Source organism: Ornithodoros turicata, chromosome 5 (genome assembly GCF_037126465.1).
Source record: "Ornithodoros turicata isolate Travis chromosome 5, ASM3712646v1, whole genome shotgun sequence".
In the NCBI taxonomy this organism is placed as follows: Eukaryota; Metazoa; Arthropoda; class Arachnida; order Ixodida; family Argasidae; genus Ornithodoros; species Ornithodoros turicata.
In genome coordinates this window covers 44,864,854-44,996,606 of record NC_088205.1, presented here as the reverse complement: position 1 = coordinate 44,996,606, position 131,753 = coordinate 44,864,854, and the positions used below count along the sequence as shown (strand labels likewise).

The 131,753-nt window shown below is 46.0% G+C and overlaps 2 protein-coding genes and 1 long non-coding RNA gene across 3 annotated transcripts; all 3 read right to left on the bottom strand.

The window, feature by feature from the left end:
• Positions 1-13,306: 13,306 nt before the first annotated feature.
• On the bottom strand, positions 13,307-62,398 carry LOC135395710 (uncharacterized). Its single transcript, XM_064626803.1, has 8 exons — positions 62,315-62,398; positions 26,802-26,836; positions 26,648-26,735; positions 24,703-24,731; positions 23,501-23,558; positions 15,647-15,690; positions 15,029-15,122; positions 13,307-13,553 (listed from the first exon to the last, which is right to left on the bottom strand). The coding sequence occupies exons 1-8, from the start codon at positions 62,349-62,351 to the stop codon at positions 13,438-13,440; spliced, it is 501 nt and encodes a 166-aa protein (XP_064482873.1). The 5' UTR covers positions 62,352-62,398; the 3' UTR covers positions 13,307-13,437.
• Positions 62,399-67,594: 5,196 nt separating this feature from the next.
• Positions 67,595-68,767, bottom strand: LOC135395797 (uncharacterized). The gene has a single exon (XM_064626889.1). The coding sequence runs from the start codon at positions 68,765-68,767 to the stop codon at positions 67,595-67,597; it is 1,173 nt and encodes a 390-aa protein (XP_064482959.1).
• Positions 68,768-114,676: 45,909 nt separating this feature from the next.
• On the bottom strand, positions 114,677-117,467 carry LOC135395662 (uncharacterized). Its single transcript, XR_010423221.1, has 4 exons — positions 117,201-117,467; positions 116,975-117,070; positions 116,733-116,851; positions 114,677-115,749 (listed from the first exon to the last, which is right to left on the bottom strand). It is a non-coding gene; the product is annotated as an uncharacterized LOC135395662 (long non-coding RNA).
• Between the last annotated feature and the right edge of the window lie 14,286 nt (positions 117,468-131,753).

Genomic DNA, 131,753 nt, shown 5'->3' with positions numbered 1-131,753 from the left:
CACGTGTTTCCCCGTGTTTGCGGCTCGTCAGCTCTGGGTAGCTGCCCATCGTTCGGGATTGGCAAACCAGGGGTCGCTCAGCGAGGGATATACACCTGGGAGCGTGACTGAGCACTCATCAACGCCACAATGGAAGCCAGTGCATTATAAGGAGGGAAAAAAGCCATTAAAGAAACAAATAAATGACACTAGACGTGTTTAAAATTCAAAATTACAGAGTAAGATGGCTTCCATGGTTGCACGCTGAGAAACGGATACTCATGAAACGGTGCCGCAGCACCAGAGGACACGTGTTTCGCCATGTTTGCGAGTCGTCAGCTCTGGGCAGCTGCGTATCGTTCGGGATAGGCAAACCAGGGGTCGCTCAGCGAGCGATATACACCTGGGAGGGTGACTGTGCACTCTGCAACGCCACTATGCAAGCCAGTGCATTATAAGGAGGGAAAAAGCCATTAAATAAACAAATAAATTACACTGGACGTGTTTGAAATTCAAAATTACAGAGTAAGATGGCTTCCATGGCTGCACGCTGAGAAACGGATACTCATGGAACGACGCCGCAGCACCAGAGGACACGTGTTTCGCCATGTTTGCGGCTCGTCAGCTCTGGGTAGCGGTGCATCGTTGGGGATTGGCAAACCAGGGGTCGCTCAGCGAGCGATATACACCTGGGAGGATGACTGAGCACTCCTCAACGCCACAGTGCAAGCCAGTGCATTATAAGGACGAAAAAAAGCCATTAAATAAACAAATAAATTACACTGGACGTGTTTGAAAATCAAAGTTACAGAGTAAGATGGCTTCCATGGCTGCACGCTGAGAAACGGATACTCATGGAACGACGCCGCAGCACCCGGGGACACGTGTTTCGCCATGTTTGCGGCTCGTCAGCTCTGGGTAGCGGTGCATCGTTCGGGATTGGCAAACCAGGGGTCGCTCAGCGAGCGATATACACCTGGGATGGTGACTGAGCACTCCGCAACGCCACAGTGCAAGCAAGTGCATTATAAGGAGGAAAAAAGCCATTAAAGAAACAAATACATGACACTAGACGTGTTTGAAATTCAAAATTAGAGATTAAGATGGCTTCTATGGCTGCACGCAGAGAAACAGATACTCATGGAACGGTGCGACAGCACCAGAGGACACGTGTTTCGCCGTGTTTGCGGCTCGTCAGCTTTGGGTAGCTGCGTATCGTTCGGGATTGGCAAACCAGGGGTCGCTCAGCGAGCGATATGCACCTGGGAGGGTGACCGAGCACTCCTCAACGCCACAGTGCAAGCCAGTGCATTATAAGGAGGGAAAAAAGCCATTAAAGAAACAAATAAATGACACTAGACGTGTTTGAAATTCAAAATTACAGATTAAGATGGCTTCTATGGCTGCACGCAGAGAAACAGATACTCATGGAACGATGCCGCAGCACCAGAGGACACGTGTCTCGCCATGTTTGCGGCTCGTCAGCTTTGGGTATCTGCGCATCGTTCGGGATTGGCAAACCAGGGGTCGCTCAGCGAGCGATATACACCTGGGAGGGTGACTGAGCACTCCTCAACATCACAGTGCAAGCCAGTGCATTATAAGGAGGGGAAAAAGCCGTTAAAGAAACAAATAAATGACACTAGACGTGTTTGAAATTCAAAATTACAGATTAAGATGGCTTCTATGGCTGCACGCAGAGAAACAGATACTCATTGAACGATGCGACAGCACCAGAGGACACGTGTTTCGTCGTGTTTGCGGCTCGTCAGCTCTGGGTAGCTGCCCATCGTTCGGGATTGGCAAACCAGGGGTCGCTCAGCGAGGGATATACACCTGGGAGGGTGACTGACGATACGATATACACCTGGGAGGGTGACTGAGCACTCCGCAACGCCACAGTGCAAGCCAGTGCATTATAAGGAGGGGAAAAAGCCGTTAAAGAAACAAATAAATGACACTAGACGTGTTTGAAATTCAAAATTACAGATTAAGATGGCTTCTATGGCTGCATGCTTAGAAACAGATACTCATGGAACGTTGCGACAACACCAGAGGACACGTGTTTCGCCGTGTTTCCGGCTCGTCAGCTCTGGGTAGCTGCGCATCTTTTCGGACTGGCAAACCAGGGGTCGCTCAGCGACCAATATACATCCGGGAGGGTGACTGAGCACTCCTCAACGCCACAGTGCAAGCCAGTGCCTTAGAAGGAAGGAACAAAGCCATTAAAGAAACAAATAAATGACACTAGACGTGTTGGAAATTGAAAATTACAGATTAAGATGGCTTCTATGGCTGCACGCAGAGAAACAGATACTCATGGAACGATTAGACAGCACCAGACGACACGTGTTTCGCCGTGTTTGCGGCTGGTCAGCTCTCGGTAGCTGCGCATCGTTCTGGATTGGCAAACCAGGGGTCGCTCAGCGAGCGATATACACCTGGGAGGGTGACTGAGCACTCCTCAACGCCACAGTGGAAGCCAGTGCATTATAAGGAGGGAAAAAAGCCATTAAAGAAACAAATTAATGACACTAGACGTGTTTGAAATTCAAAATTACAGATTAAGATGGCTTCTATGGCTACACGCAGAGAAACAGATACTCATGGAACGATGCAAAAGCACCAGAGGACACGTGTTTCGCCGTGTTGCGGTTCGTCAGTTGTGGTTAGCTGCGCATGGTTCGGGATTGGCAAACCAGGGGTCGCTCGGCGAGCGATATACACCTGTATAGGAAGGTGACTGAGGACTCCTCAATGCCACAGTGCAAGCCAGCGCATTATAAGGAGGGAAAAAGGCGTTAAAGAAACAAATAAATGGCACCAGACTTGTTTGAAATTCAAAATTACAGATTAAGATGGCTTCTACGACTGCACGCAGAGAAACAGATAGTCATGGAACGATGCGACAGCACCAGAGGACACGTGTTTCGCTGTGTTTCCGGCTCGTCAGCTCTGGGTAGCTCTGCATCATTCGGGATTGGCAAACCAGGGGTCGCTCGGCGAGCGATATACACCTGTATAGGAGGGTGACTGAGCACTCCTCAACGCCAGAGTGCAAGCAAGTGCATTATAAGGAGGAAAAAAGCCATTAAAGAAACAAATACATGACACTAGACGTGTTTGAAATTCGAAATTACAGATTAAGATGGCTTCTATGGCTGCATGCAGAGATACTCATGGAACGATGACACAGCACCAGAGGACACGTGTTTCGCCGTGTTTCCGGCTCGTCAGCTCTGGGTAGCTGCGCATCTTTCCGGATTGGCAAACCAGGGGTCGCTCAGCGACCGATATACACCCGGGAGGGTGACTGAGCACTCCTCAACGCCACAGTGCAAGCCAGTGCATTAGAAGGAGGGAACAAAGCCATTAAAGAAACAAACAAATCACACTAGACGAGTTTGAAATTCGAAATTACAGATTAAGATGGCTTCTATGGCTGCATGCAGAGAAACAGATACTCATGGATCGATACGACAGCACCAGAGGACACGTGTTTCGCCGTGTTTCCGGTTCGTCAGCTCTAGGTAGCTGCGCATCTTTCCGGATTGGCGAACCAGGGGTCGCTCAGTGAGCGATATACACCTCGGAGGGTGACTGAGCGCTCCTCAATGCCACAGTGCAAGCCAGTGCATTATAAGGAGGGAAAAAATCCATTAAAGAAACAAATAAATGACATTGGACGAGTTTGAGATTCAAAATTACAGAGTAAGATGGCTTCCATGGCTGCACGCTGAGAAACGGATACTCATGGAACGACGCCGCAGCACCAGAGGACACGTGTTTCGCCATGTTTGCGGCACGTCAGCTCTGGGTAGCGGTGCATCCTTCGGGATTGGCAAACCAGGGGTCGCTCAGCGACCGATATACATCCGGGAGGGTGACTGAGCACTCCTCAACGCCACAGTGCAAGCCAGTGAATTAGAAGGAGGGAACAAAGCCATTAAAGAAACAAATACATGACACTAGACGTGTATGAAATTCAAAATTAGAGATTAAGATGGCTTCTCTGGCTGCACGCAGAGAAACAGATACTCATGGAACGATGCGACAGCATAACAGGACACGTGTTTCACCGTGTTTGCGGCTCGTCAGCTCTGAGTAGCTGCGCATCGTTCGGGATTGGAAAACCAGGGGTCGCTCAGCGTGCGATATACACCTGGGATGGTGACTGAGCACTCCGCAACGCCACACTGCAAGTCAGTGCATTATAAGGAGGGAAAAAAGCCATTAAATAAACAAATAAATTACAGTGGACGTCTTTAAAATTCAAAATTACAGATTCAGATGGCTTCTCTGGCTGCACGCAGAGAAACAGATACTCATGGAACGATGCGACGGCACCAGAGGGCACGTGTTTCGCCGTGTTTGAGGCTCGTCAGCGCTGGGTAGCTGCGCATCGTTCGGGATTGGCAAACCAGGGGTCGGTCAGCGAGCAATGTACGCCTGGGAGGGTGACTGAGCACTCCTCAACGCCACAGTATAAGCCAGTGGATTATAAGGAGGGGAAAAAGCCATTAAAGAAACAAATAAATAACACTAAACGTGTTTGAACTTCAAAATTACAGATTAAGATGGCTTCTATGGCTGCACGCAGAGAAACAGATACTCATGGAACGATGCGACAGCACCAGAGGACACGTGTTTCGTCGTGTTTGCGGCTCGTCAGCTCTGGGTAGCTGCCCATCGTTCGGGATGGGCAAACCAGGGGTCGCTCAGCGACGGATATACACCTGGGAGGGTGATTGAGCACTCCGCAACGCCACAGTGCAAGTCAGTGCATTATAAGGAGGGAAAAAAGCCATTAAAGGAACAAATATACGACACTAGACGTGTTTGAAATTCAAAATTACAGATTAAGATGGCTTTTATGTCTGCACGCAGAGAAACAGATACTCATGGAACGATGCGACAGCACCAGAGGACACGTGTTTCCCCGTGTTTGCGGCTCGTCAGCTCTGGGTAGCTGCCCATCGTTCGGGATTGGCAAATCAGGGGTCGCTCAGCGAGCGATATACACCTGGGAGGGTGACTGAGCACTCCTCAACGCCACAGTGCAAGCCAGTCCATTAGAATGAGGAAAAAAGCCATTAAAGAAACAAATAAATGACAGTAGACGTGTTTGAAATTCAAAATTACAGATTAAGATGGCTTCTATGGCTGCTCGGAGAGGAACAGATACTCATGGAACGATGCGACAGCACGAGAGGACACGTGTTTTGCCGTGTTTGCGGCTCGTCAGCTCTGGGTAGCTGCGCATCGTTCGGGATTGGCAAACCAAGGGGTCACTCAGCGAGCGAGGGTGACTGAGCACTCCTCAACGCCACAGTGGAAGCCAGTGCATTATAAGGAGGGAAAAAAGCCATTAAAGAAACAAATTAATGACACTAGACGTGTTTGAAATTCAAAATTACAGATTAAGATGGCTTCTATGGCTACACGCAGAGAAACGGATACTCATGGAACGATGCAACAGCACCAGAGGACACGTGTTTCGCCGTGTTGCGGTTCGTCAGTTGTGGTTAGCTGCGCATGGTTCGGGATTGGCAAACCAGGGGTCGCTCGGCGAGCGATATGCACCTGTATAGGAAGGTGACTGAGGACTCCTCAATGCCACAGTGCAAGCCAGTGCATTATAAGGAGGGAAAAAGGCGTTAAAGAAACAAATAAATGGCACCAGACTTGTTTGAAATTCAAAATTACAGATTAAGATGGCTTCTACGACTGCACGCAGAGAAACAGATAGTCATGGAACGATGCGACAGCACCAGAGGACACGTGTTTCGCTGTGTTTCCGGCTCGTCAGCTCTGGGTAGCTCTGCATCGTTCGGGATTGGCAAACCAGGGGTCGCTCGGCGAGCGATATACACCTGTATAGGAGGGTGACTGAGCACTCCTAAACGCCAGAGTGCAAGCAAGTGCATTATAAGGAGGAAAAAAGCCGTTAAAGAAACAAATACATGACACTAGACGTGTTTGAAATTCGAAATTACAGATTAAGATGGCTTCTATGGCTGCATGCAGAGATACTCATGGAACGATGACACAGCACCAGAGGACACGTGTTTCGCCGTGTTTCCGGCTCGTCAGCTCTGGGTAGCTGCGCATCTTTCCGGATTGGCAAACCAGGGGTCGCTCAGCGACCGATATACACCCGGGAGGGTGACTGAGCACTCCTCAACGCCACAGTGCAAGCCAGTGCATTAGAAGGAGGGAACAAAGCCATTAAAGAAACAAACAAATCACACTAGACGAGTTTGAAATTCGAAATTACAGATTAAGATGGCTTCTATGGCTGCATGCAGAGAAACAGATACTCATGGATCGATACGACAGCACCAGAGGACACGTGTTTCGCCGTGTTTCCGGTTCGTCAGCTCTAGGTAGCTGCGCATCTTTCCGGATTGGCAAACCTGGGGTCGCTCAGTGAGCGATATACACCTCGGAGGGTGACTGAGCGCTCCTCAATGCCACAGTGCAAGCCAGTGCATTATAAGGAGGGAAAAAAGCCATTAAAGAAACAAATAAATGACATTGGACGAGTTTGAAATTCAAAATTACAGAGTAAGATGGCTTCCATGGCTGCACGCTGAGAAACGGATACTCATGGAACGACGCCGCAGCACCAGAGGACACGTGTTTCGCCATGTTTGCGGCACGTCAGCTCTGGGTAGCGGTGCATCCTTCGGGATTGGCAAACCAGGGGTCGCTCAGCGACCGATATACATCCGGGAGGGTGACTGAGCACTCCTCAACGCCACAGTGCAAGCCAGTGCATTAGAAGGAGGGAACAAAGCCATTAAAGAAACAAATAAATGACACTAGGCGTGTTTGAAATTCGAAATTACAGATTAAGATGGCTTCTATGGCTGCATGCTTAGAAACAGATACTCATGGAACGTTGCGACAGCACCAGAGGACACGTGTTTCGCCGTGTTTCCGGCTCGTCAGCTCTGGGTAGCTGCGCATCTTTTCGGACTGGCAAACCAGGGGTCGCTCAGCGACCAATATACATCCGGGAGGGTGACTGAGCACTCCTCAACGCCACAGTGCAAGCCAGTGCCTTAGAAGGAGGGAACAAAGCCATTAAAGAAACAAATAAATGACACTAGACGTGTTGAAAATTGAAAATTACAGATTAAGATGGCTTCTATGGCTGCACGCAGAGAAACAGATACTCATGGAACGATTAGACAGCACCAGACGACACGTGTTTCGCCGTGTTTGCGGCTGGTCAGCTCTCGGTAGCTGCGCATCGTTCGGGATTGGCAAACCAGGGGTCGCTCAGCGAGCGATATACACCTGGGAGGGTGACTGAGCGCTCCTCAACGCCACAGTGGAAGCCAGTGCATTATAAGGAGGGAGAAAAGCCATTAAAGAAACAAATTAATGACACTAGACGTGTTTGAAATTCAAAATTACAGATTAAGATGGCTTCTATGGCTACACGCAGAGAAACAGATACTCATGGAACGATGCAACAGCACCAGAGGACACGTGTTTCGCCGTGTTTGCGGCTCGTCAGCTCTGGGTAGCTGCGCATCTTTCCGGATTGGCAAACCAGGGGTCGCTCAGCGACCGATATACACCCGGGAGGGTGACTGAGCACTCCTCAACGCCACAGTGCAAGCCAGTGCATTAGAAGGAGGGAACAAAGCCATTAAAGAAACAAACAAATCACACTAGACGAGTTTGAAATTCGAAATTACAGATTAAGATGGCTTCTATGGCTGCATGCAGAGAAACAGATACTCATGGATCGATACGACAGCACCAGAGGACACGTGTTTCGCCGTGTTTCCGGTTCGTCAGCTCTAGGTAGCTGCGCATCTTTCCGGATTGGCAAACCTGGGGTCGCTCAGTGAGCGATATACACCTCGGAGGGTGACTGAGCGCTCCTCAATGCCACAGTGCAAGCCAGTGCATTATAAGGAGGGAAAAAAGCCATTAAAGAAACAAATAAATTACATTGGACGAGTTTGAAATTCAAAATTACAGAGTAAGATGGCTTCCATGGCTGCACGCTGAGAAACGGATACTCATGGAACGACGCCGCAGCACCAGAGGACACGTGTTTCGCCATGTTTGCGGCACGTCAGCTCTGGGTAGCGGTGCATCCTTCGGGATTGGCAAACCAGGGGTCGCTCAGCGACCGATATACATCCGGGAGGGTGACTGAGCACTCCTCAACGCCACAGTGCAAGCCAGTGCATTAGAAGGAGGGAACAAAGCCATTAAAGAAACAAATAAATGACACTAGGCGTGTTTGAAATTCGAAATTACAGATTAAGATGGCTTCTATGGCTGCATGCTTAGAAACAGATACTCATGGAACGTTGCGACAGCACCAGAGGACACGTGTTTCGCCGTGTTTGCGGCTCGTCAGCTCTGGGTAGCTGCGCATCTTTCCGGATTGGCAAACCAGGGGTCGCTCAGCGACCGATATACACCCGGGAGGGTGACTGAGCACTCCTCAACGCCACAGTGCAAGCCAGTGCATTAGAAGGAGGGAACAAAGCCATTAAAGAAACAAACAAATCACACTAGACGAGTTTGAAATTCGAAATTACAGATTAAGATGGCTTCTATGGCTGCATGCAGAGAAACAGATACTCATGGATCGATACGACAGCACCAGAGGACACGTGTTTCGCCGTGTTTCCGGTTCGTCAGCTCTAGGTAGCTGCGCATCTTTCCGGATTGGCAAACCTGGGGTCGCTCAGTGAGCGATATACACCTCGGAGGGTGACTGAGCGCTCCTCAATGCCACAGTGCAAGCCAGTGCATTATAAGGAGGGAAAAAAGCCATTAAAGAAACAAATAAATGACATTGGACGAGTTTGAAATTCAAAATTACAGAGTAAGATGGCTTCCATGGCTGCACGCTGAGAAACGGATACTCATGGAACGACGCCGCAGCACCAGAGGACACGTGTTTCGCCATGTTTGCGGCACGTCAGCTCTGGGTAGCGGTGCATCCTTCGGGATTGGCAAACCAGGGGTCGCTCAGCGACCGATATACATCCGGGAGGGTGACTGAGCACTCCTCAACGCCACAGTGCAAGCCAGTGCATTAGAAGGAGGGAACAAAGCCATTAAAGAAACAAATAAATGACACTAGGCGTGTTTGAAATTCGAAATTACAGATTAAGATGGCTTCTATGGCTGCATGCTTAGAAACAGATACTCATGGAACGTTGCGACAGCACCAGAGGACACGTGTTTCGCCGTGTTTCCGGCTCGTCAGCTCTGGGTAGCTGCGCATCTTTTCGGACTGGCAAACCAGGGGTCGCTCAGCGACCAATATACATCCGGGAGGGTGACTGAGCACTCCTCAACGCCACAGTGCAAGCCAGTGCCTTAGAAGGAGGGAACAAAGCCATTAAAGAAACAAATAAATGACACTAGACGTGTTGAAAATTGAAAATTACAGATTAAGATGGCTTCTATGGCTGCACGCAGAGAAACAGATACTCATGGAACGATTAGACAGCACCAGACGACACGTGTTTCGCCGTGTTTGCGGCTGGTCAGCTCTCGGTAGCTGCGCATCGTTCGGGATTGGCAAACCAGGGGTCGCTCAGCGAGCGATATACACCTGGGAGGGTGACTGAGCGCTCCTCAACGCCACAGTGGAAGCCAGTGCATTATAAGGAGGGAAAAAAGCCATTAAAGAAACAAATAAATGACATTGGACGAGTTTGAAATTCAAAATTACAGAGTAAGATGGCTTCCATGGCTGCACGCTGAGAAACGGATACTCATGGAACGACGCCGCAGCACCAGAGGACACGTGTTTCGCCATGTTTGCGGCACGTCAGCTCTGGGTAGCGGTGCATCCTTCGGGATTGGCAAACCAGGGGTCGCTCAGCGACCGATATACATCCGGGAGGGTGACTGAGCACTCCTCAACGCCACAGTGCAAGCCAGTGCATTAGAAGGAGGGAACAAAGCCATTAAAGAAACAAATAAATGACACTAGGCGTGTTTGAAATTCGAAATTACAGATTAAGATGGCTTCTATGGCTGCATGCTTAGAAACAGATACTCATGGAACGTTGCGACAGCACCAGAGGACACGTGTTTCGCCGTGTTTCCGGCTCGTCAGCTCTGGGTAGCTGCGCATCTTTTCGGACTGGCAAACCAGGGGTCGCTCAGCGACCAATATACATCCGGGAGGGTGACTGAGCACTCCTCAACGCCACAGTGCAAGCCAGTGCCTTAGAAGGAGGGAACAAAGCCATTAAAGAAACAAATAAATGACACTAGACGTGTTGAAAATTGAAAATTACAGATTAAGATGGCTTCTATGGCTGCACGCAGAGAAACAGATACTCATGGAACGATTAGACAGCACCAGACGACACGTGTTTCGCCGTGTTTGCGGCTGGTCAGCTCTCGGTAGCTGCGCATCGTTCGGGATTGGCAAACCAGGGGTCGCTCAGCGAGCGATATACACCTGGGAGGGTGACTGAGCGCTCCTCAACGCCACAGTGGAAGCCAGTGCATTATAAGGAGGGAAAAAAGCCATTAAAGAAACAAATTAATGACACTAGACGTGTTTGAAATTCAAAATTACAGATTAAGATGGCTTCTATGGCTACACGCAGAGAAACAGATACTCATGGAACGATGCAACAGCACCAGAGGACACGTGTTTCGCCGTGTTTGCGGCTCGTCAGCTCTGGGTAGCTGCGCATCGTTCAGGATTGGCAAACCAGGGGTCGCTCAGCGAGCGATATACACCTGGGAGGGTGACTGAGCACTCCTCAACGCCACAGTGCAAGCCAGTGCATTATAAGGAGGGAAAAAAGCCATTAACGAAACAAATAATTGACACTAGACGTGTTTGAAATTCAAAATTACAGATTAAGATGGCTTCTATGGCTGCACGCAGAGAAACAGATACTCATGGAACTTTGCGACAGCACCAGAGGACACGTGTTTCGCCGTGTTTGCGGCTCGTCAGTTCTGGGTAGCTGCGCATCGTTCGGGATTGGCAAACCAGGGTTAGCTCAGCGAGCGATATACACCTGGGAGGGAAGTGCAATAGTAATTAATAATCTGCCTGAAATGGGTATGGTAATGCATTACTATTGTGTGGTATCCCGGTATACAAACGGTCAGTGATGGGCAAAGTACCTCAAAATTATACTTAAAGTAAAGTACCAAGTACCTGATGTCATTAGTACTTGATGTACAGTACAAAGTACCCAATCCCAAATGTACTTCAAGTAAAGCACAAAGTACTAGGCAAAGTACTCATCAAGTACATCGCCAATTTAATTTGTATCACTTTGCATATCACTGTTTAGTATCTGTGTTTTGCTCTTTTGGCAAACCTCTAGTGAGCATTCTTGACAACTGCTCTGAAACCATAATGTTTTTTTTATTGCGTGTTAGCGCCGCGAAGCAACTGTGGCTATAAAATCATAATGTCCTATAGGTTAAGTGCTAATCGGATGTTATAATTTGCAGTTACATGTTGAGAGGTAATCAGTCAGGTGTGTTGACTGATCCAAGATCACCCGTCTATTGTGGTGTTCCGGTACTAATCTTCGTATATAGGAGGCTAGATAATTTCGGGGGGGAAAAGTACAAGCCAACAGAGATTATACATTTCTGTGCATTCCTTGTTGCTTTTCGAAATACAACATGCTTAAAAAAGAATATGAAGCAAATTAAAGAGGATGAAACACGATGTAAGCCTTCATTTTTATACGACTGTGACATGCAGCAATGTAATCCATGTGACCAATTAAAAAATTCAAAATGTAAAAATGAAAGCATGCGTGTCTTTCAGAGTGTTCATGGTATAATGCAATCACACATTGTGATGTAAATTGATTATTAATTGCCAATGAAGGAAACAATAAAAAAGCATAGAACCTTGCATTGGGAGAGCTGAAACGACAATTGACCCAGTCATTGTGCTGCCAGTTGCAGTGTCATAATGTGTGCGTGTCTTTGCATTCCATTCAGTTTACTCAATTATAGAAGAGTTGATACTAACATTTCAAGCCTCGCAACAAGAGACTTGCTTCAACAAATATGCTCTTTAAAAGCACAAAAATCAGTTTTCGTAAAATGTCATACTGGGAATCTTGGTGCTGCATTACAATAGAAGCACTAAAATGATGCAAAAAGACGAAAACTCAGATATATAGCCCTCTCTGTGTGTTTTCGTTGTTGTCATTTTAGCGCTTTTAGTAGGGTGCATTTTTGATACTCTTTTGTGATTTTTTGTCAGAGTCAAAATTTGGGAACGTGAGTATTTGATGGGAAAGTACTCAAAAAAGTACTTTAAGTACAGTACAAAGTACACGATTAAAAATGTACTTAAAGGGACGGTCTCGTACCCCCTGCCCCTTTCATAAAGTGTACCATTCGATTGCCCTTTGTTGAAAATGGAATACTGCTAATTTTCCCGACAAAACACGCCACAGTTATTAAATAACCAAATTAAATTGATAAATATTGCAGAGCATGCCGCGATCTGTGTTGGCAACAATAAGAACGACCACGTCGTCCTGCGGGTAAGTCCGTGATAGGATACAGAACTCGTCTGCTTTTGCGCGCGCTAGTGCATCGGCGTGAGCAGACGACTTTCAGAAGTTACTGGGCACTGCGGCAACTCTCGTACAATTTCTTTCGGTTCTCAGGTGAAAAACGTAGTGGCAAGCATGGTGGTTCAGAACAACTAGGTTAATCCTCAATTACAAGTTAAAAGTTGCAGGACAACCCCATCCACAATCACAAATCTGAAGTCGCTCGCCATCGGCGCGAGCGGTCGCATTACAGCTCCGACCAAAAATATATTACGCGCGCTTCCATTACACTCCCCGTTGTACACTGATCATGCTTTGAAATGAAGTGTCGCTGACGACGTACATGGAGAAGGAGTACGTGTTTACGTGGCTGCACGAGACCGTCCCTTTAAAGTAAAGTACAAGTACACAGAAATGTACTTAAAGTAGTACTTGAGTACTTGGTACTTCTAGTACTGCCCATCACTGCGAACGGTACACCGTCAATTTGGAGGGGTTCTCTATGCTGCTCTTCGTTGACTTTTCTGCTTAGTTGACGCTGGCAAAACATCATTCTTGAAAATTCATTGGTACAAAAACTTGGCAAAACCGGGAATTAATGCCTCACGAATGTCATCACAAAGACAATTTCTACATTGTTGCATGTCAAAATAGTAGCTATTGTGTTTAACGTGACCTTCGCTTTGACGCTGCCAAGGTAAAAATAGCGCATGAAATAAAAGTAACGAATGATTAACGATTAATAATACTCAAGAAAATGAGACACACCGCATGAGAAGGACTCAGACATCCTTTTATTGAGGACAGCAGTCCACCAGAAAGTCAGTCACCTTCATTTATACAAAACGCATTCCGCAGTTAAGTCTCGGTTAGAATAATCCTAGAATTGACATTGGATTCGTATCCATCAGGCTGTCAAGACAGAAGTAGCCGATGCGCACCCGTCACAGGTGTAGGTCCCATCCGCCTGAATTAGAATGACGCTGTCGGTGCAAGATCCTGGTGGTGTAGTCTTGGTGGCACCTGACAATAAGTGGCGCAACCAATAGTTAGATGTCCCACAGGTTGCTCGTTTGAACGTGAAGGCATGAACTAGAAATATACGAGAGAGTGACTCCTAATTATTGAAAAAATCTATGTGAGATAAAAATTGGAAACCTTCTGCGCGACTCTTGTGAGGGTTTTTGCTACCCAAACAGGTGTTTTCTATGAGTGTACCTCATTAATTAGTCTAATTAGCTTAATTGAACTCAGAAATTTGCCAAGGTAAGGTAATTTTTTTATGTTAATTAGGAAGCCCATCGCTACAACACACCATTTCAGTCACAAATACAGCATCTTTTACAATATTTCCACAAAAATTTGACACCCAAAAACGCGTAACAACCACCACAAAAACCGTCGCTCGTCTAGGCGCACGCTCGGCTTTAGCCCGGTCCAGTTGCCCCGCCTAAAGTATGGGGAAGAGAAATGAACAACACAGAAAACAGCAAGAAGTCAGGTCTATCCCCTTTTTGGTGCATCTTTTTTTGTTTGGTTCCTTTTATCTGTTGAGATGAACTGAAAAGATATCTGTTAATAGGTTTATCAGATTGCGCCCGGTCCCTGCCATCTCTTTTTTGTGTCTGTTTTTCTCACGCTATTTCCATGCGAAGTGGGAGTGTCTTCGGGCCGTGCCGATAGTCCCGGCACTGCGAAATCTGAAAAGGCGCTTGCAGAGATGCGAGTTTTCGGGTGGCAAATATTTGGAGAACAGCTGAAGAATCTTTAAATTACAATTGGAATAGCATGTGGTGGCGGCGGATTTCGTAATTAACGCAAAAAAACGTACTTTCCTTGGCAAAATTTTGAGTTCAATGAAGACAATTAGCCTAATTAATGATACACTCGTGCAAAACTGCTGTTTGTGTTGCAAAAACCTTCACAAGTGTCATGCAGAATGTTTCCCATTTTTATCTCGCGTAGATCTTAAAAATAATAATTTGGGGTCACTCTCTCGTGCAATACCCCGTATATTGCACAGTTCGTCCTTTCCATATTGATGAGTGTTCTGAGCTAGTTATCAATTTCTTGATTTATGAGGAGTTATGGACTTTTACAGGGTGACAAAGAACATTATGAAGAATAACTGACACTTTACAGCAGCTTTTATCGTGGACATGCAAAGTACGGCTTCTATACGTAACAAGAATAAGTAAGCAAAGTTCGTTCCTGGCTAGTGAATTAACGATAATGTGATAGTGAACTAGCGGTGAGAATGCAGGACACGTTTTGAAGACGCCCCATACAGCAATTGATTGCGCATCTCTAATAGGCAGTGTGTAACTACCACCACTTTTTGGGCACTTCTACCCAGACTCCGGGGAATGTTAGCAACAAATATCTGCACCAACTCGCTTTGGAATTTTTCTTCTTCTTCGATTCCACAACACTCAAAATTAAACAATATTGACGAATACCAATAGCGTAGTAAGTAGTTAGGAACGCGAGGTACATACATTGTGCAGTGTGAGTACCATAGCAGGGGCAAGTCTTGCAGACGACACCTGTGCTGGCGTAACCGCATACCTGGCTACTGGAGCAGACGGGACCCTAAGAAAAGAACTCTAACGGTAAAGAGCCGACGAAAGACGTTTCGGATTCCTCTGCATGTTGCTTCCCAGGCAACAATGGGCAACGGTTAGTCACGCTAGATCGAAGAATAAGGCTTTTAAGGTGCTCCAAAGGAAATCCAAAGTGCTGACGGTAATATCATCAGCATGATTCGTCAGACATTTTATTGCGAGCAATTGAGAAGAGTGAAAAATGAGACAATGTTAATGTGTCTGAGTAAGATGACTAAGTAAGGCTAGAGCTATTGTCAGTGTACATCAAGAACACCCGGTCCTCCTTCACGGCTGCCTTCTTTTACCAGTGATACCACAAGAAGAGAAAAGAGGAGCTTTGCGTTTCGATTCTTAAACACGTTTTCGAATAACGGCCAGTAAAACGTATGCGCAGCCAAGTGCAATACACTGTTTGTCAAAGCTTTTCGGGCATTGGAGTACCAAGAAGGTTAATTTGGTGACGTGACCGATGACGTAGGGTTGCCCTAACGGAAGCTGTAATGAACTTACGTTCGCCCCTCCGCACCTGGCATCCTTGTGTTCGATCACAACACCTGAAAGGTATTAAAGTATATACCTATCTTGTGAGACTACAAATCTGCGTTTGGGCCCGCATTGTCTATACCAGTGGCCTTGGTAAGAAATGTATAAACAATTGTCACACAGGCTATATACTACGCGTAATACTTAATACGTCATGTTTACTGATTGGCTTAGCACATGTGTTGTTATCACATATTTGGGAGTGGTCCGCAGTACGAGACCTCATTTGCAAATTGATATGTTTCGCTGCAAGGATATCGAATGAAACTAATTTCCGAGGTCGATAAAAGAAAGAAAACCATGCACAAAAACAGCAACCGAGTTTCTCACAAGCTGCTTGGCGCCACCATTTTTATGGTCGCGTGCACATTGATGTTTGGAATGACGATTCACCTGCCCAGAACGCCTCGGCCTGGCATTTACGGAGGACACTCGAAACACGTTCAGCTAAAACAGCAGTAAACGAAGGAAAACTGAAAACTAGCAATATACGATACACAGCGTCCCAAGCTTCACTAAGCTCCCACTAGATGGGCGGTGACGGCTCAAATCCCTCCCCCAATATCGTCTAGTTTTGAAAAGCATTTGGGAGAAGGAAATGTTAAGAAAGAGGACGAGGGGCGGGGCACCACGCTCGTGTATATGACTCAATAAACGTGCAGTTGTTCTGCAGCCACGGTGACGATAGGCCACGTCTGATTACTCTTAAGTAACATTGGTGCCGAAACCCGGGAGATTGGCCCTTCGACTGCCGCCGTCGCAACGCCTGGACCTTCCACTTCCAACGAGGCAGCACGCCAGCCCGGGATTTCGCCTCTCGTCAGCCGGAATTGAATTCCGCAAAGCCCGTGGACAAATTGGACGGCCTCAAGCGCAGCAGAGCAGGCGCAAGAGGCGCAGTGACCCGCGTCATGAATCGTCAGCGAGATTGTCCTAGCGCAGAGGTCACAGCCGAGGGCATTGAAGTGGACCTCGACTTCTTGGTCGCACGAAAGGCCGCGCTTCACGACTTGGACCTCCAGATCTTGGCGCTCACGGAGGTGACAAGTACGACGACGAGGTGCAAGGCGTACTCGACTGTGAGCAGCAGTTAGAGGCCGCCATCACAAGAGCGAAACGAATGCTAAGAACCACGTCAGCGGTAACGGTGCAAGCTCCGCTGGACCGGTGTTCATAACGGACCGCTGTCCAGTTATGAAGTGCTACTGTACAGGGTCGTATCTCGATGCATGCCTCCAGGGCTCTTCGTGCAGTTTCGGCAAAGGAGGAAGGAACTGGCCGCATCTTCCGATGTGAGCGCTACGGCGCCGCCCACGGATGCGACGTCAACCTCACCATCAGCAGCAACAGAGGTCAAGGCGCTGATGGACTTCTTACGCGTTCACGTCGAAGCGAGAGAGGAAGCTGCACTTCACCGACCACGGCCTTCCCATCAAGACCACGCGGATGATGAGGTGCCAACCCCCTTGCCGTCGGCCGCTGCACTCCCAGCCGTAGTGAGCTCTGCCCCCGCCACCGTCGTCGCCGGAGGGTCATCGTCGCAAGCTCCTGAACAGCCTGCGTGCGCCCTTTGTCGGGCCGCGGATCACCGCATTGCAGCATGCTCAGCATCTCTCACACCGGAGGAGAAGCGCCGGCGCCTCGCTTCAGAGCATCGCTGTTTCCGGTGCGCGAGGCGCAATCACTTCGCCCGCCGTTGTCGGTTGGCTGGGACCCTGAAGTGCGGTAAATGTCAGGGGAAACACCTGACGGTGCTCTGTGATGTACAGCCCCAGGCGAGCGGTCGGAGCGCGGCATCCGCGCCCGTGTCGGTGCCAGCAGTCCAGTCCACAGCAGCCTCAAAGTCCTCACCATTACGTTCTTGCAAACAGCCACAGCGACGATATCCGGTCCCGGTGGGTCTGCAGAGGTGCGAGTCTTGCTCGACACCGGGAGCCAAAGGACATTCGTCACCGAAGACCTTGCCCGACAGCTTCGCTGCCCCATTCAGTCTTCGGAAGGCCTGTCCATCTTTGCGTTTGGCTCAACGCAGGCCTCCACATTCCGAACGTACGACAGGGTCTCGTTGTGCGTTGCTGGTTTATGCCAGTCATTGGAGGTGGATGCCCTTGCCATCCCGCACATCTGTAGATCGCTCAGCCCTCCAGTACATGCCAGAATCACAGAAGTACTCAAGCACCGCGGTCTCCGTGCAGCGACGACTGCATGCGCATCACAGAACGTTGATCCCCTCGTCGGTGCGGACCACTATTGGCGTCTCGTGTCAGGGAAGATAGAGCGCCTCCCCAATGACATGACGGCCATCGAGACAATATTTGGATGGGTCGTCCAAGGCGTAGCTCCACCCGGCTCGGCGCAGGACCACCATGCCGTAACGTCGCTCTTATGCTTGTAGAGGAGGTGGTGTTCCTCTACATGAGTCCTGACCGGCGATGATGGAATGTCCCAGCGGGCAGATGTGCGTGGCCTCACGCTAGGACGGTGCCGGTAGAACTGCCGTGCCAGCGCCGTAGCGCGTGGCAGCAGAGGCGCGTCGTCGTCGTCTTCCACGGGCCGCCACATCACTCCCAACCTCAGACGCGGAGCGGTGCATGCGGTTGAGGTCCGCGTCGATGCCATGAAGAGGAGAATGGGGACGACATGTGGATGGTGGACGATTGGAGATACAGCTTGCGATTGTGGCTGTTGATGCAGCAGCGGGATGGCGGGAACAAGGGCGCTGCGGTCCGGGCGGGTTCCAGAGATGAGTTGTGAGTGCTGAGTGGTTGGGTGCTTGAGTGCGTTGTGTGGCGTTGAGTTGCTGCGTTGCTTGTTGCTGAGGTTGTGCGTTGAGTGATCGTTGTTGAGAGCTGTTTGTTGATGATCGTGTTGAGTCCCTGCTGAGTCCGTTGAGCCCTTGTTGAGTGCGCCGAGTGCTTGCTGAGTGATTGCTGCCGAGCGTTGTTGCTGAGTGAATGAGTTGCTGAGTGGGCGACAGTACCGCGACCGGTACGACAGCGTGAATGCCGGTTGCCGCCAAAGAAGTGCCGGGGAGGACCATCATGAAGCAGGTGGAGGCCGGTAAACCAGCTTACTGTGGTCTCCCTGCGGGTCCCCGGTGGAACAGTGGTCCCGGTGCGCCTTGCCTGCTAGAGGGTTGTTCGCTGCTGGTTTTCCGAAAAATTTAGGATGTTGCATGGCCGAATTACGCCGAACATGGTGTTCGTTGTTCGGGTCACCAAATGTAGAGGAGGTGGTGTTCCTCTACATGAGTCCTGACCGGCGATGATGAAATGTCCCAGCGGGCAGATGTGCGTGGCCTCACGCTAGGACGGTGCCGGTAGAACTGCCGTGCCAGCGCCGTAGCGCGTGGCAGCAGAGGCGCGTCGTCGTCGTCTTCCACGGGCCGCCACATGCTCTACGCTCGACGAGGGACTACCAGAGCCAGCTGACCTCTGGCGACTAGAGGCTTTGGGCATCACGGAGTCCGAGCTGTCTACTCCCGATGGAGCCGCAGATCTCAAAGTGTTTGAAGACAACATCAAGTGGCGAACAGACCGATATGAGGCTCCTCTCATGATCAAGGAGCACGGTCTCCCGCTCGAGGCTAGCAACCTTGCCACCGCTGAGAAGAGATTGAAGGCCCAGTCGCGACCTTTCAGTACGGCGCCCGCAGTTCTCGAGCAGTATGACTCCACCATGCGCGAGTACTTCACCGAAGGGCACGCCGAGCCGGTGACTGGGCCATACCCCACCAACAATATGTACTACTTACCTCATCATGCGTTCATCCGCAACGACGCCGTCACTACCAAGGTCCGAATAGTGTTCGACGCGTCGTCTCACGTCCCAGGCCAACCCTCACTCAACAACGTCTTGGCGAAAGGTCCGAACCTAAACAGCGACCTCCTGCGTTTGCTCATCACGTTTCGGCCCTCTGCCATCATCCTCACCGCAGATAACCGCAAGGCGTATCTGCAGATCCACATCCGGCCGCAAGACAGGGACACCCTACGTTTCCTGTGGATCCAGGAGTTGCCGTCGGCATCCAACCCTCACCCAGCAGTCAAGCAGTGGAAGATGACAAGAGTGCCGTTCGGAGCCTCGTCTAGCCTATTTCTACTCGCAGCAACGTTACACCACCATTTCGGTGCCTGCACTCGTTATCCACTCACGGCGGCTCGTCTGTGTACCAGCTTCTACGTTGACGATCTGGCGGTTGGATGCGACAACACGCAAGAGGCCGAGACCTTATACGCGGAAACGTGGGCCATCTTGCAAGAGGCCGGAATGGACATCCGGAAGTGGGCGGCGAACTCAATGACGCTTCAGCGGAAGTTCCTCGAGGACGGAACGGCATATGACGACGTCGGTTGTACGAACACCGTGCTTCGTGTGCTGGGAGTGCCGTGGGATCGTCACGCGGACGCAATCTTGGCGCCAGTCACCGCGGTTCACGCGTTCGCCAAGCTTAACCCACGAACGAGCCCACGAAACGCACGGTGCTCAAGACGTTTTCCAGATTGTACGACCCATTTGGGCTTCTAGCCCCATTCACCGTCACCGCGAAACTGTTGTTTCAAGCAATGTGGAAGGACGCAGTGCCTTGGGACCGACCAATGACTAACACAGCACATCAAGTCTAGAATAAGTGGGTGAACGGCCTGCCCACTCTTTCACTGTTGAACGTGCCCAGATGTACTGCCGGTACCAACGGTAGCGTCCAAGATCTCCAGATCTTTGCCGACGCTAGCCCGAGAGCCTACGGAGCGGCCATCTACATGAGAGCAGACAGGGGCACGGAAGGCATCAGCTGCAATCTGCTTATCTCCAAGGGTCGAATCGCGCCGCTGAAACAGGTAACACTACCGCGCTTAGAGCTCCTCGGCTGCCTTCTCGCTGCACGTCTCTACAGCCGCATCCGCGGCGTCAGGCCCAACGTGGCCTGGAAGGCAACCTTCTGGACGGACTCTCAGATTGCGTGCAGTGGGTCAAGAACACGGCTTCACGGTGCCCGCAGTTTGTAGAAGGACGCGTGCGGGAGATATGGCACCTCACCGATCCTGGTCAGTGGCGTCATTGTGACGGGAAACATAACCCAGCCGACCTGCTCACGAGAGGAATCTCCGCGGACGAGCTCGTCGGCAGCGAGCTGTGGTGGGTTGGACCCCCATGGTTGTCTGGTAGTCTCGACCCGCGTCTCGAACCAACATCGAACCACACCCCATCGTCCTCGCGGACGGAAGAGACGTGCTGTCCAGTCGCGATCCGCCATGGGGACCCCATCCTCCGGTTAGAGGACTACAGTCTACTCATCCGCGCGCTTAGAGTGACAGCATACGTGCTCAGATATGTCAACAACTCGCGGAGACCCGGATCAAGGCTCACCGGGCCCATCTCTGCACAAGGATTGCATTCGGCAGAGCTTCTGTGGGTCCGCCGCACTCAACTAGAACGCTTTGTCGCAGATGTCGTTGACCTTTAGGCGGCGCGACCCATCTCCCGTCCGTCTGCTCTTTTGACGCTGAACCCATACTTGGACGCAAACTCGCTCCTTCGAGTGGGAGGAAGATTGCAGTTCGCCCACGAAGAGGACAGCACCCGGCATCCCGTACTTCTCCCGGCCAAGCACCGTCTCACAGAGTTGCTCGTGCTTGATGTCCACCGGCGTCTCCACCACACCGGAGTGCAAGACACCCTCTGCGAACTGCGCCTGAAGTACTGGATTGTCAAGGGCCGGCAGACTGTTCGCCGCGTGCTCCAAACGTGCCTACAGTGTAGGCGTCGACGGCTGTCCTCACAGACTGCACCTGTTGCTCCTCTCCCGCGTGAAAGAGTTACTCCCACGAACCCATTCGATGTGGTGGGCGTGGACTTCGCGGGCCCTTTGTGCGTGCACGAAGACGGCAAGCAGCGAAAGGCGCACATAGTCCTTTTCACCTGCAGCGTCACACGTGCGGTGCACCTCGAGTTAGCGACCGGAATGTCCACGCAACACTTCCTCAGTGTCTTCCGGCGTTTCACTTCCAGACGCGGCGTACCATCCCTCATGATGTCCGACAATGCCCGCACCTTTCATCAGGTGTCTCGTCTGCTCTCCTCCAATGTACTGAATTTCGCCGCCACCTACCGCACCCAGTGGAAATTCATTGTGGAGAGAGCACCTTGGTGGGGCGGGTGGTGGGAAAGGATGGTCCGCTCCGTCAAGGACGCCCTGAAACGGTGTCTGGGAAGGCAGCGCCTCACCTTCGAAGAACTCACCACCGCCCTCTGCGAAGCTGAGCGCATAGTAAACTGCCGGCCAGTCACTTACGTCACGTCCCAGACCGAAGACCTGAACCCCTTGACACCGGCGGACTTCCTCGTAGGAAAACACCTGACGCTCCTCCCAACGCCGGGCGAAGTCGCCCCGTCACCGAGTGCCAAGGGCCTCCGGCAATATCTGAAGGTCCAAGAGCGGCACCGCTCGCAGTTTTAAAATAGTTGGCGAAAGGAGTATCTCCTTCGGCTAAGATCGGCGCACATGACACGGCTTATGTCGGAATCACAGCTACAAGTCGGTGATGTGGTGGCCATCCATGATAAAGCTCCCCCCCCCCCCCCCGATGTGGAAACTCGGCCGCGTCACAGAAGCAATTCCCGGGCGCGACGGCGTCATTCGTGCCTGCGCGGTCGCGCTCGCCAACATAACTGTCGTCCACCGTCCGGTCCAGTTGCTACACCGCCTACAGGGGGACGTCGAGCGCCCCGCGGCCCGCGGAGGATGTTAAAGAGGACGAGAGGCGGGGCACCCCGCTCGTGTATATGACTCAATAAACGTGCAGTTGTTCTGCAGCCACGGTGACGATAGGCCACGTCTGATTACCCTTAAAGGTACTGTAAAGCAGAAGACAAGCATGAGATGCCGGTCATGTGACTAGAGACTTTGTTGCTTCTAAATACCATATGCGGAACCGTACGACCGGCAACGCGCTATAAGTATTTTGAATTTGCCATGAAAGATGCGGCGTAGTGGAGCGGTGCGACGCCTGTTGTGAAACAACCCCCTGTACAGCGGGCAACACTGAAAATTGGTATTACACACTATTCATCGGAACTTCGTTATTTTGGTAACCATATTATTAGTTTTCCTGTTTACCTATGCATTCTGAAACCCCTGTTAACAGTTTAACCTGTTAGCCCCTGTTTTTGGGAAGTAACCCAGAGCTGGCCGCTGATAGATGGAGGCTCTCCCTACTTCTCTGCTGCGCCTGCGCGCTCCTTCTGTTCGCGGCCTCTTTCGAACGAACGAACTCCCTTTGTGAACCTCTGTGAACAAACAGGTCCCGACGCTGTCTGGCTTCTTGAACGTCTGACACATTTTTTCAACGGCGAGCAGCATTTCATTTCAGTTCGCTTATCCGTTTATCCTCAGATGTGGATCGTTGTGTGGATTGCAGGGGCGGATTTCATGGTGGATTGTGGTGCATTGTTATGTCGGGCCCAGTGTAATACGTATGCAATGTGGTTGCCGCCGTATGTGTCAGGAATACGGATTCATTTCGAATACCTAGTACAGTGTTGCCCGTAATCTTTAATTGTAATTTTCTAATTAATTGTACCGTCGATTGGAATGAAACTTGCGCAGTTTTTGTCCTGGTGACTTGGACTATCGAATAGCCACAGTAAATGACATTTGATCGGTGCTGCTTTACAGTACCTTTAAGTAACAGGAAACAGGGTGAAATCCCCCCCCCCCCCAATGTAAAGTCCTCAATAAACCCCTCCCGATTTTTTTTTTTTTATACGCCGCTGGATATTATACACTGGATTGTAAACTGACATAATGAAAATTTTCCATACATTCATAAGGTGAGCTTGGACAGGCCTTCTTCCTGCAATCGTAGCCGCTGTTCAAGCACTGAAAAACAAGTACGAATGAATCAGTGCGCGTTATGCAGACGTGTTTGGAGCGTTCGCGGAAAAGTTTACTCTGATTTTTTTATGCGCTTAACAACAACTCGATGCATGACGATGGTCTATGTGCTTCTTATCCAGGCTAAATAAATACAATTTCCCTTTCCACCAAAAATAGCACATGTTAGTTTTCATACATTCGCTAAAGTTGTAGCAACAGGCTACATCGCCATCAGCAGGATGATATGCGACCGATGCCTTAGCTAGAAACTAATTTGTGTGTGCCTCTAGAAATGCACAGAGAACCGTGTGCAGCGGAGAAAGAGATTACTCTTACGTAGTAATTGCAACTAGTTACTTTGTTTGGGAAAAGAACTTGTAACAAGTTGCAAATTTTGGTGAAAGCAGCTGCAAATGTAGCTGTCATTCAGGTTGTGCCATGTTTTACGATGCGTTTAAATGACCTGTACGACTTTCTCGTTGTACAGACAACGCTTTTGAAATTCATGTTTGGCCACACTTCCAGCACTATTGTTAAGAAAAGACGGGGGGAATTTATTGGCAGAAAGAAAGAAGAAAAAGGAAAGCAAAAGGAGAACGGTCAGCCAGGTTGCAAGCCGGATTGCTATTTTAAAAAAAAGGCGGACTGAAGCGGCTTTACTGCGTAGGTGCAACCAAGCACGTGATGTAATTACCGCTGTGCAGCACAAGTGATGAAATAATGCTGCATTTACTCGGCTTTCACTCAAATGCAAAATTGTTCTCCTTGCATAACAAAATAGTCTACGACCCTTTTCCTTTGATCCGGCTCCACCAGATCGCTGTGTCTTCCACTTTTCCAACTTGCATCGTGTGTATCCTGTAACATTATTCTCAGGAAACTATTGAAACGTTTTTGGGCCCTTAGAATAATTTGGCCGGAAACGAATCTCCCGCTCTTTGTCACGTGAACAGAGCAGAGCTACACAGTCGCACATTTGTTCAGGGTCACACTTTCACACGTAACACACCGGAACACATTAAGCCAGTTACACCGTAAAGCATAAGCTGATATGTAATGGAAGAATGTAATGTAAAGAAAGAATGTAACCATAATAATAATAATAATTTTGACTAGAATTGGGAAATATAAATTAGCTAATACGTACTGTGCAGGTATTACCAGAAATTGGAGAACCTGCGTAATTAAAAGAAATATCATTATGGAACAGAGAAACAATAGTCACGTTTTATATGGTGCGCTATATCATGGGTTATCACAAGGGCAGAGCGAGGAAAATGTATATTGGATAAGATTGCGTACAAAAAGAGGGAGAACAATGGATATGGGGCATCCCACTTGTATAATCCGATACGGGGAATACTTGTCCAACATCGCTATACGCGTGTACTAACGAAGTACAGGACAACGATGTCGAGAAGAGAAACACATCCCGTTGCAGTATGATTAGATGCGTTGTCTTATAACTCAAGTTGGAGCGAATGGGCGACATATATTAAAGAGATAATTATAAATATAAATTAATCAACTTTGGCTACCTAAGAATGGGTACACGTCATTGCAAGACTTCTGGAAAGTACAGACAGTTCAGAAAGTGCAGGTTACAGGAGCAATGAGGTAACATTTAAAAGGGTCTGACAACCTGTTTCATTCGTCAAGCTGCCAATCAGGAGCCATCATGCAAAATAGCTTCAATGCGTGGTGTATGGCCACCAGGCAATCACATTTACAAAAAAAAGCAAAGAAAAACAGAGGAAGAAGAGGCTCGGAGAAAGCAGCCGCGAACGGCTGGCTCATCGGCTCCCGTGACGTCGATAGGTCCCGTGACGTCGATAGGTCCCACGTGCTCTTCCTATTTATTTCTTTCTTCTCATCTCATGAACTCTCTCTACCAGCTTGAGCCCAGGCCATCTAGATAGAGAAAACCTGCTTACACGTCGACGTGACGTAACAACTAAGATTCAACCAATCAGAATCGTGTTTTCAACGGCCGTAGCCAATCACGAACATGCGTTTAGCTGTCGTAGCCATGGAGACGAGCCACCGTCAGCCGCATGGGTAGCCACTGCCGTCTGCTAGTTGTGAACGGTCCCGCGTACTAAATGGTGAAAAGAACATAGTGCAAAAGGCCCCCATATTTTTCTCAAAATTGATTTTCGTGTTCACCTTTTAGTCTAGAGGTTCAAATTTGCGAAGTTCTGCAATCACTTGCGAGTTTTTGAATTCGTGGAATTGCGAATCGCGGTAGCAAACGAATCCTGACTTTATGTGTCCACGTAGGGAAGGAGGGAGAGAAGCCATTAAGCAGGCCTTCGGTATCTAGGTGGCGTTGCTTGAGCTGCGCCGGCCCCGTCACGAGTCACATGATCGGCCCTGATAGGTGACCTCAGGGCCTCCTCTTTTCTATCGTTCTCCAACACTCTCTTCCCAAGAGTGAAGGATTTTTGTAGGTGCGCGGAATCCTCGCGCGCTCCCTGCAGGTCACCTGAGATCGTCTTTCTGTGGCAGGAGAGCATTTTTATTTGTTGCAGAACATGCTGCAGCCAAACATGTCCTGCCCTCCGCGCATCTTTGCGACTGATTTGGCGCGCTGTTGAATACCCGAAACTCTGACGCCTCAACTTCGGGACTTTTTTTTGGGCAGTTCCCTTTGCAATATCGAGCGGATTTCTTGGTGGTTCTGACTAAGTTTGTTGCAGGCTCTCTAATACTGTAAAAAAACGTGAGGTTGACTTTGGAAATTTTGAAGTTGAATTAAAGAAATTCAATTTATTTTAATTAACATCAAATGAAAACATTTTTGCAAGATGGCAAATTCAGTTGCCACACAAGTGCCGTTTACCCCGTATTTTTCCGTCGCCTCGTTTTTTTATAAAGTCCGAATGACACGTTTTTTGAAGCACCCTGTATGTGCCGTTATCTCAATGCTCCTTTGAAGAGATCTAGCAAGTAAATATTCTGCGACTCTCATCAGGGCGTGGCTCGACGGATGTCCCATTGGTACCTTGATGCTACAAAATAACATGCATGAGCCTCGTATTATCAAGGGTTGCCCAAAGGGACGCCGAAAAGATGAAAATGAGAATCCTTACAGTAATAGACGGGATTGCAGTTGCCAGCGTTCGTTGACGAGAAGTTGTAGTGTGGAACGCATTCCTGGCTCGAACTGCAGTCGGATTTCTGAATGTATCGATAATGAAAATAAATTAGGGAATAAATTCAGCCGAAAATGAGGCAGCAACTTACAGAGGTGCATGTGGTCAAGGCTGATACACCCACCGCTGAATACCATGCAAGAAAGGAGATAATATATAAGCAGTTGAATTGTGAGTTGCTGCGACACACTGACTATACGAAGATGGAAATATTATGACTTTCGCATTGGTCCACCGAAAAGTTGTGCTTATGATTCACAATTCAGCTGTCTACCAATTGTAGACCCCGTCTCCACGGTTTTTGCATGACCTCGTGCTCTCCAAGGACAACTTCTAAAAATTACCTGGAGGGCAAACTTGCCAAAAAAAAAAGAAGAACATGAAGAAAACCGGGATGTTGAATACCGGGATATTCTACGAGACGCCGCTCTCACGCACATGTAGGGCAATGTGGGAACACGGTAAGGAATGACCTGCCAGTACTGCGCACATCAGAATTTCTGAATGCGAAACTTTATTCCAAAATACTAAAGTGGTGGGGCCTCACAAAAAAGTATGAAATGAAGCAGGCAAGCTTGATAAAGGGAAGGAATGTGTTATGATCAATTCCGCTGGTCCTATTAATACAGCTAAGTGTAGAACATGTCGGCGGGTGATCGTAGAACGCGGATAAATATTCACTAAAAACACCGGAAATATGCATGCAAATATGCATTAAAGACCGTGAAAATATGCACTAAAAATTCTGAACACATACACTATTTTTTGGGGTCCCCCTGCACTAAAACACCACCAAAAAGTGTGCATTACAAATTTCGTGCGTATTGAAAGGAATAATGACATCAAATTATGCAAAATAGCGTCGTTTTTCCTGCCAGGCGCTGACATAACGAAAGAGGAGATCCCACGTAGCAGGTAGAGGAACTGAATTACTATATCGATTTATTCGACTTGTACTGGCATACATACAGATACGCCGATACTGATGCATTGGTTAACGGACTAGTGGTACTCAAAACTCGCGTTCATCCTTGATAGTCAATCATATCCACCTGGTGTTAAGGAAACTTCTCGAGACGATATAGCACTCAATGTTCTCGGGGGTGAAGCTGTGTCGTCTGTCACTCAGGATTGCCTTATAGTTCGAAAATGACCGCTCAACGTCGCATGTAGCCAGTAGAGCGTGCTTCAACCCTGCCAGAAGGGACGGTGGTATGCAGTCCGGCAAGTTTGCTCCGGGCACAGAGAGCAGGAGAGCGCCCACTTTACTTAATATATTGAAGCCAGTGTTCTCGAGAACGTAGTCCATTTTCTTCTTGATCATCTTACCGGCTGATGTGGGATCCCGCGCAACTTCATCGCCTGCACTATTAACTACACAAAGGGATTCAGTCAATGCCAAGTCCTGCGTCTCCAGCTTGCGAATGGATTGAGCAAGAAAGGCGAAGTACGTTCTCACTACCTGGACATCCTAGCCAGCTTTCGTCAGCCAGTCCTTCAGCACTGTTTGCGCTGCTGCCACACTTTCCTCGGGACCGAACATGCTGACGACCCGTTGTATGACGTCTAAGAGGGCACCGTAGAACTCCGCTGCTTCGAGTCAGATCCCCCATCGAGTAACTATGGCCTCTGGTGGCAAAGGAACATCGGGCATATCTTTCTTGTATATCGCCCTTAGCGCTGGTGCTTTCAGGAAGACATTCTTTACGGCAGATATCGTGTCGATGGCCAATGGGTACGAGTTTTGCACCTCTTCTGCGACACGATTTAATCCATGAACAAGGCGCGCAACGTGCAGAAGGTTTCATATAAAACACTTGCAGTGCTTCCGCTGTTTTTACCATGTAGGTGCGGCATCTGTGTAGAGTATGCTTAAACTGTCCTCCTTTCCTTGTGGCCAGAGAAGCCTCAGATATTCGTTCACAAATCTGACCACTGTATAGCGTGGTTTGCTTTCTCAAGAGTGCGGCAAGAGAGGTTATGTCTTCGATACACGATTTATGTCTAGCCGCCCTACAGTGAGATTTCCCATGCGCCTGCCGCGGACATCGGTTGTTATAGCACCGGTCCATATAGCCCCGTCACCAATGGTGTCCCGTATTTCGTTAAACGGATTCTCGTATATCAGTAGGAAATATTTTTGCGAAGCGTTGACTCATTTGGCAATTTCCTACCTGTGTAAATCTCCAAGGACCTTTGTAGTCGTGGATGATCAAGCTTACACCATGGGACGTTAGCGGCAACGAGCGTTTCACACAGGTGCTTGTACACACTTTCGCGTTTCACACAGGTGCTTGTGTCACATCAGCGCGCTAGGCAGCAGGGGTTTGACATTGGCAGTTTCCTTCGTATTTTGCGATACGTGGTAAAGAGTCTTCGTGTGCTGATTCAGTTGGAACTTCTTTTTGCAGAAACCTGGCCAAAGCAGAGCAAAAGTATGGTACCCTTCATTTCCTTCCTCTTATCATTCCCACACAGAAACAGCAGCAACATTTTCAGAATGACTAGCTCATGTCATGCATATCCCCTTCTAACACCACGCGAGGGGACAGTTGTTTTCCTTCTACATACTGTTTTTTTTTATTTTATTTTATTTACAACGGAGCTACCTTCACTATACCATCAACTATTTACCACTTCTCCGTGAGGCATTCTAGAGCAGGAAGTTAAAATCAACATGTATCAAACATTGATGAAAAAAAGCTTTACCCAACATTTAACCCCACGTCTAATTTTCACAACATGCAACGCTGCTCACAAGTGTGTGAAACAGCTTACCTTTTTATTGCAAGCCTTGCAACATATTCTCTTTCCGTCTGTAAAGAAACCTGGATTCTCCCGAACCCATCTTGTGAGCTGGGTTCGCATCTTGTAGCAGTGGAAGGCTTCGCTTTCGGCATCACAATGCGATTCGAATTCAGAGGCGAGCAGTGTACGTTTTTCTTCGATGCAAACGATGACAAAGCAACGCGTCCCTACCGCCGGTAGTGAACGCGCAGCGATAGACGCTCTGGCGCGAATCGAGAGGAGCGTGGCTTCAATAACGAAGAGAGGTATTCCCCGGCATTTGTGTGGATTGAAACTACAGTGTATTCTTTGAACCTTCAGGTCGTAGCACCGAACTGTACTGGAAAAACAGATGGGAAAAAAAGCATGTCAGCTGAAATATCTGTCATAAACTCCACCGTACTGGCGGCTCAACCTCAGGGATCACTCTGGTTTACACTTCGCAAAATAAACTTCGAGAATAAACTCCTCAAAATAAATCACGAGAAAATCCACGGTGTAAAGAAAAAGCCGTAAAAATTAACTTTTGAGATGCAAACGCTTCAGATTCAAACTTTGAAAATAAATCGTCTCTGATTTGTCGACAGGCACGACAGCCTCAGAGGAGCGCAGGCTTTTGGCTCCCGTGTCTCAAAATAGTACCCCGCAGGGTGCGGCTGTTTGCGGTGGGCTGGGAACGAGAGTACGGAGCCTGGACGAATCGTTTACTGTATTTTTCGTCGGCTATCAGGATTCTGTTGACACTGCAGTTAATGCTTTGTTCTGCTGCTCGCTTGTCAAATTTGAGTATGTCGAACTCTGAATTCGTGTCGTGTCACCAAATGAGTTCCCGCTGTTGGTTCCAGCTATGGTGGATACCTGCTATATTATGAACATTGTCGCGAACATCGCCATTCTCCTGTAGGGCTGCCTGGGTTGTGAAATCGTAGAGTTCAAAAGCGACGATCGACGAAAAAGCCAGATACCGATACCGCGTGGGTGTGTTGTGTTTGTCCGTCTGTGTGTTTGTGTGTGTTCCAGCGTCAGAACCGTTGAATCGTGAAATCAGAACCCGCCTGTGGTTTTCCTTGTGAGCCTGCGTACTGATAAATGCAGGCAACAGGTACTGGACAGACTCTCGAAATGACGTTCTGCAAATCAGCTCCATATGAATGTGAAGAAACTGCTTGTTTGTTTGCAAGTAAAAACTATTTTCTCTCGGATGAATGACTTAAGTCAGCAGAGGTGCCTTCATTTTTTGTAACCAGCATACGGTAATCTCAAAGTGTAACGAAATAAGATTCTAATTCCAGGAACGTCCACATTGATTCGCGCACCTTCCTAGACAACGATTTGCCATACAAAAGCTGCAGGAGATGTATCTAGACATAATACTTCGAGCACTTTGTTTTCACTGGTCTTTAAATAGCCTGGAACCTAAGAATGCCATTTTCAAGGTCTTAAAAACCATGAAATTTTCTCACAGCAATTTTTGCATCTTTTTTATTCGCGTGGATATACAGTGCAAGTTCTAGTTATCAAATGTCGGAGCTGATGAAAACCAAGAGCAATATGTAACTAAAATCAGAAGTGTGAGAAATGAACGGCACCCTCTGTTGTATTTGTTTGTCTTGCTTTCCCTCCTATGATCTTCACATTCAGAAATCCCCAAGTACGTTTATTAACAGGTCACTCTTTATGCTAAGCACCCACGCAAAGAGGAGGTCTAAAATTTATGGTATTTCAATGTATACAATGGTACCCTTGCACCTATTTTTACAGCTTATAAATATTGTGCTGAAATATGAAATCGCTATAAAACTTGCATCCTCTGCGACATTACATTAAATGTGCTGGTTGTAGTTCTGCAGCAATGTTTCTCCCTCACGTCGAAGTGAAAAGGCAAAAAGAAAGCTCCGAGACTTACTCTCATACAACCATTATTTCGGGGCCATGCCCTAACACTAAATGGTCACGAGCGTGCTTTCGAAAACTATAGCGGCGCATAGGGAAACAGACGTTGCATTTGCACCGGCCTTCTATTTCTAATAATTAAACGGGACCAAATTACTACATCCACTTCGGATGTAGAACATGTAGTCATCCCATATAACTGCAAAAATAAGATTTCTTGAAGAATAAAAAAAAAATCAGTCCATGGACACGCTATATGCACCGCACCTGCTAGAAATTAACCAGTGGTTGCTGAAAATACACTGGTATTTGTGTTTTATGTAATGTATGGCCCACATTTCCGTTTTGACCAGCTATGCTAGTGTGAGAGCTCCTATGCCAGACTAGCTAATTCCTCCTTTTTGTCCCCCATGCAGTTACATACATGTTACATTACAAGGAAGCTAACTGGCACTAACAGATCCAAACAGGTGACTTAACATGAACCCAATCACATAGCAGAGTGAATAACAACCACCTTTATCGACTTAGTTTGCTTGGTCGATGGCGACTGAAGGTGGCATATTTCTTTCCTCACAATTGTTTTTGTTGGTTTGTTCCAGCTAAAAGCAGAAGCCATACACTGAGCAGCAGGGCGTAATAAAACCCTCTATAAGCATCACTTTACCTCTTTGGCATTGGCAAGCATGGCTTTGACACAAATGCTTTGTGCCGTGATAAAGGGTACTATGACTGTGTTCGCAGTACCATCTAAAAAATTGGCACCTAGATTGCAGCCCCCTATTACGTGCAGATATTCTGATGCCTGCAGAGCTGTAAGCTGTTCCTCCTGGTGAAAGAAAGCTTGAAGAATGCATACGTTGTGGCTCACTGCCAAAGAGATACAGTTGCAGAAGAAATTACTGGACATAAAGCACAGTGAGGCATGCTCCACCCAGGCCACAAGGAGGTACTATTACTTTCAGCCACCTTCTGTTAATGCAGCAAAAACACCTATTTCCACTGAAAGAAAGACTGTGTTTTTTTTTCTGTTGTGGTTGAAGGGCACACGAGATCATAATAAATTGTTTCCAAAAGCTGTTATCTCGCATTCTGGCATGATCTGAGCCAATATGGTCAGCTGAGGCAATAAGATCTACAGAAAACACATGCCAGTAGATTCTGAACATGCTATAGGAGAGGGTCTGTCCTTGAAATGATAAGATATGTTCACTTTCCAGATGACTTCAGGTACGTGAAAACAACCATAAATGTTGACAAAGCTGTTACGAAACAGCGACTGCAACTAATCTGTAGAACTGGGCAGAACAGTAGAGAGCAAAATTTGTTCAAAGTCTGCAACAGCGTCATACAGATGGGATATGAATGAGCTGACGAAACATTTTTCTTGCGTAAGAACAAATACACCAGTAGGTTCCCAAAATGGAAAAGCGGAGTGTCGATTTTCGCAGGAGACAGCCACAAAGGCACCTTCTTTTTTTGTTTTTGCTTCCTAGATGACTTCAACTGACGAACAAGCTGCAGCAGATTATGGTGACAATTTTTTTAAGAAAAATAAACCTGTAGATCCATGACTTGAAAACCCAAGACGAGGTAGGGACGATAACAGACAAACACAAAAACGGTCTCAAGCTCAGCTCGCTCGCTACCTAACTTTCCTTTCGCTATCATTAAGCCTGTAGATTTTCAATATGTTATAGGAGAGGACTGGTTATACAAATAAGGGAAGATTTCTTTTAGACAACCTATATGTGAATATACCATCTGAAAAAAAAAAGTAATTTGTTTCAAGTGCTTGATATTCTCGAACGCTTGGTTAAACAATGAATATAGATCAGCTTGATATTTTTATGTGAAGCTAATCCCCATGCAGCAGTTTACAAGCATACATAATCTGGGGCTCCTTTAAGAATGCTAATTTGTCAGAAATTTATCGTAAATTTGACCCAAAATGTGCTTCGTTCTTGAGTTCTCAGAACGTCACCCGATTTATATTCGTTCTACATGCCCTTTGGGATGGCAGACCCGTGCTTCCCCTCTAACACCAGGCAAGGAAAGCGCACAAGTGATGTATATGTAGATGTCAGAAGGAAGCTCGTAAGGGACAACTTCACATCTCGAACACAGTTTAATGTGCCCCCATCGTTCAAGAAAACAAAATGATGATTTACATTCTACATGTGCATCGTCACACAATTTTTTTCAGTGATATTTAAAAGAGTCAAGCTACAGCTCTTGCTGGTTTTGGCTGGAATAGCCCAGATTGACAGTTACACACGCAGATGTATGTCAACATTGGAAAGATGAAAGAAAAAAGGTATTTTAAAATGCCTCACTATACCTCACTCAATTTACTACTTTTCATAGCTTACACCTTGGGAGGTGTTCTTTATCCTAAAATCGTTTTACTGCCAAGATCCACAAGAATGACCGTCATCACATTAACAAGTTTCAACTGTATACCAAGTAATAACAAACATGTGCATACTTTTTCTGCAATCACGATGTGAATTCCATCGTTGAGTTGCAGGCTTCAGTGAAAAATCACTGCTAGTGGTGTCACTGCTGAGTGAATGCGTCACTGCTAGTGACGCAACATGTGATGCCAGTGGCTTTATCCCCATTTCATGTTGTTCCATCAGCAGTTAGCATCAGAATCAATGAGCTTGCATGATGCACTTATGAAGGGTAATTTCATGTGTGCCGATAAACATACTGCAGTGCTAATTTAAAATGTAGTTTGTGGCTGTGGAGCACGCTCATATTCAGTATGCCATGTGAACTAGGGGAGCATTTTCTGCATAAACATTAAATGAGTGAAGACCCCAAAAAATGTAAGCATTGTTTACGTGCGTTTGACAACCTGCATTTTTATTACTGAGAGGCTCTCTTCGTAGCAAGAGGGCAAGGGTTCTGGCAATGTGGCACATGTTCATAAAATGTAGAACCAGAGACACAGAAAAAAATTTACATCATTACATGATCTGAATCATCTCATTGTGTCCGTGTTTCTCTGTCTCCTGCTCTCCATTTGTTAATCTTTTTGTGTATTTGCTAGATTTTAGCCCAACAGCAAGGGTCAGCAATTAGAGAACATCCAGAACATGCAGGGCATACATTTCCTCATTCTCCGCATTCCTCATACAGATAACGTTGAAGAAGTAACCATGCGAAGAAACAATACAACAGTGAAGCTGGCTTCAGTACACAACAATATGTCACATGTAACAATAATGCCACGTATCATCTCTGAAGCGACCACACGGAACAGCAACAACAGTCGGCGAGGCGTCGAACGACGGGCCGAAATCCACGACAGACAGCGCCGATTAGCGAGCGATGCTTCCAGAAGCATCTGTTCCTTCGCTCGCATAAATCTCATGGACGTATCGATGACCTGGGAGAAGCTTCTCTACTTCCTCTCCTTCACCGACGCGCGCTTTCTACAATGTTCGCCGCTGTGTATAAAAGCTTGTGAGCCCCCAGCCGGAGCATTCTTTACATTGGTTGTGTGTGAGAGCTACCGCTCTTGTGTGTTAAGCGGCTAAGCAGCTTCAATAAAACGTTCGCCGATTATGCGCCGTCTCGCTCGTCTGTTTTCATCCGTGACAACACATAATATACCTCAGTGTTTCCCAAACCACGTGTCAGGACCCCCATTGAGGCCGCGATATCCCAGCGGGGCCCTAAGAGAAAGCAGATGAAGTGAGCGCAATATGCGACAAAACCAAGGAAACTATCTCGCTACAACTGCATTATATTGAAGTTGTTTTACAAAGATGCAAGTTAAGTTAAGTGCGCAATCAGTCGGGAAACAATCTAACTCACAGCAATGCTTTCAATCAAGTGTGTCGCAGTAATCCTCACTGTATCATGATGAGACCCTGCACCGACATCAGACTTTACTTGCGCGCAGTAGTACAGGGTGGGTGCAGATAAAGTAGCCCCACATTTTCGTACATAGCGCGTTCCTGCATACTGTACGAACTTCCGGCGGCGCAGGACGGTGCATTTATGCGGTGCAAATCGAGAAAAATATCGTGGTAACCAAACTCTGCGCAATAAAATCGTTAGCAACGTGAAACTTCGCTCCGTGTATTTCCAATGGGACATTGCAGCGCAGCACAGTTGCATAGCCCTACCGCTGGGGGTGCCACCTACACAAACAATACGAGACCTGGTACGCCTGGCGGTAGCTAGACGCAACTGTGCCTTGACCGTCATTTTGACTTATGCATAGGAAAATCGGGATGCACGGAGAGCAACCTTTGCGTGGATAACTTTTGCTACGTGGAGTTGGGTTACCACGATTTTTTTGTGCGTTTGTACCGGATAAGTACCATCCGGCGCCACCGGAAGTTCATGCGGTAAGCAGGGAACGCCATACCACGACCTACTACTATACTAGAGACCTGGACATCCGCAAAGCTCCCAGCGCTGGGGTAGTAGTTCTGGCAATCGCAGCTTGACTATGGGATTTGGCGCTAGCTCGCACTATTCGTTATCACGTAACTTGCCGAAACCGCGGTAATGTATGGTGTACTGTGTTGACAACGACGAAGCAGTAAAAGAGAGTATAGCGCGTGCTTAGCAACAGCTTGGTAGCACGAAAGACGGAGGCAAGAGTGACAGCGTCATTCCCTCTCCCCAGTAATGCTATGTGGCAAAAAAGTGACCACTAGCGTAACTATTCCATGACCCTGCTCTCCCATAGGCGATTGCCAGTTGTCCAGGTCTCTAGTATAGAGCAGGTCATGCGCCATACGTGCAAAAATATGGGGCTACTTTATCTGCACCCACCCTGTATAATATTCATGTTACTGTATATGTATCAGGTCAGTGTTCAAGCTTCCTAAACAAGAGTGCGCGCACACACATACACAGACGGTGATCTCAGTTGTCTCGCGACGTAAACTCCCAATTATTAACACACATGCACAGACGGAGAAAGACATCGGCTGTCGCAGACACAGCCATCCTAAAAGCTATGCCCATCTTCGTCGATGCACCTACAAATCCACAGGAAGACTGCCGAAGCTCCCCCACTCGTATTACGTACCTGTACCTTGAACTGCAAACAGTTTGGTGCACACTCCACAAAACGAGAACAGCTGATTGCTGATTTTATGTGCGCGGCCATGCCAGCCGAGAAGGACAGTTCAACGTTCAACAGAGGGACAATTTTAGCTGAGTTCGAAGGTGGCGCTAGTCGTCGGTGCAACAATTTCCAGAGTGAACCGACCTCGATCAGCTCAGATAGCTCAACACTTTTCCATTCTTTTTCTTTTAGTATTACGCATTATTATTTTTGTTTCATTTCCAATTCTAATTCCAATTCCAGCTCAACGGCTCAACCGCTCAGCGCGCTGACTCTAGTGCAACGTATAGTCAATAAACAGCAGGTATAAAAACAGCGGTTCAATTTCACAGCGTGTAGCAAAGGAACGGAGAACTCTCGCTTCCCTAAGGAGAAGAGTACTTTAAGTATATTCGTGTTTCATGATTCCTTTTTCCTCTCTCTACGTTCCAGAAACATACGGTTTCTGAGCCAAGACAATATAGTTGCGAGCGCAGTTGACATACAGAAGTACATACCGTGAAGACCACCACCCAAACGGTGGTTGCCACGGTTTCGGTTTTGGCCCATTTGCATTTCAAAATTCAGGGATGGATATTTTAATATACGTACGTGCTTCAAAATTTTTAAACGTAGTGTGGATTTTAACTATAGGACAGTCTCCCATATCGGTATCTGGCTTTTGTTCAAGACGTCCTAATTAAAGAGTTAATTAATGAGTTTAATTAATTAGTCATCCTTATTAGTCATTATAGCCTTTCAGCTTGGCATCAAAAGTAGCGTTGACAAGGAATTTGGTTTACATAGAGAAGAACGTGCTTTGTGTATTTTTTGTGTATTATTATAGATTTAAGACCTGATCTGCATGTGATCGTGGTCTGTCATGGCTTTTAAACGCTTTGGGCATTTTTTTTAATATTTTGCACCCCATGTTCTAGTCGGTGCTGTACAGATATTCATTTTTTTATTTCTGTTTTCAAGAGTAGATGAAGAATTGCTTTGCCATTTTGTAGTGAGTATTACATCGAAAAAGGTATCTTCAAGGTACGGATACTAAGCAATTTGAATTCCATTTGTTGAGGACGTACCGGTTACATCTTTGGTGGAAGCATTTGATTACACTCTATTCACCTTGTATTCCTACATAATTTTTCCTCTGGGATTGCCACTTATTTTCAAGGCCTAAACAACAGCATAATATTACCATGGTGCCCCTCCAAAAGCTGTTAGACTTGCTAGCCATAACATTATAGCGGTCACTAAAAATGATAAAATGATTTCAAATAATAAATTACGTGATTGACAATTATGTACTGCTTCTGTGGTTTAACCTCAATCTTTTGTTTTCTTAACTCGAGAGCAAAAGCTGACTGACTGAACCTATACGTTGCGCATGTCGGAGCACATGAAAGGGACCGAAAAGTAAAAAAATAACCCCCATATTTTTGTCCAGTGTCGTGCACAACATCGTTGTTTGGTAAGACACAGAAAGCATTACTTCTCAATTCGGCATATTTTTTACGTATAAATATTTTGAAGATCGCCGGAACATGGACGGTGCTGCCAGCGAACGGCGAAAAAGAGCAACTTGGGTTTCGGGTCCAGGGCTCCCAGGGATTGGTCAACCCTTCCCACGTGACAGTTAATTTTGTAGAGAACAAAGTTGACGCACATTATCTTACAGCTAAACGCCATTTTAAAAATGACGCTCACTTCCATAGCTTTTACGTTAATAAAGCATTCAGCTACTTCGCCGCTACGAGCTACGATCCGCCGCGCCATCTGCAAGGCCATCTGTGTTATCGCGTTTATTGTTTACGTCGTGGGTGGTCATGTTGGTCGCGCGAAGCAGAAACCAGAAAGTATAAGTGAATGACATGTTCGTGGCTGTTGTGTCAATTATTCGAGAGACCTACATATACCTGGTGTAGTTTTGGTGTTGGGGGATGCAAAAATCATGTTCGTTCACCATCTGCGGCGGGCGTTTTCTACCACAAGATTCAACAGGAGAGTGCGCGAAAACGAATGTGGTTCGAAACACTCCGTTATTAGATGCAGCAGTCTTGTCGTGTATGCTGAGCTCATTTTGCTGCAGATGACTACGAATATCCCGTAGAAGGCGAATTGCGAAGACGCAACGAAGCACACTGATGCTCAGTACCCAGTGATTTTGGTTCACCGAGGTGACGAGTTCAACACAACGTCTTAGGTACGTACAGGCGTCACACATGTATAAATTATAATATATCGATGACATATTCCATTTAACTTATGTCATCCTACCTGTCCCGTACTCAACATTGTCAACATCAACAAATTTAATTTTAGGGGCTTTCCAGTGTTGAAGTAGAGCAAGAGTGCTTCGTGTGTGTGTGATCCAGGCACTCAAGTTGACATGACAGAAATAGCTGAAAGCAGGTATGCACTAGATTTGTTACGTGTTTCAGACTTTGTGACATTTTTTGGAGTCTTTGAACAGGTGCAGAACATTAGTATGACGTCAACAATAGGAGAATAAACCGATGAGTACTACTAGCTTGTTTGAAGGGTACAAGAATACTTCCTGTTGAGGTGTAGTTATGACTTTATGACTAAGGAACGCTAATTAATTTTCTAGTGATGCATCCTCTACACTTGAATGCCCAATGAAACAACGAACGTTCATTGTCTTTGAAGCCTCACTACTGGAATTGTTCAATGTGTGTCAGAGTTCCAGTGAGCCATGCAAGGTTACCACATCATATTGGTCCTAAAGTTGCAGAGTTCCCCTATCTCGGACGCAACTGTCATTTCTTTTTATTACTGTTCCGATCCTACCTTCTCAGAGATTAGTGTGGTTCTTCATACACTGCATGGGCACTGCCTTTCTCTACTCATGCTTTCGGTTTCTTGTTCTGTTGAATAAATCTTCACTTGAGTTTGCAACCACCACGCTGTCTACTGTGTTTGCCCCTCATCTATATTGATGTGCTGTAACGGTATAGCACATCAACGTACCAACAACTACCAAAAAACCTTGCCTAGTCCTACTTTTGGATGGAAACTACACGATGTGGAAACATCCACATATATAAAGTTTTAGTTGACGGAGATTTGCTGTTTTTGTACAACCTTCATTGTAAATTTCTTTTGTCTCACTTAGCATGCCTGAAGAAATGTTCTCATCTTTATCAAGATGACAGGTCATTGTTTGATCTGCAGCATTATTGTTCCTGTAATCTTTTCACGAAGAGAGAATACAAAAGTGAACAAATGGTAAAATATAATTAGCTTGTTAAATTCAAAAGCAAAAGACAAAACTGTTTATATGTTGCAGGTTTTACAACTCTAACAAGTACGGCAAAACATCAGAGGCCAGGAAGTCCTACTCTGTTGCCGAAATTCCTAGACAATAAAAAGAAAGATATAGTGTGAGTTGTGACAAAACGTTGCTTCTGCTCTTATATTATATTTCAATCAAATGTTACGATGCATTTGTAGCTGAAGCCAGTTTCAATTTGTAGGGCTGTCAAAAGTACTTTACAGAAGTACGAGTACATCTCAATTACAGTAACAGAGCACTTATACATAAATTATTTAGACATTTTGGAGTACTATGCACACCAATTGTGCATGGTTAACTTTGAACCCAGATCAAGGGTTAATAGTAATTGAAGTCAGCCTTCAAGTCCTTCTTTACAAATGTGAGTTGGTGACGTGATAATGAATCAGTTACAAGTACTCCGTTTAGCAAAACAGAGTTAATTGAGTGCTAAATCTCAATCTTGGTTCAAATATTAATTGACATTTGGAAACGTGGTTACTAAGAAGTATACTAAAAGGTTATGAACACAGTTCAGCTGAATGACACTGATGAAAATTATTTTACTTACTCCTCACATATACAATTGAGACATGAGTATAACCTACAAATACATCTATGCCCACAGGTTACTTAACCCTCCAGGAACAAACTAGGAATTATAACATGGTGCGACAGCAAAGGAAAAGCAATGAGAAAAAACTTGCAGCAAGCACGAAATGAAAATATGCTGACATCGACATTTCTACAAGTCTGCGCACTGATGGGAAAGCATCCCTAATTGCATGCATCACGCAGATCGAGATCCAGTGGAGTACTTTCTATTGTATTTTCTCTGAGCACCCCATATCCTTCTTGTGAATGGAAGACAGGTGGTATAACGGAATTTCCTGCAGAAATAGGGGTTTTCCGTCCAGTTTGCCGTTCAAGTAGGGCGTGAAGACAACACGGCGCTGCCGTGTCTGTTGCCATGCTCGTCGGTTTCTCGGATGTATGTAAAAGACACTTGCAGTACTTCGGTGTCAAGGCACAGTATTTCCAGATGTTCGTTAGTTCTGATGCAATTGTCTGTCTGCCTTCCACACGCATTCTCTACCTCCCGGCAGCAAAAGCCGTAGTATTCATCCGTAGTATCTGTCGGTTTGCATTTCACACATGAACACCTGCACGACGAAAAACAGCGCTTGTTTCGGCTTGCACAAGTGCTTCTCCCTGATACATGGAAATTTCACAAAGCAGTCCATGTTCACGGCACGGTGAGCTACTGCTGAGGACGAATGTGACTCGAACTAATCTCTGGACGAGGAATCTCCTGCTGCGAAGAACACACTTTCCAGCACGCTAACGCACGAACCACAGTTGTGTGTGAGCGACAGTTCTCGAATGCGGAATTCCAGCGCACTCATGTTCAAGAGGCTCGACATTCTCGACGTAGAAATTGGTCACAAATCCCCACTGCCATTTTCGTTTTCGCCGGATTAGCGCCCGGAAGTGCGCGTATTACATGCGTCCTCGACAGATGGCGCGGGGTCATGCAATTGTTGACAGACTGCCCGGTTTCCTACTAGGTCCCTGGACATGCAATTATGGAAAATTCGATTACAGAAAAACTACAGCGATTTCAGCGGAGTTCTTTGATATTTGAACTTTTGAAGGTTCAAGCTTTTCGCTGAACATAAAGTTTCGATAGGTTTATATTCACTTTTCGGTCCCTTTAAACGTGTTACTTTTGTTACTCAATTGATTTTTTTATAGGGTTTCCTTTACTGCGGACCACATTATTTTTGACATAGTTCATCACAATGAATCACTCACAGGATGGCCATAATGTGATAAAACGGCTTATTCCATGCTTGAAGTGTTTTGTTCCATTTAAGCAAACTTGAAGGGCCACGGGAAGGTGCACAGTTTTTATCGAAACGAGAACAAAGGTACGGGGTATGGTAACTTGGTAACTTTTTGAAATACAAGGGGAATAACGTCTAATCAATGCTTACACCAAAGCTGTAACCAGCATCGCCTCAACAAATGGAATTGAAATTGCATAACATCCGTACCTTGAAGATACCCTCTTCGAGATAATACTCACTACAAAATGAAACAGCAATTCTTCATCTAATATTGAAAAAAGAAACTAAAAAAGGAATATCTGTATAGCACCGACTAGAACATGGGGCGCAAAATATTAAAAAGAAAATGCCCCAAAAGTTTAAAAGCCACGACAGACCACGATCAATGCAGGTCAGATCTTAAATCTATAATAGTACACAAAAATACATAAAGCACGTTCTTCTCCACGTAAACAAAATTCCTTGACAACACAACTGTTGATGCCAAGCAGCCCTCTTCCCGATGTTTTATTACGATATGTCGACATCGTGACAGCCATTCCCGGGACCATTTTTCCCAGAACCGAGTTGCAGTGATCCCCCGCCCCCGCCTCTGTAACGCTTTGCACCGAAATGTCCGTGCACCGAAACGTCCGTGCACCGAAATGTCCGTGCACCGAAACGTCCGTGCACCGAAACGTCCGTGCACCGGAACGTCCGTGTGTGTGTGCCCTGATACATATACAATAATATAAATGTTATACTACTGTGCGCAAGTGACGTATGCTGTAGCTTCGACGGTCTCTTTATGATACAGTAAGAAATAATGCGACGTACCTGACGGAAAGCACGTTAGCTCGGTTCCCGAGTGTTTGTGCGCTGAACTGAGCTATTATTTTTGTAAAACAACTTCAATATATTGCAGTTGTAGCGAGGTAGTTCCCTTGGTTTTGTCGCATATTGTGGTCTCTTCATCTGCTTTCTCTTTTCGCCAAGTGGTGTAAACCTCGCTTTGACTATTGCGGCCTCCCTAAGGCTCATGTGTCAGTTTTGGAAACACTAAGGTATACTAATATTGTTATACAGAGGCGGAGAGTTTTCATTTTCCCGGGGGGGGGGGGGGGGCAAGGGCGCACCGCGAAGTAAGTGCTCTGGCGGGGGGGGAGGATATGTTTATTAAGCAAAAAAAAGAAATGAAAAGTAAGCCAGATAGATGGGGATGTCGGCTTGTTATTCAAAAAAAAAAGTGATAGGGGAAGACAAAAAAGGCAAAGAAAAAAGAAAGCGAAATAAAACAAAAAGAAAGAAAAATGAAGAACACAAAACTAAAGCTGAAGAATCACACACTCTGGCGGGATCCTATGATGTATGCAGAACTGGTATAGAAATAAGAGGAAGGAAGAACAGAAAAAAAAAGCATAGAGAACGTAAACGGTGAACACGTGCACAACTCAAGGCATTACGCCTTTGCAAACTGAGTTCAAAAGGAACAAAATGCATTGAATCCTCGGTGTTTGACCCGAAATGCGCGCAATATAATGAATATGGTCAATGAAATGAGCAGCGGGAGTTGAACCGGCTCCCAACGGATATGCGTTCCAAAGACTGACAGCTGCTGGTGCCTTTTCGACTGCTTCGTTTCACTGATCTGATTGCTTTGGGCGAAATTCAGGCTATGTGTTGTGTCATCCTCTATGTTTCTTCGCCTCACCTTCTACTGTGATAATGAGTATGGTGGGCGGATACATATTTATAAATTGCAAGATGCATTTTTGGGGTTGGTGCCTCTTCGCTCTTTTGACCCGGGCGCGCCGAGCCCCAAAGGTTGGTGTCAGTCTCTTAGCGGGACTTCCCGGGGGAGGTGGCGCCCCCCCTAGTTCATGTTCCGGGGGGCAAGGGCCCCTGCGCCCCCCCCCCCCGCAGTCGGCGCCTATGTTGTTATATGTGACACATTGTAGTATACTGCAGCCAGCTTCTCCGTTTGACTGATAATTTGCACGGTTACTACTTTAGTATTATTTGAATAACTTTTATCTGATACTGTACCATTAAATAGGATAGGAATCCGTTATGGTTTCGAATTATTTTTCCTTTGCGATGTTCCCACACTAATCTTGGTGACAAGTTCTCCCTCATTAAATTCCTTTTGAGTTGCATTTCACACTGCTTACAGCATAATGTGACAATGAGAAAATTTATGCTTCACATGTTCTCAGCATCTTCTATAGCAACTGCTCTTGAGCTAAATATCCAGAAACTACACATGAAAAAAAAAGTAGAACAGACGACACAGAAAAACGGACACGACAACATGATTGGGAGTGTGTTAACTGTAAATTTGTGTGTGTGTGTGTGTGTGTCTCTGGTACTGCATTTTTGTGAACGTGTGCCATGCTGCCGGCACCCTTGCCCTCTTGTCACAAAAAGAGCATCAGACATAAAAATGCAGGTTGTGAGAGGCACATAAACACAGCTTACATTGCTAACCTGTCTACCACAAGACATGTGAAAGGATTGCCAAATTAAAATTCAATAATGCAAAAATGAGGCTGAAATACATAGCTCCAATAGAAGGGAGAGTAAACATTGGAATAACAGGTAAATAACAGGTAACAGGTAAAGCACTGAAGTGTTGGCATTCTTCTGATGTGTATGATATACTTCCCCATTTAACCCAGGACATATATGTTGTCAAACATTGTAACTTCTTGCATTCAACATCAAGGTGCTATACCTATTCCATGTAAGCGACTCGTCTTTTCACCGACATATGGCACACTATTTTGGCACAAAGATTCGATACCTCTGCTTATTGGATATATCAAGCAAATACTGAGCCAAAATTGTGTTACCTACATGACATGCTGGATCTGCTGAGATATGTTACGGGAGAGAAAGACTCGGGCCCTATTCCGAGCTACCGATTGCGCGTGACCGACGCTATCGGTAGGCGAGGATCGCTCGCTCTCGATCGACCTTGCGGGAACGACACATGCAACTTTTGATATTCCGATCGCGCGGCATGCTTGAATCGCGAGGTGCACCGCACGAGCAAGCGAGTTGTTTGCAACCGATGGCGCGTGATGTGTGATGTCACGTAACGACGGCACCGCGCATTTGGTATTTCATTGTTTCATTGTTTCATTGTGAACGACGCTATCGGCTGAGTGTCGGTGCACGAGCGACTGCTCGGACCCAGTCGTTTGACCTGTCGATTAGCCGAGAGCATTCAACGGAGATGGCTGCAAGTTACTTCGCGTGGCTACCATCGAGGCCAACGCGGTCGGAACCTATGTACAGGTCGGCCTGCCTTCATCGCTCTGTGAGGCAGAAGCGGCCTCGGGCGGTGCCATATAAATGACCGTTGATGCGGACTCCGAGGCCGGCGGTGCCCATATCCCGAGTCTCCTGTATCCCGGTCATCGCCACTTACACTATCACAGCTAGGCGAGCCGCTCCTCCAGCTCAGAGAGCGATTCTTTCGGAGGAGGACCCCCTCCCGTCCCACGCGTGTGGTGTGAGATTCGAGCTGCCTTGGCTTGTGGCGCTTTCCCAGTCGGTCCACGTCTAAAAGTTCCCATTGAACACAACTTCAATCAAGCAGTGGGATATTGCAGTCGTCACTGCTGCAGCGAATTTTGAAATTTTTGGTGGTGTTTCGTATCTGGTACTAATTTACGCACCTTTCTCCACCCCTCGACGGGTTTCACTGCACCAGCGCTGGCGTTCAAACGTGCAGCCAACTCGCACCACACCCTATTTCTGCCTTGTGATGTGTAGCCAGCGGACAGCCCACCCGTAAAGAGATTACGGTGCTCCCCCACATAGTCGAGCATAATGTGAAACTGGTCCGAGGTGGGATGTGAAGCACGTACCGGTGAATCCATCGCAGATAGAGGAAATTATGCGAAAACAAAAGAAGCACATCTTTTTTTTTTTTGCGTAGTCTTTTATTGCCTATATTTGCTTTTATTTCAAATGCACAAAGTGATATTTGCGAACGCGCTCGTGCAATCGCTTTGTCGTCGTCGCCTGGGATGCGCGTGACAGTGACGTTGAACACGTCGACGGGCTGAACGACTGTAAATTATCCAAGCGCGCGATCGTTAGACGTAACCCGAAATACCAAACGTGGCATGTATCGTTCTCGCCGCCTCGATCGCTTCGCCTACCTTCGCCGTCGGTGGTCCGGACCTACATGTGTAGGTGCTCAACGGATTGGGAAGTTGTCAGTGGTTCCTTTACCCTTGCCTTTCGCACCTCCGACTGCTTTTCACTGCATGTATTCACTGTCAGCCGTGGAAAAATGTGCTAGAGCGGGAAGCCGCTATAGAATGTAGCCAAAAAAAAAAAAAAGAAGAAGAAGAAGAAAGCATTACACTCGTTGCTAGCTTATGAGGGTCGGAACCTGCCTGGCGGCAGTCGTCTTCTGGTGGTTGGTTTTAAAAGTTGCTCATTTTCAAGTTCCCTCCTGCTGAGCTCTCCTCGCTGCTCAAACGACAGGATCGTTCACGCGCGGCTCGTCTGGAAACACCATACCAATTCTCAAATTCCAAATACAAAATTCTCGGAAATGCAAATGAAACTGCGGAAATGCAAAGCCGCAAGCACTGTTGCATGGCTATGTTCAAAATGGGCAATGATGCGTTTCACTTTCCGTACCGCGGACTGACTACGCTCAATGAGTCGTTTGCAGTGTTTATGATTGATGTAGCACATGGCAACTACAGATAAACTTTGCAGATGTGCAATGATTTCTTTTGTGAACAAGAAAAACCTCAATATTTTCCCTTGTAATTTTGGTCCTACTATTAATTGGGTTTAGGGTTTCTGGTATTTAGGTGTGCAGCTCTCTTCCGATCTTTAGTGGTAATCACACATTTGTTACGTGTCTTCTAAGGCTCGTAAAAAAATGTCTTCTTTAAGTGCACACGAAAGCTACCTTTCGCAGACACTACGCTGCTGGCATACTAAACCCTTGTACAAAGTGCCTTGGAAAGGGTTTGGAAATGGTTCAGTTGAAGGCTGTTAGGTTTATCACTAAACAGTATGCTGAGGATCAGCTTAGAGGATTCATACTTTGTCCTCCCAGGATCCTCTTCACTAGGCTGTGCACATCATCTGAATATTGTGCCCTCTGTTCAGATATCAACGTTTTTAAGTACAGCTTTTTGCCTTCTACGATTGCCAAACAGAATGGTACTGGTAGTGAAAGCAGGGAACATACTTTGAACAAATCTTTGCAGACTGCTTGCTGCTGCCATAGCGATGATAATGGCTGCAGTATGTATAAAAAGGTTTGTAAAAGGCTGAACAAGCAACACATATTGTCGTATTGTGGTTTGGGCATGGTGAATGGGCGCTAAATAAGTACTGTTTCCCAAATTGTGGGCTGAATCTCCCCCAGGACAGCTGCAGAAGTAGCACAGGAAACACAGAGAGCTTAAGAAAATGGACATAACTGCACAGAGGTATGTGGACTTTACAACATGCTGCATCAATAGGTCTCTTCTGGTTTGTAAACAAATGACATCATACTGTTCAACAGCGCCATGCACCAATTTGGTACAGTTGAGCTACGCTCAAATCTAGAGGCGGACAAGGTCGCACCTCAAAGGCACGGTCTTGAGGGAATTACAGTGGTCTCTGAAAGGGCACGCGACTTTCGGTCCTACTTTTCTTTCAAGAGGAAGCAGCGAACAAGTGCTCATTCGTGGAACCCAGCCCTCCCCTACCGATTTGTTTCGGTTTCAGTCTGTCTACCAACGTCATGATGACATTTATATTCTGTTGAGTTTCTTACGTGCTGTCCGGGACATGTATGTAAGTAGGTATAAATAGTTATGCCAAGAAATTATTTATCATTAACCGTTTTTGTAGTTTGAATCTCTTGAAAAACCATTGCACAACACCAGAACACAAAGGCTACATTATGACCCAGTTTCACCAACCTTTTCAGCATCCGAACTAAGATGAACGGTCATTAAACTCTCTGCTTCACTAAAGGAGTTATTATTACTGAAACATTCACCACATCACCGATGTAAAAAAGAAGTGTGTGTTAAGTTCAAGAATTGGCAACCCTTGATATTGGTTCAGTTAACCAGAGTTGGTGAAACCTGGCCTACGGAAGTGACCGAAATATTCATCGCATCGCAAACCAAGGTTTTTAAAAAGAATTGAGTGCTAGCATGAAGTTCTGGCAATTGTGAGTTGCATTTTAGCTGCTGCCTATGTAGCTGCAGCATAATTACAACTAATTCAGAAAAAGTAGTACAAAATTTGAACGTACTCTACTCTATCTTCCTCTGCATCGTCCTAAAAATTGTCATCATTCGAAATGCTCATCCTCTTGGCACAGATTCTGTAACAGAGTTATCAGCCATTTGTGTTCCTATTTGTGGTACTGTGGCAAACTAGCAACTTCACCCACATACCAGCATACCAGCATACCAGAACACGTAGTTATTATAAGAGTGTTTTAAACCACCTCGCACAAGTTGCAGATGCTGTTTAAGAAAGTTATAAGAAATTGAGTTAATCGTTCCAACATCAACTTTATTTTGAGATGAACAGGGAGTTTCATCGCCACCGGCAACACTCTACCCAATAGCTGCTGCTGGTGTGAGGAAGGAGATAATGTCCCATGGAGTCCAAAATTGTCAAAAGAGCTTTGAGGGCAGGCATTCGTGGCCTCGATTTAGCCAGAGGCCAAGCAATTTAGGTGGAGGGTAGGAGTCTCGATTATTAAGATATCCAAAAATGGCAGCTTGGAAAGCTCGGCGGTAGTGTGGGCAATGACGAAGAATATGCTCTGGGTCTTCTACAGCACTGCAGTGACAGCATCTGAGACAGTCAACTTGCCTTAGGTGGTAATGCCACTGAGCTGTAAATGCCCCATTGAGTCACATTCCAAGAGTCACAGTGCACCATATTGGTGAGAAGTGTTTTGTGGCATCCAGAAACCAAGCTCTGGGTAAAAATTTCTGAGTATAGACGAGAGGGAAATGTCAGTTGCCCATTGACAGGAAGACAATTTGTACAATCCATTGATCTGTTGGTCAACGAGATCTGCTTTCTCCATGACCAGTAACAGACCTTTGCGATCTTTCACTGTGATCTAATTAAACACCTCCCTCCTATGACGGTGTTCCCGGCACAGTTTTACGTTGCTGAACTACTTTTCGCGGCTCTTATCAAATATAACATTAGCGGTTCTTCGTATAGGCTGAGGCCGAGGAAAGCAAGAGACGTTTACATAATGTTTACGTTATTACCGTCGTGACAAATGGTTGACACAGCAGTTTTGCGGTACGTTTTATATGTTGTTCATCCTGGACATTTTTCTCTACCCGATTTCCTGTCCAAAGCAACTACGACTGCATCAATGTCACTTTACCCATGAATTCCTTCATGAGTTGCGCGCCTGTTAGCACACCAAGTCGTTACACGTCTGAAAAATACCTAAAGAAATCGGCAGAAGAAACATATGCTTTATTAGAGCTTGCAGCGATTATCCTTTTTGTGCATCACATCCGCAACAACATGCGAACCACATGGCTCCGCCGTTACTCCATTTTCTGAGAGAGCCTCGTTCCCAATGGTAGCCGAACGGCCGAACCGCTAAAGCGTTGTTTTCGTAGTATTCATACGCGTAGTTATTTACGCCTATAACTTAATTAAATTAATGAATAATTGAGAGAAACATGCTGAATCCGACACAGAATTGCATAAGGACTCGTTATTCTGGAGTGTGACCCGCTTACACACTGACTTTCTCACGTGAAACCATGCTTAACACTAGGAAGGGAGTTGCCTCAGGACAGAATCCGCCGATATTTCGAACAGAGACTGTTCTTCTTCTGGGCACCGTCCTCATCATTGGCATGGTATTTAAAGGGTTAGGTGTGACGTGTTTAAAGGTTCATGCGAATTGTGGGTCAACAGCCCGGAGGGAAGAAAGGTTCCGTACGGGCTTCTACGGCCGCAGTGAATGGCTGCTTTGTTAGAGTGTGGAGGGGATTATGTGAACGTAGTGATCTAGGCTACAGACCGGTTACAGAAAAATGGAAGGTTCACGAACACGTGGACGAAACGGGACAACAGGCAAGAATTGGCAAGCATAGCGAAAGATAAGGAGGTTAGTGGTTACGTGGGGAAAATTCCAGAACGAGCAAACGTTTTTTTTTTTTTTGTTGTAATATTTGTAATACAAAGTTGTGGCATGAAATAAAGAAAGTAGAAAGCAGTGGCCATGCAGAACATAACAGATGATAATGGGGGTAGAAGGGAAAAGCATATTTTATTTGTGAAGTGTTTCCAGGATGCCTTGTGATTTGTTGATACCGGACGGATGAAGAGTGTTGAACTTGTATATGAGATAAGACTCCCTATCACGTCTGTCACGTGTGGATCTAAACCCGGTTTCTAGAACATATAGTTTAATGTTGTCAAAATTGTGACCAGGAATGTTAAAGTGTTCGGCGACTGCTTTGGGGAGTTTGTTGGACGTGTCGGATCTGTGTCCGGTAAGGCGGTTGTTCATTTGTTGGCCGGTTTCACCAATGTATTGCATAGAGCAGTCGCCGCATTCAATGCAGTATATTGGCGCAGTCGAAGCTCAACGCTGAACCGCTGCGATGAACTTGCATCCTCCATCACAGTTTCTACCAGTTCCTGGTAAGCCGTCAATACCATGGGAGGAATGGTACTTACTCTTCGAAACTTACCTTACGGCTTGCGGCGGTGACTCTTTCCCCAGTGAACGCAAAGTTTCTATCCTGCAAAACTGTCTTGGCGCGGAAGGTCAAAAGCAGTATCGTCACTTGCCGGATATTTCTATTCAGAGGAGCACGGGATCGGCTACAACTTCGCCTCAGCCTGATGCCGCGTCTGCTGGAGATACTGCTCCTCCTCAGGATCCTTACGTCGTTGCGGTCATAAAGCTAAGGACTCGTTTCACGACGAGCGTCAACAGAACTGCCGAACGCTACAAATTTCATTCGCGGGCTCAGTTTGCTGAAGAAACTGTGGACGAATATGTCTCTGCTCTCACGGAACTCGCTTCCACCTGTAGCTTTGGGACCCTCACCGAAGAAATGATCTGCGATCAATTTGTTGAGAAAACTGGTCGAAGGGAGATACGGGATCGTCTCCTCTTGGAGCCTTCCCTGACCTTGGACTCTGCCTTGGTAATTGGAAGGCATGTCGAACAGGCCATACGAGAATCGGCTTTGCTGTCGAGTCCAGTTCATTCTTCGCAAGTAGCAGCAATACGAAAGAATGATTCCACTCCAGTGAAGACCAAGTGCTTCAGATGTGGATCGGCGAAACACAAGGCAAACAATCCCTCTTGCCCTGCCAAGGACAAAATATGCCGCAAGTGCCGCAAGAAGGGCCACTTCGAATCCGTCTGCCGCTCAAGTACGAAGCAACGGAAGATGGTGCGCGAGCTCGACACCTCACTATTTGCCGTCACATCTGCAACACCTTCGGCAATCTTCTGTCAAGTTGAGGTCGACCATATTCTGCTGAGGATGTTAGTCGACACAGGATCGTCAGTCTCCTTGCTGCCCATTACCTTATACAAGCAGCATTTCAAGCACCTATACCGCTCGAACATTCTGCAGTTAAGCTCAAGTCCTATTCGCATGAAGTTATTCCTGTCCACGGAACGTTCACAGCTTTGGTGAGCTTCGCCAAACGTTCGAAAGCCTGCACTTTCTACGTCGTAAAGTCTGGATCTCCAATCTTGGGTATTGACGCCCTTCATGCACTGGATATCAAGTTGGATGTCGCACAGCTGAGATGCTCTCGCGTACAAGCTGAGTCAGACGACAGCATGGAATGTACTGTCCCAGATCAGTTTCCACGTCTATTTGCCGACGGGTTAGGACTTGCAAGAGGGTTCTCTCATAAGGTTACTGTCAAGACTTCAGTGATTCCTGTGCAGCAGAAACTGCGACGGCTGCCATTAGAAGTCCGACAGAAGGTATCCGAGGAACTGCAAAAGTTAGAGCAAGCGGACATCATCGAGCGGGTTGACGCGTCCGAATGGGTGTCTCCCATCGTCGTCGTCTGGAAAAGGACCGGAGAACTGCGCTTATGCGTCGATCTACGGAAACCAAACGAAGCAATCATTGTGGACAGCCATCCACTTCCGCACGTAGACGATCTGTTTCACAAGTTAGCCGGTGCTCATTTCTACTCGAAATTGGACCTTTCGTCTGCGTATCATCAGCTGCAGTTGGCCGAAGAAAGCAGGGACCTTACCGCTTTCATCACTCACGAGGATCTTTTCCGGTACGAGAGGGTTTGCTTTGGCCTGGCCTCGGCGGCAGCAGCTTTCCAGAAAATGTTATCTACTGTCTTAAAGGGACTATGAAATTTCCCGAACCCCCATACTTTTTTTTGATGGAAACTGTTCTTCCCGCAGAGAAACTAATATGCCACAAATTTTTCCGGACGAAATCGCTCCACTCTGCGAGGAGCGCGCGCTGGAAATGTCTCTTCCGCGTTCCTCCTCTCCCGCGCATATTTCCCTGCCGATGGTGTAACCAGGCCCCCACAGCTCCCCCTCTTCGCGGCTCTAAAAAAATGTTTGCACGTCATAAACACGTGATATTACTCCGTCAGGCATCATAGTTGATACCCATTGGCCGAAGGACATTGCGCGCTCCGCTATTGGTTGGCAAAGTTTCAAAAGAGCATTCTTTCGCGGGCTGCCTGTCTGGCGGGCAGTTACGAGAAGAGAAAGGAGAGAAGTGGCAGCGGCGTCTCGCGTCTCGACGATGTCAGTTGACACCACGGTATGATGGCATTGTTCAAAGAGAAGTCCCAGATTTGTCCGTGTGTCAAAGTGGCTCAACGCGTGTTGTGATGTTTCCCGACACAACTATCCTACGTACGAACAGTCTCTCGAGTTCAGAACTGGAATGCAGTGGTGAGTTGACGCCTGAGGAACACTTGTGAGCGCCGTCGCATTTTCAAATGCAGTCACAACGGAGACAGGATTCGGTGTCCGTGCGACAAGCATTGCCCGCTTCGTTGAAACCTTCGCACTGCAACCAACGAAAGGTGAAAGGCTCACCGTGAAATCGCATGCACTCGTGTGAGCGTCGCTCACTTCTGGGAGTAGAGTGTGTGTGTGTTTTTCGAGTTCGAACTTGGTCAACGAACGCAACGATTTGGACTCTGTAGGCATGGTGAATATTTGTGTCAGACTATTGAATCAATACGATGTTTCAAATAAATGTGTATTTTGTCAAAAATTTGCCTAGTAGTTCTGGAATACGGAATAACAAGCGTCGGGCATGAAAACCAGTAAAAGTTAAAGCCGATGGTAGCCAGTACTGGCCAGTGCCGGGCCGAAAGGCGAGCCAAACTGAGAGACTCCTGATTGGCCGAAAGGTAGGCATTATAGTTAATTTTCATTGGTTGCATGTCCAGTGTTGCCTGAATTATCTCAAACTATGGGCTCTATGGGGAGCTGTGGGAGCCTGGTGTAACTGTACGAACCGCACTTCGGTTCCCCGTTACGTCACCGGTGTTGCACAATGGCAAGTAATGCCGCGAGCTCGCGCTGTGGCAGCCGCCACTGCCGAAATCTGCCGATCGCGCGAAAACTGTTGTCATGGAGGTTTCCACTCCCGATGAACGCATACGCGGGATCCTACGGCGCATGCTCCTGGCTGGATTCCTCGGCTCGGCAACACGTCACGATGACGTGTTGCTGAGCCGGCCGTGGTCGCGTCAAGTTACCCGTTGTGTCTCCGCTCGGCAGCTCGCCACGGCGTGGCGCCAACTGTCCTCCCTTCGCCGCTCCGTTTAAATTCGCTCGCGCGACGAAAGTAAAATTTCGGTTTTAGACTCAGAAAAATGTCTTCTTTCGAACGAAACGAAGAAAAAAATCGTTTCATAGTCCCTTTAAAGGGTTGTGAAGGAACAATTCGCTACCTGGACGACATTCTTGTCTTTGGGAAAAACCGCAGGGATCATGACAACAATCTCCGCATGGTTCTCCAGCGGCTAGAAAGCTCACTGTTACGTCTCAACAAGAAGAAATGCATATTTGGCGTTCAGGAAGTACAGTTCTTGGGCCACAGGATAGTTAACGGCACGTTGAAGCCATCGCAGGATACGTTGGAAGCCATTATTGAGGCACCAAGCCCGCAGACCGTATCAGCACTTCGTTCGTTTCTGGGCCTTGCAAGTTATTACTTGAAGTTTATTCCGAATTTTTCTTCTGTGACAGAGCCGCTACGACGACTCCTTCGGAACGGTGTCCCGTTCACTTGGACTTCTGAGCAGCAAGATGCTTTCAAAAGTGTCAAGTTACTTATGAGGGACTGCATCCCGTTAGCGCTTTTTGATTCGTCCTTGCCCACGGTCGTTACGACTGACGCCTCCAATTGCGGGCTTGGCGCCGTTCTTCAACAGCAACATCCTGAAGGGCTCAGAACAGTATGCTTCGCATCAAGATCCTTGTCTTCTACGGAAGAGGCCTACTCTACAGGCGAAAAAGAAGCTCTCGCATGCCTCTGGGCCTGCGAGAAATGGCACATCTACTTATTTGGAAGGCGGTTCCTTCTGCGGACCGACCATCAAGCGCTTGTTACATTGCTGTCGACTCGGGGCTACGGACGTCAACCAATGAGGATTGCCAGATGGGCTGCACGGTTGTTGCAATACAATTACGAAATTCAGTACAAGTAGGGGCAGGACAACACGGTGGCCGACGCACTATCGCGCATGCCACTGAGCAACACCGAGAAAGCACCCTGCGCCACACCCGACGAATCAGAGTTCGTTTGTTACGTTCAGCAACTCCAACTGTCTCCACTGACACTATCTGAGCTACAGGATAGCACGGGTAACGACCCCGTAATGACTAACCTCCTGAAACTCTGCACTACTTCTTGGCCGTCGGCGGCAAGGGAGGACAAAAACCTTGCACCTTACTATTGCGTCCGGGAAGAGCTTTCTACTATCCAGGGTATCGTCACCAGAGGAGAAAAAGTAGTACCTCCTACAGCACTCCGGAAGCGAATCATCAGCCTGGGTCATGAATCACACCCAGGAATAGTGCGTACGAAGCAACGGATTCGCATGCGCTACTGGTGGCCAAAGATAGACTTGGAGATAGAAGAATACGTTCGAGCTTGCCATATTTGCAGCACGGCGGATAAAACAGCCGTTACAAGACATGCGCCGCTGCAACCCGTACCGTTTCCTTCCGGACCCTGGAAACAAGTTGGAATCGACCAGGTTGGACCCTTCAGCAACTTACCGTCAGGATGCCGTTTCGCCATCACTGCCGTAGACTATTACAGCAAATGGCCTGAGGTCAAAATGACGCCAAAAGTCACGACGGATACAGTAATCGCATTTCTCCGCCAACTTTTCGCAAGGGAAGGGTATCCAGACATCATCGTCTCTGATCACGGCAGTCAATTCCAATCACATGCATTTAAGTCTTTTCTACAAGACAGAGGCATCCAGCATCACCAGTCTTCGGTTTACTACCCTCAGTCCAATGGACAAATAGAACGATTCAACAGGGTGCTGAAGGACTTCATACTTCTTAGCGCTTCAGAACAAGGCACCATACTTCGTGACTTGCCGGAGTTTCTCGGCATTTATAGGAGCACACCGCATGCTGCTACACAGCTTTCACCTGCAGAATTGTTACATGGGAGGCGTATGAGGACACGGCTGGACGTCGTGGGATTTCCTTGCCTTGAGGGTAACATCATTGAAGAAATGACCAAGCTGCGGACGAGGGTGAAAGACTATCAAAAGCGTATGAAGCAGAACTTCGACTCACGAAACAGGGTTAAGCAGCCGGCGTTCGAAGGTGGCGATTTCGTCAGGGTTAGACTCCCGTGAAGCCAGCCCAAAAGTTCATCGTCATTTAGTTCTCCACTGCGCATTCAGGAGAAAGTGGGCCCGGCGACATACAGGACGAGCGATGGACGAACGTGGAATGCTTCACGGTTGCCCGCCTCCCGGCCGACTCCGTCTGGTTCAACGGATCCAGCCGGTTCATCAGGTCAGCTCACACCCACGGTGTATCCCAGGAACGAAGACAGTCACGCTGCCAGTCCTCCACCTCGGCGCTCTCAACGAAATCGTCGTCCACCCGAGCGTTACCCATTGTATTCAAAGGGGGGACCCTGTTCTTGAAGAAGAACAGGTTCTTCAAGAACAGGTACTTCAAGAACTTGTACTTCAAGAACAGGTTCTTTAAACAAACCGACGGATGCCCCATGGGCAGCCCAATTTCAACGACCATTGCCAACTTAGTCATGGAGTTTGTTGAAGACAAGGCCTTACAGGACGCAGGACAATTCATCACCTTTTACAGACTTTATGTTGACGACACATTTGTGGAGAATTTCACCAACACATTCTTTGACAAGCTGAACAGCATTCATCCTAACATCCAGTTCACGTGCGAGGAGGAGAAAGAGAAAAAGATCGCCTTTTTGGATGTCCTCGTGCAAAGAGACCCGTGCGGAAACTTGAAGACCTCGGTTTACAGAAAACCGTGCGACACAGGTCAGGTCCTGCATTATGGTTCGGGGCACCCTCTTGAACACAAGCGATCGGTTGTTCGTTCCCTGCTTTCACGTGCCATGAAGATCCCTTCAGATCATCAGACAAGGCCTGAAGAAATAACAAAGGCCAAAGCGGATCTACGAAGAAGGGCATACCCCGAGCAATTTATCTGTGATACATACCACCGAATGATGAATACACGCCCGGAACAGGCGGAAAGTAGTCAAGAAAGACCCATGTACGTTACCATCCCCTACCTGAAGGGTGTGTCAGAACCAATTAGACGAGTGCTCTCCCAGGTGAACATTAAAACTGCATTTAAGCCCACGACAACTCTGAGGAACGTACTAAGACACCCCAAGGACAGAACACCACCGGAAGAAGAACGAGGCGTTGTATACAAGGTATCTTGTCAAGATTGCCCTGCCGTGTACATCGGAGAAACAGGAAGGAAGACACGAACAAGAATGAAGGAACACAAGAAAGATATCGAGAAATCAGCAACAAACCCAACAGAACTGTGTGAACACGCGCGCAAAACAGGACACGTGTTAGACCTTGACAACCCATGCATTCTGGCGAAAAAGAACAAATGGGGGGTGAGGAGATAGCTGGAGTCATGGCACATAAAGAAAACAAAAGAAGCTATCAATCGACAACCAGGCCCCCTCCCAGAATGCTACGCTCCTCTTCTACGTAAATACCCTGTGACGACCAGGACAGCGTCATTCTGATGATGGGACCCGAATGGGACCCGAAACGTTAACTGTATTTTGTTATGTTTGTTGAAAGCCGGTGCGGTTCAAACTAGTAAAGATCACTACGTTCACATAATCCCCTCCACACGCTAACAAAGCAGCCATTCACTCCGGCCGTAGAAGCCCGTACGAACCCTTTCTTCCCTCCGGGCTGTTGACCCACAATTCGCATGAACCTTTAAACACGTCACACGTAATCCTTTAAATACCATGCCAATGATGAGGACGGTGCCCAGAAGAAGAACAGTCTCTGTTCGAAATATCGGCGGCTTCTGTCCTGAGGCAACTCCCTTCCTACATCTCTACCGATTCACTGGATTTCTACCCATCTACATGCTTAACACTGTTCTGCATAGACCCAATATGATTTATTTTGACAGAGTGGGTTTCAAAGGGATGAGTATTGATGGTTGGATTTCTTAGCGTGGATTTCAAAAGTTTTATTATTAAGAGTTGGCAACAGGGTACACTCCCACCTCAGGCTATCCTAGCTGACTAACGGCAAATGCGCCGAAATATGCACTGTTTATGCATTTTTTGCAGGAAATATGCATTTTTTGCGGATTGTGCACTAACGCGCAATATATGCATTTATATGCAACATAAAATCATCGTAATCGGCCCCAAACAGGGACCAAAAGCCGTCTTTCGTTGCCCACGTGCAGGACCATATATCACTCTAAGAAATTTATCTGTTATTTTACGGAAAAAGTACAGGAAAACATAACCCAGACGCCGTCCGTAAAATGACAGAAAAGCGGTATAAGTCCTTCCAGCATTAGTCTGTAAAAATAACGGAAACTGCGTTATATTACACGTTTGTTTTAAATTGGTTTACACTCCTACTATTTTAAAAAGCAGACATTTCGTGTAATATTACGCTGACTATGCAAATTGCTTTGCAATCGGTATTGCAATTACCCATGACGGTACCACTCTATTGTTTTTCCTATTTTATTTTAATAGTTCTGTGCAACTAGAATCATGTACATGAGCTCCCAACCACCAAATAAATTGCACTTAATTTTCTGGCTGTATGTTATTTGCCGTTCGCATGAGGGGGAACCCATGGAGAGAACAGACGGATGAGGTCAGGCAACACACAAGCACATATCCATACAATAGCTTTTATTATGATTATGTGCATACATTGAAAATGCAGACAAAGAAAATACCGAACCGCTAGCTGTGTACCACAGTACGTATATGGATATATTATCCCTAGAAAACAAAAGAAGAAGAAAAAGCAGGCACCATGTGCATGCAGGATGAGTGTGCACCACAGACTGACACTACGCTGTTCTTCTGTTCACCTTTCGTGTAAGCCCACGCTGTCATCCGCGACAGAAACGTGTGCTTCCTTGTGTGTTCACACTTTTGAGGTCTATGTTTACGGTCAGCCAACTGCAGAAAAAATGAACGAAAATAAAGTAGTCAACTTTGTATGACGCTTCATGACCCCACCGGCCCCAGGGTTCATGTACGACGCGTGGTGAGTACCTCACAAAAGTCCGTAACCCTCTACGCAAAAAATAAAAAAATAAAAAAAAAAGAACCGTACTAAGTGTGGCCTCACACGCGAATCACAGTTTGGAATGGGGAGCGTCTTACCTTCCTTGTTTATTCATGCGGGGCTAAGCCCACTAAAAAGATATCATGCAAAGCAAGTGCCCCACCGCCACTTAGCGTTCGAATCGCACATCACAGCGTCCACTGGTCGTTCACAACACGGACATACCGTGAGAAATCTACGTTGGCGTCAGCCATAAGTTTGCTCAGTTTAGCTAGAAGAGCTAACACTTGTGATGGAGAGTGCAGATTCTAAAACCTCGTGAGTAAGGACATCAAATCAAGAACTCAATCACAGTGACATTCCCAACGGCAAGCAACACATGTTCCGTGCCCAAAGGGCGATACACGTTTCACTAAAGTACTCAGTCATTGTCTGATTTACTCACTCATTTGTCGTTCCAACACAATTGAGTTCGAAGGAGCAGTGCCACCGTGCCAAACTTCACTTGCTAAGTTGTAGGCGTTGTAGGTTCTAGCGTCGTCTGCAAAACATCGCCACCCGCCAAGTACCAGCCACCTGCGCGTCGCGAATACAACGCCACCTGCAATATTCTTTTCGGTTTCGGTTTCATTTCATGCTGTTTCGACATTTAACAACAAGCGAGTCTTACCTAGAAGTATGTTCAGCGGTGCAATAAACAGGCCGGTCAGCGCACTGGTCGTTTCACACAATAGACGCCATCTTGGAACAGAAAAACAGCTTTTACGCGGTAAAGGGCAATTACAGGCACGAGCCACAAAATTTTACAGACTTTTGTCAGCAAAGTCGTCCGTAAAATAAGACCACTTTTTACAGTGAGAGAAAGAAAAAAATGTGCATTTGCATGAAAATCCGCGCTCTAGCTAATCAGTGTAGAGCACTGCACGGGCTCGCGCTTACCCGAAAGCCCGATCCCAGCTCGGCCCGTGGCCCGGTCCGGGTAAAGCCTTCTTTTTACGGGCCTGGGCTGGACTCGGGCTTGACCATAATGGCTCGGGCGGAGCTCGAGCCTCTGTTACGCCACTGTTAGTTAGCCGCGATCAACTTTTACAGCGCGCTACACTGCGCCTGGCCGGTACCCTATAAATTTCTCGGGCTCGGGACGGGCCTGTACCGCGGGACCTAGAAATTATTCGGGCTTGGGCCAGGTATGGAGCCGCCGGGCATTGCTCGGGCCTAAGAATGCGGCCCGTGCAGTGCTCTAGATCAGCGCATAAGCGAAAGAACAAGCAACGGAACGACCAACGAAACGCTATGCACGTTGCACTAAAAAAGCTAATGTTTTCTGCGCTACAACGATCAGATAATTCGCCATTACTTTTCCATGTGTGAACTTTACGGAAGTGGTGATAGGCTTTCCTCAGAACGGAAGACGCGCTTCGGGGTCAGGCAAATTGTAGAGAAGGGGCATGTAAACAGTGTTGTGTTGTTAAGAACTGATAGAGCGCATGATAGAGGTAGTTGTCATTCTTTGTCCTCGTGCCTGTTGGTTTGTTTGTAAGAGGTCGAAGAGAGGTCGGATCGTCTCAGCCGTCGCCGTGCTTCCGTTAAACCAACTATAGTTTTAAAACATAAGAAATGCTTATGAAAGGCTTTATGAAGGCTTTAAAAGGCTTATGAAACATATGAAAGGCTCTCAAGATTTTTCATTTACAAGGTTCTGCTGCATTTAAGCAGAAATGAACTTTTGCCTCCTCGTTGTCAGTCCTAACGAAGCCATAGTGAAGCATTTCTCCCCCGTTTGCCTGGTTAGTGAAGCCTCCCAAATTTCGCTTTCGCTGGGTATTTGCTATCGAGCCCTTATCACAGTCCTGTCAAAAGCACTTTGGCATGCAGCCCCGCGGCTGAGTCGTTTATATACCATTTTTTGTGTTCATTGGGGTTGGCGTCTACAGAACTACCCGTGTGATGTACACATGGGTCCTCCAGCTGGGCAACGGGATGTCGTAAATAAACCCAATGGAGCAAGGGACGCCCGCTCTTCATGGTTGATGCCGCAGTCATGCACTGTTATTCTCAGCCCCCCCCCTTTTATTAACCTTTTGAAGCAGATAGTTTAATTTTCTATTACCGCCGCACACTACGCTTATGGACAAACAGATATCACCAACCAAAAATCCACGAAACGGGTTTCCCGACGTTTCGTAGCCGACTTGGCTCCTTCTGGGGTGAATAAATTGGGTAGGAGCAGCTTCTTTTATACTCTAGGTGGCGAAATCGGGATCACTTGGGGGCGTTGGCTATAGATGACGTGTCACGGGTCGTTGACATAAGCCGTAAGTAAGGTCCCCACAGATTAGTTGATGTTTCCCGGGGTTAGCTGGATATGCCAGGATTCCAAGAAGAGTCTCCTTGTCAGATTAGTCTCTAGGTCAATGACAGTGGTCACTCCGTTCTACATTGGAATTGCGTAAATCCGATGTGGAACGGGGCGCCCTGGCCGAACATTGCGACGCCCGCGACCATGTGATCGACTTTGAGAACGCCACTGTCATTGACCTAGAGGCTAAGCTGACAAGGAGGCTCTTTTTGGAATCCTGGCAGCTAACCCCGGGAAATATGAACTAATCCGTAGGGACCTTACCTACGGCTTACGTCAACGGCCTGGACACGTCATCCATAGTCCCGATTTCGCCACCTACAGTATAAAAGAAGCTGCTGCTGCCCTTTCAACTTATATTTCCCCAAAAAGTATTTCCATACTTAGCGGTCAATCACCTACCTAACTGGATTTGAAAGCTACACAACACACACACATGCACATATAACTTCATAACCTAGTTACTGCGGATTTGGAGTTGGACGGACTAAAAATAATACGGCAGATTTAATTACGGCTTACGCTACACTCCATTGAACAATCTTGAAAATATTGGAAGAGAATGGCATAACACACGTTTTGCAGCTTTGGCCCTATTTCCCACACAAACGCCTGCCTCTACGAATTATGGCACGCGGTCGAGAAACTATTATTTCCCCTTCAATTCCTTTAAATGTCAAGTGGAGCTAGAGGCCACCAGCCTGTAAAGAGCCACTAACTGATTTTGAACTTAGCATCCATCTTTGAAATACCCAAATAATCGCCCGCGTATGGAGCTCCTTTTTTTTCTATACCCGTTTGGATATATTTCACCGCCCTCTCTACGGTTGCTGAGTCGAGACAACTCAACACAGGGGAAATCTTGGAGCCTATGCGCTCCCGTATCCCTATGCCATATGGCATAGGGATACGGGTGTATCTTTTAACACTTTTATCGTGAACATTGCACTATACCGACAGGCTCAATAGACAGTTTTAACTAAACACATCGTTGCTTTCTTGAAATACTACGATTTCCTGCTGCGATCATCCAAAAACTGTGGCAAAGAAATGGTCTAAGATTCATTTGATGTAGCAAGTGTGTAACGCTTGTCTCATCCGATAGAAGAAACAAAATTCATGTCTTTGAGCACCCAAAAAATAAAATGTGTGAATTACCGTTCCAAAACACCAAATACGTGTTTCTCCGGAACCAGTCTGTAAATCCGTATTTTGTTCGTTTTTTCGCAACAAATGGAATCCTAGGTCAGTCAAATTCGAAGAACGTACGTTGAGGATGACATATAACAGAGTAAAATATCGGTACTGCCGAGTGAGGTGTTCTTGTGGCGAGTGATTTTGTCTCTCTTCGATATAAGCAGTTGAAAGCGAAATTCTGTCGCAAAACCCATGAAGAACCTGCACAGTATCACGTAATACCACCTAGTGCATAGTACGACCTTAGAGAAACCACTAAGATCTCAACGCTAAAATACCCCATTCATTATCTCCAAAATAAAGTTGTTAACAAAAGAAAACGTATACTTACCTCCCACTGCAATGCATACAAGTGTCAAGAAAAGCATTGTGGTACCCCAGTAAGCGTTCACCAAAGATCTCTAGAACCCCCCGCCTGTAGCGTATTTAAAGGGAGAATCTCGCTGCAGAGAATCACGGGAAGGATGGCTCGTGGCAAATCTATTCGTGGAACCTTCAGGCTCTGTTTCGGTTCCGAGAAAGTCATTGGTTATGCGTGACGCATGTTTGATGACAACGTCGTATGCAAACGGGCAGCAACAGAACATAACAAGTCCAATCGACACGTGCCTGGTATTTCGTCTGCTTCGACAGGAAAGTGTTTCTCCAACCAAGTTATGAAGCGGAGCGTGAAGAAATGACCGTGTGCGCGTAAATGCTTTGCGTACAGGGTTTTCACATGAGCGCAATCAACGTATTTTTCCACACAGCGTAGTGTAGTGTGAAACATGAAACCTCCGTGTTAGTCACAGCCCTGCCAGATGTAGCAATTCTCTGGCTGTTAACAATATGCGTCCAGATATGACTCAAAGAAAAAAAAGGGTGTAAAAGCTACCGCACCCAGGGCCGGCTCTAGGTATGTGCTGCTGGTGGGGCCGCATCGGACCCCGCGCTTCGTGCAACATCGTGAAAGAAAGCGTGAGTCCAATGCGAAATGCAATGCTGTCGAACGGAAACGAAGTACCAGGATCTGTTCGCTTATCAGACATTATTTCCGAGTTTGCCAGAAAGAAGGTGAAAAACAGTTCGTAACTATGTGGCAGTTTTGGGAAAAGTTACTTTGAAAATAACTAAGTTACAGTTACAGTTACTCGAGCAAAAACATAACTAAGTTACAGTTACAGTTACTGGAGCAAAAACATAACTAAGTTACAGTTACAGTTACTCGAGCAAAAACATAACTAAGTTACAGCTACAATTATTTCAAGAAAAAAAGTAACTCGTTAAGTTACAGTTAGTAGCTACAGCTAGTAGTTGCAGTTTCTTTGCGGATTTTACAAACATACATGGCACCGACAGTCTTTATTGCAAACATGGAGGTTATGTACAATGTTGATGATGATGATGATTATTGGGATTTTTTTGGCGCAGCGACAACGAAGGTCATAATGCGCAAAGGTTGGTGAAAGTTAAAATTGTAGTGATTTATTTAAAACCACAAGGTAGCATAGATAAAAGAACAAACGGGATTAAAAATTTACAACTTGTCGAGTATACCGACGTCTCTAAAAAACTTAAAAACGTTCTCAAAATGAACAAGAGGTTCATCACCCAGTAAAAGAGCTGGATGAAAAGGAATAAAGTTCTTATAAAAGTGTTGAAAGTAGCGTTGACGATTAAAATTGTACAAAGGGCATTCTATGAGAATGTGTATAATGGAAAGTTGTGTATCGCAGTTCATACAATGTGGTGGCTCCTCTCCCTCAAGTAGGAACCCATGTGTAACATATGTGTGTCCTATCCTTAGCCGGCAACGTGTTCTCTCTTGAAGCCGGTTTTCAAGAGGATAAGTAGACCTCCCAATTTTACCTTTGATGAGACGGAGTTTATTATTGGTTTGAGTTTCCCAAAACTGCTGCCACTTCACCTTCATTTTGTATTTTAACACGCGAACTAAATCCTCAAACGGCACATCAAAAGGGGTAACATCATCGGACTGCAGGATGGCAGCTGCAGCCCGGTCAGCACATTCATTTCCTGCAATGCCCACATGGCTGGGCACCCAGCAAATGGTTAGCTTGTACCCTTTGCTAGTGATCAATGATGCTAAATGTCTCGCACGTTGAATAAGGAAGTTTTTTGTTTTATGGAAGCTACATATCGCATGCAAGGCACTAAGAGAGTCAGTGTAGATGACTGATGATGTGATATGATTCTGTAAGATAAAGTTAAGCGCCAAAATTATAGCATAAACTTCAGCGCTGAATATCGACATCACCAGATTTAGGCGATGTGCCCTTGTCGATGTTGTCGTTACCATTGCGCACGATACGCCTGTGCTTGTTTTTGATCCGTCTGTGTAAAGGTCCACATGATCACCAAAACTGTTTCTGAGGTGTTTAAATTCTTGTTGCAGTACAACTGAGGAGGTATCGACCAGCTCCGGTGGCGCAGCGGTAACGCGTGCGCTTGGAGACTGGGAGGTCCGCGGTTCGAATCCGCGGGCCGGCTGTGCCGTCTGGGGTTTTTCCTGGGTTTCCCTCAGATGTGTAATAGGCCTATGCCGGCACAGTTCCCCTGAAGTCGGCCCATGGACGCAGCTATCCACCCCCCGAGCGGATTCCGCTCGGTCTTCCACTTCACCCTTTCCTCTCCTCCTCCCCACCACCTTTCCCTTCCCGAGAAACATGCCGCCTAATCAGGCAGGCAGACCTCTCGGGTTCCTCCCAACGACACTCCTCCTCCTCCGAGGAGGAGGAGGTATCGGTTTTCCTGTATTTGGTTAATGAGCAGTTTGACTGTGTTGGTGCTGACCATGGAGGAAGATGTTTGCCAGATTCGGATAGCAAGGAATTGTATTCAGTGAAATTATAACATTGAACCTGGTGTGCAATACGCATGGACAAGGGACATGTAGCAGAGGGTCTGTTAAGAAACAGCTGTCTAAGACGTGTACTTTTGACACATGGAAGCGCCGCATGTTGAGGGTAACTTTTCGTCCTCAACGCATAACGGATAGCGAGATAAGTACGTCGCCTCTCGAGGGACATCTCACCACTTTCAACATATAGGCTTTGTACTGGTGAGGTCCGGAAAGCTCCGAGGACTAGTCGTAGCCCTTGGTGGTGTATGGGGTCCAGACGTTTCAATGTGGAGGGGCGTGCCGATCCGTAGACGATGCTTCCATAGTCTAGCCTTGATCGGACAACAGAGGTGAAAATACGGTGAAGAGTCTGTTGATCTGCTCCCCAAGACCTGTGCGAGAGGACTTTTAACAGATCCAAAGATTTTGTACATTTCACTTTCAGGTTACTTATATGTGGCAAGAAAGTGAGTTTCCGATCAAAAATCAGGCCCAAGAATTTGTGTTCCGGCCTGACTGCAAGAGATATCCCGTTCACATGAAGAGATGGATCAGGAAGCACCCCTCTCCGCCTTGAAAAGGGCACGCACACAGTTTTGTCAGCTGAAAACTTGAAGCCGTTCCCAGTGGACCATTTACTCAGTTTGTTAATGGCAAGTTGCAACTGTCTTTCGCATGTGGCTAAGTTAGAGGATGAACATGAAATCTGTAAATCGTCGACATAGAGTGAGTATGTGATAGTCGCGGGTAACGCTTTGGCAACAGAGTTCATTTTGAGAAGAAACAGGGTGACACTCAGCACACATCCCTGCGGTACGCCATTCTCTTGTACAAACGGGCGGGAAAGAGTTGTACCGAGTCGCACTCTAAACATTCTTCCAGTGAGGAAGTCCGAAATGCACTGGAAAAGGCGCCCGCGTATTCCGCACGATTTGAGATCAAGCAATATGCCGTACCGCCAAGTTGTGTCGTATGCCTTTTCTAGGTCAAAAAAGATTGATACACAGAGTTGTTTTTTAACGAAGGCTTCGCGAATAGTAGTTTCCAGACGAACAAGATGATCAGTGGTAGAACAGCCAGCCCGGAATCCACACTGGTATCTGTCAAGCAGGTTATGTTGTTCTAGGTAATACACGAGGCGGCTGTTCACCATTCGTTCGAATGTCTTTCCTAAGCAACTCGTGAGTGCTACAGGCCTGTAGCTTGTTGGGTTTGAAGTTTCTTTCCCTGGCTTCAAAAGCGGTATGATTGTTGCAGTCTTCCAATTGGAAGGAAGGTGCCCTTCTTGCCAAATTAAATTGAAGAAATATAGTAGTGCTTCTTGGGAAGTTTTAGACAAATGCAGGAGCATGGAATATGTTATACGATCTGCTCCAGGTGATGTTTGCTTTGTTATTGACAGAGCTTTCAAGAGTTCAATCATTGTGAAAGGCATGTTGTAGAGGCACCTGTCACCTCCACTGCTTTGAATTGTTGCTTTTTCAGCACTTTTCTTAATTTTTATGAAGTCTCTACTGTAATGTGACGAACTGGAGACGTTGTGGAAGTGCTCGCCAAGGACATTGGCCTGTTCACTCATGCTTTTGCAAGGTACTCCATTAACTTGTAAGAGTGGTATTGTGAATCCTGTGTAATCGCCCTTAATTTTTCTAACTCTGTCCCAAACCACTTTAGAAGAAGTGTTGCTGTTCAAAGATGACAAGAAGCTCTTCCACGATGCACATTTAGCTTCTTTTCTTGTCCACTTAGCTTTCGCTCGAGCTCTCTTAAATTGGATCAGGTTGTCTGGAGTCGGGTACCTACGAAAGATACCCCACGCTCGATTTTGATCTTTCCGCGTTTTCCCGCATTCATCTGTCCACCAAGGTTTGGGACGCTTGGGGAGACGGCCAGATGTCTGCGGGATAGATCGCTCAGCAGCATTTATAATTATCCCGGTGACAAAACGGTTTGCATCTTCAACAGACCTACCAGCTAAGGATGATGCCACAAGACTGGCTTCCTTTTGGAACAAGTTCCAGTCAGCCTTGGACAGTTTCCATCGTGGTGGTCGTGTAAGAAAAGTGTTTGTGGAACCACGAATTGTCAGGACTACGGGGAAGTGGTCACTCCCACGAGGGTTCTGTTCAACGGTCCAGTCAATACAATTATAGATGGAAGGACTACTAAAAGATATGTCTAAGGATGAAAAACTTTGTGTTGAGGAGTTTATATATGTATGTAATCCTGTGTTTAGTAGACAGACTGGTCGTGAAAGGAATAATCTTTCTACCATTTTTCCCCGGCTATCTACCTTTGAACTGCCCCACAAGGGATTGTGGGCATTCAGGTCACCTAGAATTAGGTATGGCTGAGGAAGTTGGTCACAGAGCTGTTCCAAATCTCTCTGTTGTATTACCACTGAAGGGGGCAGGTACAGTGAACATATCGTAATGACCCTGTCCAGGCATACCTGGACAGCTACTGCTTCCAAATGTGTCACGAGTGGGATCTGTTTTGCAGGTGTGGATAGTGGAAGGACCACAGCCACACCTCCAGATGTACGTGTGGTGTTAATACGATCCTTTCTGAAAACATTGTGTCTGCGAAATGGGTTTACACTTTGTTCATTCAGATACGTCTCTTGTAAGCAAAAACAGACTGCATTGTATTTTTCAAAAAGGTCGTGAATGTCATTTATATTTGAAAAGAGGCCTCGACAATTCCACTGAAGGATTACCTGTCCCATAAAGAAAGTAGTGATAAATAGCAACAAAGAGAGACTGTACATTATGTGGGAGGTGTAACCCTTGGGGGCTTCTGTTTCCCTAGGGACGTACTACCCTTGCCTCGGCCTCCTTTTTTCGTTCTTTGTTCCTTCCATGGGGAAGGATTGGGGGAAAGGCTTGACGATGATTTCTGCGACATGCAGTCATCATCGTCAACATCCATCGTGTGTGTGGCAGCCTGGGATGAGCCCCCTGTGAGCCCGTCCCAAACTGACAGCTCGCCATCAACCTCCGTAGAGGTTGTGGCCACTACTTCTCGGCTGCCCACCTGAGCAGCTGGTGCCAGCGGAAGCAAGCTCTCCGCAGGCTTTTCTTGTGTGGGGGGAGTGTGGGGTGGAGACCCAGAAGTCTGCGTCTCCACAGATTTCCGCAGTGGTGCCACTCCCCGGCGCACCACTTCGGAGAACGTGCCTTTTCTGGCAAATTCTACCTGTGTCTTTGCTTCTCTGTATGAGATATTCTGTGTTACTTTCATTTTGAGTATTTCTTTCTCTTCCTGCCAACGGGGGCAGGACCTGGAGTAGACTGGGTGGCTCCCTTTACAGTTTGCACAGCGGACTTCGTTTGCACAGGACTCTGCAGAGTGGTCCATGCCAGCACATTTTGGACAGATCGCCTGTCCTCGACAGACCTGCGAACCATGTCCAAAACGCTGGCACTTGAAACAGCGTCGCGGATTCGGGATATACGGACGTACATGGCAGTTAAGATAGCCTGCTTTGATGGTCTGAGGAAGCCTGTGCAATTGAAAGGAAAGGACAATGTGCCTCGTCGGGATGTCTTTACCATCCCGACGCATCATAATTCTCCTCGCCGTCACAACGCCTTGGTCTTTAAGCCCTTCCTCGATCTCAGTGTCTGAGCAGTCAAGGAGTTGAGACTCTGAGATGACGCCCTTCACGATGTTAAGTGTTCGGTGTGTGGTCACAGTGACTGATATATCGGCAATTTTGTCAAGTGAAAGGAGAGAGGAGCTTTGTTGCCTTGTGGTTACTTCAATTTGGAGATCTCCTGTGGTCAGCTTTCGAGCATTATAAGACTTCCCTATTGTCCTTTCTAAGTCTCTTGCAATAGTGAATGGGGATACCTTAGCCATGGGTTTGGTCTCATCTTCCGAGTGGACTATGAGGAACTTCGCAAACCAAGGTTCAGGAGTCAAGTTGAGGATTTGCATAGCTGGTGCATCGGTGCAGCGCCTCTTTTGGCGCTGATCATGTTTTTTTATACGAGATGAATCCATAAAAGAGAAGACTGATTCAGTGCAGGAGGTGTGTCGCTCACCATCGAGCCCAACGAGGGAACGTGTCCCACACGCTAACACTTGCCTCTGCACTATACCCAAGTGCAGCTTCTGGAGAGTGAAAGACTGCCCAAGGTTGACCCTTGCCGCCAAAGAAGGTGAAAAGAGGAAAAGGAGAGAAAGAAGGAGACCAAGGAAGAGAAAGTAATGAAAAGGGAGGTGGCGACTAGCTGAATAATCCTGGCCGGGTCTTCCAGGACCACCCGACTATGGGAAGCAGGGGCCAAAGTGGTGTGTTGCTTTCCCGGAGGGGCCCAGAAGGGTCCTAAACAACCTCCGGGTCCACTCAACCGCCAGGATCCCCCTTTCCCCAGACACGGGAAAGCCACGCACAGCTATACATGGGGGTCTCCCTCCTGCGGCGACCCAACCGTGAGTGCAGGAGGGGGCTACTGCTGCTGCTGCCGGGCGATGGGGTTTATGTACAATGTGATATTTGTACATATTACACATGAGCAGCAACTGGTGTTCCAAGTTCACGTCACTGACTTTGCCTGGTTGAATTGCGAAAACATCTCTGTCTACGCTAACAGCCACTCAACCGGGGCACTAGAGGGCATACCATTGTTATCTTTACGAAATTTTTTTCTAATAATTTGAAAATTACTGAGGGCAGTTAGGGAACTGCGCCTCCTTTTCTTCAACCTGTCGGACTCTTCGGTTCCAGCAGATTCCGTGTGAATATCGAAGAAGTCATAACGTCGTGATCGGCGTCGTCAGACGTCGACGCCATTAAAGACAGGGATCGGAACCGGTATATTTGTCGGTCCGGCTCCGGTTCAGGCATATTGGTTCGGTTCTGGTTTAGCTCCGCTGAACCAAAATTATCACCTCGAACCGGTTCTGATATATCGGTTCGGTTCGGGTTCGGCTCCGGGAGAAACGAAAAAAAAGCGGTCAGCGGGACACTTACAAGGATTGGAACCAACTTTTTTCCGGTCCTGGTTTAACTCGTTCATCGGCAGTAATAGGTCACCGGTAATTTCGTGCGGAAATGACGTCAGTGTCCTTGCTTCCGTGTCAAGCGCCTCACATTTCCGATATGCGAGGTACTTTCTGATCGCTGCGTGTTTAAAATTGGTTTCCCAGTCGCTACAGAAGCAGTGTGGGTGGCTGTTGTGAATGGCTGACTGTTCCCTTCAGGACTACAATGCCAGGTGTTGCTTTTTGTTGCCGTTATACTAAATGAAACTACACATTACGTGCGTGTTTATTGTCGCTAAATTGGTTTATGTACACACCCAGAAAACCAGTGATGGGCAAAGTACCTCAATTATACTTAAAGTTAAGTACCAAGTACCTGGTGTCATTAGTACTTCAATTACAGTAGAAAGTAACCAATTCCAAATGTATTTCAAGGAAAGTACAAAGTACTAGGCAAAGTACTTCAAGTACTCATCAAGTACATCGCCAATTTAATTTGTATCACTTTGCATATCACTGTTTAGCATCTGTGTCTTGCTCTTTTGACAAAACTTTAGTGAGCAAAACCATAATGTTTTTTTATTGCGTGTTAGCGCCGCGAAGCAACTGTGGCTATAAAACTATAATGTCCTATAGGTTAAGTACTAATCAGATGTTATGTGCTGACTGATCCAAGATCACCCGCCTAGTGTGGTGTTCCGGTACTAATCCTCGGGTATAGGAGGCTAGATAATTTCGGTGGGAAAAAGTACAAGCCAACAGAGATTATACATTTCTGTGCATTCGTTGTTGCTTTTCGAAATACAACATGTTTAAAAAAGAATATGAAGCAAATTAAAGAGGATGAAACATGATGTAAGCCTTTATTTTTATACGACTGTGATATGCAGCAATGTAATCCATGTGACCAATAAAAAAAATTCAAAATGTAAAAATGAAAGCATGTGTGTCTTTCAGAGTGTTCATGGTGTAATGCATTCGCACATTGTGATATGAATTGATTATTAATTGTCAATGAAGGAAACAATTAAAAAAAGCATAGAACAACAACAACAACAACAACTAAATCATGACTATGGCCTGGGGTGATTCACCGCTTGAGAGCAGTACCCTACCCCATTACACGAGAAGCATGAGATGTGAAATATGAAAATGAAGTTATGTGCAAGTCCAACTCGAACTCCCGTCGTCTGGTTGCGCAACGCTATACGTCGCACAAAAGGAAGAAGCACATGAAAGAAGCGCCAATGGTCCTTGAGATGCAGGGGTGGACCCTACAGCGTCTGGAGCAAGCCGGTAGCCAAGAGGAACTCCAAGAACATCACAAGTCCTCGACGGTGTTGGACATGGCTCTGACATGGGCCAAGAATTGCAGCCAGGTTGAACGTCTGCCGGCTAGCACCACTCAGCTGAGCACAGAGTTGCCGCCTCTCCGTTTCGTAGAGCTTACATAGAACCTTGCATTGGGGGAGCTGAAACGACAATTGACCAAGTCATTGTGCTGCCGGTTGCAGTGTCATAATGTGTGCGTGTCTTTGCATTCCATTCATTTTACTCAATCATAGAAGGGTTGATACTAACATTTCAAGCCTCGCAACAAGAGACTTGCTTCAGCAAATATGCTCTTTAAAAGTACAAAAATCCGTTTTGGTAAAATGTCATACACGGAATCTTGGTACTGCATTTCACTAGAACCGCTAAAATGATGCACGAAGACGAAAACTCAGATATATAGCCCTATCTGTGTGTTTTCGTCTTCGTGTTGTCATTTTAGCGCTTTTAGTAGGGTGCATTTGTTTATACTCTTTTGTGATTTTTTGACAGAGTCCAAATTTGGGTACTTGAGTACTTGATGGGGAAGTACTAAAAAAGAAGTACTTTAAGTACAGTACAAAGTACACGATTTAAAATGTACTTAAAGTAAAGTACAAGTACACAGAAATGTACTTAAAGTACTACTTGAGTACTTGGATGGGTAGAAATCCAGCGAACCGGTAGAGGTGTAGGAAGGGAGTTGCCTCAGGACAGAATCCGCCGATATTTCGAACAGAGACTGTTCTTCTTCTGGGCACCGTCCTCATCATTGGCATGGTATTTAAAGGGTTAGGTGTGACGTGTTTAAAGGTTCATGCGAATTGTGGGTCAACAGCCCGGAGGGAAGAAAGGTTCCGTACGGGCTTCTACGGCCGGAGTGAATGGCTGCTTTGTTAGAGTGTGGAGGGGATTATGTGAACGTAGTGATCTAGGCTACAGACCGGTTACAGAAAAATGGAAGGTTCACGAACACGTGGACGAAACGGGACAACAGGCAAGAATTGGCAAGCATAGCGAAAGATAAGTAGATTAGTGGTTACGTGGGGAAATTTCCAGAACGAGCAAACGGTTTCTTTTTTTTTGTAATATTTGTAATGCAAAGTTGCGGCATGAAATAAAGAAAGTAGAAAGCAGTGGCCATGCAGAACATAACAGATGATAATGGTGGTAGAAGGGAAAAGCATATTTTATTTGTGAAGTGTTTCCAGGGTGGCTTGTGATTTGTTGAAGAGCGTTGAACTTGTATATGAGATAAGACTCCCTATCACGTCTGTCACGTGTGGGTGTAAACTCGGTTTCTAGAACATATAGTTTAATGTTGTCAAAATTGTGACCAGGAATGTTAAAGTGTTCGGCGACTGCTTTGGGGAGTTTGTTGGACGTGTCGGATCTGTGTCCGGTAAGGCGGTTGTTCATTTGTTGGCCGGTTTCACCAATGTATTGCATAGAGCAGTCGCCGCATTCAGTGCAGTATATGACGTTGGAGCTTGTGCATGTGGATGCGTGGTTAACGGGGTGGGTGTAATTGCTCGCAGTGCTTTTGATGGAGTTAGCGTGTTGGACGTGCTTGCATGTTTTGCAGCGCGGGAGGTTGCAGGGTCGTGTTCCCGTGTACGGGCTGCTCGTTTTGCTGATTTTGGCATTGACCAAGGAGTCTGCCAGGTTTTTCGCGCGTCGGTATGTCACCTGTATGGGATTTGTGAATATATTGCTAAGTCGGTCACTGCTTTGGAGGAGGGGCTCGTGCTTCTGTAGAATGGCTTTGATGTTTGGAAGCGCGTTGGAATATCTTGTGATGAAGCTTATTTGGCATGCGTCAGGATTTTTGCGGTTCTCCAGAACCTCGTCTCGATCGAGTGTGAGTGCCTTGCGACGGAATTCGGTTAGGAGGGAGTCTGGATAGTCCCTTTGGGCAAGTGTACTGCAGAGTTCGTCAAGCTTCTCAGCGTAATCTGTGTCGTTTGAACAAATTCTGCGTAGTCTTACACTCTGCCCATTAGGAATTCCAACCTTACAGTGACGCGGGTGGTGACTCTTGAAGTGAAGGTATTGTTGTTTGTCAGTTGGCTTTTTGTACAGGGTTGTGATGAGGTTGCCGTTGTCTAGTGATATTGTGGTGTCGAGGAAGTTAATTAAGTGAGTTGACTGTTGTGATGTGAACTTTATGTTGCTATGCGCGGTGTTCAGTAGATCTACGAACTTTTGAAATTCATGTTCCCCGTGTTCCCATATTATCAGTATATTATCGATGTATCGAAGGTACACCGTGGGTTTTAATGAGAGGGCGCTGAGAACTTTGTTTTCTAAAAACCCCATGAAGATATTTGCGTATGTGGGTGCAACAGGTGTGCCCATACTTGTACCGTGTACTTGTAGGTAGTATTCGCCATTGAACTCGAAGTAGTTCAGTTTAAGGACCAAGTCCATTAGAGTGAGTATGGTTTCCGTGTCTTTTCTGGTGTTTGTTGTAGAAAGGGTATTGCAGAGGGCTGTGATTCCGTCGTTGTGTGGGATGTTAGTATACAGTGATGTCACATCCAGCGTGGCTAGTATTGTGTCCCTACCAAATGTACGAGTGTTGTTTATATCTCTGATTATTCTGAGGAGGTGGGGTGTGTCTTGTACATGCGATGGCAGTGTTGTCGGAATATGGTTTAAATAGTGGTCCAGGAACTTCGACAGTCTTTCTGTTGGTGTGTTGTTATTAGAGACAATTGGCCTGCCGGGGATGTCAGCCGTATAGAGCTCGTTGGCGTGTACCTTGTGGATTTGGGGCAGTAAATAGAAACGACATGCGCCTGTGTTTGATGGGGTGAGATATCTGAGGTCCTCACGTGTGATGAGCTTTTGTTCGTCATCACACGCTCATCACACGTGAGGACCTCAGATCCTCAGAACCTCAGATGTAACCGGTCTGTAGCCTAGATCACTACGTTCACATAATCCCCTCCACACTCTAACAAAGCAGCCATTCACTGCGGCCGTAGAAGCCCGTACGGAACCTTTCTTCCCTCCGGGCTATTGACCCACAATTCGCATGAACCTTTAAACACGTCACACCTAACCCTTTAAATACCATGCCAATGATGAGGACGGTGCCCAGAAGAAGAACAGTCTCTGTTCGAAATATCGGCGGATTCTGTCCTGAGGCAACTCCCTTCCTACTTGAGTACTTGGTACTTCAAGTACTGCCCATCACTGCAGAAAACACAGTCTATATGTTAGGTTCTGACGTTTTTCCACCTTCTAAAGATCGTCAAAGCGACTTTACCCTCACCGCACACGGTTGTCATGAAATGTGTGAGATAACTGCTTCAGGAAGCGTCTACTGCTGCCTCGCCCCGACCACTTGCTTCACAAGACGAAGTGTTAGGGAAACGCACGAAGTTTTGCATAATTTTGCTTCACTCTCTGCCTCTTCGTTGCACAATATGGTGAGAGCATACGAAGGGAGTAGCAGGGCTCTGATATTTTATTTTATTGCACTCTCGTGGCCGTGTGCTGAACACTTAAAGCGAAGTACTGGAAGCCTTTTGGCAGAACCCGGTCAGGGCCTTCATTTGTTCCGGCAAAACACTGGCACTACGGTCACAAACTTTTACACTCATATGGCATCGTACAAAAATAAATAATAAATATGTCGGTCGGTAGTATAATTATTTGACCTCTGAATCGATTCCCGAACCGGTAACCCGATCAAATTATTTTCGGTTCAGTTCCGGTTGGATTCACGACAAGCCAAAATATTGTTCGGGTTCGGTTTGGTTCGGGTTCGGTAGAAAATAACGTTTTTCCGGTTTTCGGTTTGGGTTCACTTCCGGTTCCGATCCCTGATTAAAGATGGTGTGGGCACCTCTTGCTGTTGTTCCAATAATCTGTACTCCTGAAGCCGGACCTCAGTAGCCCTCTCCTTTTTTGCTCCTTCCAACCATGTGAAACTGAATTCGGGGGTGAGATGTTGCAGCAATAATGAGATCTCACTATTTGTCGAATCTACGTATAAATGTACCAAAAAGTTTTCACGTGCCTTCTTATAACGCTTCGAATCTCACCTCTTCTTCGGTGTTCGCAACAATGAATTCACCAAGGGCGTGCATGCAGAATCTGTGGGAGAGTGTCAAGGCGGCGGACAACGGAGTGAAGTGTTGGAAGTAAACCTTCCATGAACATGTATTCCTCACCATGTAAAATGTCCAGCGGACTTCCAACGGGTATCATATCCTTCTGGAAGAAATGCATGTCAAGATAATCATTATCCTCTACAGTCAATCATGTGAAAACTATTGTTATCTGGCAGTATTCCTTGATGAATTCCATATCGACTGTACTCAGCCTTGGAAGACAGACGGCATCACACAGTGTGCCGAGCTTGCTCTCGCCTTCATTGTTGATGAACTCCATCGCGGCGTAGGTGCTGTTCCACAGAGTGGAATTAGGAACTGGGATATAACCTCCCAAGTTTTCCATTTACGATTTCTGCTTCTTGCACGGATTGCTTTTGCTTTTTCCAAAGGGATCTGCACTTAGTAGCCGCTGCTTGCCAGACCTTTCGGTACGAAGTGCTGTAGAGGGCTGCCTCGGCGTCTACACCAGCGACCAAGATCACGGTGTGCGCAGCACATCGCTGGCGATACGGCAGGATGATTTCTTCATTCGATGGGTTTCTATCTAGCATTTCTGTAATTTCCGCCATTTCAGCGTTCTGCTCTTCTTCGCCAGGCGGGACAGACTCGAAGGGAATGCCGAAGACTCTGTATCGGGCCGGAGAATATCGTACAATTTGAATAAATTGCGAGGGAACAACAAAGAATCGCTCGGAAAACAGAGCAAGTACAACTGACGCAGGTGAAATTGTAATGTGGGTGCTTCGCACGAGACTTACCGCAACGCCTTAAAGGACACTTCGCAACCAAATGGATTTCAAGCTTGAGGTATTCCCACAATCATTTACACGAACTGAACACAGTTGTGAAATATCTCACTTGAAAACGAAGGTGGAATCATAAAAATGATTTTTGAAATTTGAAAAAGTCTGGCTCCCACCGAGGCTCGATGGAAGTAGGGGAAGATGGGGCAAGACGACACAGAAATTTGCAATTGAATATGAAATTTTTATTTTTCGTGTTTTTCAAGAAAAAAAAACTATTAGGCACATTCTCAGAGGTCTAGATCTTCTGATCTGTAAATCAGAACGGACGTAGCCGGTTCTAAAATAAACACAGAACAAGAAATTAAAAAAAAATGCAGATTGTTTCATCTTGCCCCAACCCTCGGGGCAACACGAGACATGGCTTGGGGCAAGGTGAGACACGCTGTGGTAATCAATTATACAAATTTCTTTTTGCAATCCAAGCATCCACACAGCCCTCTTGTAACCACCGCCCACATACAGTGCTATAAAACCACACAGAACCCGGTGTTATTTCCCTCCACCGTCCTTTGCAAACAAGGCACCGTTAGTGTGATGTGTAGCTGGTCCCTCGCTCTTGAGTGCGCTTCTGCTTTGCTGGAAATATCTTAGGAAACAGGAAAATGTACTGGAAAATCCTAGGCAATATACAGAAAACGGAATCTCTGAGGAACAAGCATAAAGCCACCTAATAGTTTACTTATCGGTTTCTAAATTGCATTAAATTTAAATTGCATGACATTTAAATTACATTAAGTTGTCGCGTCTTGCCCCGTGCATATCATCGGATGCATTAATTTTTCAGTTAAACACCGAATAACCAAGAGTGCCAATATTTTGCATATATATAGAGAATGATGAGATCACCAATCAGGACAATTCTCAAGTGCAATAAAGCGGCCATGCAGAGCCACCTATGAGTAAAGTCTCACCGAATGGAGCAACACGTCTTTGAGACGGGCGGCGTCGAGCAAGAAGTGTTGCATCTTGCCCCACCTTACCCTATTTTTTCTTTCTTTCTCTCTTCGGCCAACGTCACCGTGCATTAGTCATCTCATTCCTGCGCTGTCTCCTGACTCTCCGAAACGCAGGTCACCGCTGTTTCTTTCTATCGGTGTCTGAGTGATCTGATCCCGAATCTTCGTCCATTGTTTTGTCTTGGGAATGTAACACAGCGGCTACGAACGACGTAGTATACTACTTGTCCGCTTCATGCAGGGTGACGTAAAGCGTTGCCCCTTGGAGGGGAAAGTTTGTGTGACTCCTCTCCACGTTCCTGTTTCAGTTTGATTGGTCTCTTATTTGAGGCATAATTCGCCACATGAGAAAGAAACAAAGCTGATGGCAGGTATACTGTGGATGTAGTGCATCGACTACAATGTGCGGCAATTTTTTTTCACCGATCGCTCCGAAGTATCCCTTTAACGAAGTTCGTGGCGTTGTCCCCCAACAACACACTGTACTCCTTTTGATGTCCGGGGACTTTCCGAGAACGGACATTCGGACGTCCGATATACATCCTTTTTACGTCTGTTTTGTGTGTGAGAGAAGGTCAGAATGAGACAGAAAAACAGTGCCATTGTAGCGCCCAGGGATGTCCCGTGCGGACATTAACGGATCAGAATGGGCAGTGCAGGGGACGTATATTGGCTTTTTATATTTCTGTCAGTTTTGTTTCGTATGCCAACTTAGTGTTGACATAATTAACACACTTTTATATTTCTCCAGAAGGACTCCAGACTTGTGCATTGGTAACATTGTTTTATTATGCAAAAAGATGCACTGTGGAGAAATTGGTTGTTTCTTCCAGTTGCTCATTCTCTGCAGCTCCAAGTGTAGTGTCAACAGGTGTGGGCAAAGCCGTCGAAACAGCATGCGAAAAACCGCTGCAAGCTTCCTCACCCACATTTGACAAAGTGTGACGAACCTTTCGTTACAGCTTTTGGTAGAACGTTGACCTACGATGAGTCATTTTTAACCGGCGTTTACTTGAAAGTAGCGAGTCCACCTTTCTGCCTACCACATTCGCGTCGACGCAGCGTACAACGCAACATGTTTTTTTCCCCGGCAGATCTGTAGAGTCTAACCTTGTTACTTACATGAATTTTCTAGCTGAACACACTGGCAAGCGAAAGCAAGTAGATTCAGTTTATTTTGATGTGTCTAAGGATTTTGATTATGTCAACCATCAACTGCTCATCGATAAATTATCCATATATGGTTTGTCGACCGACCTATGCAAATGGTTTATATCTTATCTCAGCCACCGTAATAACATTGTTGCCTATAAAGGTTACCGGTCCCGTTCTTACAGGATGACTTCCGGTGTATACTCTAAACCCGGCACCCTATATGTACCGCATGAAAGAGGTCCCGCACCTGGGTAGCGGTACACGCGAGGTACGGTCCTCAACCAACAGGTACAGTTCGCGACCACTGCGAAATTGAAGCGGTACAAAGGCTCCGACACCCATCCGTACCGGCTAGGTGCCTTTTAAGCGCGGTCTAGCAGCTGTACCTCATGTGTACCGCGTGTTTCCGGCGCGTGAGTACGAACGCCTTCTCACGATCTCCATGCGCTGCAAATATATTTCGCGTGATTCCGAGTACCATTCAATAAATTCCCTTATATAGCAGTGCCGTAATGGGTGTGCACTATCATTCTGTCAAAGAAGTGCAATAACTAGAACCCGCGACCGTGAGGGATCGCACGTTTAGGAAGAATGCGTTTCTTGCAACCGCTGGCAAATCAGTTTGTTTTGAAACGTCGGGAAGCTAGGACGAGTCTGCTCGGTCTTCGAAGAAACTCGCTCGTCGCCTTCAAGGCTGGAGTCATTTAAGGTGCGTATTATATCTAGGAAGTAATTATTCGTCCGCAAGTCGCATTTTCGTTCATCTTCGCTCTGATTCCCAGTGGTCCTCATCACCACCATGCTGGACACAACTGAGGGACGGAGACAACCAACTTTGGGCTTCATGCGTGAACGTTGATGCGTGAATCAGAGAAGGGTAGATTGCACTTTATACCTGGATTACACAAGCAAGTAGGCACGTTTCTCAGGCAAGCTATTTCGGTTTTTGGATTTTTTTCCATTGTATTTTCTCCGAGGTTACGTCCAGGCGATGTCGTATATGGGTGAGTCAATGATCTTCTGTGGTTGGTGTTACGTTCTGCGGAAGAAACGGAAGTTGGGGATGAACAAGAATCCAAAGGTGTGGAAAAGGTAAAGAAGCGTGACCACAGAGCAGCCGCAACGGTGAACGAGGGAGTGGTCAGCGTTCATCCATACGTTGTGCCCCGGTGTGTTCGGCGTTTGTGCATCATGACAATGCACGCTCGCGTTGGACAAGCATCACCCCTAAAAGGGATGTAATTTTCAAATAAAGGTATCTGTTTGTGATATTTATCGTACAGCGTAGCTTCCTGGGGCTGTTAATATTGTGAGAGGCGAACGCCCGTCGGAAATGTCCAGCAGCTCGTCTGCCAACCATGGGGAGAGAGTCCGGATAAGCGCGCACGTTGAGATGTGTTCGGTGGACATTCCGACGCTTGCATTGTTCTCCGCTTGAACCATGCCGCGGTTTCAATGAGTTTCAGTTTCAGTTTGCCATGTATTGGTCGACTAGAGTAATAAAGCTTCCCTCTTGACCTGCCGGGCCCGATCCACCTCACAACTGGCGCAGTCGACGTTACGAATCAGCCACAGTAAGCAGTGGCGTAGCCAGACCTCCATGGTAGGGGGGGCTCGATACGAAAACTCGCCCACCCCCGCTGATCCTGTGTCGACAACACACACATACTTGTTAACCAAAATAGTTTATGGGGTTTAGTGGTTAGTTAGTTTAGTTAGTTTTTGGGGTTATAGCTTATAGTTTATAGTTTAGGGGGGCTCGAGCCCCCCCCCCCCTAGCCCCCCGTGGCTACGCCACTGACAGTAAGCCACGAGCGCCCATGCATAAACATGTCACTCATTGACTGGACACAAGCTACAGCGGCGAACTTCACCGGGTTCACTGCAGAATTTTTGCGAGAAGAACTTGCTCGACGTCAGCTAGATTGTTCGGGACCAAAAGAAGAAGTCATAAACCGGCTCATCACGCATATTGAAGCAACTAAGGAACAAGCTTTGTCGGGAAACGAAACTGCCGACACATCGTCTTACCCGGAAGCGTCTCAGCAACAACCGAACCCTAGAACGCACGTTTCGTCAACTACATTTTCATTGCCCTCAGGAAGTCCAGCAGTTACCTTGCAAGTAACGACTTTACCGTATTTGTCCGGAGCTCTGTCAACGTTCGAAGACGGTAAGGGGGTTTCCGCACGTCGTTGGTTGGAAGAGTTAGAACGAACACGAGCTCTAGGAGCGTGGAATGATGCAACTCTGCGTCTTCTTGCAATCAGCAAATTATGAGGCAGCTAAGAACTGACATCGTGCGTCAGGTTTTAGTTACAGGACATGGGACACCTGGAAATGCGCCTTTCTCGAACAGTTCGATGACGATTTATCACTAATCCAGTGGCAAAGTAGAATAACGGCGCTTGTTCAGTCACGCGACGAGACACTTCGGCATTACGCATTTGCCAAACTCAAAGTTATTAAGGAAGGGGTTGCCTCAGGACAGAAACCGCCGATACTTCGAACATAGACTGTTCTTCAGAAGAAGAAGAACACTTCTTCAGAAGAAGAACAGTCTCTGTTCGAAATATCGGCGGCTTCTGTCCTGAGGCAACTCCCTTCCTACATCTCGACCGGTTCGCTGGATTCCTACCCATCAGAGTTATTAACAGATGCCCACTGAAGCTCATTGACCCTCAACAGATCGAATATTTGCTGCAGGGCAGGATTTGCTGCAGGATTAAAGATCATCAAGTGGTAACATCGATTGCTGCACAACGTCCGCAAAGTGTGCAAGTATTTCTAGATATTTGTATGGACTTGGACCGAACGTACATCCATCTCCAAGCAAGTCGCACACAGTCATTGACAGATGCAAAGGGAGCACCACACATGAAACAAGAACAATCACCACCTAGGGATATGCCACCTAACAAGACACCCTACTCTTCACGTGTCACAGGTACGCCTAGACAACAGCATTCCGCTTTTCGACCACGAATCTCGGATCAGTCACCTACTCAGCAGGAAGATGATGATGATTCGGGTTTTTATGGCACATGAGCAACTAAGGCTATAATGCGCCAATACTGTGATATATGATCTCTTTACCAGTTAAAAGATAACGATGAATTTAAAACTGATATAAACATAAAAAAATATATGTGAATTCAGATATCTCTTAGGTATCCAGTGTCCCTAAAAAACTTGTAAACTCTGCTAAAACTTACAAGCGGCTCATCGCCCAGCAAAAGGGCTGGGTGAAGAGGAATTCTATACTGGTAGAACTCAGAAAAATGAATTTGGCGATGATGTTCCTGGAGAGGGCAGCTGATGAGAATGTGAAGAATAGACAACTGCTCAGCACAGTGCACACACTGAGGTGGGTCCGTCTGGAGAATTAAAAATCCATGTGTGAGAAATGTGTGGCCGATACGCAAACGAGACATGACTACTTCATAAAGCCTCTCTTTGAAAACTCCTGCAGGCTTACCTACATTGCACTTGATCAAATGTAATTTATTATTTGTCTGTGTGTCCCAGTCATGTTGCCATTTTAAGTTAATTGCTCTACGCAAGGCAGACCTCAGATCCTGAGCTGGTACGTCAAAGGGGGTTATGTCACCTGAGAGTGCGTTGGTGGCCGCTGTGTCCGCGAGCTCGTTACCGGGTATCCCGACGTGGCTGGGCACCCAGCAAAGTGTCAAGGAAAGACCTGTGTTAATTATGCGGCTAGACAGGTGTTTTGCTCGAAGAACGAGGAGGTTTTTTGGTGGTTGCAGGCTACATATAGCCTGCAGGCAACTAAGTGAATCAGTATACACAACTGATGACCTGATGGAAAGTCGTAGTATATGATTAAGTGCCAAGATTACGCCATAGACTTCTGCGGTGAAAATGGAAGTTGTGTTTGGCAATCGATGCGATCTACAAGATGTGTCTGTAACCATTGCACATGAGACACCGGTGTCCGTTCTGGAACCATCTGTGTAAAATGCGACATGGTCCCCAAAACCTTCTTTTATAGACAGAAACTCTTGCAGGAGTACGGCTGTGGGGGATTCGTGTTTCTTGTACTGCAACAAAGATGTATTGTGTTCGGGCGGTGGTTGCCACGGAGCAATCCTCCCACTAGTTCCTACAGGCGTAGAATCGTACTCTGAAAAACCGTGTGTTTCAATTTCCTGCAGGATTCGCAAGCTGAAAGGAGGTGTACATGACGGTTTGTTAAGAAATAACTGTTTGCAGCGTGTCTGAGTAACACAAGAGATAGCTGGGTGCTGTGGATAACTTCGTGCTTTTAGTGCATATGTGGAGGCAAGGTAAAATCTCCGCCTTTCTAATGACCGCTCGTTGCACTCCACATAGAGACTCTCGACCGGCGATGTGCGAAACGCTCCCAAGACCAGTCGCAGTCCCTGGTGGTGGACAGGGTCTAGAGCTCTCAAGACGGACTTTCGTGCGGAGCCGTACACGACAGATCCATAGTCAAGCTTGGAACGGATGCAAGATGTGTAGATGCGACGCAGAACCTCACGGTCTGCACCCCAGGATCTATGTGACAAGATTTTGAGAATGTTCAGCGATTTCCCACATTTACTTTTTAGGTTCCTTATGTGAGGGTTGAAAGTGAGCTTGCGGTCAAAAAGTATACCCAGGAATTTATGCTCAGATTTGACCGTAATATCTTGGCCATTCATTTTAAGTTCTGGCTCAGGAAACATACCCCTTACTCTTGAGAAGGGTACGCAAACCGTTTTCTCAGGTGAGAAATTAAATCCATTCTCAGATGACCATTTTGCTAATTTGTTCACACAGAGCTGGAGTTGTCTCTCACATCTTGAAATGCTTGTAGACGAACAAGATATCTGAACATCGTCAACGTATAGTGAGTACATGACGGGTGGCGGAATAGCGTGCACAATAGAGTTCATTTTGACTATGAAGAGTGTGACACTCAGAACGGAACCCTGTGGGACACCGTTCTCCTGAATAAAAGAACGTGAGAGTGATGTGCCCAACTGGACTCTAAAAGTTCTGTCCTGTAGAAAATTTGCGATGCACCGGAGCATACGACCGCGTACACCGAAATTGTACAAGTCGCGAACGATACCATATCGCCATGCTGTATCGTACGCTTTTTGAATATCGAAAAATATGGAAATACAATGCTGTTTTCTGACAAACGCTTCCCTGATGACAGTTTCCAGCCGCAGCAGATGATCAGTGGTTGAGTGGGCGGCTCTAAATCCGCACTGATACCTGTCGAGACATCCATTTTCTTCGAGGAAGTACATCAGGCGGTAGTTAACCATGCGCTCGAACGTTTTGCCTAAACAACTTGTAAGGGCTATAGGCCTGTAGCTACATGCGTTGGAAGGATCTTTCCCTGGCTTCAAAAGTGGAATGACTGTCGCCACTTTCCAACGAGATGGAAGTTCACCCTGATTCCAAACTGAATTGAAAAAGTGCAGAAGACCTTCTAGTGATGTTTTTGATAAGTGCTGCAACATGCTGTACGTGATTCGATCTGGCCCTGATGATGTTTGTTTTGGGGACGACAGAGCACGCAGCAGCTCCATCAAACAAAATGATTTATTAAAAGCATGTCTGTCATTGGTGCCATATGTAATTTTGAATTTCTCAGCATCATCTTTGACTTTTAAGAAATCCCTGGTGTAGTGAGAGGAAGAAGAAACGCTCTGGAAGTGTTCTCCCAAGACATCTGCCTGTTCTTCTAAAGTTTGGCACACCGTACCATTCCTCTCCAAGAGAGGAATAGAGAAGCTTGTGTAACTGCCCTTTATTTTCTTTAATCGATCCCACACAACCTTAGTTGGGGTATTGCTATTCAAGGAGGAGACAAAACCCTTCCACGATTCACTCTTTGCTTGTCGGCGTGTCCACCTAGCTTTTGCTCGAGCTCTCTTAAACGCCAGTAGATTTGCTGGGGTTGGATACCGCCGGAACTTACCCCAAGCACGGTTCTGCTCTTTTTGTGTATTTCCACAGTCCTCTGACCACCAAGGCTTGCAACGCCTGGGCAGTTGACCTGATGACTGTGGAATGGACTTGGTTGCTGCTTTTACAAGTGTGTCTGTTACATAGTTATTTGCGTCATTAATGTTCAGCCCAAGGAGGGACTCTACAGAAAGTGTGGCTTCTTGTTTAAAGAGGTTCCAGTCTGCTAACTGTATCTTCCAACGAGGTGGGCGGGTTCTAATAGCACCTGATGGTCGATTGATCTCTAAAACGACAGGGAAGTGATCGCTACCATAGGGGTTTTCGTCCACTGTCCATGAAATGTCCTGAAATACAGATGGACTGCACAGCGAAATATCTATGGCTGAAAAGGACTGCGAAGCAGCATTAACATGAGTAGCGTTTCCTGCATTGAGCAGGCAGATAGGTAAGGATGCTAATAATTTCTCAAACATTTTGCCTCGGGTGTCAACTTTGGAACAACCCCAGAGCAAATGATGCGCATTGAAATCTCCCAGTAGTAGAAAAGGCGATGGGAGCTGATTAATAAGATCCTCAAGCTGTCTCTGTTCGACCCTGACTGATGGCGGTAGGTATAAAGAGCATACCGTCACTACACGGTCAGTGCAGATCTGTACAGCAATGGCCTCAAGATTTGTGGAAAGTGGAACGTCTCTCGTGGGAAGTGTTCTGGCCGTGAGAATGGCCACACCTCCGGAAGCACGTGCCGTGTCTGTTCGGTCCTTACGATAAATGTTCCACCGTCGGAGGTGGAAAGGGGTATCTGGAATCAAATTTGTTTCTTGGAGACAGAAACAGACAGCATGATGTTTGTCTGCCAAATCATGGACGTCATCAAGATTCTTCAGCAAACCCCGGCAGTTCCACTGAATAATGCTCTGGGAACCCATAAGAAATGCACAGAAGAGGAAAAAGAATAAAGACTGAACGACTACTCTAAGGTGTAAAGACCTTGTGGAACAACTGTCCATGAATGCGGATGGATTAAGGAGCTTGTACTCTCGGTGGAGGAACCCTTTGTTGTTGTTCCTTGGTTTTTCCTCCTCGTCCTCGGCCAGCTTTTTTCCCTCTCTGTTCCTTGCCCATGGAAAGACTTGGTAGACTCGAAGACGACTTCTGAGAGCCGCAGTCGTCGTCGTCGAGATCCATGCTCTGACTCGTGTTTTGAGACAGGCCCATGGCAATCCCGTCCCAAACGGAAGGGGATGAAACAACCTCCTCCGAGGTTAACATTGCATCTCCCTGGCTGTTCGTCTGAGAGGCCACTGGAGGAGAGCCCTCAGTGTCCCTCTCTTTGTGTTGGGGAGTGTGGAGGGGAGCCCCAGAGGTCTGGGTCTCCACCGATACTCTGAGTGGTGCCACTCCCCTGCGCACCACATCAGAGAAGGTTCCTTTCTTCTGGAACACCAATTGTGCCTTTGCTGCACTGTATGTGATATTTTGTTCCGTTTTCAGCTTGAGGATCTGTTTCTCCTCCTTCCAACACGGACATGATCTGGAGTAAACAGGGTGGTTACCCTTGCAATTGGCACACTGAAAGTCATTGCTGCACGACTCTGACGAATGGTCTTTGCCTGAGCACTTAGCACAGACGGGCTGCCCACGGCATACCTGAGAACCGTGGCCAAACCGCTGGCACTTGTAACAGCGACTCGGATTTGGGATGTAAGCCCTCACATTGCAACTGAGATAACCGGCTTTGATTGTGTCTGGCAGCTTGTGGAGCTTGAAAGAAAGGATTATGTGCTTTGTTGGGATTTCTTTCCCATCCCTACGCATGACTATGCGCTTTACGGCTACCACACCGTGCTGTTGTAGGCCTTCTTGAAGTTCCGATTCCGAACAGTCAAGAAGGTCGCTCTCAGAAATTACTCCTTTAACAATGTTGAGACTCCGGTGTGAACTTACTGTGACAGATATCCCATTGATGCTTGTCAGTGAAAGAAGAGCACTGCTTTGCTCTCGCTTTTCAACATGGACCTGGATATCTCCAGAGCCCAGTTTCTTGGCATTGTATTCTTTACCTATCAGCTGTTCAAGTGCTTTCGCTATTACAAAAGGAGATACCTTTGACAGTGGTCTTGTGTCATCATTCGAGTGGACAACGAGAAACTTTGCAAACCATGGTTCGGGTGTTGAGGTATTTTAATCAATTTGCTGGTACTCGGTGCGGAACCGTTTCCGATTCCGATCTCGGGGTTTTAAAGGAGAGGAAGCCATAAAGGTGACAATACAATTCGATGCAAGGGTCCTGCCGCCCACCACGGAGCCCAACCAGGGGACCGCGTTTGACGCAGTAGCAGGTACGCCTACACTATACCCAAGTGCAGCTTCTGGAGAGTGAAAGACTGCCCAAGGTTGACCCTTGCCGCCAAAGAAGGTGAAAGGAGAAGGATTAGAAGGAAAGGATACAAAGGAGAAAGTAATGAGCGTGGGAGATGACGACTAAGCTGAATAGTCCTGGCCGGGCCTTCCAGGACCACCCGTCTATGGGAAGCAGGGGCCAAAGCGGTGTGTTGCTTTCCCGGAGGGGCCCCGAAGGGTCCTAAACAACCTCCGGGTCCACTCAACCGCCAGGATCCCCCTTTCCCCAGACACGGGAAAGCCACGCACAGCGATACGTGGGTGTCTCCCTCCTGCGGCGACCCAACCGTGAGTGCAGGAGGGGGCTACTGCGGCTCCTGCCGGGCGATGGGGGCGCCAAGTTCCCCACGCCGGTCAGCAGGAAGAACGTTACAAGGCCATTTCCGACAAATTTGGAGTTCCTGCCTTTCGCCCAGGGCAAGATTTAAAAGAAGCCATCTGCTTCAAGTGTCGTGGAAAAGGACACCTTGCGTCAAAATGCACTTAATCTAAAGCCAAGCCCCCTCGACTCCCTACGCCGTTGCCAAAGCAGACTGCCCCTCTGCCTTTTCATGCCTTAAAACTAATGCTAAGTCAACGGAGCGATCTCTTGTTTCCTGCTATGTAGTTGAAGCAAACGTTGCTACTGTAGGACTAGTTGCAGCACTCCCAGACAGTGGATCCAGAGTGTCCATTAATGCCCAGGATCTCGTTCAGCACATTCAAGTTGCTCCATGGACTGAGGCACCATTAGTGGTAGTTGGAGGCACGGTTTCCTTCGGGAGTGGCCCAACTAGAAGTATCTGTTGAGAACATTAGTGCAACAGTCAATGTAGCAGGAAAAATCTATACTACCTGGGAACGCTGTTCCGCTAATCCTTGGAAAAGATTAGTTGGCTGCAGCACACATGGAGCTACGCGTAAAACCACCAGCACCAACCGAGCTTTAGCATCCTGAGAAGGAAGTGACTGTCACATGCCAGGAAAAGCTTCTGCCCATCATGTCAAATGCAGTTTTACTCTACGAGTCCACTCTTGCCAGGATCAGCACAGCCTGCTCACAAACAGGACTCCAGACAAAGCCAATTCTTGAAGAACAGCCGCCAGCTTGGTCGATTCTTCAACCTGTATCTGCTCCTGATGTATCAGACGACCTGTCATCACCGGTTGCAAGTGAGCACTTCTGTCAGCCAAGCCAACTGCCCCACAGCCCAAATATTGGAAGCTAGTTCACTAATAAGCAAGCCCAAGAGGTACAGAAAGTCCTAGAACAGCATGCAGACATGTTTGCCCGCAGTGAGCAAGATTTAGGGCTGTACACGGGTACGGATAATCAAATTGACCTTGTCCCGCGAAGCCAGCCGTACAGTCGTCAACCTTACCGATACACGGCTACAGACCGCAAGTTTCTCGAAGTTCAGACAGTACAACTGTTGGAAAAGAGAATAATTCTACCATCATCTAGCCCATGGGCATTCCCTCTTGTAGTTGTTACACGAGAACACAAGAAAAGGTTGTGTGTGACGAACTTTTGTCAACCAAGCGGTCTTGGTCAAGTAGAACAGGGGTGGAATGTGAGAGGCGAGCGCCCGTCGGAAATGTCCAGCAGCTCATCTGCCAACCATGGGGAGAGAGACCGGAAGAAGCGCACACGTTGAGATGTGTTCTGTGTGCATTCCGACGCTTGCATTGTTCTCCGCTTGAACCATGCCGAGGTTTCAATCAGTTTCTGTTGTAGTTTGCCATGTATTGGTCGACTTGAGTAATAAAGATTCCCTCTTGACCTGCCGGGCCCGACCCAGCTCACAATATATCGTAGAGCAGGGGATCCACCGCGACGGTGTAGGCCTAAGTCGCTGCGCGCTATGTGTTGCATGTACCGCATGTGAGGGCGCGTGTACCTCTTAAATTTAAGAGGTACATTTTTTAAAAAATGCACCTCTTGGCCAAGCGGTACTTAACCGTTACATATGCGTTACCTGGAGCGCCGGATTTACAGTCGTGGCGGCCCCCGGCACTGTGCTGTGGGGTCTTCCTCGTGTATTCTATGTCTATCTAATGTGTTATTTGGGGTCGATATGCGTGGACGGAGGACAGATTTTTACCAAGTTTCCGTTTCACGGATGCCTTTCAGGCATGCAAACACAGATTTCCCTTGGACAAGACCTTTACTGGTGGGGGCCCCGGGGCAAGTGCCCCGTCTGCCCTCCCCTAAATCGGGCACTGGTTACCTGGTTTAGAGTGTACCTCAAGGTTCTATCCTCGGGCCACTCCTGTTCAACATTTTCGTAAACGATCTTTCCACTTGTGTACAACACAGTAATATTCTATTTCTCAATACGCCGATGACATCAAGTTGTACTGTTCCATTAACAATGTCGATGACTGTTTACACTTGCAAAGTGACATCACCCTCATTTATTTATTGGTTCACACGGCATATGCTGAAACTTAATGCCCTCAAAACGCACACAATCACTTTCAGTCGGAAACCCAACCCTGTCCATCATTCTTACACTATGGCTTCTGTCATTATTAGTTCTGACCCTAGTATAAGATATTCGGGCATTTTCTTAGACAGCAACCTTTCTTTCTTAACGCACATCACGCACATGACTAAGCGAGCATTCTCTAAACTTGGTGTTATCTCTAGACTCACTAAGAACTTCGATCGACCCTTGTGCTTCTTTCGCCTATTTTTTTCCACTGTTGTTCCTGTTATTGAGTTATCTTCAGTTGTGTGGAACTGTCCGAACAAAACCCTTTCAGCCGATGTGGAAAGAGTCCAGCGACGATTCATGTCTATACTACATGCCCGTTACTTTGGTGAAACAATGTACTACAACTATGATTACATTCTTCATAAACTTAACCTACCCACCTTGTCCCACCGTAGAGCATTACGCGGTTGTCATTTCCTCTACAAGATTGTACACGGTATCTTCGGTGCCCATTAATCTTCCCTTACGCAATCTGAGAGCACATCCTGTATTCTATGTTAACATTGCAAAAAACTGTGCTCCGGTACCTCGTTTATTACGCCATATGAACGCACTTAGCCGTTACCATGACGTTGACATTTTTTCGCCTTATTCCTCCTTTACATCATCCCTTCTTAACATTAATGCGCAATCACATTAAAACTTTTGACTTCTTTCACATTCCTACACTTTCCCGATGTTTGCTTTATATTCTTGATGTTTTGTTTTGCTTTTGTTTTGGTTTCTGTATTGCTTCTACCATGTTACAAATGCCATTGACCTTGTGGGTGCACCATCCGGTAGACCTCACGGTTGTTGATGGGCACCGTTCGATATAAAATAAAATATTATTATTATAGTTATTATTATATATATTTATATATTATTATTATTATTATTGTATAGGTGAATTCGAGTGGTCATTTGGTGGCAACTTTTTTGTCAGATCCCGAGCAGACATGTTCGCTTAGACAAAGCGAAGCAATTTCGCATTTTCGTGTGGCGCTTTCCGAACGCGCGGAATTTGCCAGCTAGAATTTTTTTCGCCCGGTCTCGAAACGATCGAGCAGCGGCTTGCCCAACCATGAAGAAGACGGAGAGACACGGACACAGAAGACGACACATGTAAGTGTGTCGTCTCTGTGTCCGTGTCTCTCTGTCTTCTTCATGGATCTACACCAGCTAGCCTGCACCCCTTCCCTTGTTTCATTGCCCAACTATATCCGCTGTCGTCAAATCCGCGCCGCAACGGAGGCGTGTGCCCTCATTGGCCCACACGTCGTAGTTCACATGACTTAGCAGACGATGGAACCCGAAGACGCGGGCCCGAAAAGACGGGCGACCGCGATGGCCTTAGCGTGATCCAAGTGTACGAACTCTGCCCTGATTCAAAAGGAATGAGGCGAGCCTGAGCCTGATCCTAAAATCGCTAAATCCCTGGCACTCATGTTCGGGTAGCAACTATCACGTGAGCCATCTCGGAAGCCAACCTAGCAATACCCGAGAGCTAGGGCGTGTTGCCATAAAATGACCATTCGAATTCGCCATAAGTAGGACATTACTTCCCCTTTATTTCTCCTAAGCGCCGCACTCTAAACGCCGTGACAGATAGGTGCCGTCTGATCAACTGGCACATTTTTTTTTAAATGTGCCAGATGACTTCAAGGGGCACGCGGTGCCTGCGAAAGCTGCAGGTGCCCTGTGCCCCTGATACAACTGGCATGACATCCCTGCTGACGCCAGGAGCCACAGTGTACCGGACGTATCGAAGGTTACTTCTACCCACTAATACGCGAAACACATTGCGCCTCTCGAGTTAACTCGAGAGGCGCAATAACTATACTTTCCTAACAGACTATAATTATACTTCCCTGAGAGGCGTCCCTAACAGAAAAATTACCTCCAGGCTTCCCAAAAAAAGAAAAAGCAAGGAAGAAAATGCTCCAAGCACATCGAACATGAAACACCAAATTTTATTCGCTTGCACATACCTTTAAATTGCATCCAGTACATCATCGTTTGTCGAATGGGAAGCATACACGGTTCACTAATCCCAACACACACATATGGAGCACACGTTGAACGGACACACAACCCATCCGATGCACCAGGCAGTCCTCCAAACGCCGAACACACAAACCTCGAAACTTCGAACAGGCTGGCACTGCAAAGCTCAACGAAGATACTTAGTGACGAACACAACGGTTCCACGAACGAAATGGCCGAGGAACAATTGTCCAACAAGTGGCAACAGACACCAATTCCATGTGAGAAGCAGTTGCAATCTTGCACGCGTATGTGTGACCGTTGAGAGAGGAAACAACCTGTAAAGAAATCGATGTGAATATCACCCTGGTATTGTTCCAACGTTAATGCTGGGATAGTACTCCATTTGGTAACTCACCTCCTCGCAATCGATACAGTCCCACGGTCACCTATAACGAAAGAATAGCATTATCCTCGCTTGTAATGTACATCGTCGCTTCACCGATGCAGTCGATCCTCTCCTGCCGCCATTCGCAATGCGTCCACCGTCTGCAACAGAATGTACTTCGATTGTTAAACACGAGTAAAACGCAGGCGTCGTACGATGCATCACAGCTAGGTTGGCTTACCTTAAGCAAACATTAGACCTGTAATTAAAACGCAAAGTGTCATCCTTCTCAAAGGCGAGGTTGCAACGCAGACAAGAAAGCGGGAAGCGGGAAGGAACGTACTGCGGGAGAATACGTTGTGCCATGTCACATGTCACCAAGGGCCCGAAACTCGCCAGTTCCTTTGCGGGATAAAGTGAGGCGCTTCATGCGTTTCACGTCATCGGACGTCAGAAAACGTCACAAATTGAACGTAATGGAGACATCCGGTGGCTAGTGATTACTGATTGGTTCCCCTGAGGATGAATTCGTTTTCTGAGCGATGATTGGCCGTTTTCAAATTTGTTCGCCAGCGCGCGAACAGGCGACAGCGCGGTGGCTGTGCCGGTTGGAACCGGCGTCCACGGAGTCGCCGGCGTTCGTTTCGGACGGCTCCTGTTGTGTAGCCGGTTGTGTTGGACTATGAGTTCTCATTTTTCCTGTATAAAAACGCGAGCTGTATCATGTGAGTGTCCTCGAACAGTCACAGCTGCAAGGGAAGATGCCTGCGCAACATTTGTGCTCTGCTTCTTGGTGTAGAAACTATTCGAGCGTCCGAACGTCTCGTACCCATAGGTCAGCGAATTCATTCATGATGTCCTTCACCGACTTCATTCACCATCACCTCATAGAGAATGATGTGATGTTGAATGAACGGCATGATGTGAAGGAAGTTGAAGTTGAATGAAGGGCTATGATGGGATTTGAAGTTGAAGTCCGCGTGATGGGATTTGAAGTTGTAGTCCGCGTGATGGGATTTGAAGTTGAAGTCAGTGTGGTGGGGTTTGAAGTTGAAGTTAGCGTGATTGGTTTTGAAGTTGAAGTCAGCGTGTGTGTGTTTGGAAGTCTAAGTCCGTGTGTTGGGTTTCGAAGTCAGCGCGATGGTTTTTAAGGGGAAGTCAGTGGGATGGGTTTTGAAGTTGAAGTCTGCGCGATGGATTTTGAGGATGACGGATAGGTTTCGAAGCCCTCATAATAGGTTTTGAAGCCGACAATGTTTAGTCGATGTCTGACGTTCACGCGTCGTGACTGTTACTTGTGCGAACGCGTGCGGAGTGAAGGGTAAATATGTATTGGAGTGCACCGAGCGAACATAAACGCATCGCGTTTCGTGTCTGGTGTGGGCGTATGGGCCTGACATTGCAGGTGCCTGGCGGACTTCTCCCCCCCCCCCCCCTCATTGTGTATCGGCGGTCGCAGGGAGGGAAAGTGTTTGGAACGCGTTACTCTCTCGCGTAGTGGGGCGCGGACGGCAATGTCATGTAGCCGGAGGCAACTGTATGTTGCGAATGTGAGCGGTACATTAAATCGAGATGCGAATTTGCGTTCTGCGGTCGCGCGGTCTGCACGTTGCGGATGTTCTGTTTGACTCATTTGCTTGCCTACAGCTATAATGCGCGTATATATGTACATTGGATGGGTTTGGATTTGAGCCTCCGCCTTCGGTCGCGTACGCGCGTTTTAATAGACGACAGTAGATTGCTGTCGTGCTGACGAAGTGTGTTTTATTAGGCTTATTTTGTGTCTTCTTAGATTGCTTATTTTTCCTTTGTGTGATTGGGATCCAAATACGACAAGATCAGGCTGGCATTGTTTTTGTGGACGTATTTTATTTTAAATGTAATACACAGAGGTCACTATAGGTCTCTTATTTATCTGAGGTGCATAGGTCATGTTTTGGGGAATTATGTATTCCGCATGCATGTAGCATCCATCGGACACAAAGAGACCACTGGCAAGAACCTTGCCAGTGGCCTTATCACCTTCCCCTTTAAAAAATGCACTCCACGAACTCCAAACGAACGCTCTGCTGCGACCTAACTCAGAAACACTGCCTTCTTGAACATGAAGCGAAATAGAAATTTCTAACTTTGCTCATGATACTTTTGCGAAGTTACCTCAAAAAGGGACAAACACTACAGTCAAGTGATTATGATGAGAGGTTGTTTCAAACATCAAATAAAAACAGGTAAGAGTGGGAATTGTTGTAAACTGTGTCGACACATATTTTTTCACAGGCTGTGAAAGAGGAAAATAAACTGTTTCACGGACTGTAAGTTGGTGGTCTTCCGGGCTCCTTGCAGTCTTCACTTCAATTTGCGCCTCATATTCTGTATGTATTACATGCGTCCATGTGCTTCGGTCGTTAAGAATTCACTTTGTGTTCGTCCGTATATAGCCTCCTCGGAGGAAAAAGAATACAATGGGTTACACTTTTCCGAGAACAGATTCTCAGTTTTTGGTGTCAGTAATTTATCCAGACTCTCATACATCCCTGCGACACCCCCACCCCAAAGAAAAAAGTTTGGCGACACCCCCTGCAAAAAAGGGGGCTTGCTGTTTCAGCTGTAATGACTTGTCGGTATTTATACGTCTAAAGCTGTTATCCCGTAGCTGTAATAATGACCACGCCCCCTGCTTGAGATTCCGGATAAACCACTGCAGTGGTGTATTGCATGAGAGAATTAGGGTAAAAACATATGTCCAGCGAAGGTGATCACAGGTCGCTGAATTCGTTCATGACGGCTATTTCCAGTGTCAGTAAGCATCATGTCACAAGAACTCATGTAATACGCAGTGGCAGGCCACGATGTATTCCGGTGCTGAAGCTAATACCCCCGCGTCACGAGTGAAAAATGGCACTGCGGAAAAGCCAGACGTACGAAGCCACATGAACGTGCAATGTACCGCCAGACACGGCGGTCGTACGAAGTCACATGAACGATCAATGTGCCGGCAGGCAAGGATGTCGTACGAAGGCACACGAACCTGCAATGTGCTATGCGCTCACTTAGCTGTCAACAACGGGCGCAACATTGTGCAACAACCCTACCGCGTAAGCAACATACCTCTGCCGCCGTTCACATGCGACAGGGGAGGTCAAACGTTGCATCCCTCCCTTTCCTCCTTTGGTGCACCCTGCTTCCAAGCCCAACCAAGAGCAAGGCGACCGCACCCTCCAAACGGCATACCCCTCCTCCGCGCTTACGCTTTCGCCGCCACTACCAGGAACTCCACGCTAACAGGGGCGAGGAAGACGCCAACGTCGTAATCCTCCAGCTGCGGGCACCCGGGCACACCAACGTAGGAGGCCTTCGTTGGTATTCAACTTCAAAACCCCATCAGCGGTCACCTGAAGCCACATGAACGCGCAATGTGCTTTGCGCTCACTTGTCTGTCAACAACAGGCACATCATTGTGCAACAACCCTACCGCGCACTTTCCGCCGTTCACATGCGACAGCGGAGGTCAAACGTGGCATCCCTCCCTTTCCTCCTTCATTGGTAAACCCGAAGTAGTGCAGGCTGACCGCACCCTCCAAACAGCATACCCCTCCTTCGCTTACGCTTTTGCCGCTACTACCAGGAAACCCACGCAAACACAGGCGAGCAGGACGCTAGCGTCGTAATCCTGCAGCCTTGCACACCCCACGTAAGCCTTTGTTGGAGTTAAACTTCAAAACCCCATCACCGACTTCAGCACCCATCATAGGAATTCAACTTCAAAACCCCATCACAAATTTCAACTTCAAAATTCATCACCGACTTCAGAACCCATCATAGGAATTCAACTTCAAAACCCCATCACAAACTTCAACTTCAAAATCCATCACCGAGTTCAGAACCTATCATAGGAATTCAACTTCAAAACCGCGATGGGATCTGAAGTTGAATTCTGATGATGGGCTCTGAAGTCGGTGATGGTTTCTGAAGTTGAAGTCGATGATGGGTACTGAAGTTGAAGTTGAATGATGTGATGTGACGTGATGGGTTCTGAACTTGAAGTTGAATGATGGGTTATGAAGTGATGAATCCTGAAGTTGAAGTTCTGTTACGGGCTCGTGATGTGATGGTTTATGACGGTGATGTGATGTGATGGGCTCTGCAGAAAACTGACCATGATGTGATGTTGAATGAATTCTTAGGAAAATGAGGACCTATGCACCTGACTCGCAGGTTCAAAATGAAGCTTACTGGCCTAATCCTACCTCGTGAGAGAAATGTATATAAAAGGCACATCTTTGTGACGTCCTGATAGCTATTGCAGTTCACGATTGCATCATCGTATAGCTAGAGAGCATGTGTTATGCTTTTGTTGGTTATGTAATGTTGGTTATGCAATGATCTGCTCAACAGAATTCTCCATATGACATTTACATATATGTCAGAGTGTGTCAAGTTGTCATTTGAGACTATCCGTGTATGCAGATTATTTAATTTTTCTGATACAGCCAACATAAAAGTAGATGAGGCAATTACACTTAGCTTAGAATGATGAACAAAATACAAGCCTCACAATGCCCCTTTGCATGCTTTGATGTAAGAGAGAGCATATTGAGGGTGAGTGTTTGTGTTTCCCAGCATGGCTTCGCACTTTGAAGGGAGGGTGGCTAGCATGGTGTAACTGCTAGCTCCTCTGGCCAGAAATTGAAGGATGTGGAATGGGACCCACTACTGGTGCTTTATTGCTTCAGCGGCGAATCGAATAGAAAGAATAAAACGGAAACGTAGATCACACTGACGCGACCAGCTCCTCCCTGACGCTTGATGAGTGAAAGCATGCAGTGACTTGAAAGACTATTTCAGCACATATGTTCGAATATTCATTTGATACAGGCATTCTCAGTACGATCAAACAAAAAAAGAAGTCTCTTACGCCTCATAACATGCTTGAGTGACCTGCTTTGTACTACATGCTATCATCACGATTGGGCATGCAACCTACATCTGCAGAATAATGGATTAGAGTTTTTAATTATCTACAGGAGACAGCGCCTACCCCCTGCAGCCATGGCTGATGACGCCTGCCCGAACGCCAACGACACAGGAAGAAATGGACTACAATGACGCACACAGTCGAACACGTGTGCGCATTGAGCACTGTTTCGGCATGCTGAAGATACGGTTCCGGTGCCTTCAGAGGTACCGCAGCTTACACTTTGCTCCAGACCGGTCGTGCAACATCATAAACGCTTGTGTGGTGTTGCACAACATGTGTATAGTGTACAACACACCTCAGCTACCTGATGAAGGTGATGCAGAAGCTGATGATGACGTGACAGAAGAGGCACACGTTGTGGGGGCAGAGGATGCAGAGGACAATGACACTGCTATTGCCACAAGCAGTCGTGCAACCCAGGTTAGAAGTCGCCTTGTAGCACTGTGCTTTAGGCGACATCTTAAACTACCTAACTGACTCCAGTGCTTCTGGAACGCTGTCACTAGTGGCTATAAAACTGTGCCTTTGACTTCTGCCCTACAACAGGGGACTCAAACACCTGAGCAAGCTGTGTGACTGATTTTCAATTTCTTTTTCCAATACTATTTTGTGAAGAAAGTGCACAATACAGTTTATACATAGCAGGTAATTTGGATTCATTGGGGAGCAGCGTCCCCCCGACGACCTCAGCGTAATGCAGCTGACATGGCCTGCGCAGAGCTGGCACTTAAACATAATCGAAAACGTCTGGGGCATCCTGAAGAATAGGATGAGCAAGCGACGGACGCCTACAAGGAGCAAGGACGCACTCTGTGAATTTATAGAAGCAGCTTGATCCTTGCTACGTGAAGACGTGGACCTTGTCCGTCGACTATATGCTTCCCTTCCTGCGCGCATGACCTCAGTTATTGCTGCGAAAGGGGGGCCGACAAAGTATTGAGACAGTACCGTCTCCCCCGCCTCTTTTGTGTGTGTGTGTTCAAGGGTACACGCTCTTTTCTTCTGTTTTTGTGTAATAAAAAAACAAGAAAAACTAGGCACTGCAGCCCGTTGTCACCTCAATTCATCTTAGCGTTCTGTTATCTCTCCGATAGCGGAGAGACTTCCTTTTCGCGATACCCGATCGTGCTCGGTGCAGGAGACCGAAAACGAAACCATTTGGCGTTCGTTACATTGAAAAGCAAAGTTACCACTGCTACAACGGCGGGTCGCCACAAGCGCACTCTTCCATCCCTCTGAGCGAGTGGACTCGCCCGCTTCCGCTCGCCGCTAGGGTGTCTCTGCCCAGAGAAAATACGCCGCTCGCGCGTTCCGTAAACTTTTGTCCAGCACTGTACCATAATTTCGCGTGCATTAGCCGCGGCACAGGCACAATTTTTTTTCCTCACAGACGCCCTGTAGCTTATCTCACACAGCGGCAGTCGTAGGGACTTAGGTCCAACAACGACGTTCTTTTTCTAATCCAGTTCCAGGAATTCTATTCTAATCCAATTCTAAGTCAAATTCCACTTTTAAGCCAACACAATCCAGTTCTAAGCCAACACAATCCAGTTGTAATCCAACGCAAGCCAATTCCAAAGCCATCTGATTGGTCGCCATTAGCTCCGCCCACTTCACATTGATTGGTTCGCACTCAGCCTACTGATGGTTGACTGGTTGACCGTAGCTCCACTCCTTTATGCTAATTAGTTGGCTTGGTTCTGCCCACTTCACGTTGATTGGCCCATGCTAAGCCTACTGATCGTTGATTGGTTTACTGTAGCTCCGCTCCTTTATGCTAATTTGTTGGCTGCACCCACCTCACGCTGATTGGCCCGCGCTAGGCCTACTGATCTTTCATCGGTTCACCATAGCTACGCTAATTACTCGGCTCCGCCCACTTTACGATGATAGGTGCACGCCGATCGCGGAGCCTCTATACTAATTAGCCAGCTCCGCTGATTGGTCCACGCTAAGCCTACTCATCCCGATTGCTCCTCTTCTCCACAGACTGCTAAGCCCCCATAATGGCTAGCAGTGCTGATTGGCCTACTGAACATAGCCTTCACCAGCGCCCGCCAGATGGTGCGCGGATCGCTCGGCAGTGGCTTCAGATGGTTCTAACCCAATTGGGTGTCTCTATCTCATACATCCAAACTTACCTCGTGCCACCAGATGGCGCGACTCAGGTGCATCAACTCCGCGCGGTTCCGCTTCGACGCGCCACACGAGCGAGAGAACTTTGTCGAGATGTGTTGCCACATATTGTGCTCCCGTTTCACCGCAAACAAGTTGCGGGACATCATACGCGAAATCTTCCACGAGTACCTATCGGCTTACAGGGAGCAATCACTGCGCGAGCTTCAGGAACTATGTCAGGAAGAAATAAGAGTCCTGTAGACGATCATCAATCGCGCTAGGAGCTATGGATGAAAATAAAGATACATCACACCTCGCTACACAGTCTGCTCAAGTTATTCCACGATGCGCATGCAGTTCCAGCACCCCGCTCGAATTCTCATCTCCGGCCTGTCCATGTGTGGCAAGACGGTGCTCACGCAGAGTATAATGAGACTCCCGGAGTTATTTAGCATTCCACCCCAGAAGATACTCTACGTACGAAAGTATGCGGCTAGATGGGAAAAGGATTTCGACGGCGTGGAGTTTATGGACAGGATACCCGCAGGTTGGAATGAATAATATCCCACTCTCATAGTTATTGACGATCAAATTACGGAAAAGGGGGTTCTATCGGAGGTAGAGACGCTGTTTGTGCGCGGTGCCCACCATAAGAATGCGTCCGTGATTCTGATCACAGAAGCCTTGTTCTATCACAACGCCGCTTTTCGAACGATGTCGCTGAACGCCAGTTATATCATATTGTTCCGGCACGCTCGGCCCGTACAACAGATCGAAACCTTCGGACGTCAAGTATTCGGGAAACAGGGGCTCTCCTTTTTTTTCGACGCATATAACCAGGCGACGGAGAAGGCGCACAGTTATTTAGTTGCAGATCTTCACTCGCAAACACTTCCTTCCCGTAGCCTGCGAACGGGTATTTTACCGCACGACCGGCAGTTCCTGTTTACGCCCGCGAAATGACCGCCAGTCTTAGAAGACATCTCACGCTTCTCAAAGTGTTGGCCACCAGCCAACCAACGCACAGCGCAGAGTCAGTTAAAGAGCTCAGCTGCGACGACATTCGAATCCTTTCGGAAATCTGTCTGAACATTCTACGCGGAAATATCCCACTTTCGACGGAGCTTCATAAAATCTTGGAGAAAGACAAAAAAATCCTCCGCTTCCTCCAGAGGGAAGGCAATTTCTTTTCTCAGCTCGGGTGTTTCGTTATTCCACTCTTTAAACGCGTATCGCCCTACTTGAAAAAGACGGCTGCCGCTGCCGCTAAGCGCGTGGCCAAAAATCTGTCGGAGGGAGACTCTTTCCGAAGTGCGCTTAAAAGACCGGTGAAAGATACGGGACACGAAATTCCCCGAGACCTCGGAGGGGCCGGGTGAAGAAAGAGAAGAAAACCGGACGTCTTCGACAGCATAAATCACGCCGGTTGCGCGGCCACAATTTAGTTGCGAGATGGACACGATTAACGTCGTACATCCCAACACTCTTCTGATTGATAAGTCGCAAACACAATTATATTCCGTGCCGGGAACAAAGTGGCATATACTGAAGGGGGAATATGAGGTATTGTACCCGGTCGCTGACATAGAGTTCCAGCTTTCGAATTTGGGGCATCACTATCTCGATTTGAACTCCACGTACATAATGACGAAAGTCCGCATCGTACGTGACGATGGTTCGTTACCGGAAACACACGCTGGCAATCGGACGACCTACGACGAGGTCTACCCCGTCAACGCGTTCGCCAGCTCGCTTTTCAAGAACGTAGCCGTCTTCTTGAATCAGACCATGATTACAAGTAATGATTTGTACAGCTATAGAAGCTACCTGGATATTTTGCTTCACGCCATCACCACGGAGCAAAATACCGTGCATAAAGCGGGTCTCGCTCGTGGACCGACCGAACGATACAACCTCACATGGGGCGGCAAGACCATCGACCTGGTTTCCAAGATCAACTCGGACATTTTCCTGCAGTCTAAGCTACTCATATCGGGAGTGGAAATTAGGCTTGTTTTTTATCAAGGCTCCGGCGAATTCCGCATTATGAAGACCGATTAGGAGCAGCACACGCATAAAGTGGAAATCATGAGTGCCGCCTTGCACATAAAGAAAATCACCGTATCTCGCAGCCTATTCCTCGGGCACGAAACGGAATTGCAGCAGCGCAAGGCTCTCTACACACTGGCCGGAAGTGAATCGCGTATTAGTTCGCTACCTGTTGGCAACCTGGATGCATGCCTGGAAGACTTATTTCCAGAGAAGATTCCGTCTAAGGTGGTGGTCGCATTCGTGCCACCCTAGCCTACCAGGGAGCATTCAATCGCGACCCGTATCGATTTGTGAACTGCGACATTCAGTCGGCGACGCTCACTGTGAACGGGACGCTGCGAATAGACACGTTCGACTTCAACAATAGCCTGAACCACCGAAGCTACTTCAACCTCTTGAAGCAGCTGTGCAAGAAGCACGTATCCTACGAATACGACCACTACGTTGGAAACAAGTTCCTACTGTACTACGACGTGGATCCCGATCAATCCTCCGTCCACCTCTCACCGATCAGGCGTTTAAACATTCGTCTGCGACTCAAGTTCCGACGTGCCTTGGCCGAACCCACGACCGTATTGATACTGTCCGAGAGTGTGAGAATCATGTCCATCGATAAGAACAGGAACGTCACACTGGATTAGCGATGTTCGAGCAAGATATCAAGAGACTCCTGAAGTGCAACGATTACACTTCGGCATTCTTCCGTGGTGTATACGCTCGAGAAGATCGTCTGCCCGCGCTGGATAGACCGGGAATAATCGTGGTCAACACCGATCGGCGACAGCAAGCTGGGGAGCACTGGATTCTCTACGCGAAAATGAAGGATGACCTCATCTACTTTGATTCCTTCGGATTGCCACCCATCGAACCCGAGCTGAAATGCCTCGCCATCGACGAATATAATTTTGTTGACGATAAAGTTGTATCGTGGCGAAGTTGTTGGCGAAAGGGAAATCACTGAAGAGCATTGTATCCCTGTTTTCCGATAATCTCGCCTCTCATGACCTAAAATCAATAAAGATGCTAGAAAAGTTGTTTGTTGCTTTAAAAAAGTGTGGTGTCCTTTATTCTCTATAGCTCCCCACAAACTATACTTGCTTAGTCGATGAATACGCGCTATAGCTCCCTATCATATCATTCTATCAATATAGCTTCCCAGCATACTGTCACGAAGCGAAATGGGTTTGCGAGTCGTCGAATAAACAGCGAACGGTTTATTAGACTACTTGGTAGCAAAACACAAGAGTGATAGCTCTCTGAACACAACTGAGTCCAAAGAATGAATGCTCCAGCTTGGAGCGCACAAGCATTTTATAGCGAATTCGGGTGGTCATTTCGTAGCAAAACGGCCGAGCGCTCGGAAATTGCTAGGTCGGCGACCGAGCTGGATCACGTGACCGTTGCCACCCGAACATGATTGCTAGGAATCTAGCGGTTTTAGGTACTTGGATCACGCTAGGGGCGTCGCGGTCGCAAGTCTTCGAGTTCTGTCGTCTGCTAAACCACGTGATTTCAACATGCAGGCCAATGAGGGCACTCGCCACCGTTGCAGTGCGGACGTGACGACACCGGATACAGTTGAGCAATCTGCTGCTCGGTCGTTTTGAGACCGGGCAAAAAAAGTGCTAGCTAGCAAATTGCGAGCGCTCGGAAAGCGCCACGCGAACATGCGAGATTTGCTTCATTTTGACCAAGCGAACATGACTGCTCGAGATCTGGCAAAAAAAGTTGCTCCGAAATGACCACCCGAATTCGCCATAAGCGTCGCGCCGAAAAGTCTAGAAACAGCACGTGCGTTTGCCAGACAGCAGGCGATGTGTCTGGAAGCTTCTTGCTTCTTCAGCATGCGCCGGGATGAGATGTACCGTTTCGTGCCTGCCCTGGAAGTTTCACGATGATGATTCGTGCCAATATCAACCTATCTTCCAAATCCATCACAACAATGCAACAATGTTTCTCTTAAAATCAGAAATACATGTATGTATTTTTATTTTACTGATGATTATGGGACGCGGACTTTCGCTGGTTTCGGTCACTTTTTCTTCGCGTGAGTAAAGGTGATGTCTCGCGATGCGACTCTTTTACCATCCCTGAATCCCTCCTTCTTCTCTAGTTTCAGATCTGGTAATTCTCGTATTTCTTGCAAATCTTCATCTATGAGTCGCTTAAAATGACTGGGTAGGTACACCTTTACGCGTTTATCGTTTTCCATCAAGAGTTTCACGTACACGGCCTCCCCGTACATAGTGTCCACTTTGCGTCAGTCCAACACGTCGAGCTTTTCGTTCTTCGGAACAATGCCCATTTTCTGGATGTCCCCATCACCGCGTGTCTTTAGTTTATCCAGCTTCTCGAAAATAGATGACATATCTTGCTTACTTCTCAGTACAAGTTTCTACGCACGCCGAATGAACTAAAAATGAGGACAACTGTTACCTAACTTTCTTCATCTTGAAGACAATAGTGAAACATACCTTTCTCGTTGTGCGCTTCACACGGGGTTGACCGACGGAAGTAGCTTCACAGACCTCAAATGAGTTGTATATATCGCAACTTTTATATAAAGTACCCCTGGAGGGGCGCAAGGGTGGTGCGATTTTGTTTACACAATCACGCAGGAACAGCCCGCGATATATGATGCGCGCTCGCGGAGGACATTTGGAACTTCTTGGAAACTGCATAAGCGAACCCTTTGTTTTTGCTTACAGAAAGCTTGTTTCGGTAGTGAGCAGGTGGTCCGCTTTGACGTGGGCTCATAGGGGTATGTTTCTTTAGATAGACTTGTCTCATCGGGTGTACCCTGTTACCCACTCTTAATAATAAAACTTTTGAAATCCACGCTAAGAAATCCACCCTTCAAATTCCAATCCTTTGAAATCCAAGCTGTCATAATAAATCACAATGGGTCTGTGCAGTCCAGTGTTAAGCATGGTTTTACGTGAGAAAATCAGTGTTTAAGAGGGTCACACTCCAGAATAACGTGTCTTTATGCAATTCTGTGTCATATTCGGCATGTATCACTCAATTATTCATTAATTTAATTAAGTTACAGGCGTAAATGACTACGCGTATGAATACTAGGAAAACAACGCTTCGGCCGTTCGGCTACCATTGGGGACGAGGCTATTTGAGAAAATGGAGTAACGACGGAGCCGTATGGTGTTGCGGGATGTGCTGCATAAAAAGGATAATCACTGCAAGCTCTAATAAAGCATATGTTTCTTCTGCCGATTTCGTCAGGTATTTTTCAGACGTGTAACGACTTGGTGTGCTAACACGCGCGTGCAACTCATGAAGGAATTCATGGGTGAAGTGACATTGATGCAGTCGTAGCTGTTTTGGACAGGAAATCGGGTAGCGAAAAATGTCTAGGATGAGCAACATATAAAACGTACCGCAAAACTGCTGTGTCGACCATTTGTCACGACGGTAATCACGTAAACATCATGTAATCGTCTCTCGCGTTCCTCGGCCTCAGCCTACGAAGAACCTCTAATGTTGTTTGATAAGAGCCGCGAAAAGTGGTTCAGCAAGGTAAAACTGTGCCGGGAACACCGTCACATGAGGGAGGTGTTTAATTAAATCACAGTGAGAGATATCAAAGGTCATCAATCAAATCAAAGATCTCGTTCACCAACACATCAATGGATCGTACATATAGTCTTCCTGTCAATGGACAACTGACATTTTCCTCCCGTCTACACTGAGCAATGTTGACCCAGAGCTTGCTTTTTGGATGCCACAAAACACTTCTCGCTAAGATGGTGCACTGTGACTCATGGACTTGACTCAATGGGGCATTTACAGCTCAGTGTCATTACCACCTGAGGCAAGTTGACTCTCTCAGATACTGTCACTGCAGTGCTGTAGAATACCCAGAGTATATTCTGTGTCATTGCTCACACTACCAAGCTTTCCAAACTGCCATTTTCAGATAAAATTGCTTGGCCTATGGCTAAATCAGCCCACGAATGCCTGCTCTTAAAGCTCTTTTGGCAATTTTGGACTCCATGGGACATTATTTCCTTTCTCACACCACAAGCAGCTATGGGGTAGAGTATTGCCCCAGGCAATGAAACTCTCTGTCCATCTCAAAATAAAGTTGATGAACAACATCTGCAACTTCTGCGTGGTGGTTTAAACCACTCTTATAAATACATGTTATATAAACAAAACACAGAAACCGACACTGCAGATTTTTGTTTAAGTTTAATTTGTAGAAGCTTTCGCATGGAGGTCCACGGGAAAGCTTGTACAAATTAAACTTAAACAAAAATCTTCAATGTCGGTTTTGTGTATTTTGTTTATATGATCTACAGGACTTGACTCCCCTCTTCGTATACACTTCAACTACATGTTATGTGTAACCTAGGAATGCTGGTATGTGGGTGGAGTGGCTAGTTTGCCACAGTACCACAAATAGGAACACAAATGGTTAGCAAAAGTCTGCTACAGAACCTGGGCCAAGACGATGAGGAATCATCACAGTTTTTAGTACCATGCAGAGGAAGATAGAGTAGAGTACCCTCAAATTTTGTACTACTTTTTCTGAATTACTCGTAATTATGCTGCAGCTACATAGGCAGCAGTTCAAATGCTACTCACAATTGCCAAAACTTCATGCTAGCACTCAATTCTTTTTACAAACTTTGGTTTGTGATGTGATGAATGTGATGATGATGATGATGATGATGATTCGTGTTTTAATGGCGCAGCAGTAACTACGACCATAATGTGATGAATGTTTCGGTGACTTCCATAGGCCCGGTTTCACCAACTTTGGTTAACTGAAACAATATCAAGGGTTGCCAATTCTTGAACTTAACAGACACTTCTTTTTTTTCCATCGGTGATATGGTGAATATTTCAGTAACAACTCCTTTCGTGAAGCAGATAGTTTAATGACCGTTCATCTTAGTTCAGATGCTAAAAAGGTTGATGAAACTGGGTCATTATGTAGCCTTTATGTTCTGGTGCTGTGCAATGGTTTTTCGAGTGATTCTAACTACAAAAAAGGTTAATAATAAGAACATTTCTTGGCATACCTACCTACATACATGTCCCGGACAGCACGTAAGAAACTCAACAGAATATAAATGCCATCATGACATTGGTAGACAGACTGATACCGAAACAAATCGGAAGGGGAGGGCTGGGTTCCACAAATGGGTACTTGTTCGCTGCCTCCTCTTGAAAAAAAAAGTAGGACCGAAAGTCGCGTGCTCTCTCAGAGACCACCGTAATCCCCTCAAGACCGTGCCTTTTAGACGCGAACTCGTCCCCCCTAGCTTTGAGCGTAGCTCAACTGTACCAAATTGGCGGCTCTGTTGAACAGTGCGATCTCATTTGTTTTTATGATGAAGAGTATGATGTCATTTGTACCGTTTCCAAGGCACTTTGTACAAGAGTTTTGTATGCCAGCAGCGTACTGTCTGCGAAAGGTAGTTTTGGTGTCCACTTCATGAAGACAATTTTTTTAAGAGGCTTAGAGGATGCGTAACTACTGTGTGATTTGCACTAAATATCAGAAGAGAGGCGCACACCTAAATACCTGAAACCCTCAACCCAATTAATTGCAGGATCAAAATTACGTGGGAATATATTGAGGTTTGTCTTGTTCACAAAAGATATCATTGCACACTCTCCAAAGTTCATCGGTAGTTGCCATGGCCTACATCAATCATAAACACTGCAAACCACTCATTGAGCATAGTCAGTCCACGGCACGCAAAATGAAAAGCGTCATTGCCCATTGTGAACATGGCCATGCAACAGTGCTTGTGGCTTCGCATTTCTCACTAGTTTCTTTTATCACTTTGTTATGACATGATTAATGCTTTGCCAATTCAACACGAACATACTTTGTAACAACTACTTGGAACTTTGGAACAACTTTGCAAAGCATATGTACTCGTATGCACTTCCTTTAATCGCTTCAGGAGTATTTCTCCTGTAACATATCTCAGCAGATGCAGCATGTCATGTAGGTAACACAATTTTGGCACAGTATTTGCTTGATATGTCCAACAAGCAGAAATATCAAATCTTTGTGCCAAAATGGCGTGCCACGTGTCCGTGTAAAGACGAGTCGCTTAGATGGAATAGGTATAGCATCTTGATATTGAATGCAAGAAGTTCATGTTTGACAACATATATGTCATGGGTTAAATAGAGCAATATATCATACACATCAGAAGAATGCCAACACTTCAGTGCTTTACCTTTACCTGTTATTCCAATGTTTACTCTCCCTTCTATTGGAATTATGTGTTTCAGAATCATTTTTGTATTATTGAATTTTAATTCGGCAATCCTTTCACATGTCTTGTCATAGACAGGTTAGCAATGTAAGCAGTGTTTATGTGCCTCTCACAACCTGCATCTTTATGCAAAAATACTCCAAAAGCTGGGAGACGACATAACTAGACAAAAAAGTAGAGAACTCCGACTTAACATAACAAAATAACAAGGTTTGCTCAGACGTTTCATCCGTCATGCGACGGACATCATCAGTGCCAAACTGAATGAGAGATTGCACAACCGGTCGCTATTTAAGGAGATGGGAGTATTGTTCGGGGAGGGGCCACAGTTTTTGTTACAAACTGAGGGGTCACCGCATATGTGCCAAGACCCTAGAAGCTTCCTGTGTCCCCATCTTTGTTCTCTCTTGTTATGTTAAGTTGGAGTTGTCTACTTTTTTGGTCTGCATTTTTATGTCTGAGGCTGTTTTTGTGACAAGAGGGCAAGGGTGCCGGCAACATGGCACATGTTCACAAAAATGCAGAACCAGAGACACACACAAAAAAAAATGTACGTATAGCATAACACAGTCCCAATCATTTTGTCGTGTCCTTTTTGCTGTGTCGTCTGTTCTACATTTGTTTTTTTTTTTTTTTCGTGTGTAGTTTCTGGATTTTAAGCCCAAGAGCAGTTGCTGTAGAGGATGCTGAGAACATGAGAAGCATACATTTTCTCATTCTCACATTATGCTGTAAGCAGTGTGAAATTCAACTCAAAAGGAATTTAATGAATGACAACTTGTCACCAAGATCAGTGTGGGAACATTGCAAAGGAAAAATAATTCTAAACCTTGATGGATTCCTATCCTATTTAATATTACAGTATCAGATGAAAGTAATTCAAATAATATTAAAGAAGTAACCGTGCAAATTATCAGTCAAACAGTGAAGCTGGCTGCAGTACACTACAATGTGTCACATGTAACAATATCAATGTTTCCAAAACTGACACATAAACCTTAGGGAGGCCGCAATAGTCAAAGCGGGGGTTACACCACTTGGCGAAAAGAAAAAGCAGATGAAGTGAACGCAATATGCGACAAAACCAAGGAAACTATCTCGCTACAACTGCAATATATTGAAGTTGTTTTTAAAAAAATAGAAGTTCAGTTCAGCGCACAGATATCAGCTGTCGCACACACAGCCATCCCGAAAACTATGCCCATCTTCGTTGATGCGCCCACGAATCCACGGGAACACCGCCGAGGCTTTCCCACTCGGATTAAGTATCTGTACCTTGAACTGTGAACAGTTTGGTGTACACTCCAGAAAACGAGAACAGCTGATTGCCGATTTCATGGGCGTGGCCATGCGCGCCGACAAGGACAGTTCAACAGAGGAGCAATTTGAACGCGAATGTGGCGCTAGTGGTAGGCGCAACAATTTGCACTTCAAACCCCGTAAAACCCATAAAGTGAGCAGCGAGGATGCTTGCTTGCTCATTTGTCATTATTTGGGCCTGTAATCCACATCAGGGTTCAGAAAGGCTGCTAAATGTCGATGGCCGGCGCAAGAAAAACGTGTTTGCAATGTTTTTTGTCCCGTTGCGGTTCAAAAGAATATACCTTTTTTGTGCTTCCTTCCTCTCTTTTCTTTCTTGTTTTTTTTTTCTTTATCGTTTTTTACTGTTGTCGGTTCGTTCCGGAGCCCTAGCTTGGAAAGCTGCTCCTGTTTAGTTTCGGTATAAATCGGAATGTGGGGGCAGGGGGAACAGTCCACCGCTCCTCGAGTTTTCACGGTGCTGCCCCCCCCTCCTCCCGAATTTTCCCTTCGAGGACCTCTTTGTATGTGCCGTACTTCTCAATCTCTAACTCCATATCCCGCAGTGCTCTCCTTCAGGTTAGGTTAGGTTAGGTTAGGTTAGGTTGGGTTAGGTTAGGGCTCGCTCCCCCTTGCCGACTTCCGAGTTAGTGCGAGCGAGGTATCTCCATAATGGAAAACCTGAAACGGTGCACTAAAAACAAATGTCACATCTGTGGATAGTAATTTGAAGCATACAGATGAAGGATTCATCTCATATCTAAACCGATTGCCAGCAATTCTGCTCTTTCTGTTTCTCGAAAGAAAGAAAAACAGCTTCATAAAAAAAAATACATCTTAGTGAATTATGGAAATTAGAATGCCAAAATACCTTGCAGATAAGGTTTTCCTCCACTCGCATACGCGTAAGTGCGAAACTAATGTACACGTAGTCCTAGTTGTTTTATTTTTAAAAAATCTCTATGAAAAATGGCTACGACCACGAAGTATGCCTTTGTGGCACCCCGTTTATTTTGTGTGTGTGTGTGTGTGTGTGTTTCAGCTGGGACAAATTTTTATCAAAAAGTCACGAGAGCACGTCATTTTCACAGCTGAGTTCTACCGGCGCGTATCTTTTCCAAGAAAGACTATAATGACTAATATAAGGATGACTAATCAATTAAATTCATTAATTAACTCTAATAAGGACGTCTTGAACAAAAGCCAGATATCGATATGGGAGACTGTCCTAGTTAAAATCCACACCACGTTTAAAAATTTTGAAACACGTACGTGTATTAAAATATCCATCCCTGAATTTTGACATGCAAATGAACCGAAACCGTGGCAACCACGTTTGGGGTAGTGGTCTTCACGGTACGGAATACTTCTATATGTCAACTGCGCTCGCAACTATATTGTCTTGGCTCGGAAACCGTATGTTTCTGGAACGTAGAGAGGGAAAAAGGAATCACAAAACACGAATATACTTCAAGTACTCTTCTCCTAAGGGAAGCGAGATATTTATTGACTCTACGTTGCACTATAGTGTCAGCGCGCTGAGCGGTTGAGCTGGAATTGGAATTAGAATTGGAAATGAATCTAAAATAATAATACTAAAAAGAAAAAGAATGAAGAAGCGTTATCTGAGCTGATCGAGGTCGGTTCACTCTGGAAATTGTTGCACCGACGACTAGCGCCACGTTCGAACTTACATCCTCTGTTGTACTGTCCTTCTCGGCTCGCATGGCCGCGCCCATGAAATCAGCAATGAGCTGTTCTCGTTTTGTGGAGTGTGCACCAAACTGTTAGTAGTTCAAGCTACAGGTACTTAATACGAGTGGGAGAGCTTCCTGTGGATTCGTGGGTGCATCAACAAAGATGGGCATAGCCTTCGTGATGGCTCTGTGTGTGACAGCCGGTGTCTTTCTCCGTCTGTTACGTCGCGAGACAACTGAGATCACCGTCTGTGCGCGCTCAGGAAGCTTGAAATCTGCCCTGATACATATACAGTAATATATACCTTCAATATACGCTGATACATATATGGTCAATAAATTGGTACTTGCTCCACTGCAATCTTTCCCGGAGTTCACAAGAGACAGTGTTTGTGGATTTATGCCTTACATTTAATCTATCGCAGGTCGTTCCACATCCTACCCGAATAACTCATGCCACACTACAGTCAACCCTTCACTTGGTTTTAACCTCCCATCCTGAGCACATCACTTCTTTGCATGTCACTGATGGTCTCAGTGACTACAAGGCCATTTTCTTCGATATCTCTTCAAGTCGTCCAAATGTTCGTAAATTCAACGATAAAACCATATACGACTACGCTCGAGCTAACTTCCAAGCCATCAACGAGGGTCTTGGCTCTGTATGAAAATTCCTTTCATGGCACCTCGCCTCACTCCATTGAGGATAACTGGTCCCTCTTTCGTGACAACATAAACTACCTTACCGAGTACCACGTTCCAAAGATAAGAGTGAAATCTTATGATCACAATCCTTGGTTCACGAAAAGTCTTAAAATCGTGCTAACCAAGAAAAAGCGTTTATTCAGGAAGGCAAACCGTCTTGGCGATGACGTATCATGGGCTAAATTTCACTGTGAATGGGAATACAGGCGCTCGATCAAGGAAGTGAAACATAAGTTCTTTACCATCGACCTCCCGTCTCTCTTGACGAATAAACCAAAACAATTTTGGAAAATTTTATCTCCGCCAAAATCCCATCTTATCAGTCTGACACCCGCTGACAACGACTGCGCCAACGCTTTCGCTTCCTTGTTTTCATCCGTTTTCAACACCGATAACGGGTACACCCAAACTTCATTATTAGTAATCGCCTCCTCACCTGTGGTCCCCATTCATATCAGCACTCATGGCATTTGTAAAATCATTGAGTCACTTAAGCTGTCGTCAAGTGCTGGTCCGGACTCTATTAACCCGAAGGTTCTATACAACACGAGATCTATTTCCAGAAAGATTCTATGTTGCATATTTACTCAGTCACTCCAAGATTCTGCTTTACCGCAGGACTGGAAGACTGCGAAGATTGTCCCTATTCACAAATCAGGCAGCTGCCACATCGTTAATACCTACCGCCCCATTTCACTCACTTCTATAGTATGTAAAATTCTCGAACACATACTCCAACGTAGTTAAGTACCTTGAAGAAAAATACTTCTTCTATCCCTTGCAGCACGGGTTTCGAAAGCTCTTTTCGTGTGAAACTCAAGTAGCCAGTTTTGTTCACGACATCTTTCTCCACGCGGACAATAATCATCAGACTCACGCCGCTTTCTTAGACTTTCGCAAGGCTTTCAATATGGTGCCGCACTCTAAAACTCTCTCTGCTTAACCTCGACCCGTATGTCGTCCGTTGTATAGCTCAATTTCTGACTAATCGTACGTTATTTGTTACCTTCCAACAACCACCTATCCCCAAATGTACCAGTGCTTTCTGGTGTCCCTCAGGGTTCAGTCCTCGGCCCTCTCCTTTTCCTTATCAATATAAATGACCTTCCTTCAGGCATATCTTCCACGATTCGTCTCTTTGCTGACGACTGTCTAGTGTACAGGCAAATCCTGTCTCCCTCTGACCAACTAACCTTACAAAGCGACCTTTCACTAATCCGGCGTTGGTGCAATGAGTGGCAAATGCCTCTGAACATAGCAAAGTGTCGCATTTTGTCGTTTTCTCGAAGACGGGTCTCCTGTCTTCCTCCCTTCCCCTACACTCTAAGTGATATCACATTAACCCGAGCACATTCTTACACATATCTTGGACTCCACCTTTCCTCCAACCTAACTTGGAATGAGCACATCAACCACATAATAACTAACGCTTCTCGCTCCCTAGGCTTTGTTAGACGCACCCTCAGGTTGGCGGCCTCCATCTTAAAGGTCAGCTATGCCGATATCCCAAATAGTCGAAACGGTTGTGATATTCTGAAAGCCCACATCCAGCTCTCCCCAAAATGCACCTTCATTCTCTCAGTTCGGTACAGTACCATGTCAAAAAAATAGATAATTCATTCCGAAACACACATGGGCGCAGCCATTTTTATGACGTAGATGCACCCGAACGGGCATTGTGACGTGTACGCGCCTTCGTACTTGCCAGTGGATTTCAGCTACGGCTTCTCGCGGCTTCACGTATCTGTGCTTGAAGATGGCGGACAGCCGGGTTCCACCGTTCCGCGATAAGTAAACAGTGCAGCAGCTGCGAACTCATTCGCGAACCAACCTCTGTGCGATGTTGTGACTGGAATTCGTCGTTTGTGTTTTGTGAGCATGTACAATTTGTGTCAAGTCTCGTCTGCGTTAGCGCCTTTACATCACTTGCCCATTGTAGAGACTGACGTTTCGACAGCCGTGTTAGCAAGAAAATGCCGACAGCGTTTTATTCCTGCAGGAAAAAATTGTGCTGTGTATTTGAGAAACCGCATACTACTATGGGACAAGTTTTACGTACGATTTATCAATGCGCAACAGCGTCGACGATGGTATGTAACGACGAGAGACGTAAAACGAAATACAAATCACATTTTAAACTTTTTGTGGGATTCTGTGCATTTTCCAGAAGCAATCTTTGAATCACACCCCCACGCTGCGTTGTGTGGCACGCTACAAACTACTGCATTTTATGTCTAACATCTGGATATTGTTTGTAATGAACACCGTCGCACAAAAACATGCACACGAAAGCTCCAGCAGCCATGTGGTTGCACACTATGCAGACGCAAAAGAAGTACCAGAGCACATATTGCCACTTAGAAATTGTGTTTTTAGAAATGTGGTGTCTGAAGAGTTAGAGCATAGCATATATACTAGAAATCAGGTGCACCTTATCCTTCTGTAGAGTGCTCTTTCAATTCACAACTCAGCCCATGGGGTGTAAAAGTGTTAGAGGCAATTATGTGACTTGTCGTCCCGGGTGACATCACTGGCCATCGTCGGAATTAATTCCGTGCTCAGGAATTATTGTACAAATCACTTTGTATGTAGGACATGATAAGCAATATGTAAGTTGCAACCTTGTCTGCAGCATTCTCGATGGCCTCTTACCTTTACAGTTTCAGACACGTTACCAAACCATTTAAAAAGGGCACACTTACAGGGGCCGTGTAATTTGAGTTTTTAATTTATAAAAATATAAGTATACAATATGTAATATGAAATTTATATAAAATAAAAATAACATTTATAAAAAGAATTTATAAAAAATAAATGAAAAGGCTTCATGGAAGCAATCCATTAGCATACCCATTGCACAAGCACAATTATATATGCTTGGACATCATCTAATTAATCTTCTGAACCATATGTGTGGCTGCATACGAAATTTTTTATGCGCATGCTCTACCTTCCTGTTCCTACATGTGCACACGAACAACAGTGAATATATGTGAAGTGGCAAAAAGCAATGCTAGACTCTACCATTATTGTGCCCCTTTAACTTTTCCACATTTATTTCTGGTCAACAGGGAATATCTCACTAGAAAAGAAGACATTTGTGCATTGTTTGGCAAGCAAATAAATATATTTATTTACATTTTCCATCAATCAACAATGTTGTGACCTGGTGCAAATATTAATGTCAACAAGGAAATTACTTACAAATTATTCCTATGTGCTCAAATGCAGATATGACAATTCTGTTTTTGTACCTCAGCACAGTACAGTTTCAAAATTAACAAACTGCACAGCATCAGCAATCTTAAAGTAGCTCAAGAGGGGAGTCACATAAAGCTCCAATAATAGACTGTGCAAACAAAGCTAAAAAAACAAAGTACTTCAAAAAAAAATCTGAATAATTGGTTGTCGTTGTGATATGTACTACTATGCACAGTTCATGAATGGAACATGCTACCTCATTGCATTCCCTCCATGTGAGCACTAGCACAGGCAGCTTTTTAGGTCGCTCTTTTCGTGTTTTTCTATTGTCTTTTTTTGTTTTCTGTTTTTGCAATAGCAAGCATGGCCATAGTGAAACACAAGCAGCCAAGGACAGGATGAGACATCTGCAATGCGACCGCTAGCTCTCAACTGATATATTTATTAGCAGACTCTGGAATATACACATATATGCTGCTAAGCAAATGACAAGTTAACCAATAGAATAACAGACAGGAAAAAAGGGTTATATGTCTTCCCCTCTCCTCATTCTATTTCACAGGCAGCCCTAGTATCATTCGGAGTGTGTCCGTGCGTTCCCTTTGAGATAACGTATCTCAGACAGAAGCAAATCCAACAGCAGACTGCTTACACATGCAACTGTCTTGTATTTCTCTAACCACTTGTTATTTAACCGCTGCCTTGAGCTGTGTGTTCTGGAAATTTATGCAGCATCCAGAATCCCTGCAATGTGTTGCCATGTTTCTCGAGGGCATCAAAAGTCTGTCCTTGGCTGCCTGTGTTTCACTATATCTCTCAGATACAAACTACCCCATTTCAACACAGTAGAAAACACAGATTTGTAAATAGCATCTGTTGATTGCACTGTACATACCCCTCATATAAAGGATCATAGTGGATACTACATCTCGTGCGATAATATCAGGAATGCAAAAAAACTAGATTTGAAACCACTCTTACGTCGTAGTAGTAGTATTTGTATGAAGCTACGCAATTCCTGTCCTGCAAATAATTTAAACGATATGTTTCATCTGCCAGCGTGATGATCCCCTGAAAAGTAATTCACAATTGGCGGGAACTACCGGTTCTGAAACCTATCCCTGACATGTGTAGCCATCAGGGAGGAAACCCAAGGGCTGCGGTGGAAAAGACAAACACACACGGGCTATGTTCTCAATGTGTGTCAGCTGCTCTGGCTACTAAGAAGAACATGTTCCAAATTAATATAACATGGCTTGACATCATATGCCGGCGAAAGCTAACCAATAAAATTAGTAGTTAAATGTACAATACGTAAACACTTTCCATAACATGACAGTTCCCTTTCTGCATTTATGCGCTACCATTCAACCCACATAAACAGTGTACTGAATGTTTTTATAGCATTACACGTCGTTTGACAGAACTTGAACAAGATTACATAGCACACGATAGAAGTAGAGTGAACATAATGTGGCAGAAAAAATGGCTAGGAAGCAAGTGAGCTGGTGAAGATGATGCATATGTAAAACCCCGTGACTAGGGAACAAAAAGGGACGTGTTTGTGTTTGTCCCTTCATGTTCCTAGTCTTGGGGTTTTACATCATGCATAATGTGCAGCCTTCCATTCACGCTTAATGGCCGTGGCAGTAATGCATGAAGGCCACTGCTAAGTTGTGTTGAGAAACACCACTTTATGTTTGCCATGTCTAAATGAAACGTACCTGACCTGATCCAAATTTACCGTTCTGAGTCTGGAACACACAAAGAGAAAAACGCAACACACGCCACAACATTAACAGATAGACAAATGAGCTGTGGCGAGCTCCACCTTGGGACAAAGTCAACAAGTAATTCACCAAAAGTCAATGAGCACCTGAAATGTAACATCTCTGACTGGTAGCAGGACGGTCCACGTTCAATTCCTGGTGCTAGCACTGACTGGCTTTTTCATGAATTATTTGTTGAAGTTTCGATGTACTTGAGAACCATTCGTCAACCATTGTATCCTCATGAGGTGATGAGGGTTTGTCATCTCAAAGAGACTCCCTTTCTGCCATGTGTCCTTATGGATGCTCATCACTGCAGAAAAAAAGAAAGAAAAAGCATTTAATGACAAGAAATGGATAGTCGTATTTACTGTATAATGATTGTGCACAACAGAAAGAAGACTTTCGCACAGAAGGCTGTACTTCTTGAGGTCTAACATCAAGTTACAAAATTCCAGAATATATGACATGTTGTAAGGTAGAGAATAAGTAGAGTTATTGAGTTGTCGAGTTGAGTTGAGGGGGGAGTTGTACCCCCTTTTTATTTTATTATATATGATTGTGTAATTATTTTTATGTCTGTAGCAACCCTCGCTCTCTACATTACAACATGTTTTATATATTCCGGGATTTTGTAACTTCATGTTAGACATTAACAAGAGCAGCCTTGTGCACGAACGTCTCGTCTCATTAAAATTTAGATGCTCTCAACAGTTTTCTTTCTGTTATGAATCTCTATCGCAGCATACCTGCACATTGCTGTTCTACGTACTGTGACTTTGCAGTAAGGGTATGGACTTTAGGTAAAAAGACTACACAGCACTCCTCAGGTATTTTTGCCTATCAAACAGTATGTATGTATGCAGTATGCACACAGTATTTGTGCACCAGACCCACTAAAAATGTAGTGAATGTGGCATTGCCCACGGTAATGCACCAAGTTCAACACAATTATTGTAGAATCCAGGTATTTTAGCTTACATGTCGAGCCAGTACCACATCCAGTGTGAAGTTGTGACAAATAAATAGTTTCGATTTTTCTAAGCTCTCAGAACACAGACAGTGAATTAATAAGAGTAGACAATGTTAACATGAATTCTGGACTATTCTTCAATTAAAGGTTCACAGATAGTAAAGGCACCTTCCTCAATGGACGTTGATGACACTGAAAATTCTAAAACGTTATCAGAGGCGACATCAGCTTCTGTGTGTCAAGGGATTGTATGTCCAACAGTAATCCAACTAACAGTAACGAAAATGTGCAAAAGACAAATTAACTGAACTAATGTAACGTACCTTCTATATCAGACAGTGAAGCTTGTAACAGCCCATCCACAGGAACCAGTGTCCAGACAGCAAAAGTGCTTGAACTGGGAGATAGCAGCTAATCGGAATGGCGACCTTTGTTTTCCACCCTGAAAGCACAGGTTGTAACTTTGAGGGCAGATTTAAAAGTGGTGTCAAGATGCTTGCATGCGAGTGCACATGAAAAGTTGAACTTAGGTGAATACTCAAATTATAACATCACACTGTCGTACCTGTTGGTGGAGGTAGACTGCAACTAACGTGCCAGCAATTTCTTCATGCACCAGATGCAAGCCAGATCATGCTTCATTTCCGCCTTCAGCGTGCACCTGTGACAATTCAGAAGTTAGATTATCAATACTATTGTGTTGTTAATCGTGGTTATATCAGAGTAAGCGCAGTAGGACAGCTGCACGATTCATTAGGCTTGCTATTTTTTGTATCTGAACCTCGACTTACCTTTTTTGCTCTCGTTTTTTGCCTTGATCCTCCGTGGCACGTTCAAAATGTTGTGCGTCGGGCACCTCAGATTTTCATCCGACGATTTCGTGCCGATATTCCAAATTGCCTCTGGAGTCGCGCGTATAACCTATGATAACATTCGTTGACGAAATCCTTGCAGTGGAAATTAGCAGGCACCACTGTCAGCCAAGAGCTTCGCACTGCTTGGTCTTTTAGCAGCTTATAAAAGGTAACACTTGAATGCTCCGATGAATTGTTCTAACAGCGTAGCGCGTAGCACCGTCGCATCTTCGACAACTTCGCCGTGGCATATCGCTCCAGCCCATAAAAGGCAAGGTCAGAACAAGGAAGTGCACTTTCCAAACGACGCCTTGCCAAAAAAAAATATTCACATGCTTTGTTTCCGGCTTAGCAATAACATAACAGCTGTTCGCTTATGTACAATGCACAGAGTACGAAACGAAAGAAGCCAAGCGGCCAAGCCAAGAGTGCATGCCAAGCCAAAGACAGATAAACCGAGAGCAGTGACGTCGGTGCGCCCGTGCGCAGGGTTTGCCGACGGTCTGACGGCCGGGCGTGGGAACTAAAAAAACTGTTTTCTAAAAAACTACGAACAGTTGGAGCAAGATATTTCGCACACATATTCAGTGTTAGGTAATGAACACACAGCGCGAGTATCGCTCAGTTCTGCGGCACTTCAAAATCGGCATATCTGACCTTTAAGCTCCTAACCTTCACGGCTCTTGTACGAAGCAAGCTGGAATATGCATCACCTATTTGGGACTCTCCCCAAAAGTACCTCTGCGACGCCATAGAAGCCATCCAGAATCGGGCTTCCCGTTTCATTTCCAACGACTATTAATTCAATAGCTCTGTAACCGCATTAAAATCAAATCTTAATCTCGACTCATTCGAACATCGTCGCCGTCTTGCCAAGTTAGCCCTCTTCTATAGGTCCTTTTTCATCTTGCCATCGCACCAATTGCCCGTCACCTGCCCGAGTGTCATTTTTCCTCGCATCGACCACACTAATAAGGTCACATGCTTTCATTGTCATACCAATGCATTATCCAGATCATTATTTCGTTCAACTGCCATCGAATGGAACAACCTCCCATCACCTCTCACAACTATTATCGAGCATACAGTATTTTGTAACACCCTCTCCCGTTCACTCCACTCACAAGACCACCACGTTTGTATGTCAGTTGCTATGAAATTTTTCTCCTCCCCCTTATGATATTTGTTAATTATCTGTACTTATGTGAACGAACTCCCTGTTTCATGCTTTAATACTTGTTTTCATATAAGTTTGTACTGTCGTCGTTTCTTTATTTTCCTGTTTACTTACTGCTAATTGTGTTGTTCTTTTTTGCTTGCTTGTTTGTTTCTATCAAGTTGCTGTAAATGTATCTTACGCTCCAGTTCCCACCCCCCATGCAATGTCCTCCGGATCCTTGGGGTTCTCGAAATAAATAAATATGAATAAATAAATATGAATGTTATACTAGTGCGTGCAAGTAGCGTCTGATGTAGGTCCAGGGTCTCGTCATGATACAGTGAGGAATACTGCGACACACTTGATTGAAAGCATTGCTGCGAGTTAGCTTGTTTCCCGACTGATTGTGCGTTGAATTGAACTTGCATTTTTGTAAAACAACTTCAATATAATGCAGTCGTAGAAAGATAGTTTCCTTGGTTTTGTGGCATATTGCGCTCACTTCATCTGCTTTCTCTTGGGCCCCATTTGGGCTATCGCTGCCTCAATGGGGGTCCTGACAAATGGTTTGGGAAACACTGAGGCATACTGTATATTGTTATATGTGACATGTTCCAGTGTACTGAAGCCAGCTTCACTGTTGTATTGTTTCTTCGCATGGTTACTTCTTCAACGTTACTTGAATGAGGAATGCGGAGAATGAGGAAATGTATGCCTTTCATGTTCTGGATGTTCTCTAATTGCTGACCCCTGCTGTTGGGCTAAAATCCAGCAACTACACAAAAAGATTAACAAATGCAGAACACGAGACAGAAACACGGACACAATGACATGATTGAGATCATGATAAGCTGTCAATTTTTTTCTCTGGTCTCTGGTTCTACATCTTATGAACATGTGCCACATTGACAGCACCCTTTCTCTCTAGCTATGAAGAGAGCCTCTCAGTAATAAAAACGCAGGTTGTCAAATGCACGTAAACAGTGCTTACATTTTTTGGGGTCTTCGCTCATCTAATTTTTATGGCAGAAAATGCTCCTCTAGTTCACAATGCATACTGAATATGAGTGTGCTCCACAGCCACAAACTACACTCTTAATCTAGTTCCCTCTAACGTTACTCTGATACGCACCTAACTTGTGAAATACAAGTTATTTGTGCTCGATGTAAAGGTTACAGCCCATTCAAAGGTTACATGCGGACGTGCGCTGCCCTCTTACAGGTTACATTGCGAGGGAAACAGTGGCGTTACCCCTAAGGACGGCGTTACGCTTTTGGAGAAGTTACCAGCGTTACTTATAAAAGCGAAGTGGTCCGCAGTTTCGCGAAAGTCGGCAGGTGGAGGTTGCACGTCAAGTGGCAGTTGGCAACAGCGTGTATCAGGAAAAAGCGGGAGGAGCGTTTCGCTTGCTGTGTGGTACCTCGCCGCTTCGACATCCGTTGCATTGGAAACAACGGAATTCAAAGTCACATAGTAAGTAACCTTCTGCATTTGCTATTACATTCCTGCGTAGTTCACTCTCATGTTAGTGCAATGTTGCATGGGCGAAGCTCGCAGGTGGATATATGATGTGACGGACGCACACAGACATTCGAGGTTTCACACAGGGACGTTGCACGGACGCCGGCTGTGATCGTGATGCATTTATTGGAGAAATGGATGAAAATGGACATGCACTGGAAGTAGCATGCTGTTATTGTCACCATGCACGAGCCAAGCATGCAGCACTGAGTGAAACAGGTTAGTAACACGAGGAACGCGCTTTATGCATGCGTTGAGCAAGTGATTGCGTTGCGTGAAACTTCTTGATGCATTCGCTTTTAGTGATCCCAAAGACGCATCATAATTCCGACTGGTTCTTCCTCGTCCTGAATTCGACATTCGTTCTTTTCCTTCACTATTGTTTAAGTCGATTCCTAACCAGTTATTTTAACGGTCGCTTATGGTCTTTTTTTTTCTTCTTCTGTCATTGCACTGAAATGTCGGTTATCATCACTTGGTTGCCTGTGACTACATGATAGAATCCCGAAAAGGAGGATAAGCAAGCTGCGCGTTTCCACGTCAGACTTGTGTAACCGTTATCATTTGGCTCGACGCAGGTTGTTTTGAACTTGAGACGTCATGAGCAAAGCATTTTTAACGTTACAATTGCATTCGGCGCAATAGCACAGAAAGTGGTAGGACTAAAAGCACCCGATATATTATGGCCTTGCAATTTGTGCAGAATATTGCAGTAAAAAAGATTGTTCTTCGCGGGTAACCCATAGCGCAGCTCCACTGGTTCCAAATTTGATGGACACAGCCATGAGTTACCTGGCAGTATTGTGGCAGAGGGTAAGTGAATAGTGTGGGTAATGGTTCCTGCAGTCGTAAACTGTGGGGATACGTGTAAAAATGAAATAATCAGCGCGCCCCCTTTTGACGTTGCGGTTTATATTTAGGTATCTTGTGCCACAGAAGTACATACGAACAGTCCAGCAGAAATACAGCAGCAGCCCAATCCCAGTCTATAACTCTGCAGAGGCTCAGAGAGATAGCAGCAAACCAGGTCCTTCCCACAACTCTCCGCAAGCTCGGGATTCGTCGCAAACCCAGCCAGCCAGCCATGTACGAACCTATATTTGCCAACATTGTAGATTGTCGACTAGGTATTTCCAGTGCTTTTGTGACCACGTTGTTCAGTGTGTTGGGTGTGGCTTTCTCCTTTCTTGTGATACTTGTGGAACAACGTTTGAAACCATCTAAAGATACATACATCATTTGAATTTTTGTATTTAGTTAAGCACACGAGTACAGGATGACATAACATGACAGGATGAGCCAGCCAACACAATGTATAGGTGAGCTACTTGAGCAGATGGAAAGAACAGATCAAAGTTCGAAGAATAATCTGAAAAAAAAAAAAAAGGCTATTTATGCCATAACCCAGAGGGCCACCACATGTGCTCCAAGGTGGTTGTCGATTGCGCTGTAAGCAGCATAGAGGAATTGTTTCAGGAAATGAGTGTGCAGATTGACACCACTTTGGTAAAATCAGATCAGGTTCGGAAGTTGCATTATGAGGAACCCCTGATTTTTTGTAACGTGCCTTAAGTGCAAAATGCGTTGGGGTTCTTTATCTCATTAAACTTTCATTTAGATAATTTTTCTACACGTCATGTGAAGATGACTACGAATTCAAAAAGTGACTTGTCAACTCAGTTCCGTTTATGTACATTCAGTGCAAGGTGTTCTGCAGTTTAGTAATACTCATATTTCACATATGCCTTTTCTCTGCATGATCCTTCTGTGATATTTTGCTCCACTGGAGAAGAGACTTGTGAACTCGATTTTGACTTTCAGTGCAAAGTGTATTGCATCTTGAACTTTTAATATTACTCCTATTTAATATGTTACAATTCATTCTTTGAATGGTCTTTCCATGTGTCATATGAAGATGATAAAGAATTTTACAGTATATTTTTCGAGTATTTTGCGTAGAATACTATGTAGTATGAACCGTTGATAATAAAGTAACGCTGTGTTTGCAAAGAAAAGCTTCATATTTCTTTAGCATTTCCTGCGTTTTATTGGGCAAGGTGTCCTTGAGAACGTGTCACAACCTTTTAGTTAATGGAATACTTTACATAGCGGCATGCAGTGAACGATATTTAGTTCCGTGAGGTTTTTGGAAACTCGTGACATGCGTTTAATTTGTTTTCAGTGATTCCATTCTTACTCGTTTTTTTTGCAACTGAGCTCCACAATTTTTTTTAGTATTGTGATTTTTTTTATTTTTCCAAAAAGATGCGCGTGTCGAGCTTACTCTGCTTCAGGTACAGCCAAATCGGCATCCGCGAGCGCATAGTTATGATTACCCAGTACTGTTAGGACACATTTCTCTGTGGTGTGCTTCTTTTATTAGGAGTTCGTGCAATGTTCTCAGGGACGCCTCACCCCGCCTTCCTGTGTAGATGGCTTCACTGAATAACTTTAAGATAAAGGTTACAAACCTAGCAACGCAGTGGGTGGGTATGGGCTATACTTTAACCTCTGTGTAAGAGTTACATGGGCAGCAACGTGGAAAGTGACTACAGGTTATGCTTTAACCTGTGTACAAGGGTTATTCAGAGTATAGGTAACATAGTTACCTCTAGAAATAGAGGTAAAAAGTTTGCAAGTTTTTTACCTCTATTTCTAGAGGTAACTATGATGCTAACTATAAGATGGTAACTATGCCACTACTCACTCAGCAGTGACATCACAAGCAGTGATTTTTCACTGAAGCCTGCAACTCAACGATGTAATTCACATCTTCATTGCAGAAAAAGTAAGCACATGTTTGTTATTACTTGGTATACAGTTAGTTGAAACTTGTTAATGTGATGACGGTCATTCTCGTTGATTTTGGCAATGAAACCATTTTAGGATAAAAAAAAACTTGTCAAGGTGTAAGCTATGAAATGTAGTAAATTGAGTGAGGCATTTTAAATTGCCTTTTTTCCTTTATATTTTCAATGCTGACATACATCAGCCTGTGTAACTATCAACCTGGGCTATGCCAGCCAAAACCAGCCAGAGATGTAGCTTGACTCTCTTAAATATCACTGAAAAAAATTTTGCGCATTTTTTGGACGATGCGTATATCGAATGTAAATCATCATTTTGTTTTCTTGAACAATGTGGGCACATTAAACTGTGCCGAAATATGAAGCTGTCCCTTACGAGCTTCCTTCTGACATCTACATATACATCATTTGTGCGCTTTCCTTGCCTGGTGTTAGAGGGGAAGCACGGGTCTGCCATCCCAAAGGGTATGTAGAACGAGAATAAATCTGGTGACGTGGTGAGAACTCAAGAACGGAGCACATTTGGGGTCAAGTTTACAATACATTTCTGACAAATTGGCATTCTTGAAGGAGCCCCAGATTATTTATGCTTGTAACTGATTGCTTGTGATTAGCTTCACATAAAAATATCAAGCTGATCTATATTCATTGTGTTTGAGAATATCAAGCACTTGCAAAAAATTACTTTTTTTTCACATAGTATATTCACATATAGGACGTCTAAAAGAAATCTTCCCTTATTTGTATAACTAGTCCTCTCCTGTAACATATTGAAAATCTACAGGTTTATTTTTCTTTTAAAAAATAAAAAAAATTGTCACCATAATGTGCTGCAGCTTGTTCGTCAGTTGAGGCCATCCAGGAAACAATAAAAATAAAAGATGCCTTTGTGGCTTTCTCCTGCGAAAATCGACTCTGCTTTTCCATTTTGAGAACCTATGTTCTTACGCAAGAAAAATGTTTCGTCGGCTCATTCATATCCCGTCTGGATGACGCTATAGCACACTTTGAACAAATTTTGCATTCAACTGTTCTGCCCAGTTCTACAGATTAGTTGCAGTCGCTGCTTCACAACAGCTTTGTCAACATTTATGATTGTTTTCACATACCTGAAGTCATCTAGAAAGTGAACAATTCTCATCATTTCAAGGGCATACCCTCTCCTATAGCATGTTCAGAATCTGCTCGCATGTGTTTTCTGTAGATCTTATAGCATCAGCTGACCATATTGGCTCAGATCATGTCAGAATGCGACGTAACAGCTTTTGGAAACAATTTATTGTGATCTCGTGTGCCCTTCAACCACAACAGAAACAAAGCCCACAGCCTTTCTTTCAGTAGAAATAGGTGTTTTTGCTGCAATAACAGAAGGTGGGTCAAATTAATTGTACCTCCTTGTGGCCTGGGTGGAGCATGCCTCACTGTGCTTTATGTCCAGTAATTTGTTCTCAAACCGTATCTCTTTGGCAGTGAGCCACAATGTATGCAGTCTTCAAGCTTTCTTTCACCCGGAAAAACAGCTTACAGCTCTGCAGGCATCAGAATATCTGCTCACAATAGGGGGCTGCAATCTAGCCCTATAGGTGCCAACGTTTTAAATGGTACTGCAAACACAGTCATAGTACCTTTTATAACGGCACAAAGCAATTATGTCAAAGTCATGCTTGTGGAGGCAAAGCCATGCTTGCCAAAGCCAAAGAGGCAAAGTGATGCTTATGGAGGGTTTTATTATGCCCTGCTGGTCAGTGTATGGCTTCTGTTTTTAGCTGGAACAAACCAATAAAAAAATCTGAGGAAACAGTTCAGTTGCACAGTCAACACCTTCAGTTGCCATTGACCAAGCAAACTAAGTCAATAATGGTGGTTGTTATTCACTCTGCTATGTGATTGTGTTCATGTTAATTCACCTGTTTGGTACTGTGGTACCAGCTAGCTTCCTTGTAGTGTAACATATATGTGACCGCATGGAGGACAAAGAGGAGGAATTAGCTAGTCCGGCATAGGAGCTCTCACACTGGCATAGCTGGTCAAAAAGCAAATGTGGGCCATACATCACATAAGACACAAATACCAGTATATTTTCAGCAACCACTGGTTAACTTCTAGTAGGTGCGGTGCATATAGCGTGTCCATTGACTGATTTTTTTATTCTTAGAGAAATCATATTTTTGCAGTTGTAAGGGATGACGACATGTTCTACATCCGAAGTGGATGTACTAATTAGGTCTCGTTTAATTATTGGAAATAGAATGTCGGTACAAATGCAACATCGGTTTCCCTATGTACCGCTATAGTTTTCAAAAGCACGCTCGTGACCATTTAGTGTAAGGACATGGCCCCGAAATAATGGTTGCGTGAGAGTAAGTCTCGGAGCGTTCTTTTTGCCTTTTCACTTGAACGTGAGGAAGAAACAACGCTGTAGAATTGCAAGCAGCACATTTAATGTAATGTCGTGCAGGATGCAAGTTTTACAGTGATTTCATATTTCAGCACAATATTTATAAGCTGTAAAAATAGGTGCAAGGGTACCATACAATGAAGCAGCTGGTACCGTAAATTTTAGACCTCTTCTTGGCGTGGGTGCTTGGCATAAAGAGTGACCTGCTAATAAACGTACTTCGGGATTTCTGAATGTGAAGATCATAGCAGAGAAAGGAAGGCAAACAAATACAACAGAGGGTGCCATTCATTTTTCGCACTTCTGATTTCAGTTACTTATTGCGCTTGGTTTTCTTCATGTTCCGACATTTCGTTTCCGACATTTGCACTGTATATTCACGTGAATAAAAAAGATGCAAAAATTTCCGTGAGAAAATTTCACGGTATTTAAGAAAATGTCATTCTTAGGTTCCAGAGTATTCAAAGACCAGTGAAAACAAAGTGCTTGAAGTATTATGTCTAGATACATCTTTTGCAGCTTTTACATGGCAAATCGTTGTCTAGGAAGGTGCGCGAATCAATCTGGATGTTTCTGAAATTACAATCTTATTTCGTTACACTTTGAGATTACCGTATGCTGGTTACAAAAAATTAGGGCACCTCTGCTGACTCAAGTTATTCATCCGAGAGAAAATAGTTTTTTTCTTGCAAACAAACAAACAATTTCTTCAATTCATATGCAGCTTATTTGCAGAAATGCATTTCGAGAGTCTGTCCAGTACCTGTTCCCTGCGTTTATCAGAACGTAGGCTCACAAGGAAAACCACAGGCAGGTTTCACGATTCTACGGTTCTGAGGCTGGAACACACACAAACACATACAGACGGACAAACACAACACATCCACACAGTATCGGTATCAGGCTTTTTCGTCGATCGTCACTTTTCAACTCTACGACTTCACAACCAAGGCATCCCTGCAGGAGAATGGCGATGTTCGCGATAATGTTCATAATATAGCAGGTGTCCACCATAGCTGGAACCAACACCGGGAACTCATTTGGTGACACGACTCGAATTCAGAGTTCGACATACTCAAATTTGACAGGCGAGCAGCAGAACAAATCATTAATAACTGCAGTGTCAACAGAATCCTGATAGCCGGCGGAGAATACAGCAAACGATTCGTCGAGACTCGGTACTCTCGTTCCCAGCCCACCGCAAAAAGCCTCACCCTGCGGGGAACAATTTTGAGACGCGGGAGCCAAAAGCCTTCGCTGCTCTGAGTCTGTCGTGCCTGTCGACCAATTAGAGACAATTTATTTTGAAAGTTTGAATCTGAAGCGTTTGTATCGCAAAAGTTGATTTTTACGGCTTTATCTTTACAGCGTGGATTTTTTCGTGATTTATTTCGAGGAGTTTATTCTCGAAGTTTATTTTGCGAAGTGTAAATCAGAGTCATCCCCCCGCCGCCACGGGTGGAAGTGCGTTTTTGATAGTAAACAGATGGCACCATCGTGTTGGGGCACGTCTCACGGTGACCCAATTTCTTAGAGAAAGCCTATTTACATCACCTTCAAACATGCGCAACATTTTCTTTGCTGAGAATAAAACAAAGCTCACCATAGAGTTCTATAGTAGAAACTCGTTTTGGCCATGACGGGTGGAAGTGGATTTTGATATAAAACAGGTGGCCCCAATGTGTTGGAAAATGCAGCCGACTCATCCTCAAGGTGACCCAATTTCTCGGAGAAAGCGAAATCTGTTTACACCACCTTGAAACATACGCAACATTTTCTTCAATGGGGATAAAACAAAGCTCACCATAGAATTCTCATTTTGGCCATGACGGGTGGAAGTGTGTTTTGATATTAGACAGATGGCCCCAACGTGGCCTCATCCTCAAAGGTGACACAATTCCTCGGAAAACATTATTTACGACCGTGCGGAAACAAGTGCCCCGACGTGTTGGCGCTTGATGCTGGTTTATAAGCGTGGATGCTGGTTTATAAGCCGCGCGATCACCTCGGAGGGTGGGGGGGGGAAGAGTCTGCTTCAGCTCGCATCGGAAGTAAGTTATTCGCCTGACTTGTTGCACATATCTTACGGATGCGTTTATCTTCAGTGCCTCGGTGTGTATTCTGCTTTTTTGACCCTCCCGATATCGAGGATGAATCGGAAGACGATTCTCGGGACGGCGCACCTTCTACACTGTCTGCTCATGTGATGCGATCGCACCCCGACGTGGATATACCCTTCCTGCCCTTCTTCCAGACTGACACTGCATTTAGAGGTATCGTCAAAAGATTCGTGCTATTGGCATCTGTTCACGATCAGGCAGTAGAGGATTTGTGACAATATTTAATTATTCATTTTCACGATATGGTCGCTATATTGAGAGCGCAACAAATACCTTTAGGTTTTGCATTTGTTCGGATGTTTTAATGGTAAAGGAGACTCGGAGGGAGATAATCGAGCACATTGCCCACATTATGGCGTTTGCTCGCGAAGTCCACAGCGACGGAGCCATTGCGAATACCCTAATGGACGTGATTCAGGAGTCCACGGGGCGCATCGAAAATTATCAGCGGGAAGGGAGTGGGTTCGTGTCCACTGACGTCCAAAACGTTCAAATATGTATTTCCGCGGTGAAAACGAAAAAATTCGGATGTCCCGGCCCGGCCCTGTGACTCAGCGAATGGAGCCGGGCAGGGCCCGGCGACTCAGCACGTAGATCCCGGGCTAGTATTTCCAGCCGTGACGTACGCGTTTCTAGCGCTTATCACACAAATTTATAAGTTGATTTATAAGAAGAGAAGACACGGCCACAAATATACAAGAACGGTCGGTTTAACACCACAACAGCACGAGACCAAACTAAATTCAGGACGCACGCGGGCTGCTGTGTGTGAGGATGCCGTCGACAAACTCCTCCCAATCCTTACCCCTCTCATCAAGCTTTGCGAACGTGCGTGTGAAATATGTGAGGAGTCAGGAGCAATGTAAAGTGGCCTTGAGAATGTTATAGAGGGTCGAATCATACGCATAATGCAGTCTCCCTTGCTTGTTTTTGCATATATATGCACAGGAATGACGCAAGCATAGTCCTCCATTGCAGGGGAATAGTTGCCGGTCGAGCCTGACTCTTCGAAAAATGTTTGCAGGCCGGGCCCGCCGTGCTGGCGTCTCTTCTCGGTCCGGGCCCGGTCCGGCCCGCGATGTTCGCGTATTTTGTCGGCCTGAGCCCGGCCCGGCCAAGAGCACACAGCCAATAACAAGCCCGGCCCAGTCCGTGGGCCGGGTCGGGGGCCCGTGCCCGTGCAGGGCTCTAGCAACGACGATCTAATGAAAAGTCACAGAAAAAAAGATAAGTGTCACCGCAGTAAGACTTACGCAAATACACGTCAAGAGGAACTGAACTGCTACATTCAATCTAAGACGAGCCTAAGACTAAGACTAGGTGAGTTGATATGGAAGTCAACGACGGCCAACGAAATAGGGCACTGCTGAGCTCGCGTGTGACAGAGAGGGATCACTTAGTTGGCGATGGAGTGCGGGTAATGCTGGTATACCCGCATTACCCGTGGTCGCATTGCAGGTTCACCCGCATTTTACCCGCTACCCGCATCGATCGCAAGTTCCTACCCGCAAATCATGACGATGTGCGGGTAACTGCTGGTACCCGCGGGTATACCCGCACCCGCCCTCAGCTTTAATTATAGCCCCTCAAGGTGGTGTACAAGTACTACCTTGTAGTGAGGTGAATGGAATCCTTTCACGCGTGACATCCAGTACACCTCGAATACCGAGCTGCATAGAAAGCTGAGTGCAATCCAGTCATGTAGTTTCCCTTATATGAACAAATTGTTTCTCGAACAGAAAAAGAAAGAAAAATGATATTCCCGTACAACATAGTGTTTTACAAGGCCTTGCACGGGCCACCTCTATTGCATCTTCCTCTGTTTTTGTCAGTGGGGTGTGGCACAGCCCAAAGTCATGTGCATAACAGGACGCTTGGAAGACAAATGAGACCTTGCCAGATTGGAACGTTGCAGACATATCAGCAAGGCAGGTCGCCCCACGCCTGACGGAATCTTGTCATTTTATGGAGTTTGATGTGTCTTCTCTGTAAAAGCGCCTGACCATTTACAAATATAATAACACTTCAAACCTCCAACTTTTAATCTTTTTGCCCCTGTACCTTTTTATTTTGTTATCCCAGTTAAGAATACAGCATGACAGTTCTGAGTAAAAACACAAGTACAAAATAATAGGAATAATTAAAGGAACTGTAAAGTGAATTTCAACCCAGGGTTGTCTTATGCTTTTATGAAAGCCTAGGAAGAGTACATCTCAGTTACGAAATATTTCTTTTTGAATCCCTTTTTTCTTTGAGTAATCGAATTTCAAAGATTGCATTCGAGCGCAAAGCGCAGTACTCCCTCAGACACAACACTGGGTTGGCTCGTGTCGGCTACGGCTAGTCTCGCCTTCCTAATCCGCCTCCAGGTCTGTGGCTCTGTGGCGAAGGCGTAACGTTGTTTTGAGGTCCATATCGTGTGATGTAGATTTTTCGAAACTTGAATGCCCTCGAGCTTGCGATAGTTCAGCAGGCACGCCCGCAAAACTTTTGTTCTTACCAGTGCACGCGGTAGACGGCACGCGGTAGTATGACACGACATCATCAGGAGAATCGTCGCCGGAGGATGAATCACCGTCAATGCAGCCACCTGGCCGTCGTGGGAAACACCTTCATGTGTAATGAAAATGTTGAGAAACTCGCAGGCGAAATATATGGCATTGGTCTTTCGGTTCAGGTGTCCTTGCGGCAAATGCATGCCGATGCCGACGGCAGAAGAATATTGCCTTTGTTGCCGCGAAATGAGACGTTACTGAAGCAGCGCAGCGGTTGCATTTCAAGAAATCTGTACTTTGAAATACTGTGGCCGAAGACTGAGTCGCTCCAGGTATCCTACTGATACGTGATAGAAAGCGACGAGTATGCCGTTACCAGGAACAGCAAAGTGAACAAGTGAGTTCAATTATGTGTGCCTGGTTTGTTATTAGTAAAATTACATATCATAATTTTACGCTGTCCATGGTACATGCAGGAAGTGCGGTACGTTGCCTACAGTTTACCAGGTGGCTCTGGGGACCATTAGGAAAGCACTGCAGTAGAGTCCTCGAAGCATATGCTGTATATGCAATATGGGAAAACTTTCCTTCTGAAGCATACAAAGGTTTTTGCCTTTGCCTAGGTGCTGTCTGACCATGTGAACGTTTATTCGCTTTCACTGAGATGAAGCTCTCACTTTTCTTTCAGGTGCTCGTAGGCACCATTGAATGCCTCCCATTTTGACAGAGGTACACTGGATGGTTTGGTCATGAACACTGCTCGATGACAACAGCATCCCTTTCATGCACGATAGAGGTCTGCCATATGCCCTCGGAATAACCAGACAGCCACTACACAGTAAAATACATTCTACAGACAACAAAGCTTGTAACGTTGCCTTATTGGTCACTGTGTTTATGAATGAGCATACAAGTGTTAGCAGTAAACAAGCAAACAATGAAAGAGAACTTCCCCATACTGTGTTCATATCAATTTGCAAGTGCTACCTTGCACCAACCAATAACGCAATGTATGTATGTGTATGTATGCTTTTTTCCCTTCTGTTCAGTGCACAGGCGTTTGCCACAAACACGTTCCAGTCCATAAGTTCTAAGAAAACGTAGGCTATCACCTTGCCTATAAAACATCTCGAGGTCATGACTTTATCGGTATAAGAAGGCCTTAGGTGGGGTCATGCCAATGGCATCAACAGAGGTTTCTCTTCAGAGGCATCCCTAATGTTGACAAAAATTTTAGACCTTTTCTGTGCACATCCGTCTTTGCAACACGTTCTCAATTTCTTATTATAAATTTCCCATGTTTTCCTTCATACCAGTCCAATTGCAGCCATTGGTGCGGGCTCAGGCCTTTTGCAGACCGCTACTATTTCACTGTAGCTCACATCTTTGCAAGTTGTTGGTGTTTCACTCAGGAGGTGATCTACATTCTCTGCGAAGATAAGATGTGGTCATGGCTAAATGTCTTCCCTATGCTTTTTATATCGAAACATGTTCTCTCATGGCTGTCATGGATGTTGGAAGTGTTGCCAGGTCAAACTTAGACGCATTATCTCGAAGCTTGTATACATTGTTTCCTGAATGACAGCTCATTTGTATACGTAAGCTCATACTTCTGCACATGCTAAGCAGAAGCTCTGCATTTCCCTCAGAATTGGAATTACACTTGTAAAGGTGGGTACAAGTATGCTGCATCCATGGGTTTAGTTCAGCACATGCACGGGACTTGACAGCAGCTTCAAGCTTTTCCTTAACCCTCTGTTACAAGATCCTCTTGTGGACTACATGGCCACTAAGCATTCCCGAGCATGGCTCTTGCATATTGCAGTTGTACAAGCTTGTTCTTTTTACCTTTTACTACATGTACCTTTTACGTCGTTGTTGCAGATAGAATTATTGTAACAGAAAATTCAACTACGCAAAGCCTGTGTGCCTTGTTTTGTAACAAGAATTTGGATTTCCTCCTCACTACCTTCTTTGTTCCCTTTCTCT

Bases quoted from the DNA above. Each gene is read 5' to 3' on its own strand.
- LOC135395710 (XM_064626803.1), bottom strand. From the start codon at position 62,351: ATGCTTTTCTTGACACTTGTATGCATTGCAGTGGGAG. The intron at 24,732-26,647 runs GTAAGGATTCTC...TTAATTACGCAG, and splicing joins CTGCAATCCCGTCTATTACT to GTTCTCCAATTTCTGGTAAT. The intron at 23,559-24,702 runs GTACGTATTAGC...CTTGTTTTTCAG, and splicing joins TTTCTGGTAATACCTGCACA to TGCTTGAACAGCGGCTACGA.
- LOC135395797 (XM_064626889.1), bottom strand. From the start codon at position 68,767: ATGCAAATCCTCAACTTGACTCCTGAACCTTGGTTTGCGAAGTTCCTC.